The sequence below is a fragment of the Pipistrellus hanaki genome, assembly GCF_964339955.1.
Source record: "Pipistrellus hanaki genome assembly, chromosome: 2".
NCBI classification, from domain to species: Eukaryota; Metazoa; Chordata; class Mammalia; order Chiroptera; family Vespertilionidae; genus Pipistrellus; species Pipistrellus hanaki.
In genome coordinates this window covers 53,535,654-53,679,832 of record NC_140504.1, presented here as the reverse complement: position 1 = coordinate 53,679,832, position 144,179 = coordinate 53,535,654, and the positions used below count along the sequence as shown (strand labels likewise).

Sequence of the window (144,179 nt, the reverse complement as noted above, 5' to 3'; positions counted from 1 at the left end):
ATTCACATGTCCTTGAACTAAAAACTCCCAGATCTGGTTATTGATTCTAAAATACAGATTTGCAGACAGCACAGAGGAATAAAAAGGATGGTAAGGAGGTGGCTATCTGATTTAGATTAAGAAAAAGGACTTGGACAAGGCAGGGGGTGGGGGTGGGGGTAACCAAAGAGGAAGGGGACTATATAAGGCCCAACTGATCTTGAAAGGCATGAGTTTTCTACACCTTGACCATATAGCTCCAGAGGTCTAAAGCAAAAAATTCTTAAGTCTTCCTAATTTTCTTTATAACTGCCAACCTAATCATAAAAGTAGCCGATACAATTGCTAGGTCCAGATGTCAGGGACTATAATATTCCTAGTCACTCACCTCTGGTAAGAGAAAACTGAAAGGAAAGAACCTAACAATTCCAGGAAAAGGGCTTGAAAATATTCAGAAAAATTAGGATAAAAAAGCAAGAACTACAGGTTGAGACAGCCAGGAGGTCAAAACCAGAATGATTTCCTCAGGCCAAAGTCAAGAACCAGACCATCTTGGCAACCATGAGCCGGAGACCCAGGCCAAAGAACCTGACCAACAGGATTATAGCTCAGGCAGGAAGTTTGAGAACGTCCACATCTATATAATAAAGAGGTAATATGCAAATTGACCATCACACCAACACACACAAGGTGATCACCCCCATGTGGACACAAGATGGCTGCCACAAGATGGCCAGCAGGGGAGGGCAGTTGGAAGGGACCAGGCCTGCAAGGGAGGGCAGTTAGGGGCAATTAGGCTGGCCAGGAAGGGAAGTTAGGGGTGACCAGGCAAGAGGGGAGGACAGTAGGGGGTGACCAGGCTGACAAGGGAGGGCAGTTAGGGGCAATTGGGCAGCTGGGGAGCAGTTAGGTATCAATCAGGCTGGCAGGGGAGTGGTTAGGTGGCAATCGGGCAGGCAGGCAGGTATATGAGCAGTTGGGAGCCAGCAGTTCTGGACTGTGAGAGGATGTCCAACTGCCCGATGGTGGGATCGGGCCTAACCGGGCAGATAGACATCCTTTGAGGGGTCCCAGATTGGGCTGAGGGAAACCCCCCGCCCCGTGCACGAATTCCATGCATGCGTCTCTAGTAATACTAACAAGACTGTACTGACACAATGGCTCCTCGTAAATGCCCTTCCTAGACTCTTGAGCTGATGTCAGAATGTAGGCCAGTACACAGGGCTGAAACTGGGGAACACAGGGAAGGGCTGCATTTCCACGACTGGTGCTCTGCTGTCAAGGAGCAACAAGCACATACCAAAGCCACCTCAGTTTTGGATTTTAATCAGCTACATGGGCCAGAAATCATTAAAGCGTCACTGCTCTCTCAAAGCTTGGACTATCCATCAGGGAAGTAACAGCTTCCAATAACATGCCACTAAGACAATCTTCAAAACTGCTCTCAAATATTTAAAGGGATACCACGTAGCAATGGTTTTAGACCTATCTATAGAGCTCCAAGGAAACGGTAAGGTGCAGTGATTTTACCCATTACAGGGAGGCAGGTTATCACAATACATAAGTGGTTAAACAACATGTGGAAACCATCGATTGGGAGATATTGTGAAGATGATTAATGTAATAAATAAGGAGTCCCAGAGATCCAAAAAAGAAAGGAAAGGAGCTACTAGTTTGTATCAGTCAACATGCTCGTTCTTACATACTTTATTTCATTTAACTCTCACAAAAACAAAAAAAAATTTTTTTAAAAGGAAAGCATAAAGTTACTGAGTATTAACTCCATTTTATAAACTGAAAATCAGAAGTTTCAGAGCAGTTATTTACAAGGTTACAAAGCCATCAAGTGGTAGACAGAATTTATTTCCTTAGAGCTCTCTACCTGCCTTGGTAATCCATGTTTTTTCTATTCCTGAATACTGCACATATTACAGCCAACGACTAATACAATTTCACTGCCACCAACATAATGCTGCCTTTGAGATGGTTGTTTCTGAAAAGGCTCTGGGTCTTGAAGGTAAACTTCTTAAAGGTCACTAATAGGTGACAGCAGTTTCATACTTCCAGCGAGGGATGTTATTTTTCTGATTTAAGGATTCAGGTAAAGAAGTGGGACTTTTAAGACTGGCATCTCTGTATATAAATTAAGTATGTCCACTATAGTAATCAGAATTTGACTATCAGTCACAACTCAATGTAAAAACACTGAATCCAGAGTCGGAAGAGATGGGTTCAAGTCCCGGTCCTACCACTTACCAGCTTGTGATTTGAGGGTGTCAGTTAGTATCTCTGAGTCTCAGTTTCCTATACAGAAAATGAAGAGGTGGAGCCAGAACAGCTCTGTACAGCTGTCTCTTTCTGCCCTGGCCAGGTAGCTCAGTTGGTTAGAGCGCTGTCCCAATAAGGTTGCAGGTTAGGGCATATACTAGAATCAGCCAATGAATGTATAAATAAGTGGAGCTACAAAATTATGGTTCCCTCTCTCTCTCCAAAAAACTAATTTTTTTTAAAAAAAGGGCTGTCTCTTTCTGACTCCATAATCTCCATAGCAAATAAAAAATTCAGGTTTCCTTATTTGCATAAGTATTACTCATGGTTACCCTATAGTCCTACATAGTATCAGGTAGAAAGCTATACTTCCTGACTCACTGAGTGGTTTCTAAAGCTCCCCCTTTACAGTGGTCACCCTGGTGACTCTCTCTGGGTCCTAGAGGCAGAGGGCAGCACTGAGGGCGGGGCAAACTGTGTGACACTTCCAAACACTCACTGGTTTCTGAACTTTGCTCTCCACTAATAGTCACTTTATTCTTTGTTTGACTAAATTTGCAAATAGTGATTTTTCAGTTTCTGATTTACCAGCCCTGCCCTGCAGTTTTGTTTGTTAATACCGACAAGAGTGTTAAAATACAAAACTCAAAAACGACTGCATTTTATGCTGAGACCGGTTTGGCTCAATGGATAGAGCGTCGGCTTGGGGACTGAGGGGTCCCGGGTTCCATTCCGGTCAAGGGCATGTACCTTGGTTGCGGGCATATCCCCAGTAGGGGGTGTACAAGAGGCAGCTGATCGATGACTCTTTCTCATCGATGTTTCTAACTCTCTATCTCTCTCCCTTCCTCTCTGTACAAAATCAATAAAATATATTAAAAACAAACAAAAAAAAAAACGACTGCATTTTAACGAGTGATATATAAATTATCTCTAGGCCTTCATAAACACTAATAGTATAGCAAGATGACCATTAGAGAAGTCCCCTATTGAGAAACCCTCCACTGATGAACAAGCAGCTATGGAACACAGGGCTGAGGCAGTCTCATGACCAAAGAGAGCAGTGGCGACAGAGGGTGAATCCCGTATCCAGTGAGACAGGCAGCACCAGGGGGACGATGAGAAAGTGCACACTCGTTGTGTGCAGCTCCAAGAACAAAGGCTTGAAAGAGATGACAACGCCTCCTTTTCAAAGTTTGGATACATCTCCTAACAAAGGGCAAACTTCACAAAACTGTTCAATATGAAAAACATGATCCCATCCCACAATGGATTTTCACTCACCTGACAAGCAAGGCTCAGTAAGTCACCTGTCGTGGCATCTTAAAATATAGACATTATTTTGATAATTGTACAGTGGTCATGTAAGAAAATGCCCGTCCTCAGGAAATAACCAACGTATGTAAGGCTAAAGGGTACAACAAGCCAAACATACTCTCAAACAGGCTCAGGGGGGAAAAAGTGTACATATGTATAGGTAGGAGGAAAAGGGAGGGAAGGATAGAGGGAGAAGGGAGCATGAAGAGAACAGATTGTAAAGCAGGTGGAGCAAAATGTAAACAAATAGGTCAATACAGGTAAAGGGTACGCGTGAGTTCCTTATACTATTCTAGCAAATTTTCTGTAAGTTTGAAATTATATAAAAATAAAAAGGTACCCCTTAAGAAACCCCCAGAAGACGGTAATGCATCCCACATAGAAAAATATGATACCTACACATTTCACCTGTTTTCTTGACACGTCCCATATAGGGCTTTAAAGAAGTGTTCTGTTTCATTAGCTACACTCAGACGTCCACACCCTACCTCTGACATAAGGCTTCCTCTGACATAGCCCTCAGAGGGCACTTGCTATTTTCTTAACAGCAAAAGCTTCAGGAATGGAAGGTTAAATAGAATGTCCAAAAAAGAGCCAAAGACCCAGAGCAACTCTCCATAGTAAGGAAATAAGTTATAATGAGGTTGTAGTATATCTGGTTATAATAAATTATACTATATTTTAATGGATGAAGAGGTTAATATTCTGAAGTTAATTATGTATATTATATTTCAAAATTTCTACAAATAACTCCAGAAGTAAATATTTTCAAAGTGTAAATACATTTAAAAAATGTTTTTTCTCAAGTCAAGCCTCAGGACACAGACACAGATGTGATTTCCCTAGATTTTCTGGTGTGATATTGGTCTGAATTAATCCTTTTACCTTTAACAGAAGGAATTGAAATAAAATATGATTACATGTTTATTTTAAGCTAAACCTGCTACACTGCATACATTCATGAAATGCACATTAATTTACCAATTTACCACAGGATATTTCCAAATGTAAAAGGTCCACTGAAAATGAAATTTTAATCTCTTGGTAATTTTCTTAAAGTAATAATCACACCTTACTCTAAATTTTTCATATTAAAAACTGCTTTTATTTTGAAGGCTAAATTTGGAAAAACTTTGCCTCAGAAATGTAAACCTTATTCAACTTACCTTAGTCTGTTCTTTTCTAAGTTGCTTTAATAACGTTAAATCGTCCAAATTCTTTTCTCTCTCTTCTCGGAGGTGATTTACTACTGATGAAGTCTGAGCTATACAATTTTTTATAAATCTGTCTCTACTGGTATGAGCCTCCATCAACTAAAAGAACAAAGGAATGAAAAAAGAAAAAAAAAGTCACACCAATTTATCACATTTTAGTGTTATTTTTTAAATCCTTATTTTTAGATTATAGAAATGGAATACTTTCTAAAACAGTCTTTAAAAATTACGTCCATGGAAGAGAAGATGGTGCTAATCAGCTATTATAAATCCCCTAAAAGCAGATCAAAGGAAGCACCTCTGCCAGTGCTTGGGTGGTCCTCTTCCTCAATAAGCTCCCAGGGCTTCCTGCTCTCTTCCTGAACCCCTCTTCCTGCACCCCCACACTGGACTCATCGCCTCTGTCTCCTTTTCCCTGCCACGCCCCTCTCTCCTCATTCCATCCATATGTTCCTCTACCCTACACCCACGCTCACTCATCTTCCGGGCCACTTCCTATTGGTATTCTTCCTCCCTTTTTTTGTCCTTTCATGCTTTCTTCAGCCTCATGTTGTCACCAAATACAAGGAATTATAAAGTAAGTGATGCAGAGCAGCTCTTAGTTACAATAAAGAAAAACAAAGTTACTTTACCTATCTATGTAAGACAGAGTCCTTTTTAAGATTTTAAAATATCAATAAGGAAAACGTATGTATAATGTACATATTATTGATTCCACCAATTGTGTGTGTTGATTGAAAGGACATCTGTCAGAACAACTTTTTACTAACCATCATGTTGATGTAGCAAATCCAATATAACAATTATAACAATTCACATCTATTTTCTGCCTTGATTCATTTCAAACACATTCCTATGATTTTGGCCAAATTTTTATGACACCCCAAAAATTTGTGGCACAGAAAAAGCAAAAACACTAAAATAATATACTATCACCATAATAAAGGTACATAAAATAACAGTGGTTCACCTATAACTAAAATTTAAGTGTTAACTTGCTCTGTGTAATTATCATTTCCTTTTTTCTGGAGAATAACCTAATGTGGTAGTTATAATAGGGATAACCCAACCATTATATATATATATATATATATATATATATATATATATATATATATATGGCACTAACTCAAACATTCTATAAGCATTCTTCATAAGTTATTTGAAATACATCTCCCAGATGATGATATTGGGAGCCTATGGTTGAGAATGACTGATGCATCTTTCACCTGGAAAGAATAAGCCTTTGCAGTTCTAGAGTGCAGTCCTAAAAGTGCATTACTAGTAATTATAAACCACACCCATGGAAAGAGAAAAAAAAAGTATAAGTAAACTGCCTGATAGACATTAACCCCACCTACAGCAAATTTCTCTAATATGCTATTTTTTTTTCATTGTAACATTTGATTCACAAAGACAGCCTCAAGGCTCCTATTCCAAATGGTTTAATATGCTGCTTCTGTACTCCTTCAGGTATAATTACAGGAAATTAAAGGAGCCACTGAGGGCAGGGAACTACTCTCCCTAAAAGAGAATAAAAGGAAAAGAGCCATCCTGAGAGTTACGAAGTTCTCCTTGTTGCTGTGTGACAAGGAAATTAGCATTTCCAGGCTTCAGTTTCTTCTTTTGTAAAACTCTGAGAAAATAATCACTGATATCCTTTCTACCTCTAATATTTAGGGGCAACATGCCTCAATACACTGCTCAGATACCAGATGTTATTTAGTCACCTTGATATTGTGTCTAACTCCCCAGCAATTGGTGAAATAACACTCGCACCAACTAGAAGTATAGCAAAATAGTCTCACTTTTCTATCTGCATTTTAGTTTTTAGAATTTTAATATTTTTTCAATTCAGTTTTTCTTTAAATCCCTTTGGTTTCTGATATGATGGTCATTAAAAATATATTTATATATTTTTATTGATTTCAGAGAGGAAGGGAGAGTAGAGAGGGATAGAAATATCAATGATGAGAGAGAACCAACTGATCGGCTGCCTCCTACCTGCCCCTTACTAGGAACAAAGCCGGCAACCAAGACCTGTGCCCTGACGAAGAATCAAACCATGGCCTCCTGGTTCATAAGTCAAGGCTCAACCACTGAGACAGGCCAGCTGGGCTTATTTTAATATTTTTAAATTTTATTTTTCAATTACAGTTGGCATTTTTCTATCTGCATTTAAAAATCAAATTCAAATTTTGGACCTTTCCTTTCAGTCTCTCTCACCACTAAGTTTCCTTCTTTGGTTGGACTTTCCTTTACTCTTCCCCTCTTTAACTTGCCCCTTTTCTGTGCGCAGACTTCTAGCTGCAGATCACCCTCCCACCCTCACCTGCTTACTTCTCCTTCATATTAGCCTCCTGGGGAACCACTTGATGTGAAGAGAAATTACTGGGCAAATTTTCTTTTATTCTGTATAATCAATTGTTTTAATCTGGTTTTCATGACCATCCTTCAGTAAAACTCAGAATTCAGAGCCTGTGCAAGAGAAATATGCCTGGACTTCTCTGTGCACCTATGTCAAAGAAATTAGGACACTTGATAATTAATAATATTGTAGATTATCTGACATAAGCCTAGCAAAGAAAAATATTGCACTAAACTAGGCTTGGCTCATTAGCAATTCAGATGCTTAGGATCTGGTCACAGAAGAACTGTTTCTGATCTATATGAAGTGCTTATCAAAGGAACCGACTGAGGTTAAATTTATAAGAAACTTGGTAAATGGCAAGGAAGGCCTTTGAATACAGGGGGAAAAATCCTGAACAATAAGCATATCATAACCATACTTCCCTTGAGTTGGAATAAGCAATTTTGAAACGCAGATATTGGAGTGAGGCAGGAGAACAATTCAAAACTAGTCTAAAGAAGGTTTACTAGGACTTTTGGTTTTATTTGATCAAAACTTGAAAAACTTCGTTTAATCTAAAATTTTCATGTCTTTTAACCACTATTTTAAAACAATGTTTTCTGTCCTCAAGAGAAATATAATGCCAACAGTTGTCCTAATTATAGTATGGGGTGTTTTGTGTGGTTATTTTTTGTTTGTTTGTTTGTTTTTTGGTGTTTTTCTTTCTAAAGCAAAGATTGATTCTAAGTAAACTTCAAATTAAATTCTAAACATCATTTGGTTTGTTTTAGAACCTTGAGAATGACCCTTGGTTAAGTATCATTCAAATAACACAGAAGCCCTGGCTACTATGGTTGGTTGGGCATCGTCCCGTGCACAAAGGAAAAGGGTGGTGCTTAGATTCCCAGTCAGGGCTCAGGCCCGCATAGCTGCTAGATCCCTGATCACCTGCTGGGGGTGTGCAGGAGGCAGGAGACCAATGTTTCAATCATACTGATGTTTCTCCCTATCTCTCCCTTCCTCTCTCTATATAAATCAATTTAAAAAATAAATCAAACAAAAATTACGAAGTTTTTGTCAAACATTTTTTTGTTTTAAATCTTCTTCAGACAAAAATAATGTAAAATTATATACTTAAATTTATAGCATTTAAATATATATGAATCACCCTAAATCAATCATTGTAACACCAATAATAGTTTTGGAGCACTATTCCAAGTTCATAGACGCTACAGTGCTCAGAACTGATTTTTATGTTTATCTTGAAAACAATAAATAAAGCTAGACAAATTTAATAGATTGAAGGGAATATGCTCTACCAAGGGGATCTAAAATTATTTTATTTTTACTACAAGTAATTTTTAAGATTTGGAATTTCTAAAACAAGTGCTTCATAATAACTTTGCTGATCATCTCCTATGAAGAAACATTATCATTAGACTGCAAATACTTATTCATCAGCTACAGACGGAAGGGTAGGGGACTAACATGAGTCAGGGTGACTACAAGCAGCTTAGACATTTCATGGAGTTCCATTACTTAACTGAGACAATATTTGAAGGAACTCAGGGGTATTTATTAACACTGTGCTGCACAAAACTACTTAATAAACAATCTTTTGCATGATGTTTATGTTGCTGAATCCCTCTAGGAGAGTGATTTTCAACCGGTGTGCTGTGGTACACTCCTATGCCATAAAAAATTTTAAAATATGCAATACCTGACTATTTAGCCAGGGGCACTGACCTCTTTTCCCTTAGATTATCAAATAAAAAACTGACAGCAGCTAACACAACAGTAGCTATTTTTATACCTAATTTTTTTGTCATATCAGCAAAAAATATATTTTTCAATATGCTGCAAAATTTTAGTAAGTAGTTTATGTGTGTCATGAGATAAGAAAGGTTGAAAATTGCTACTTTAGGATAATGACAGAAAAAAATCCAAACACATACCTAAGAATATACAAAACAGAAAGGTTCCAAATTTAGTATGCCAGGTTATCCTGGCTCAACAAAAGAATAACAAATAATAATAGCAATAACTAATAATAGGAGCATTAAGCATTACTATGTAAAACATTTAGTACAGTAAGCACTTTATATTAGCTCATTTAATCCTGTAAACAACTCTATGAACGAGATATTCTTATGATACTATTTTACAAATAAGGAAACTAAGGCAAAGGTTATGTAACATGTTCTAGGTCATCTACCTAGGAAGTAGCAGAGGTGGGATTTAATCTAGATCTGGAATCCATTTTATAATCACTACAATATAATCTTCTAAATTAATAAAAGGACTGGAAACAAATAGGTTACAGAGATTAGGAGTAGGAGGGTGGGGTCACTAAAGTGTCATAATTTCCAGTTCAACAGCTACCCAGAGAAGCTAAGTGAACAAACAACCTCACGATAAATCAGGTCTAGCACGATGCTCCCTACTTCCAAAACTGGATTCTACTCATCAAAGCCCATTATCCTGTGATTTTCTAAAGCCATTAGAATTACCTGACCACTCACTGAAATTATGTACTTTCATATGAAAGCAGAACAAAAATAGCAGCAGTTAATGGCTTAAATTTAACTGAAATGTATAAGCTCATCCAAAACTGATTTTTTTCCCCCCATCATAACTGAGAAATGGACGTCAGGTTTTAAGGAATTCCTTCTTTATGAGACAATGAATCCAAATAGCAATCTTGCAGTAAAGCCTAAAAAAGCAAATGCCATGTGAACTTTAGCTTCCATGTTAAAGAAAAGATATAAGTAAAGTATAAAAAATACTTAGCTACATTATTATTTCCTTCCGCTTTTAGAAAGTGAAGAGAAAAATAAAGGGCATCTTTGAGAAAATACATACTTGAAAAACCAGTCTTGGGAAAAGACATTTTATCTGTGACTTTCCTTCTCTCCCAACCACCGAATGCTTCTATTCCCCTTCCTGACAAGTAAGGGAAAAAAGAAGTCATAGAAGGTGTGACAGGTTTTAATTCTTCTTATAGCAGCTGTCTGGCTTCTTAGGACTGAGCCCTTCTCTTGTTTCACTATTTTACTTGACTGTTTTCACTCTCTCCTTCATTCCTTTGTATATAAGGTTTCCTTAAGTTAAAGGCTACCCAAGAAGGGGCCAAAACGACCACTCCCGTTCCTTCGAACCATCTCTTCACAGACTGTGCCTACAATTACTCATTTTGTTAGTTTGTAGAAACTAGGTCAAAACTTATACACAACTTCAGATGTGAGCAAGAAGAAAACATAATGTCATTATTTTATCCACAGTTTAATTATAACATTAATCAAATGAGTTCTTATTTTGCCTGCAAAGAAACGCACAGAAGCACAAAAGAAAGACTCAAAAGATACACTTACAGACTCATAAAGTTGTTTACAGGTTTGGCTGGCATCAATTTTCCCTGCAAAGGAAGCTGTTGGAACCGTAGTGTTTAATTCATGTACTATTCTGTCATCAATCGTCCTCATCACCTTGAGTAATTCCTATATATTTTTAAAATAAAAGAAGAGTAACCTGAATGGCAAGTTAAGTGATTTTTTTAAAAAAGAATTTAAACCAAAACATAAAACTCTTGATTTTACAATGATGTATGTTAGAAGTGGGGAAACCATGCCAAAAATAATGCAAATACAGGAAAACATTCATTGCAAGAATTATATAATAGTAATTCTAATAATGGGCACCAGCTCTGTTTCCTTGGCTCCAATGTGATCATCTTAAGGGTAAAGACTGTTTAATTCATTTGTAACCCACCGTACTTAACAAATGGTGTGTGCTCAATAAAGTGTTCTACTGAGCTGGATTCCCACATTCTCCAAATCAATTCAGCATAATTGCTCGTTCCATTCCCTCTCTATCATTCTAAAATGTGATGCTAGGTAGGAAACTTTTGGAAAGATAACACAAGAAACTATTGGTAGTGGTTAACTTGCTGAAATTAATCTATACCCTTTTAGGCTTTTCATTGTTAAGTTTTTGTTTTGTTTTTGTTTTTACCATGGTGGTATAATTTTTGTGACAAAAGTAAGTAAAACAAAATATGTCGCTAAAGAAGGAATCACATCTCTTCATGGCTCTCTTGTTTATAGAACAAGCAAGAATCAGTTTTATCTTTCTTAGGAACTCTAGCTCACACTTCCCAAAGACTTCCTACCCCTGAAAAAGGCCTCAACTCTCAAACAACCACAAGAAAATGGTAACAGGCAAGAGGACTTGGACTTTGGTGAGTAAGCATGCATTTAGCATAGTCCCTTCTCCCAAATGACTAGTGTACATTTGTCAGAGAAGTTGGTAATTAGCTACATCCTGCCTCCAAATAACATAAACACCAGAAAAGGTGTAGTATACCTTTCTCTTTAAATTATTTCCTAAACCTGCCCTCACCCATAAACAAACAAACATGATCTCTGCAAAATCATCAAGAAAACAAGTATATAATTCTAGTTAGAGACTTATTACTAAAAACATCCAAGTTCACATTCAATATTAATGTGTATGAAAATCAGGGAACTCCCTTCTGTTTGCTAGATGAGATGCTGCCTGACTCATTAATCCTATATGATAAAGAGGTAACATGCAAATTTACCTCACAAGATGGCGGCACCCATAGTGGGGGCAAGACTGGCCACTCTGCACCTGCCTCCAGAGTCCCCTCAGCTCCCACCTCCCCACTCCCCCCCTCCCCCCGGGCCCCTTAGGTCCGCCACTAACTGACAGCCACCCAGGCTCCTCCAATGAGCTGCCCATCTCTCTCTTGCTCCCTCTCCGGAAGCTGAAGACTGACTGGTGTCCAACAAATTGGAAGTTATAACTCATGTCATTGAGAGTATCCTCCATGCCTCAGCAGGCCGCTCGGCACGCACCTGCTGCCAAGAGTTCCCTAAGCCCTGCTGGGGGCCTTGGGTCCTCCTGAACCCCCCACTGATGAGGCTCAGGCAAACAGGACCGGCAGACAAGCCTTGGATGGCAGCTGCAGACAAGCCTTGGATGGTGGCTACATACAAGCCTTGGATGGAGGCTGCCCAGCCCGAGGCACAGGTAACCAGGGCTGGCCAAAGATTGCGCTGCGGGCAGTGGCAGCAGCAGAGGTGTGGTGGGGGCATCATCTTCCCCTGATCGCTAGGTCGCCCCTGCGGGCTCCTAGACTGAGGAGGGCAGGCCAAGGTGAGGAACCCTCTCCTCTAGTGCATGAATTTTCAAGCACTGGACCTCTAGTCATTCAATAAAGCCAATTAGATCCTCTGTTTCCCTCAGCATAACATTCTGTTTCTTTCCTTTGCCAAACTTTAATCCAGACTGAAACCAACTCCTTATTTCTTTCTTTACCCATTTGTTAAATATTTTTACTAGCACTAAAGCATTACACATTCAAATTAGAAAAAAAATTTAAAGAAAGTTAAAATCATTCAGTTATTATCAATATTTTAACATGTCCCTTCAGTTTTTCCTATAAATACCTATGAATATTTTTATAAAACTGAGATACTATGTAACAGTTTAAAGTCCAGCTTCATGACATTATACCATGAGCATTTTGCCCTTGTTATTAATAATTATTTTATCCTGTGCAGGTAGCGCAACTTCTCTGACCACTTCCCCATTAATGAACATTTAGGCTGTTCCCAATTATAATAACCACTTAGGCCACTAATTTTTCATTAATAATTTAACAATCTTTTCTAGTTTCAATCTGGAAATAAAACAGCTTTTAGAAGGATCATAATTTCGACTAATAAAACACAGGCCAACATCAGGTCTAAAATCAACTTCACTATCTTATCCTCTCTTCATATATGTTTCTATCTTTGTCAATAGCATCATCCATCATTCTCTGTACAATGGAATTCTTAGGGGTTAATCTCAACATATTCACTAAGCAACTTTAAATAATGCTTTATGTACAGTGCAGGATGTATCATGTCAGTGAATGGCAAATTCCAAACAAATGATGGTTAGCACTATTTAGACTAGGGGTGTCGAACTCAATCAGAGAAGGGGCCAAAATCTAAAATCCAGCCTAAATCGCGGGCCGAATGGTTTACTGAACAGTCATAAACTGACAATGTCATAAACTGACAGCGGAGTGCAGTGATGACAGCGCGGTGCGGGCCACATTGCAAGGCCTGGCGGGCTGGATTTGGCCCGCAGGCCTTGTGTTTGACACATGTGATTTAGACAGTCAAAAAATAGGTAAGTAGCAGAGAGGGACCTACCTTGTTAACTTTATCTCCTATAATTTGACTATTTTTTTAAAAAAAGCCTCTTTTAAAATCAAACCAATCTTCTGAGCCAACATTTAAGTTATTCCCTTTAGATAAAGCTTTCCTTGGCTGAGAGGCCTCAATAATCTTTTAAAACTATATGTAGTAATTAGAGACAGTACCACAGAGTTCACTCACTTATTAACTCACTGTTCATTAAAAAGTATTCACTAATGTCTAATTTATGTCAGACATCATTCTAAACACCAAGGCTATTGTGGTAAATAAAACAGAAAAATTCCTTGCGTTTATGGAGAAAATTCTCAGAGACAGGCAATAAACAAGGTAATTTCAGTAAAGTAGTCCCCCATTATTCACTGGGGATACACTCTCAGACCCCCATTGGATGCCTGAAACCATGAGCAATACTACACCTTATATATACTGTGTTTTCCCTTATACATACATACCTTTTCACTTAAAGAAAGCCACACATGGCTTCTTTTTGACCTATCTGAATTGCCAGCATCACTCTCTTATGCTCTGGGCCATTATTAATGAATATACGCACTGCAGTATCAAGACCGTAGATCTGATAACCAAGACAACTACTAAATAACTAACGGACAGGGAGCAAAGGGATGATTCACTGATTTCATGTCCTGGGTGAAATGGAGCAGGGCAGCACGCTACTCAGAAAGTTGTATAATTTAAAATTTATTAGTTGTTTCTTTTTGGAATTTTCCATGTAATATTTTCAGACTGTGGTTAACCACAGGCTGAAACCTCGGATAGGGGTTTCAGAAAACAAACTAAGGTAACAGGGATGAAGAGTGACTGGGTAGGGTGGAAGGGTCTACTTTAGATAGGAAAATCAAGGCCACCATGAGGATGAAGCATTTGAGCTGAGACCTAAATATGAATGAGTCAACTATAAGACATCTGGGGGAATAATCCTATATAATAAAGAGCTAATATGCAAATGGTTGTCATGCCCTCACACTGTCACGCCATAATGGCTTAGATATTCAACACTGGGAAGAGAGGAATGGGGACCAGCCAGGAACAAATGAGCTCATGAGAGAAATGGGGACCAGCCAGGCACAAATGAGTTCACAAGAGAGGAATGGGGACCAGCCAGGCTACGGCCCAGGAGAGGGACAAGATATTAGTTAGGAGACTGATACAGCAATCAGGGTGAAAGATTATCTAACTTGATACTGCCTAGGACTTTGATTTACCTGGAACTTTAACCAGTTTTAAATTTGATGGTAGCTAAATAGTCAAATTTCCTCCAATAAAACAACTAGGACAGACTGTTAAATTACTTATACAGCAGTGGGAATTCATCTGCATTACTAGGTGATGAGTGAATGAATCACTCAATAGAACCTACAAATGTGGATTATCAACTATATCAATTCTTCTGTGTGCTAGAGAATTATCAATATTTGACCTTATAGGGCAGAGACTAGCTACATGAGGTTCCTTTAATTAAAATTAAATAAAATTTTAAATTTAGTTCCTCAGTTGCACTAGCCATAACTGAAGTGCTCAAGAGCCACGTGCTGCTAGTGGCTATTGATAGTGGACATCACAAATTCCACCATCACAGAAAGACCTAATGGACAGTACTGAATTTAAGAAAATATGACAGTCTCCCCTGACAGGTTTGGCTCAGTGGATAGAACTTCGGCCTGCGGATTGAAGGGTCCCGGGTTCAACTCCAGTCAAGGGCATGTACCTTGGTTGTGGGCACGTCCCCAGTGGGAGGTGTGCAAGAGGCAGCTGATCAATGTTTCTCTCCCATTGATGTTTCTAGCTCTCTATCCCTCTCCCTTTCTCTCTGTGTCAATAAAATATATTTTAATATATATATATATATATATATATATATATATATATATATATACACACACACACACACACACACACAGTTTCTAAACTAATACTGTACTTGTCCAGGGACTGCTGAGAACTATAAGCTATTCTTTAAATGTCATAGAAAAGCTAAAGATAAGAAGGGATATTTTCCCAAGAATTCTAAGGGAGAAGGAAAAGAACTATAAACTCAATAGGCATATATTTCTTTATATTGGAAAAAGCATTAGAGCTTACAAGACAACTAGAGGTCTAGAGCAGCGATTTTCAACCCCTTCAATCTCTTGGCGCAAATAAACTAATTCTGTGGCATTCAAAACAATATATATTATACTTAAGTGACAAAAAAACACACATACCCACACACAAATAGGTATAATTTTGATTCATTCATACCAAACATCTATTGTTGTGTTAGCTGTTGTCCTTTTTTTTATTTGGCAACCTAAGGGAAAAGAGGTCAGTACCCCTGACTAAATAGTCAGTTATTTCATGTTTTAAAAATTCTTGCAGCACACAGGTTGTAAATTGTTGGTCTAGAATAGGGGTGTCGAACTCAATCAGAGAAGGGGCCAAAATCTAAAATCCAGCCTAAATCGCGGGCCGAATGGTTTACTGAACAGTCATAAACTGACAATGTCATAAACTGACAGCGGAGTGCAGTGATGACAGCGCAGTGTGGGCCACATTGCAAGGCCTGGTGGGCTGGATTTGGCCCGCGGGCCTTGTGTTTGACACATGTGGTCTAGAAGAAAGCCTGAGCAGCCCTCACAGATTAATAGCACCTGGAATGTTAATGTAGGTACAAAAGTACTGCCATTTAATGTGTCTCATTCATAAAGGATTACTGACTATCTATCTGATGCCTAGCCCTAATAGCATACCCTCTCTCACAAATTCAACCAAGAAAATATACAGAAAATGTCCTTGGCAGCTTATCCTAACTAATGAAAGAGTAATATGCAAATTAACCATCACTCTGCTACACCTACAAACCACACCCACCTGTCAATCAGAATCGAGTATGCAAATAACCCAACCAAGATGACGGCAGCCACAGAGTGAGCAGGAGGTTTGTGTTTCCCCGGCAATGGAGGAAGCCAAGCTTTCCACACACCCTGGCAGGCCCAGGCCTCCACTCAAGGCTACAAAGTTTCAATAATAGAAGATAAATAAATCCCAACAAAAATGGCTGCGGCCACGGAACAAGCAGGAGGCTTGGTTCTGCTCAAGCTATAAAGTTTCAATTATAGAAAATAAATAAACCTCAGATACAAGGGCCTCCGCTTGGGTCACCGGGGGTCATGGCTGGCCTGCAAACCACCACAGGACCCTCGCCCAGGCTGCCCTAGGCCCCAAGTGAACTCCCACCCTGATGCAGGACATCATTCAGGGCAAACCAGCTGGCCCCACCTGTGCACTAGGCCTCTATCCTATCTAATAAAAGAGTAATATGCAGCTTGACCATCACTCCATACACAAGATGGCTGTCTCCATGTGGTCAAAGATCCTGCCCCCATGTGGACACAAGATGGCTACCACAAGATGGCCAACAGGAGAGGGCAGTTGAGAGAGACCAGGCCTGCAAGGGAGGGCAGTTGGGGGCGATAAGGCCAGCAGGGGAGAGCAGTTGGGAGGGACCAGGCCTGCAAGGAAGAGGGAAGTTGGGGGCAATCAAGCCTGCAGGGGAGGGCAGTTAGGGGTGACCAGGCTGGCAGAGGAGGGAAGTTGTGGGTGACCAGGCCTGCAGGGAAGGGCAGTTGGGATCAGGGGAACCCAAGCTTGCCAGGGAGAGCATTTGGGGGGAGCAGGCCTGCAGGGGAAGGCAGTAAGGGGTGACCAGGCCTGCAGGGGAGGGCAGTTAGGGGTGACCAAGCCATCAGAGGAGGGAAGTTGGGGGCAAACAGGCTGGCAGGGGAGCAGTTAGGTATCAATCAGGCTGGCAGGGGAGTGGTTAGGGGGTGATCAGGCTGGCAGGCAGAAGCAGTTAGGGACAATCAGGAAGGCAGGCAGGAGAGCAGTTGGGAGCCAGCAATCCTGGATTGTGAGAAGGATGTCTGACTTCCCGTTTAGGCATACTGGGATGGAGCCTAAACAGAAAGTCGGACATCCCTCAAGGGGTCCCAGATTGGAAAGGTTGCAGACTAAGCTGAAGGACACACACCCCCATGCATGAATTTCATGCACCAGGCCTCTAGTACACAATAAACTGCAACTGAAGTTCACAGAAATACAGAAATACACACCCTTCTCTGAAGGCTACATCTTTATGTAGAACCTGGAATCCTAATCAGCTTCAAAATGTCAAAGCATAACAAAGAGAATTCTTCAAACTTTATAGTGCCTCTACCTTCTCCTATCTTCCTTCCTCAAAACAAGAAGAGATTCTAATACAGCATGAATCTCTAATTTTAGACTGAATCTTTAAAATTATTTATGTACTTTATCTTGGAATTTCATTTTCTGTCTTATCTGTAATTATGGGATAAAAATCTCAATTTCAGTACTGAAAGAGTGCCCATATTTCGTAGTAGGAAAGAGTAAGTGTGTACTGCCTCTCTGACCTGGTGCACAAAGATTCATGCATGGGGGTGGGTCCCTCAGACCGACCTGTACCATCTCCAATCTGGGAGTTTCTGTCTTTGCAATTATATGAGTGAATTGTCTGAGACCCCAACCCAGTTTGGTTTGTTGCTCACAGAACAATAGAGGTGTGTTTTTTTTCTTTGCTTCATTGGTGAAGATTTCCTGAAAGTTTTAGGATATCTTTGCTTTAACTTTTCCTTGACACTCTGATTTTACTTATGTCTCTCATCTGTGCTTTCCCTCCATACCCACAGCAACAGTAACTTGCTCCAGGCTCACTTTGCTCTAGTGTCTAGGAGATCCATAGGCCACCAGACCTACTACTCCCAGCATTCCTGATGCTCCCTGTGCTATGGGTTTTCCCTTCCTGCTCTGTCTCTGTCCTATGGCTTCCCGCTCTGCCAAGTCCTCCAAACCACCAGCTCTATCTCTCTGCTCTCCATCTGGAGGCTTGGGGAGCCAAGTTCCCAAGCTGCTACATTCTCTGCCGGCACCCCAGCTCTGCTCTCCACACTGTGCCTGTGTATGCAAATTAACCCACCATATTTGTTGGGTTAATTTGCATACACTCCTGATTGGCAGGTGAGCATAACAGAGGTTCAGTCAATTTACGTATTTCTCTTTTAGTATATAGAATTATATAGAACTAGAGGCCCGGTTCATGAAAATTCATGCACTGGAGGGGGAGGGATCCTTCAGCCCGGCCTGCCCCCTCTCACAGTCTGGGAACCCTCAGGAGCGGAAGGGGACCCAGCAATTAGGGGAAGGCAACGCCCCATCACATCTCTGCTGCTGCCACTGCCAGCAGTGCAAGCCTCGGCCAGCCCTGGTTACCTGGGCCTCAGGCGGCCTCAGTCTGGCCCTGGGCAATAGTGGTTCTGGTGGCATCTAAGGCTTGCTTGTACCTCGGGCTTGCTCAGAGCAGCTGGAGGGCTGAGGGGACTGGGGGACTCCAGAGGCAGGCATGGAGTGGACAGGCCTGGCTTTGCCATGTGCTTGCTGCCCTGGCGGGGCTAGGAGAACTGGGCACCACCATCTTTGAGGGCAGAGCAGTCAATTAGCACGTTCCCTCCTTATTGGCTGTGGGCACTGCCATCTTTGTGACGGCATGAGTGTCAATTAGCATATTCCCTCTTTGTTAGATAGGATTTCTAAGGTTAACCCTCTGATAAATTCCTTTTATTATTTTGAGCAGCTTTAGGGTTTATGGGTGGTGGGGATGGGAAAAGGTCTATTACAGGTCAGTAAAATACAAATGTACTCCAAAAAAATAATCTCAGATTTATCCTTTCCTCTCCACACCCGCTGCTGGTAGGCACCCAGTAGATCCCATGTACTTTTTTAAGACAGAACTGGTTCCTCAAATGCCATTTTTCCAGCAGTACTCACACTGTTCCCCTAAGCCAGAAACAAAGACTTGCCTACAACTGTCAGAGTCCTCTGACACCCAGCACCCCCAGGCACAGGGACAGAGAGCAGCTGGGCATGTTGCAAGAGGAACCATAACTAATGCTAGACACCAGTCTATTTAGTTTGTACCTAATTATCATATAACTCAAAATGAACTGTGTATAAATGAATAAATATTCCTAACAGAAATACTAAGACAAACACTCTGGGGAGGGATATTGTGTTGGTTTTGTTCAGGTGATATATAAATTATTAATAGATCTCAGACAGAGTCAGGAAAAAAAGGATTTCAGGGTAGCCACAATTGAAAATCTAAATGCTATACCAAAACTTTATAGTTTTACAGCACCTTCCTTTAAGTTATTGTGTGCAAGGCAATAGGGACAAATGTTATTCTTGTTTACAATGAGGTTAAATGATGTGCAAGGCCAGCTCTGGAAAAGCAGTTTTTCTGACTTTTAACCCAGGATATTCTCCACTATACACCATGTATAATACTTGGAAAAGTCCTAGAGAAAATATTTAGAAACTTCCCCTAGGTATCACTAATTACTTATTTTATTATTTTTTTTCTCTGAATGGAATGGCTCTGCACGACAGTTTAGCTTTTGTCCCACTTACAACATTTTATCTGACCTTCCAAAAGGATAATCAGTGTTTTAACAGCAAAAAGAGATCCTCTGAAATTTGGTTTTAGAGATTCCAATAACATTATGGAGATTGAAGAAGTTTTATTTATTACTTAACATAATCTTATTTTACAGACTCAAAAGTTAATTGCCAAAGGAGTTAAGTGATTAGCTCAAGATCCTAAAGCTAATAGAATGGCAGAAGCAGTACTAGAACCCAGAACATCTAAATCACTAACCAAGACTCTTTCACATGAACCTTAAGACTATTATTACACAGTTATCTGAGTGTTCTGACTCAAGTTAAATCACAGTATTAACGTGACAAGACCAAGGCAACAAATGGTGTAAACCTTAAATAGTCCTTATACTTTAGAATTCAAGTCTTTTTTTTCCTACTTAAGATTTTTAATATATATATATATATATATATATATATATATATATATATATATATAAAATTAATTTTTTACAGAGAGAAGAGAGAGGGATAAAGAGAGAATCATGGATCAGCTGCCTCTTGCACACCCTCCTACTGGGGATGTGCCCGCAGCCAAGGTACATACCCTTGACCAGAATCGAACCCGGGACCTTTCAGTCTGCAGGCCAATGCTCTATCCACTCAGCCAAACAGGTTTTGGCCCTACTTAAGATTTTTATAAATATTTGCATTTGTTGGGCATATGAATCATATTTGAAGTCAACTGCTGTGTTGAGCTAGTCTGAAAAGCAACTGAAGTGGTGAAGAGGGTGCAAGTAATGACTTCAGATACAAAAAGACCCCACATAAGGTCCTTTGCCAAATCATTTGTCAAAGAATTCAGTCTGTTGAAGTTGTCTTCAAGAATACCACTCCCTACAAAATGGCTCAAAGCACAAAGCTTACTACAGATAGGTCAATGACATGTGAAACAATTTTTCAATATCTTTAGTTAAAAATACATTTTAGCCCTAGCTGGTTTGGCTCAGTGGATAGAACGTGGGCCTGCAGACTAAGGGGTCCTGGGTTTGATTCTGGTGATGAGCACATGCCTTGGTTACAGGCTTGGTCCCCAGTGGGGGGTGTGCAGGAGGCAGCTGATCAATGATTCTCATCAGTAATATTTCCATCTCTCTTTCTCTCTCTCTTTCAAAAATATTTTTAAATACATTTGTAATCTAGACAGCAGCACATTTGTGCCCACGTTGAAACAGATAACTTTCACTGCAACTCGGTCAAAACCCAAACCCCTATTCTTTAATTCACGGGTTAATATTTAACCCCAGACCTCTGGTGCTTGAATATATAAAAGATAGAGCATTTTTCTTAAAACTTACATTCTCTCTAATGCTTAGAAAGGCAGGAGCACCAGGGCAGGTACTAGAATTAATCGCTCTTCCAAGACCCCAAATATTATACTCCACCAAAACTATAAAACTTACTCATTTTATCAAATGAGTAAGCTCTCATTCACTTTTTAAAAAATCTCCTACAAAGGCTCCACTTAAAATACGAGAATGGTACAGGCTAGGCAGATTTGGGTGGGTGGCTAAAAGATTGTTACAATCCCTACCCACGGGACCAGAGCGCGGCTTTACCACCGCGCAACCACCCGGAGTGGCCCGTGCGGTTGCTCAAGGCCTGGGCGGCGCGGGGAGAACCATGACCCCCAAGGAGCAGCCTGGCTCTCTAAGGCCAACCCCGCGCCCCCATGACCTCCAATGGCTCGGAAAAAAAGAGCCTCGAATCGCCCGCTTCTTTCATAACTTGTCCGCATTCCCTCCTAGGCCAGAGGAGGGTACAGGGTCCGGGGGTAAAAGAAAGGACACACCAGCCACTGGGAAAAACCCCATCACCTGGAACTCGGCGAACTCTTCACAGTTCACACCGCCACTGGGCGCCGCCATATTGGACAAACGCGAGGCCCCGGCCGGGAGCCAATCACCGCGGAGCAAAGGTGCCCGCGGCAGCGCCTGACAAAATATTTCAAGGGAAATGGGCGAGAAAGATAGCTGAACATTATTAGTCTTTTCCCTGGTCCTTATTCACTTAGAAACCTGGAACTTTGCAGTCCTTTTCACTTTTACCCCTTTGACAGCTCACTTTCATCGCAACTTGGCCATGTCCTCCTAGAAATGACCCCTATGCATGGATCGAGGAATGTCAGAACTTGAAGAAACTGTTTTACCCTAATCCCATTTTCTTATAAAAAGGAAAAACGATTTCCTAATGTCACCAACCAGATCCTTCGAGGAGGAAACCTGGAGTAGAAGTGGCTTTTCTTAACCCTCCCACTCCAATATCTATCTCCCGTCCCTAGAGACAAGAGGGGGGCTTTGTTTGTTAAGAATTTGGGATCTCTAAGAAATGTCAAGAAAAGACATTTCTGACAATGCATAAGGGTTGGAAAGGTGGTGGGTGTTAGGTAAATAAATAGGAAATAGACATGTTAATTTTTCAATTAGCCTTCCAATGCCTACAGGGTATGGGGGCCACTGAGCCCCAGCTACCGTGTTTTTGACAAAGGCGTGACCCATTGAAAACACTTGCTACAACCGTGTACTGAAATGCTTATTTACCTAGGCAGCGTGATTTCGGGGGGTGCACAGTTCGCAAAAGTTCTGCAATGAATGAGCGCACTACTTTTCTTCTATTTTAAAAGAGTACTTTCTTAAGATGCAAAGGATAATATTGCAAAAGCTCGCGATGCCCATCCTTTACAAGAACATTTTAAGGACGCGGGGAGGACGCCAAGCGAGAGGGGACCCGCTGGACGCGCCGCTCGCACATTCTGCACGTCACCCACGTCCCAAGCAGCAGCCCAGGTCGCGCCGTCAGCTCCGCCCACCGCGCCCTCAGCCCCGCCCACCGACGTGCTGCGTCACGCACGACCCGCTCGCTCCGCCCTTACGTCCCACACGCCCCGCCATCCGCCGGCGCCGGCGTCCTCTTGGCGTCATTCTGTGACATTGAATGCTCCCGCGCCTACGCCTTCCCCGGGGCGCGCAGCCGGTCAGCGGAGTGGGCGGCCATGGGGAGCCTCCGCGGCCTGCGCCTGGCGGCGGGTGAGACGCGGGGACGGGCTGAGGGAGGGCGGGAAGCCAGCGTGGCCGCTGGGGTTGGAGGAATCCTGCAGCCTCCCCAGGCCTGGCAGTGGTTTGGTGCCGCCACGCACTCCCCTCCGGTTGCTCGGGATTCTCCCCGCACGCACGGCAGTAAGAGCGGGAGCGAACAGTTGCCGAGCCGACCCTGGGGGCTGGCCCGGTGTGACGCTCGCCACCTGGCTCTCCATCCACCGCGCCCACCAACTGTAGGAGCCCTGTTCCCCCTGTACTCCTTGTCTTCCCACCTCCTGTCACCAGCCTCCTCGGAGCTCAGGTCACCGCCGTCTCTAGAACTCCCTCCTTGCCTGATTCATTCCACACTTTTCAGGCCAATCTCTCTCCCTTCCCTCCGTTACTCTGCTTGAGTCTTGAGTCTCCTCCGTCCCCCATCTCGAGCTGATCCTTGCTGTCAGAGAAAACCTGTAGTCTGGAGTTGCCTACCCACTTAAGTGTCTGATGAGGCAACGGGTTTAAGATTTCACAGTTTTCTTAAAATGAGGGCTGCATTTAAAAAAAAAAATCTACAATTAAGTGCTTTGAACTTATTTTAATGCAATGTAAATGCAGGACCTGCAGTTTGTTTTCCTAGTAGAAATTTGTATAATGGGCATTTGGATTCAAAGCTTAATTTGCCTCCTTGGGGAATCAGTAGAACTTTTACTTATGAGGGGCCATTTTATAGCTAAATATATTCATCTACGTTATTTTACATGACTGATTTTTTTCATAGTAAGCCTTCTTAGGTAAGTTTTAGCGTTCCCTCTACATTTTACAAGTGAAGAAACGTAGCTCGGAGGGCTAAATGACTTGTCCAAGATCACTTCCCTTCACAGTGTTAGAGCCAGGACACGAGCCTGCCCTCTAATTCCAGAACTTGTGCTCTTTGACTTGTTCAAATTGCCTGTTCACAGTGTGTGTATATGTATTTGTCGTGGCTAATTGGATCTTCTTGATGTGCAATGAGTCATGAAATGCAGGATTACTTATGAAAAGGAAGCACACATCCATATGCAATTGGGTTTTCAAGTAAGAAGACTGATGTAACAAGCATTCTGAACCAAGTAATGTACAGCCTGACCTCCTATCCAAGGATTCAACCAAGCACCATTCAAAAATACTAAAAAAAAAAAAAAAGTTACCTGTTGCTGAGATGAATTATGCAATTAGGTCTATGATGGCTGCAACTCTACTGAACATGTACACTTTTTTTCTTGTCATGTTTCCTAAACAATATAGCATAATGGCTATTTGCATAGCATTTACCTTGTAATAGGTATTATAAGTATCCTAGAAGCTTTACAGCATTAGGTTATATGCAGGTACTTTGCTAGCCTATATAATAAAAGGCTAATATGCAAATCAACCGACAGCTGAACTATGAGTCCCTATAATGCGCACTGACCATCAGGGGGCAGATGCTCCATGCAGAAGCTGACCCCTGGTGGTCAGTACATTCCCACAGGGGGAGCGCAGCTTACCAGGAGCTGGGCTCACAGCTGGTAAGGTCAGCTGCGGTGGCAGGAGCCTCTCCCGCCTCCATGGCAGTGCTAAGGATGTCTGACTGCCAGCTTAAGAGCGGGCCTAAGCTGTCAGTCAGCCCCCTACGGCAGTGGTTGGCAAACTCATTAGTCAACAGAGCCAAATATCAACAGTACAATGATTGAATTTTCTTTTGAGAGCCAAATTTTTCATGAAGATAAACTTCTTCTAATGCCACTTCCTCAAAATACACTCACCTAGGCTGTGGTATTTTGATGGAAGAGCCACTCTTAAGGGACCAAAGAGCCGCATGTGGCTCATGAGCCGCAGTTTGCCAGCCATGGCTCTAGGTGAATGAAATTTCAAATAGCCACAGTTTAATACTTTAAACAATGGCCCTTTATTTTTAATGGTTTCTATTGGAAATCTTTGCTATACTCCCTTATCATACAGAATATGAGCTTTTATGAGCTTGAATTTATTTGTTGTTTTGTAGATATAGGTCAGGGTTAACTTGCAATTCTTGGACCACTTCATAGATGACAGGTCCTGAGGACCTCTGGAATTATACATAATATAATTTTATTTAAATGTTTATGTTTACATACCTGTTTATGAAGAAGAGTCCATAGCTTGCATCCATTATTCAGATCAATATGTACACTTTATATTTAAAAGTATTGATATAGATGATTTAGAACTAAATAGCTACTGACCCACACTAGTGTGGGTTTCATGAAGATAAAGATTGTTTTGTTTTTACTAAATCTTCAGCACTTACCAGTGTCCAGCTCATAGTAGACAGGTAATAGATTTTTTTTTTTTTTTTTGGATGACAAACATTAGCAAGTATTGTGGAACGTGCTGCAGAAATATCTTGGAACTTGCTCATCTCCTTTCCAGAAGTAGAATAAAATAGATATAACCTTTAGGACATTGTATCTTTCTACAGAATAATTACTAGGTCAAAGGAATGGAAAGGCCTTATAAGAATATTTCTTCATACCTTAGAAAAGTATGACGCCTTTGACTTACCAGTGGATTTTAAAATGAATTTATTATCACTTTTATACCAATGCAATGGACCTTTGTCTGTCTGTCTGTCAGTTTAATCCACATCGCAGAGCATTTGAATCAAGTTAGAAGTCTTGTAGTCTGGTCCCCTAATTGTAAAGATGAAGGAACTTAAGGCCCAAGAAGTAAATTGACTTGTCAGGGGTCACATGAGTACAAAGGTGGGACATAACCAATATTTCTCCTGAGTCCCATTCTGATTTTATTTCCTACATTTATTGTTCTTTTTGCTTGTTCTTGCTCACCAACCCTGAATGAGTACATGCCCATTTCTCCTGCTCCAGTCTTTGGCTTTGCAAGTCTCTCCTCCAGGTCTTGCCAACAGGTTTTTATTAAGCACGCTTTGTGCCCTGTACACTATGAAAGCTCTAATATGAGTGTGCTGCGAGTTTATTGTGATGAACAAATGTACTTAAATAGTACACCTAAAGAGGTTGTGCATAACAACATAAAGTTTTTGGTTACAGAACAGCTTTCAGTTCTATGGAGTCCTGGAGCCATTTCTTAATGGCTTTGTGCACATCTCTTTCCAATTTCATCCCAATCAATGATGTCACATTGGTAGCTTGAAGTCTGCTATGGTGAAGATAATTGGCAAACACCTCAAATCAGGGCTTTTTCCTGCCAGCCCTCTCCCAAGAGCCAGCATTAACACTGGCTTTAAAAATTCAGAGAAAGGAAAAGCAGTGTGGGTTATGATTATCTATTACTGAAGGCTTCATTGAAACAGAAAGGATGGGAGAGTTCATAAGTAAAGATAGGGGTATAATGAGTCTGGAAAGGGGTATGATATGGTGTCGAGGAGGCAAAGCGCAGTAAGGAGAAAGGATGACCTTGGATTTTAGTCAGGAGGCAATAGGAGATTTGGTGTCTTTTGAAGATTTTGAGCATACGTCAAACATTTTTCAAAAATTAACATGGCTGCTACATACAACACTAATAGCTGCTAACTATGAAAGTAGTGCAGTAATCCATGTATGAAGTGATGGTGGAAATGACACAAGACCAATATATCTGGGATATTTTGAAGAAATTGTAAGTATGACTGAGACAGAGTTATTTAAGGAAATACTTAAAGACTTGACATTTTTCATTATGGGGGACTGAAGGAGTGTTGGGAATAAGAAAGTTGGGAAGAGGTGCTGATTTGGCAGAGAGGATGGTGCACTATTGAGTAGTGGGTGGTACTGAGTTATAGGTGAGGATGGGACTTCTCAGTCAAAGACCTGAAGACAAAGGAGGGGTAAAGTTAGAGAAATGTATGGGAGCCATCAGTGTGGAGCCGATTATTAAAACAGAATGGAGGAGTCCTCCCAGAGAGGAGTGTGGAACAGAGGCAAAAACGGAACCCTAGCCCTAGCTGGTATGACTCGGTGGATAGAGTGTCAGCCTTCGGACTGAAGGGTTCAGGTTTGATTCTGGTCAAGGGCACATGCCCAGGTTACGGGTTTGATCCTCAGTAGGGTTCTGCAGGAGGCAGCCAATCAATGATTCTCTCTCGTCATTGGTGTTTCTATCTCTTTTTCCTCCCTTTCTCTCTGAAATCAATAAAAAATATGTGGTTTTTTTAGAAAAACTGAGGCCTGTCACAGTGTAAATAATAGGAAATGGCAAAGAGGACATTAAAGAAGGTAGATCATAGAGGTCACAGATGAAAGGAGAAAATGGTGTAGAATGGAGAAGGGAAAATAAATAAGTAAGTAAGTAAAATAAATAAAATAAAATAAAAAAAGAAAGAAAGAAAATGGTGTAGAATGTCAGGTGGGCCTGAGTCCTTGAAGGATGAGGTCTGTAGAGTCAAGTGACTACAAAGATGGGAAGAGTGGAAACAAATGAGGTAATGATGAATCTAAAAAAAAAATAAATAAATGATGAGAAAGAGATCACTAATTTATCAGAACAATTTTAGTAATGAGTGGGAGAAGTAATGTTGTAGTAAAATGTGCGGGTGGTGAGGTTAAGGTAGGATGCATGCCTCTTAAATCATTTGAGCTATGAAAGGAAGCAGATTAGTATTTTATTTATAGGAGCTGTTGAGAGCAACCAAATGTTCTGTTCATGATAGTGAACTCTCAGTGCCATTGTGGTGTGATGAAATAGGAATTCTCATCAACTACTGATAGAAGTGTAAATTGATTCGGCCTTTCTGGAAATCAGTTTATTATAAATATGAAGAATCTTAAAAGGGTTCATACCCTATAGCCCTCTACTACCAGGATTTAGTATAAGAAAATAATCAGAAATGTCATTAGACATTAATGTAGAAAACTGTTTGCTGAAACATTTGTTTAGTGAAAATGTGAGATTGAATCTTATACAGCTATCAAAAGTCCTTTTAATTAATATCTAGGAAAAGTGTTTATGCCATAAGTAAGATATGGTATTTATTATGTTATTATGAAAAATGTATATGACCCTGGCTGGGGTAGCTCAGTTGTTTGGAACATCATCCCAATATGCCAAGGTTGTGAGTTCAATCCCTGGTCATGGCACATATAAGAATCAACCAATGAATACATAAAATAGTGAAACAACAAATCAGTGTTTCTCTCTTCCTCTCTCCCTCTACCTTCTCTCTCTCTAAAATCAATAAGCAAAGACATTTTAAAAATGTTTATGTTGTGTGCAAGCATAGGAAAAAGTTTAGGAAGAAATACACCAAGTTGTTATTCCTGAAGAGTGTGATTGTGGGTGCTTCTATTTATTTATCTTTTAGCTTCTAAATTTTTTTTATAATGGGGAGGTGTTAACTTTTATGATTTCAAGTTTTTTTTTTAAGAGTGGTGAGACAACATTTGGCATTAAAAGGGCTGTGGGAAGGAAGGAACTAGAGGTAGTGAAGTAAGTTTAATAAGGATCACGGATGAAAGGATTCACTATTTCAGAGTGAAGGACTAGTGTTCTCCTGAGCCTGCAGGGAAGCCTGAGAAAACAGATGGAGAGAGAGGGAATCTGTTTCTGTCACAAAGCCAATTTAGGTCAACAGCTAAGGCCAAGGGAGTTTCAAATAGCCCCTGTTGGGAGTGGGCTGGAATGTGGATGGGGGGGAAATGATCACCAAGGCATGGCCCATCTCACTGAAGTTTGGCCATCAGATAGAATTGCAAGACTTTTCCATAGAGTCCCCACTCCCCAATTAAAAACTGGATAGATGCCAAAGATTTATTTATAAATCTGGGGGGAGGGAGGGTTTTCAACTCCAAAAGATTTTTCCCATAGAACCATTGTTACAAATGGTGATTAGGATTCTAGCCAGCCCACAAAAAAACAAAACAAAACAAAAAAAAAAAAACCAAAAAACTCATTATGTCAATCTGTCTTGCCAGTTTTCCTTCCTCAGTATTTTACACATATGTTCTTTTCATTAGGACGTATAGCCACCCATTTTCTTTACACAGTCCACTTGAATAGTGCTGTGACATGACACCACCTAAAAGGAGGCTCCATGCTCGCTCCCCCCACCTTCTCCTCTACCCCAGGCCTGTCCTGCATTCTGCACTCAGATTTATCTTCCAGAAGTATCATTTTTCTTGTTTTCCTGCTCAAACCTGCTTTGCCTGTTTTCCAAATCCTTTTAGGGGTCTAGCAGACAAAAGGACTCTCACTGTGGAGGAGCATCAGTGTCACAACACCCAGAGCCGGTGAGCTGGGCCAGCGCCATTACTTAGGTTCTGAGCCCTAGGACGTCAGCGCGGACCTCATTAAAAGGCAGAGACAGATTATGAGTGTTGGTAGCCTGGCAGGCAGACCCAGAAATCTATGCTACGTGCAAGAACAAGCAAATCAGATTTAAAGCCAGATAAAATCCATTCTTTGTCAACGATAGACGGGAAATAAAACCAGTCAGATCTGATTTTTGAAAAGCTCAAAGCAAGTTAATACCTGGTGTCCCCAAGAAATGTATACACTCTCTTTTTTTTTTTTTTAATTTTTCAAAAAATATATATTTTATTGATTTTTTACAGAGAGGAAGGGAGAGAGATAGAGAGCTAGAAACGTCGTTGAGAGAGAAACATCTACCAGCTGCCTCCTACACAACCCCCACCGGGGATGTGCCCACAACCAATGTACATGCCCTTGACCGGAATCGAACCTGGGACCTTTCAGTCCACAGACCGACACTTTACCGCTGAGCCAAACCGGTTTCAGCTGTATACACTCTAATAGCTGATAGCTCAATTGATATTTTTTTCTTTTCAGATTTAATCCATTGGAATTAATAATTATTCAAAGTGTATATACATTTTTGGAGGGAATGTCTTGTATTTTCAGGTTTGTTCATTTGTTTTGTTGTGGTCAGTCTTTAGTGAAGTACAGTTTTGTCTCTAATGTAGAAACTAAATCAGTGGTTCTCTATTTTGAAAGAGCTCTGGGTGGCCCTGGCTGGGTGGCCCCGTTGACTGGAGCATTGTCCTGTTTGCCAAAAGGTTGCGGGTCTGAGTCCTGGTCAGGGCACATTCCTAGGTTGTGGGTTCAATCCCCAATTGGAGCAAATATGGTAAGCAACAAATCAATTTTTCTCCCTCTCCCTCTTCCTCTCCTTTTCCCTCTCCCTCTCTCCTTCTCTCCCTCTCCCTTCCTCTCTCTCCCTCCCTTTCACTTTCCCTTGTTCCCTCTCCCTCTCTCCCTAAATATCAATTAAAAAAACAACATATCCTTGGGTAAGGGTAAAAAAAAGTATATTGGGGTGTGGGAGTCACCAGGGAGAGGTCAGTGGGGGAAAAAGGAAACTTATGTAATACTTTAAACAATAAAGAATTTTTTTTTTTTAAGTATAGGAAGTGAGCTCTGGGTGGAAATAAGAACTCCACTTCTCTAAATGATAAAATTACCCTAACTTAATCATTCTTTTCTCTACTAGGTCAATTAGAACAGCTATAAACATATGATATACAGTTCATCATAATTATAAAATAGCATTATTTTTTTAAATAAATTTATTTCAGAGAGGAAGAGAGAGAAACATCAATAATGAGAGAGAATCATTGATCGGCTGCTTCCTGCATGCCTGCAACACATGCATGTGCCTGACTGGAAATTGAACCGTTTCTTCCTAGTTCATGGATCGACGCTCAACCACTGAGCCACACTGGCCAGACATAAAATATTGTACATTATTGATGAGATAGTGTATGTATATGAACTATGCTGTACTCAGGATAGGCCTACATGTAGCTTTTTTCCTCCTGAGACTTATAATTGACTGATTCACAAAACAGATTTTCAAAGTTCCTTCCTAAGTCTTGCACTTTTCTATCAAAGCAAACATGTTAGGACTAGCAGTATCCTATTTCAATTCTAAAAGGATTAAATAGGCATTTGTGGACTATCATGAGTACTGTGTATTTAGATTAGAAAATCTTTCCACTGTACATGAAAAGAGGAATATCATTTGCCCCAGAAACAAGCTTTTCCCAGCGGAGGTTATAGTAGCAGCCACTGGCCTTCTGGAACACTAGGAAAAGAGAACGAGGTGGTTGGCACAGTCTCACATCTCTGAGTAGGATCAGCTCTGTGAGCTCTGGTCATTCACGGTGAGATCATCAGACAGTGACTGTCCCCCCACGAGGGGTGGCCAGCTGCTGTGGAGGAGGGATGTGAAATAAGCCTTTTCCAAGGGGATGAAGAAGGCAAGGAAACTATAGACCTGTTCACACTGCATGTTATTAAGGACTGAGGAGTGTATTACAGACTCTAGGGGATGTGGTGTGGGCCGGGGCAGGAGGAGGCTGCAAAATCTGAAAGCTGGGCATATTCCACAGGGATTCTAAACTTATTGCTGATGTGCCAAAGTTAGAAGTAAAGCTGAACTATTCAGTAAATTAACTGTTGAAAAGAGGGATTTTTGAGTCCAGACAGAGGAGACATAGTATTAAGCTCTGCAGTTGTGCTCTGGCATTAATGATGATGCTTATGTTCAACGGAGACTCTAGCTGGTTGTGTTGAAGAGCAGTGACTATTAAATATGGCAGCTCATTAGAATCCCATGGATGGGGAACCTTTTTTTCTGTCAAGGGCCATTTGGACATTTTTTATATCATTTGAGGGCCATACAAAATTTTCAACTTAAAAATTAGCCTGCTATATTTGATCAAACATTTAATTAGGCCCACCCCTAATGGGTTGGCAGGGCAAGACCAAATGAATTCATAGGACTTATATGGCCCATGGACCTGACTTTCCCCACCCCTGCCTTAGAGAAGCTTTTAAAAAATATTAATGTCCAAGCCCTGCTCCCAGAAATTGGGATTTCAGCCGAGATTGGTTTGGCTCAGTGGATAGAGCGTCGGCTTAGGGACTGAAAGGTCCCTTGGTTGAGGGCACATCCCCAGTGGGGGGTGTGCAAGAGGCAGCTGATCGATGACTCTCTCTCATCGATGTTTCTAACTCTCTATCTCTCTCCCTTCCTCTCTGTACAAAATCAATAAAATATATTAAAAAAAAAAAAAATTGGGATTTCATTGGTCTGTATTGGCCCTGTGTTTTTTCTTCCCTTTGTTTTTTTTAAAGGTATTCTGGTGACTTCAATATGCAGAGTCTGAAATTCAGGTTCCTAGAGCAGTGCTTCTCAAACTTTAGTATGCCTAAGCATCGCTTGGAGGGCTTGTAAAAACAAGATTCAAGGTTTGGTGTGAGGGTCTGAGAGTTTATATTGCTATGACACTCCCGGCTGAGGCTAAATAGCATTGGCTTAGACTTTGGAGAATGTGATAGTGGTTCCCATGTGTCTGGGAAACAGTAAGTACTCGGCAACTGTTGAATGAATATGAGTGTCTTTTTTATTCTCAGAATTTAATGTTCATATGAATTATTTGGATATCTCATTGAAAATTTTGTAGGTCTAGGGTGGGAGTTGAGATTCTGCCATTCTAAAAGGCTCCCAGGTAATGTCAGCCACACTTGCGAATAGCAAGGTGTGACAAGATACATTCTATAATATGTAATTTTCTCATCTCATTTTCACCAGAGTATACTTGTCAGGTGACCTTCGCCTGTGCATCTTTGGTCTACCATGAATTGGGCACATTTTCTACCCCATTCCTTTTCTATCCCATTATAAAGTAAAATCAAGATATAGTTGCCCTACTTGGTTTGGCTCAGTGGATAGTGGATAGTGTGCCTGCAGACTGAAGGGTCCCAAGTTCGATTCCGGTCAAGGTCACATGCCTGGGTTGTGGGCTTCATCCCGGGTAAGAGGAATGCAGGAGGCAGCTAATCAATGATCCTCTCTCATCATTGATGTTCCTATATCTCTCTACCTCTCCCTTTCTCTCTGAAATCAATAAAAATATAAAAACAAAAAAATAAGATACAGTTAATACCCAAGTACCCATGTTTTAAAATTTTTTTAATTTGGAATAATTTTAACTTACAGAAACGTTGCAAAGGTAGTAGAGTTCTATATGGTCCTCACTGTCATACAGTGTCACGATCTCACATAACCACAGTACATATGTTAAACTAAGAAATTAATATCAGTTCATTATTATCAGCTAAAAGACAGACTTTATTCAGTTCTCCAGTTATTCTGTTGTCCATTTTCTGTTCCAGGACTCAATTCAGGATACCACGTTGCATTTAGTTGTCAGAGCTCCTTAGTCTCTTCTGATCTGTGACCGCGTCACATGGTTTGATTTTCATGATCTTGATAGTTTTGAAGAACACTGGTCAGATATTTTATAGAATGTCTCTCAATTTGGGTTTGCTTTCTTATGATGAGAGTAGGGTTATGGGTTTGGAGGAAGAATAAATAGCACAGGTATAAAGTGTCCTCATCACATACTAGACAGTACATGCTATCCACATGATTTATGACTGGTGATTTTGGCCAGTTTGTTTCTTCCTTGTAAAGCCACCAGGTCACTAAGTCCAGCCCGTACTCAAGGGGAAATGAATCCAGGAGGGAAGAGTATCTACATGTATCTGGAATTTCTCTTTAAGGAAGATTTGTCCTTCTCCCCCATTTATTCATCCAAACAGTTATTTATCCCATTATAAAGTATGGATGCATATACTAGTATGTTATACCTTAAGTTATAATCTATAACTGCATTATTTATTTTGTTGGTCAAATTATTCCAGGCTAGCTTCTATCAACTCATCTCCTGTGTCCCTTTACTTGGCCCCATCCTTTTGATTTTTGAACACTTTTTTTCTTTCTGGTCCTACAGGATATTTAAGATTCATCTTGTTTTTTCTCTGCCCGAGCCTAGAATCAGCTATTTTTCTCTGAGGAACTCTAGTTCCTTTTATTGGGTAATGGTATTTAGAAACTAAGATTTGGGCACTGAGAGTGTCTGATGCCACAGAAGTATCACTGAGCTGGAAAATACATATATGTGTACTAAGTCATAGATACATAATTATGTCTGTATCTGTCTATATGTCTATCTTCTATCATCTCGCTATGTTTACAAATATATAATATATATAAGTACATAAAGCTAAAATAGTTCATATATTGTTCTCTGGCCCTGATCCAGCACCACAGGGTTTACTCTAGCTTTTCATCCTTGCTTTGGGAACTTGTTTCTCTGAAAGTGAGAAACCTGGCTTTTATCTACCATTTGTTTACTTATTTGTTTAACCCTAGTGTACTTGTATAAAGTAGTTTTAGAATTGTTAACCCATGCCCATGTAAAAAAAAAATCTGCCAATTAGAAAACAGTGCTTATGTATAGTTCTTTTTGTATTTAGTCTTAGTTTTCAGTCAAAACAATGTTTTTCAAAGTTACTTAGGTCAGCTCCTTTTTCCCTCACCTTGAAAGTTATGAGGTTAGATCATTTCATACATTTTAGTATAGTTAGATACATTTGTCACATTCTGCATTTCATCCTGGAATTCCTCCAGAATCCTGGTTGATATTTATTTCTTTGTTTATTTATTATTGATTCTAGATAGGGATGAAGGGAGAGAGAGAAACATTCATGTAAGAGAGATAGTAGTACATCAACCAGCTGACTGCCATATGCGCCCCAATTGGAGAATGAACCTGAAGCCTAGGTATGTGCCCTGACCAGGAATTGAACCCCCAACCTTCCAGTGTACAAGACAATGCTTCAACCAACTGAGCCACACCAGCCAAGACATGATTTATTTATTTTTTTATTATTTTTATTTCAGAGATGAAGGGAAAGGGAAAGAGAGATAGAAACATCAATGATGAGAATCATTGATCAGCTATCTTCTCCACACCCCCCACTGGGGATCGAGCCTGCAACCCAAGCATGGGCCCTTGACTGGAATGGAACCTGGTACCCTTGATTCCGCAGGTTGACACTCTATCCACTGAGCCAAACCAGTTAGGGCAATATTTTTAAATATCCATCTATTAAAGCTCTTTTATGAGTTTTGACAAATGTCATGATTTTATTTTTAAGCAAATTAATGGCAAACTTCATAGCTAACAACACATTTTCAACACACCTGACAATTGATCTTTTTATTTATTTATTTAATCTTTATTGTTCAGATTATTATAATTGTGCCTCTTTTTCCCCCCCATAGCTCCCCTCCACCTGGTTTCCACCCCACCCTCTGTCCTTACCTCCCCACCCGCCTGTCCTCATCCATAGGTGTACAATTTTTGTCCAGTTTCTTTCCACACCCTCACACCCCTTTCCTCCTGAGAATTGTCAGTCCACTCACTTTCTATGCCCCTGATTATATTATATTCACCAGTTTATTCTGTTTCTCAGATTTTTTATTCACTTGATTTTTATTTATTTATTTATTTTCTTTAGTGTAAATCAGATTGATTCTTGGGTGTCCTTTTTGCAATGTTAGAATTTAGAATTTTTGAAGTCTGCCAATTTTTTAAAGTAAATCTTTATTGTTCATATTATTACAAATGTTCCTTATTTTTTCTCCTCCATTGCTCCCCTCCACCAGGTCCCACCCCACCCTCTGCCCTTTCCCCACCCCTCATTGTCCTCATCCATAGGTGCACAGTTTATGTTCATTCTCTCCCCGCACCCCCCACTTCCCTTTTCCCTGAGAATCGTCAGTCCACTCCCCTTCCATACCTATGATTCTATTATATTTAACAGTTAATATTGTTCACCAGGTTTTTTAATTCCCTTGGCTTTTAGTTTCACTTGTTGATAGTTACGTATTTGTTGATCATAATTTTTATCTTTATTTTCTTCCTCTTCCTAAAGAACCTCCTTCAGCAATTCATATAATTCTGGTTTGGCAGTGATGAACTCCTTTAGCTTTTTTTTTTATTTGTGAAGCTCTTTATCTGGCCTTTGATTCTGAGTGATAGCTTTGTTGGTTAGAGTATTTTTGGCTGTAGGTTCTTGCTATCCATCACCTTGAATATTTCTTGCCATTCCCGTCTGGCCTGCATGGTTTCTGTTGAGAAATCAACTGACAATCTTATGGATGCTCCTTTATATGTAACTACTTGCTTTTCTCTTGCTGCTTTTAAGATTCTCTCTTTGTCTTTTGCTCTTGGAATTTTAATTATGATGTTTCTTGGTGTGGTCCTCTTTGGATTCCTTTTGTTTGGGGTTCTGTGCGCTTTCTGGACTTGTAAGTCTATTTCTTTCCCCAGGTGGGGGAAGTTTTCTGTCACTATTTCTTCCAGTATGTTTTTGGTATCTTGCTCTCTCTCTCTTCTTCTGGGACCCCCCATAATTCTGATGTTGGTTCGCTTGAAGTTGTCCCGGAGTTTTCTTACATTATCTTCAACTTTCTGGATTCTCTTGTCTTCTTGCTTCTGTGGAGGAGTGTCTTCTGGCTCTGTATGTTTCAAATCTTTTACTTGATTCTTGCTATCTTCCATTCTGTTTTTAGGACTCTGTATAATATTTTTTATTTCAGACAATGTATTCTTTATTTCTTGTTGATCCCTTATTATTTCTTGTTGACCCCTTATTATTTCTAGTTGATTCCTTTTCATATCCTCATAGGTCTTATCAGCCTTTTCTAGGAAATTCTTGAAAAACCTTATAAGCGTGATTTTGAACTCTGTATTCAGTCGCTTTTTGTCCTCCATTTCTTTCGTTTGTAATCTGTTTCCTTGTCTTGGCATTTCGCAGCTTCACTGAGTTAGTAGGGTGGCTTTGTGTGCTAAGGTGTTCTATATGGTTCCGTGGGTCAGCTCCCAGTTTCCTGAGGTGGACAGTCTTGGTGTAACCCTTTGTGGGCTGTGTGTGCAGTCTTGTTGTTAAGCCTTGCTTGTTGTTGGTATCACTGGGAAGTGTTGATCTCCAAGCCAATTGGCTATGAGGATCAGAAGTGTCTCAGCTAGGAGAGTTTCTGTATTCCACTTGGATGGGGCGGAGTCTCGGGGTGGCACAGCCAAGCCTTGGTGAATCCCACAAGATTGGTTGCAGGCGCACGCACCTCTTTGGTATAGGCACAAACAAGCTTTGGATTCCTGTCTGTCCCTCCCTAGGAGAGTCCTATTCATGTTGAACGAGAAAGCTAGCCACTGAAAGGGCTTCTGTGCTAAGCTTGGATGGGGAGGAGTCTCGGGGTGGTACAGACAAGCTTTATTCAGCCCCTCCCTACGAGGGTCTGGTTTCTGAGTCCCGCAGTAATGGCCGTTGGCTTCACACACCTCTGAGAGATCTCTGCCCACTGCCTGACAGTCTGGCCTCTCCTGTCTGGGGCCGTCTATCAGAGCAATAGGGTGGTTCGGTTTTCCTCCTGAACTAGAAAGCTAGCCTCGCATTAGCTGTCTGCACTCTGCCCTCTCCACTCGCAGGGAGTAAGCCAGCAGCGAACTCGGCCCGCCTTCTCCACACTCCGTAAGCAAGCCAGCAGCGAAATCTGACTGCTGCCTTTTTGGGCGCAGTTCTCCACATCTTCACAGTTCCTGAGGTTCAGTGTGCCTTCTCTCTCCTTCCCAGATGGTAGAGCCTCCTCTCAGCCAGCCGTCCGGAGCTTCAGGACGATGTTTCCCCTGTTTTCCAGTTCCAAATTCAAATTTGTTGTGGTAGGCTGCATTCAGGTGTCTACCCTTTGCCACCATCTTGATTTCTTCCTCACTTGATTTTTAGATTCACTTGTTGATAGATAAGTATTTGTTGTTCATAATTTTTATCCTTACCTTTTTCCTTTTCTTTCTCTTCTTAAAGAATACCCTTCAGAATTTCATATAATACTGATTTGGTGGTGCTGAACTCCTTTAGCTTCTTCTTATCTGTGAAGCTCTTTATCTGACCTTCAATTCTGAATGATAGCTTTGCTGGGTAGAGTAATCTTGGTTATAGGTTCTTGATATTCATCACTTTGAATATTTCTTGTCACTCCTGTCTGGCCTGCATAGTTTCTATTGAGAAATCAGCTGACAATCATTTGGGTGCTCTTTTATAGGTAACTAACTATTTGTTTTTGTTTTGTTTTGTTTTTTTGCTGTTTTTAATATTCTCTCTCTGTCTTTTGTTCTTGGCATTTTAATTATGATGTGTCTTGTTGTGGTCCTCTTTGGATTCCTTTTGTTTGGGGTTCTCTGCGCTTCCTGGACTTCTAAGTCTTTCTCTTTCACCAGGTGGGGGAAGTTTTTTGTCATTATTTCTTCAAATAGGTTTTCAGTATCTTGCTCTCTCTCTTCTGGCACCCCCATAATTTGGATGTTGGTACGTTTAAAGTTGTCCCAGAGGCTCCTTACACTATCTTCATATTTTTTGATTCTTTTTTCTTTTTGCTTTTCCGGTTGAATGTGTTTCGCTTCTTTGTATTTCAAATCTTTGACTTGATCCTTGCGATCCTCTAGTCTGCTGTTGGATCTCTGTATATTATTTTTTTATTTCAGTCAGTGTATGCTTAATTTCTAGTTGGTCCTTTTTCATATCCTCGATGATCTCCCTAAATTTATCAGCTTTTTCTAGGAAATTCTTGAAAAACCTTATTAATGTGGCTTTGAACTCTATGTTCAGTCGTTTGCTTTCCTCCATTTCTTTCAGTTGTGACCTGTACTTTTGTCTTCACATTTTGGCTGCTTCCCTGAGTTGATAGAGTGGCTCTATGTACTAGGTGTCCTATGGCTTATCCTCCCAGTTACCTGAGGTGGACACTCTTGGTGCACCCCTTTGTGGGCTGTGCGCACAGTCTTGTTGTAGTTAAGCCTTGATTATTGTTAGTATCACTGGGAGGAATTGACCTCCAGACCAATTGGCTGTGAGGATCAGCTGTGTCTATGCTGGGAGAACTTCTGTGCTGGAGACACCTTTATGAGACAAGACTTGCAAAAGCCTCTGTGCTCAGTTTGGATGGGGCAGAGTCTCAGTGCAGAACAGACAGCAATGGCTTCCTGCCAGCCCTGCCCTGAGAGGCCCCCTAGGTCTCAGTGTCCCTCGGTAATCACTGCAAGCACCTCTGAGAGAAAGCTGCCCTTGAGTTTTGCCCGTTGCCTGACAGTCCAGTTTCTTCCCATACGAGCCTGGGTCCCCAGAGTCTCCCGGAACTGGAGTTCAGAGCAGTAGGGAGCTTTTGTCTTCTTCCTGATTAAGAAAGCCAGCCGTGTACTGAGTTGCCAGCCCTCTCCGAGTGTGTGCCTCCATACCTCTGCTTTCCGCACCTCCTCTGAGTCTCAGTGTGCTTTTCTCTTTCCTAGTTTTAGAATTTCCCCTCAGCCAACCTTCCTGTGGTTCTGGATGATGTTCATTTTGTCTTTTAGTTGTATCATAGTTTTGAAATTGTTGTGCAAGGCAGCAGTTTAGGTGTTTACCTTTTCTCCCATCTTGGTTTCTTTCCTGACAACTGATCTTGACAAAGGTTAGTTAGATACTAACTTAGATAATCTTCTAAATGCCTCTTTGTCATCTAGCATTCATTGACCCTTCATTTATCATTACTGATTCCCAGAGAGTGGTCATATCTCAGGTCACATCACTGATGCTTCTCTCTGGGAGGTTGTTGAAAGATTCTGAGAGAAAAGGCATCCCTACTCTCTGCACTGTCCATCAGGAGGTTGGAAAGGCTTTTTAAGGAAAGGAGGGGACAAGGTAGAAACCAATACTTGAACCAGCCTCATCCCAACTAACCCATTACAACAGGGGTCGCCAACCTGTGGTTCCCGGACCACTAGTGGTTCGTGAGGTTTGGAAGGTTGGCGACTGCTGCATTACAGTGTCCAGCTAGCAACAGTCCCTAGGCACTGGTTTTCAAATTGTGAGCCCTAGGACCAACAGTATCAACATCACTTGGGAAATTGTTAGAAGTGCACATTTTCAGGTTCCACCCCATAGTCTCTGAATCAGACACTCTGGAAATGGGGTTTAATAACCTATATGAAAGTTTGAGAACCTCTACTCTTTTTTAATTTTTTAAAAAGGGATTTAGAAAGAGGAAGTAGGAGGGAGAAGGAGAGAGAGAGAGAAAACCATCAGTTTGTTGTTCTACTTATTTATGCATTCATTGGTTGCTTTTTGTATGTGCCCTGAAGGGGGATCAAGCCTACAATCTTGGCATATTGGGACTATACTCTAACCAACTAAGCTACCCGATCAGGGCAAGAACCTCTACTCTTAACATTAACCAGCCATTGCCAGTCACAGCCTTAGAGGCAGCTGTGAGACTTCATCTTGACTTCCTGCTAGGGCCCTAGGGATGCAGAACTGTCAGCCAGGGACGGTCTGCAAGTTCAACTAGAGAGCTAAAGGGCTGTTTTCTTTTTAATTTGTATGTTTGTTTTTAATTGTAGTCCACCAGAAATGGAAAATTTTTTACTTGGATATCTGGGACAAAATATTCTATCTCTTGGAGATAGACAAAGAAAGCCTTAATAATACTAAAATTGAATGATTTCATTTTTTTTTTTTTTGTAATAGCAAAGTAAAAACTGAGATCAAGTACTTCATTTTTTAATGATGTCAGTTTTTTAAAATTATTTTTGCTTTGGTATATTTCTAATATGTATATAAGATCATTTTTGTATATATTTTAATCAGCACTTATACCTTAGGGAGGTAAAAATTATTGGCATCTAATACGAAGCTGTAGTAAGGAAAATTTGGTAAATATTTTCTGATGTAGATAAACCCCTCATGCCTTCAAGTCCTTATCTCCACTGCCACCTCAGGTACCTCTAAGATCTCAAATCCTTTTCTTCATATTATTTACTCTGTTCCAGAATCACTCTAGGGCCCTTGCACTTACTGTTGTTTCTGTTTTAAATAGCTTTCCGCCAGATATCTGCATATGTATAGCTAGCTCCTTCACTTCCTTCAACGGGGCATTCTCAAAGAGAACTTCCCTGACTATCCTATCTAAAATTTCACTCACACCCTCCACTCCAAGCACACAAGCACTTCCTATCCCCTCTGTTTATGTTTTCTCTCTGGCACTTACTATCTAACTATATCGTTTTCCCCTCTAGTAGAATATAAGTTCTACTAGAATAGATTTTTATCTCTTTTGGTATATTGCCTGGAACATGGTAGGTACTCATTTATTTGTTGAGTATCTCCAAACATGCATTTATGTGACCGATTGTAAATAGGTGTACATGTGAGCATTTTTGCTTTAAATTATTACTTAAACTGAGCTGAGAGGCAACTTCTGTTCTTAACTATTTGTTCTCTATTCTCCTAAACTGCCTGTGTTCTAATTAAGTGGGATGGGGCACCCTAACCGGTTCGGCTCAGTGGATAGAGCATTGGCCTGCTGATTAAGGGTCCTGGGTTCGATTCTGGTCAAGGGCACATGCCCAGGTTGTCCGGCTGGATCTCTAGTAGGGGATGTGCAAGAAGCAGCCCATCAATGATTCTCTCTCATCATTTATATTGCTATCTCTCTCCCTTTCCCTTACTCTCTGAAATCAATAAAAATATATTTTTTAAAGGAATGGGGAAAGGCAGCTACTAAAGGAAATAATTATTGATTTTTTAAATATATTTTTTATTGATTTCAGAGACGAGAGAAGGGAGAAGAGAGAAACATCAGTGATTGATAGAGAATCATTGATTGGCTGCCTCCTGCGTGTCCCCCACTGGGGATGCAACCCGCAATCCGGGCATGTGCCCTTGACCGGAACCGCATCTGAGACCTTTCAGTTCGCAGGTCGATGTTCTATCTACTAAGCCAAACCAGCTCGGGCTATTGATTATTTTTCTGTTTCCTACTTAGAGAGCAGAGTTCTAGCTCACTGCCAATTACCCTTGTTCCTTTCTGTCTCCGTGCCTGCCAGAAGGCAGTGGGACAGGACTATGAGATGGGGCCTATAGATCGCATGAAACCCGTGGTTCTCTGGGGAAGATGGAAAAGTCCTGGAGATGGATAGTGGTGACGGTGAATTGTGGTGATGGAGGCAGAACAATGTGAATGTACTTAATACTACAGAACTGTACATTTAAAAATGGTTAAAATGGTAAAGTGTGTGTTATGTATATTTTACCACAATTTGTTTTAAAAAACACAGTGGTTCTCAAAGTGTAGTACCCAACCAGAAGCAGCAGCTTCACCTGGAAATTTATTAGGAATATAAATTCTCAGCCTCCACCTCATAACTAGTATTGATCCTGAAACTGGAAGTAGGTATGTCCAGTGATTTGTATTTTAACAAGCCATTCGGTCATTCTCACGCACACTGAAGTTTGAGAACACACCACTAAATAATTTTGTTGTAATCCTGAGAGCCATAAAAATCTTTTGAAGAGTTTTCATAAAATTTTCTCATGTCCTGGTAACTGCATGATTATCTTGGTCAGAAAAAGTGCTCTGGAAATGTTTTGAAGATTAATGTTTTAAGTAGTGTTTCAAAAAACAAACTTAACCTTTAAGAGTGCCTGCTGTGTTTCAAACATCTTGCCAAAGACTCTAACATTTGTTTTTTCCATTTAATCTTCAAATCAGCCCTGGTAAAGTAAAGACTACATTGACCACATTTTAAAATGAGGAGCAAACATGCTCAATTGACACTGATGGTGTGGTTACCCGCAAAGCTTTCTGGGATAACAACCCTAGAAAACTGGAATAACTGAGACCTCTTATGAAGGAAATCAGACTGCAGGTAACCACAAATCCTTGCACAAATAGAGATTCCAACTTCTGGTACATTAGAGTAAGGACCTCTGAAACTCTACTCCTACATTAAAGTAATGAAAAACTGCCAAAAATTCTTAAAATCAATTTTTTGCAGAACTCTAGAAATTAATCAGAAGCTGTGACAATCCAAATAGCATTTATCCAAGAAAAAATGACTTAATCATGATAAGAACAGCAAGCCTTGTAGAGTTTTAACTGATTTGCTACCTCCTCTCAGCTTCATGGTAGCCTTGAAAACTAATAGCCCCACAGTCACAGTAGCTATGGAAACCAACATCCTAGCACTGAAGAAGGCAGAATGGATTTAGAGTTCTCCCAAACCCTCAGCCTCAGAGGATAGTTACTGTTCAACCTGACAGTTCGCTGGAAACCCCATTCACAGAGCTAGTGTTCGTCCTTCCTCTCCCTCCCCCTCCCCCTCCCCCTCCCCCTCCCCCTCTATCCACTAGCCAAACTGGTCAGGGCTACATTATATCTTTTCAATTATGCTCCCCCTCCCCCTCCCCCTCCCCCTCTCCCTCCCTCTCCCCCTCTCCCTCTCCCTCTCCAATGCTCATAGCTACTTCAATGCCAACAGCTCCCCTGCCCCATAACCCCAATCCTGGAGCATGGTCCAACACGCACACAGTTCTTCAGCAAAGACTGGCAAGCCTTATTGGTGGAACACATTTACGTAATGAAGTCTCTGTCCAGTTATTGGCTGACCACCAAGCTAACATGGAACATAGACGTCTATGGCAAAACACAACAAAGAGCAAGAGGGACTATATTGTAGATCAGTGCAATAGAAGAATCAGAAATAAACCTCACATTTTTGGTCAATTGATTTCCTGAATTGTGCCAAAACAATCCAACAGAGAAAAGAATAGTCTTTTCAACAATTGATGCCCTTGGGAAGTACAGACTACATTAACCATATTTTACAATGAGGAACACGCGAGCTCAATTGTAGTGTGTACTTGCAGCCAAATACCACTTCATGTCAAATATCACTTCAAAACCCACAGAATCCAGTAGAAGAACTGGTTATTGACATACAAAAGAATACAGTTGGACCCCTCCTTTCCACGCACAATGTTCCACTATTAACTCAAAATGAATCACAATCCTGCCCTGGCCGGTAGCTCAGTTGGTTAGAGCATCATCCCAATACACCAAGGTTATGAGTTTGAATCCTACTCAGGGAACATAGAAGATTCAATGAATGCATAAATAAGTGGAGCAAATCAATGTTTCTCTCTCAAGTAAGTTTCTAAATAAAAGTATTCTTAAAAGATGAGTAAGTTAAAAAAAGAATCACAATTTTCAATGTGAAAGCTAAAACTATAACATTCTTAGAGCAAACCTTTGTAACCATGTATATGACACCAAAGCTCAAGTAACAAAAGATAAAATGGATAAGTTGGACTTTATCAAAATTAGAAATTTCTGTTCTTAAAGGACATCATCAAGATAGTGAAAAGACAATGTATGAGATGGGGGGAAATATATGCAGTCATATCAGAAAAGGAACGTTTATCCAGAATATGTAAAGACTCTGCCACACGATAATAAAAGACAACCAGTTAAGAAATGAGCAAAGGAGCTGAATGTACATTTTTTCAGAAAAGATATATAAATGACTGTGGGCATATGAAAAGATCCTCAATGGAAAATACAAATCAAGACTACAATGAGATACCACTTCACACCTCCTAGAATGGCTTTAAAACAAACAAACAAAAAAACCTCAAAAATATAAAAACAAGTGTGGGCCAGGATTTGGAAAATTGTAACCCTCATACATTGCTGATGGAAATGTAAAGTGCTGCAGCCACTTGGAAAACAGTCTTGCAGTTCCTCAAATGATTAACTGTAGAGTTACCACATGACCCAGCAATTTCACCTCAGTATATGCCTCAAAGAAATGAAAAGTGATGTTCCCTCCTTATACACAAACATCCATAGCAGCATTCTTCATAATAGCCAAAAAGTGGAAACCACCTAAAAAGTCCATTGACTAATATTTAAACAAAATCTGGGATATCTATACAATGGAATAAAATTTGTCCATGAAAAAAAAAAATCAAGTACTGATAAATGCTACAACCTTGAACATTTGCTAGGTGAAAGAAGGCAGTCACTTAAAAAAACGAGGGGGAAAGAAGGCAGTCCCAAAAGGCCATATATTATTTCACTTGCATAAAATGTCCAGAATATGCAAATCCATATTGACAGAAAATAGATTAGTAGTTTCCTACTACAGTTAGGGGAGGAAAAATGTGAGTACTAATGGATTCGGGATTTCTTTTTGGAATGATGAAAATCTTCTGAAATTACATAGTAGTGATTAGTACACAAATTGTGACTATTCTAAAAACCACAGAATCATATGCTTCAAAAGGATGAATTTTATAAAATGGAATCATGTAACAAAAATGTTCTTTCAAAAATCTTTACACAAATACATATGCCCATGAGAAGTCTACAGTAGTGTCTTTTATTTTGTGGATAAATATAATGCTTTATTTTCTTTTTTTAAAACCTGTCATTAATATCACTTCAAAGAAATTGCCCTTTGGTTTTTCTATTTTTGGATTTGCTGAATAATTCCACATTCATCATAGTCCCCACTTACTCTGACTATTACTTTCACAGTAACACACCCTCATTTAAATGTATATTAAAAAGTTAGCCTAGTGCCGAAACCGGTTTGGCTCAGTGGATAGAGCATTAGCCTGCGGACTGAAAGGTCCCAGGTTTGATTCTGGTCAAGGGCATGTACCTTGGTTGCGGGCACATACCCAGTAGGGGATGTGCAGGAGGCAGTTAATCAATGTTTCTCTCATCGATGTTTCTAATTCTCTATCCCTCTCTCCCTTCCTCTCTGTAAAAAATCTATTTAAAAAAAAAAAAAAAAAACTTAGCCTAGTATTTTGTTTTATTTTTGCTTTTCCCTCATGGGACAATGATTAGAATCTGGTGACATGCCACAGGAGGTTTTGTGAAAGGGTCAGTGATAGAGGTTTCCCTGCCCTTGATTCTGTGGTCAGGAACGGGGATGAAGGTGTGGGGTCAAGGTCTTCCTGTCTCTGTGAAGCAATCCTTGGGTACAAAGTAATGCAATCACTCCCTGTGCTTTTGCCAGTCACAGTAAGAAAAATAAAACTGAAAATAGTATTTGGATGTGATGCTTGAAATAAAAATAATAATAGAAACTAACAATGAACTCGATTTTAGTTACAGGAGAACCTCAATATTTCCATAGGCATTAAAGAAGAAATAGTGAGGATGCCCTAGGGGAGGTCGAGGGTGGGAAAAATAACATTCAGCGGCAAATTGGAATTACAACTAGTAAGCAGTTTGATACATTATTTTATACTAAAATGAGCATGTATGATTATTTTATATAACGATGCCAATTTTATAAGGCATGAGATTTCAAAAACATTTCTAGGTGTATTAGGCCATTGTGGCCTATGTCCTAGGTTCTCCTTTTATTATTATTTACTGGGGTAACATAGGCTAACAGGGGCATATAGGTTTCAAGTGTACATTTCTGTGATACATTGCATTGTGTAGCCACCACTGAAAATCAAATCATCTTTCCTCACGGTATATTTATCCCTCTTTATCCTTTACTACCCTCCACCCCCTTCTCTCTGGAGCTACCATGCTGTTTTCTGTGTCTCTGAGATTTATGAAAAGAAATCATATGCTTCTTAGCCTTTTCTGACTTATTTCACTTAGCATAATATTCTCAAAGTCCATCCATGTTGTCACAAATGGCAGTATTTCATCTTATAGTTGAGTAGTATCCATTTTGTGTGTGTGTGTATAACCTCTTTACCCATCTATGGACGGACACCTTGGTTGTCTCCATGTCTTGGCCACCAGGTATAATGCTGCAGTGAATATATCATAGGTGTATATATCTTTGTGTATAAATGTTCTTTAGTTTTTCAGGTAGATACCCAGAAGAGGGACTACTGGGTCATATAGATAACTCTATTTTTTACGTTTTTGAGGACCCGCCAGTCTGTTATCCAAAGTGGCTGTACCGATTTACATTCCCATCAGCAATGAATGAGGGTTCTTTTTAAAAAATATTTATTGATTGATTTTAGAGGGAGAGAAACATCGATTTGTTGTTTCATTTACTTATGCATTCATTCACTGATATTTTTTTTTTTATAAATATGTTTTATTGATTTTTTTACAGAGAGGAAGGGAGAGGGATAGAGAGTTAGAAACATCAATGAGGATGAGAGAGAAACATTGATCAGCCATCTCCTGCACACCCTCCACTGGGGATATGCCCACAACCGAGGTACATGCCCTTGACCAGGATTGAACCTGGGACCCTCTAGTCTGCAGGCCGACACTCTGTCCACTGAGCCAAACTGGTTAGGGCTCATTCACTGATTCTTATATAGGGATGTAATTAACAAAATCTCAAATGAGGGAAATTCTATAGAACTAATGACCTAGTTTCTTCAACAAATAAATCATACCAAAAAAAGGAGGGGGTGAGGGGACAGATAGGGTGACCTACCCAGAAAGCATCAACCATATTCGATGTGTGCACCTATTTAGAATAAACCAACTAAAAAAATTATGAGCCCAAACTGAATCATTATTTGGCCAAACTGTAATGATAACAAGGAATTATTGTTTAGTAATACAAAAAAGTTATTGTTTGAAAAGTTATTTGGTTTGAGATGCATACTAAAGTATTTATGGAAGAATTGACATGATGTTTGGGATTTGCTTTAAAATAAGTAGGGGAGAAGGAGAGGGTGGGGTCCAGATGAAACTATTTATTGGCCTTGTATTAATTGTTGAAACTGTGTGGTGAGTACATGGAGTTTTGTAATACTACTCTACCGGTGCTTAGAACTTATATTAAAAAAAACTACCAACCTATATCTAGAGGCTTGGTGCACAAATTCATGCATATTGAAAGGAAATTAATTAGAAAGAAACATTTTAGAGATGTGGGAGGGCTCCAGGTCGTCTCGCTCAGTCTCGATTGGTCAAACCCCATCAGCAAACTAACCTACCCATTGGAGTATCTGCCCCCTGATGGTCAGTGTGTGTCATAGCGACTGCTTGAGCGGTCAACTGAACAGTCAGACATTTAGCATATTAAGCTTTTATATACATAGATACAGTTTTATATATTTACCAGAGACCTGGTGCACAGCCCGGTGCAGTCCTGGCCTGAGGGGATCTGGCCAAAACTGGCAGTGTGACATTCCCTGAGGGATGTAGCAGTGCCGAAGCGGTAGGCGGCTGGGGAGGAACCCAAACCGGGGGTGGGTGCCGCACCACTCCTGCTCATCCCCCCACTGCACCTGCTGGTTGGTAGCACTGCCTTGGAGACAGGAGAAGCTACCACCACCACAGCTGCACTCACCACCATGTTCCCGGCTTCTGGCTGAGCAGCGCTCCTGCTGTGGGAGTGCACTGACCATCTGGGGGCAGCTCCTGTATTGAGTGTCTGCCCACTGGTGGTCAGTGCGTGTCATAGCAACCGGTCGTTCTGCCACTGAAACCTGCTCTCTGACATCCCCTAAGGGCCCGGGTTACATGAGGGCACATGCCAGGCCAAGGGACCCCACCAGTGCATGATTGGGTCCGGGGAGGGACACGAGAGGTTAGCCAGCCAGAGAGGGGCCATGGGAAGGTACCAGGGCATGTCCAGTCCATCTCACACAGTCCCGATCAGCCGGACCCCAGCAGCAAGCTAACCTACCAGTCAGAGCGTCTGTCGCCTGGTGGTCAGTGCATGTCATAGCAAGTGGTTGAGTGGCCTTAGTATATCATTAGCATATTATGCTTTGATTGGTTAAATGGCCAACTGAATGACCAGACACATAGCATATTAGGCTTTTATTATATAGGATGGTTGTGTGTATAGTTTTAAAATTACACATAACTCATGACTATATCCAAAGTTGATTTTTAAAAATTTATTTCAGAGAGAGGAAGGAAGAGGGAGAGAGAGAAACATGAGAAATATCCATCGATTGCCTCCCACATGGGGATCAAACCTGCCAATTTTTGGTGTATGAATGACACTTCAATCAACTGAGCCATACAGGCCAGGGCTAACGTTGATTTTTAATTGGAGAAATGTGTCTTGGAAGAAACAAGGCTTTATAGAGCCCCATTGACATTGCAGCTTCCTACCCAGAGTTGGCCACAATAATATTGGCAACTTGATGTCTTGGTTTATTATGTCTGTGAGGTTGCTAATCTCCACCTAAACAGCCAGGTGACATAATACGTAATATTACCACCAGAACCATTACCATTGTTATGAAAAGTGAAGTACTTTTATAAAACTTACAGCTGATAAAATGTTTGTTGTAAATTGCTAATTTTCTAATCAGCAACACATGTGTATTTTAAAACGATACCAAGCATAGTATCCCTATACATAGCTTATATATAGAGCAGTATATTCATTTTCTCAATGAGTTAACTTTGTTAAATGAAATATATACTTGGCAGGCATTTCTCATTTGGAGACAACATCCAACATTTTTCTCTCTTTTCTAGGAAATTGTTTTAGGTTATGTGAAAGAGATGCTTCCTCATCTGTAAGGCTCACCAGAAACTCTGATTGGAAGAGAATAAATGGATTTTGCACCAAACCCCAGGAAAGTCCAAAGCCTCCATCCCGTAAGTTTTCATTACTTTTCCAGTTATGGACAAGGCAGCTCCCAAAGAGGAGGGCAATTTGGAATAAAAAAAAAAAAAAACATAAAGAGGGTGGTCACTGTATTATACCCTGGCCTCCAAATTGCACTGACATTGGCTGTGCTCACAGTAGCAATTACTTCTTCATTTTCCTCATTTGTCATGTTTATTTCTTGCCTCAAGGATTGGATTGTCACTTTTTGTAGGAGAATAGATGCACCGAAGTAAATAGTAGTCTGGAAATTAAAATTATCTTTTAAGGAACCCCAAAAGTGAACCAAATCAAGAAATGATGTTTTGGGTAAAATACAACCTGGGCTGAGGTCTGGCTTAGGCTTTAATTTCAGCCAGGTTTAGTCCTATCCCTAACTCACACCCTTCTCTCTCACCACCATAGGAAGAAGGAGCATAATTTACAAACTATAAGGTCCTAAGAACAGTTTGCTTGTTGCTTCTTCATGGGAGTATACTAGGGCCAGGCAGGTCTTGGTGAGTGGAAAGGAATCATACTCAAAATATATTTATCAAGAGCTTAAAATGTTTATACCCTTCGACCTGGTGTTTCACTTCCGGGCATGTATCCTAAGGAATAATCTCTACATATGAGAAAAGCTTTGAGCATAAAGATGTTTCTAGTTTTTATAGATAATAGGAAAATGAGAAATCTAAATGTCAAATACTCTATGAATGATTAATTATGTATGTCAGATCTAATTGATGAGATTATGCAGATGTTGGAAATGTTGCTTTTAAATACCATGTACAAGCATGGGGAATGTTATAATGCTAACTAGAGGCCCAGTGCTCGAAATTCGTGCACGGAGGGGGCAGGTGTCCCTCAGCCCAGCCTGCACCCTCTCCAATCTGGGACCCCTCGATGGATGTCCGACTGTCCGTTTAGGCCAGGGGTCCTCAAACTTTTTAAAGTGGGGGCCAGATCACGGTCCCTCAGAGAGCTGGAGGGCCGGACTATATGAACTACTAATTCCTACTGTAACACCTCGGCTGCGCTCACTGCCCAAAAAACCTGGCGGGCCGGATCAGACTCCTCTGCGGGCTGCATGTGGCCCGAGGGCCGTAGTTTGAAGACCCCTGGTTTAGGCCAATCCTGCCTAAACGGACAGTCGGACATTCCTCTCACGATCCAGGATTGCTGGCTCCCAACTGCTTGCCTGCCTTCCTGATTGCCCCTAACCGCTTCTGCCTACCAGCCTGATCACCCCCTTACACTCTGCTGCCAGCCTGATTTATGCCTAATTGCTCCCCTGCCAGCCTATTTGCCATTAATCGTCCTCCCCTTCAGGCTTGGTCCCTCCCCCAACTGCTCTCCCCTGCAGGCCTGGGTCCCCTCCAACTGCCCTTCCCTGCAGGCCTGGTCACCCCCAACTTCCCTCCTTTGCCAGCCTGGTCACTCCTAACTGCCCTCCCTTGCAGGCCTGGTCTCTCCCAACTGCCCTCCCCTGCTGGCCATCTTGTGGTGGCCATCTTGTGTCCACATGGGGGCAGGATCTTTGACCACATGGGGGCAGCCATCTTATGTGTTGAGTGATGGTCAATCTGCATATTACTCTTTTATTAGATAGGATGAACAAGGCAGGATTAAAAACTTTACATTGTGTGTATCAATGTAAAATTGGCATGATACAGACATAACATTACACACACACACACACATATATATATATATACACACTTATGGGGATAGCCTTAGGAAACACACCAAAACAAAAATATAGGGATTATGCTATGACAAGAAAATGAGGGATGATTTTTATCTTTTTCTTTTTTTCACTCCTATGCTTTTCTTTCTCTCCCCCCCCCCCCCCACATCTATACTTTCTGAATTGTCTTTAATGGATGTATAGTGTTTAAAATGAGAAGGAAAAAATGTGGGGGGTGTTTCTCTCTTTCCTGTGTCCATCTCCATCACAGAAAAGGAAACAATCAGGTTCCTGAGTGGAGGAGCTGGGGATTAAGAAATTAAAGAAAGAGACCAAGAGGCAGAAATAGATCTATAAAGCAGGGCACTAAGTGGGTGCCCTTCTCTCCGATAGAGAGGCAGGGAGCACTGATCCACACAGCAGGTTTTTATATCCCAAAATACCAGGAAGTTACACCAAAACTTAGGATCAAAGGCACTTATTTGCATTCTTAACTAGGCCCTAGCATTACTGAATTTACATATCTGGACCCGCCCCTGCTGACACCTGGACAAACGTAAATCAGAAACTGAATAACACCCCAGGCCTTCTTGGGGGAGGGGTGTAACTGGGGATACAGAGTCTGCCAGTGCCTCGGGCTCAGCTGACAATTTAAAGAAATGTCCGTGTCCCTTCCGAGGGGGCGCTCTACAATTACTATAGTGACAGTTGTGCCAAATCCTGGAAGTTTTAGATAAAACTACAGCAGCACTATTTCTATACTTCTAAATCTCTTTTCTTGCCTTTGGTTCTTTGGATATTTCCCCTATTAACTTTCCTGTTCTTTTGCTGTTGCCTCCTGATGAAGTGAAAGGGGACAGCATAAACAAAGGTCTGGAGGTGGGAGTGAGTGTGACCAGGAGGTCTGTCTGCAGTAGAGTTGTAGGCAGTGTGTGGCATTTGGGTGAGATTATCTCCAAGATCCCTTCTAACCTGGACGTTCTGTCATTCCCTAACGTTTTCTGCTCCTTATCTTCAGTGACTTTCCCTTCTTAAAAAGTCTTTTTCCTACAGTCTGGTTTTGTACCCTTTTTACTCAACTGCCTCTTTGGCCACTCCATTTTCTCCTGTCCCTTTTCTTGGGTTTTGCCTGAGGTTCAGCCCTTGGCCTCTTCTCATCGTTAACACCCTTGGTGATGGTTATCTCTACTTGGAATAATTCATGAAACCTATACAAGTGGCAAAAATTCAGACCCAACAGATCTAAAATGGCACAAATGGCATTTTTTTATTTCTAAATCTGAGAGTATTAATCTCACATAAGTAAGCATCTCATCTTGTTTTTCTCATAGAGACTTACAGCCACAGAGTGCCATTACACAAACCTACGGATTGGGAGAGGAAGATCCTGATATGGGCAGGTCGCTTCAAAAAGGAAGATGAAATCCCAGAGACTATCTCGTGAGTGATGATGCTCGGGTTGTAAGCAACTTTGTTTCTCACTGATCTGTTTTAAAGGAAAAGCAGCTCCTTTGAGTCTATTTAAAAGCTATCAACCCAATTTTAAAACAGTTTTCACTTCTTGCCTTGGTGGTATTACTCAGTGGCTAGAGCACCAAAGGAATCTCAGGTTTGATTCCCCGTCAAGGGCACATATCTGGGTTGTAGGTTTGATCCCTAGCCCGAGTCAGGACCTGTGTAGGAGGCAACAGTGGATCAATCTCTCTCTCTCTCTGTTCCCTTCACTCCCTCCTTTCTACTCTAAAAAAGCAATGGAAAAAATACCCTCAGATGAGCACTTCTCTAAATGTTTCCTCTTTATCAAGTACCTGGGATAAACACAGCTAGGCTATCTCTCTTACCATTGATATGTCACATAGAGACTAGTGAAGAGCATACTCTGAAGTCAACTTAGTTGATTTTTTTCTCCTAGGTACAGCAACCAAACAGTGATGTTCACTCTTTTTAGGTTGTTTTAATCTAGGTGTACGAGTTAGGTACCAGTGACAATAAGTATATTCTATACAGTTCACTCAAGTCTTCAGACATAGGCATAAAAGTATTTAAAAGCAATGTATTCTTTCTCTGGGATCCAGGAAAGAGTGCCTTCTGCCGCCATCTTGGGGATTTTGGGACTTTTTCATAGTCTGTAGATGGATGGGTACAGATTCCTCTAACGCAGGGTTTCTCAACCTCAGCACTGCTGACATTTTGTTGTTGAGGGCTGTCTTGTGTATTGTAGGATATTTAAGCAGCATCCATGTCCTCTTCACCTCGTATATGTCAGTAGCACTCATTAATGACAATCAAAAATGTCTCCAGCGCAACCAGTATGGCTCAGTGGTTGAGCGTCAACTGATGACCCAGGAGATCAAGGTTGGATTCCTGGTCAGGGCACATGCCCAGGTTGTAGGCTCGATGTCCAGTGGAGGTCATGTAGGAGGTAGCTGATTCTCTCTCATCATTGATGTTTCTATCTCTCCCTCTCCCTTCTTCTCTGAAATAAATAAAAATAAATAAAAATGTCTATATGTATTGCCAATGTCCCCTGGGGGCAAAATCACCCCCAGTTGAAAACCATTACTTCACTGATTGGTTGCACCTTGATAACAGAGATTCTGAGAAATAGATGCCATCTCCCCCATGGGGCATCATACTCTTCAGAGAGATGGACTTGGGACAAAGCTCCTGGACAGTCCCTTCTAGCAAGAAAACTATTCCTGCACCTTCTGGTCTCTGGTTTCAAATCACGATTGTGAAAGATCTGGGTTTATTTAGGGTATATTTTTCCAGGAAGATAAGTAGTATTTGCCTTCTCTTTACAACAGCTTAAAAAAAGAGCCCTTCTGCTTCTGCATATCAAATTAAACAGCACATTCTTTTCAACAGGAGAACATTACTTCAGCAGAGAATCCCTGGTCCTTCTTTGCTCAAGTGACAATGTGCTTTCCTGGGAAATATCAATGACATTAGTTTCTTGCTTTTCCCAATTTCTTCCTAAAAATCCCAGCAGAAAACAAGCTGGTATATACCCATGGTCCTAATAGGTGCTATGTGGATTTTGCTAGGGAACACCTTCTTTTGTTCCCTTGTAGGTCCCTGGCCCTCAGATCCCCTGAAGCCCCAAGTACTACCTAGTGAGTCACTCTAGAAGGCCTTTCTCTGAGCCCAGGCAACCATTTATCCTTGTGCTCTTAGTTCTCAACAGGCACTGCTTAACTTGCCCATTGGGATTGGTCCCTGTAGAATGGAGGGTAATATCACAGCATTATTTATGTGCATTTTTACTTTTTAAATGTTTCCTCAAATGTAAACTATATCACTTTTCATGAGAATCACAGCACATCAGTTGGAAATACCAATTTACATAAAATAACGTTAACATGGGTGGTTGGTTGGATCTTAGATGCTCTTTTTTTTTTTTTTTAGTTGATTAAGGTATTACATATATGTCCTTATCTCCCCCATTGCCCCACCCCCAATCATGCCCTCACCCCTCTGGTGTCTCTTCCATTGGTTATGCTTATATGCATGCATACAAGTCCTTTGGTTGATCTCTCTCCCTTCCCCCACTCTCCTCTACCTTCCCTCTGAGGTTTGAGCATCTGATTGATGCTTCTCTGTCTCTGGATCTGTTTTTGTTCAGCAGTTTATGTTGTTCATTATATTACACAAATGAGTGAGATCATATGATATTTATCTTTCTCTGACTGACTTATTTTGCTTAGCATAATGCTCTCCATCCATGCTGTTGCAAACGGTAGGACTTCCTTCTTAGATGCCCTTAATAAAGCAAGTCAGTGTCCGTAGCAGTTGTCCCTGGCTTCTCCCACCTGCAGCTCCAGCTTCAATGCCTGGAGACTCCATCACCACCTCACTGGGTCCCAGTGTATATGCTTTCAGGGAACTCCTTCCAAGCATTTTTTGTTGTTAGTCCTTACCCAAGGATATTTTTTCTATTGATTTTTAGGGAGAGTAGAAGGGAGGGAGAGGGAGAGAGAGAAATATCGATGTAAGAGACACATATCAATTGGTTGCCTTCCACATGTGCCCCAACTGTGGCTGGGGAATGAACCAGCAACCCAGATACATGCCTTGACCAGGAATCAAGCCCATCACCCTTTGGTGCATGAGTCAACATTCTACCACTGAGCCATACTAGCAAGGGCCCAGGCATTTTTTTAAAAGACCTTTTTTATTGATCTTTAGAGAGAGAGGAAGGGAAAGGGAGACAGAGGAAAGAAGAGGGAGAGAAACATCGATGTGAGAAACATTGACTGCTTCCTGCACACCCCCATTAGGCATGTGTCCTTACCAGAAATTTAATTGGCAACCTCTTAGTTCATAGGTTGATACTCAACTACTGAGCCACAACTGGCAGGCAGACCAAAGCATTTTTACTTTGTACTTTGATTTCAAATGTAATTTGTGTTTAAAACATGAGAAGGAAAAACAAAACAAAACATGAGTGTGTGTGTGGGGGGAATTAGCACTCCAATCCCATCAGCTAGAGACAATCACTTAACTATTATACCCTACTGTGTAGCCCGGTTCTTTGTTCTGGGACCACTATATAATAGAACTCCACATGCCCTACCCTGAAGCTCTACCAGACATTCACGGTAATAGAACCTCAACCGACTGCCCACCTGCAGAAGCACCAAGGTGAAAGGGCCTTTTCTTCACACTCTCTTGTTTGGTCTCAGCTTTCACATAATCATAATCTAACTCTCAACTTTCTGTTAAGGCACTTAGATCTGTATTCAGTGGACAGGTAAGAGGCACTTAAGAACTAAAGCTCACCGTCACTCAATTTAAGTAAAACATTAGTTAAAAGATAAACAGGGCTCAGCCAATGTTGCTCAGTGGTTGAGTATCAACCCATGAACCAGGAGGTCAGGGTTCCATTCCCGGTCAAGGCACATAGGGGTTTCCAGGCCCGATCCACAGTTGGGGGCGTGCAGAAGGCAGCCAATCACTGATTCTTTCTCATCATTGATGTTTCTATCCTCCTCCCTTCCTTTCTCTGAAATCAATAAAAAGATATATTTTTAAAATATATATAAAGGGGGTATTGCTTAAAGGGTCTTTCTGCTGATCTAGATATTCTGAAATGTTCCTAGTTCAAAGCAGAGAACAGAAATCTTGGTATAAAAAGCACATTAGTTTAACTCCTGTGTTTGTTTTCTTCTGAATTGTGTTTTGTGTTGAAATTTAAGAGATTCATTATAGTATCTGTCAGGATGTTCAGCTAATCATTATATCATATAATATCCTCTTGAGAACCTCAAGGAGAAAGTTACTGATTTCAATTTTAGCACTGACTACTAATGTGAAACTTTTGAGAGCCAAAATCAGGGCCCACCATAGCAAGCATAGATTCATATGCCTCGCCTTTTTTGTTCCTGACTTCACTTTCTATCTTTACACTTCTCCTTTTCTACTTTAAATTTGTGCTATCTCACTGTATTTTATATATAAAGTGAGTTGTGAAAATGCTCCAACCTCCCTAAAGTCCTACAAGATTTCCAGGCCCTATCTCCTTTTTCATATTTATAGACTCCACTGCACTTCTGATTTGTGGTACACAAAGCTTTATACCCTGCTGGCAACTTCAGAAAGTTAACTTCCTCTCTTGTTAACTTAATCTCATTGTATTACTAGGTTTGAGATGCTTGATGCTGCGAAGAACAAGCTCCGGGTGAAGATCAGCTATGTAATGATTGCCCTGACAGTGGCAGGATGCATCTTAATGGTTATTGAGGGCAAGCAGGTGAGAGAGGACTCCTATCTCTGTTTTCCACAAAGGGCCTATAGGAAATCAGGGACTGACTCCCATATTTATTCTTTTGAGGAAAAGAGGCTGCTTTTACACAAGAAATTGTAAGAAACAAAGACATGGTAGGGCTAAACCTAAGATCTTACCTGGGGATAAATAGCAAATCCTAACTTTGGCGAGGGGAAGGACTAAGTTAGTTTTCTGTAAAGTAAAAAGTATTAATCAATCCCCAGATGTCATAAATAATGTAAAACAAGAAATGTGACACTGGCAGATTTAATGATAGCTCTGTGCATGTCTTTAAAGAACTCTTTCTTAGTACCTGGGTTTATTTATCCTCCTTCTGCCTTAATCCTGGTGAGCAGTCTTATCACACTTCTCTACTTCAAGCTCAGCCAAGCTGGTCATTTATCTGAAGACCATAGATCTTAAGCAGTACATAGGAAGTCAAGCCCATAAATTTTTGTTTTAACATAGATAATTATTAATACCAATCACTAATTGAATACTTTGCTATTGTCTCATTTGAACCTCACAACCCTGTGAGATCAGTACTATTATTAGGACCTCATTTTCAGCTGAGAAAACATAGTTTAGGAAGGTCATGCATCTCCTTAATGGTAGAACCACAATTTGAACCTAGACTTAATTGAGGTGATATTAAAATTGCTCCCACTTATTGAGTGCTTATTATAGAACAGGCATTGTTAAACTCATTTATTTACACAGCAACCCTAAAAGGTAGGTTCTATTGTTATCTATGTTTTATGAAAGAGCATGAAGCTTGAAAGGTGTTAAATAATTTTCTCAAAGTCACATAGCTAATCTACACTAATAAAAGAGAAAGATGCAAATTGACTATACCTTAGCGATACCCACCAGCCAATCAGGATTGTGTATGCAAATTAACCCAATAAATATGGTGGGTTAATTTGCATACACAGGCCCCAGCAGCCAGGGGCTCCCAGACTCTGAGAGGGGGCAGGCCAGACTGAGGGACACCCCCACCCACCCCAGTGCACAAACTTTCATGCACCTGGCCTCTAGTAAATTAGAGGAGACAAGAAGATTTAAAAAATGAGGCCAGAAAGGAAGATAAGTGCTTGAATGGATGGACTGATGGACTGTGAAGCAGTAGAGGAAGCAGAAGTCACTTAGAAAGGACTGCTGTGCGCAGTGTGCATGCACCAGACCGTTCCATTCTTGTACTGCTGTCGCTGACCTGCTGCTATCAGTAACATCATTCACAAACGGGCATAAATAATTTCTTGTTCAAATTTGTTTCATTTTAGGCTGTCAAAAGACACGAGTCTTTAACAAGCTTGAACTTAGAAAAGAAAGCTCGTCTGAGAGAGGAAGCAGCTATGAAGGCCAAAACAGAGTAACAGAGGTACTCACGTTGGCTGGATTTTGAAAATCCAAGAATAATGTGTCAGCAACAAGCTTGTCTTAAACGAATGTGGTATGAGGATCCATTTCATAAAAGTTATGGTTTGTACAAACATACCATTTCCCTATTTCTGCTATAGAGGTACAAATAAATTTTCTTAAATGACTTGTCTAATTTCATGGATTTGATCCAGGTTAAATGCATCCTCTCAACTTTTTTGGTTAAATGAAAGAAATGAGACAACTTATTTTGACTTAAATATTAACTCTTTAGAGTCAGGTTCTATATCTTACTTTACTTCCCATTACCAAAGTGACCTCTCCTCCGAAGCCAAAATGGCCTTTTTTCTGTATTTCTCTCTCATTTGTATTCCTTTCTGGAGAGAGAAGGCAGGCCAGCTGAGTACATTGCCCAAGTGCATCTTAGAGAGCTAACCACCTGATGTGCCATGGTTCTTCTCAAAGCCCTGGGAAGCGGACAGACTGTAATTTGCCATTCTGGGGTGTGCTGGCAGAGGCTTTAGGAGCACAGTCCTTGAAAATGTCCTAGCAAGGTGATGATAATGATCTTGCCACAAGTTTCTGAGGACTTTGAAATCCCAGCATCATTGAATTGCTTGGGACCAGCAGTCACCTCTTCTGCTCCATGGCTTAGAATTCCTAAGTGGTCCTTGTCCTGCTGTCTTTATAATTATGAAAGTCTGTCAAATGCATTTTCTTATTTTAAAAAATATATTTTATTGATTTTTTACAGAGGAAGGGAGAGGGAGAGTCACAAACATCAGTGAGAGAGAGACATCTATCAGCTGCCTCCTGCACACCCCTACTGGGGATGTGCCTGCAACCAAGGTACATGCCCTTGACCGGAATCGAACCTGGGACCCTTCAGTCCGAACGCCAACACTCTATCCACTGAGCCAAACCGGTTATGGCACAAATGCATTTTCTTACTAGGTTGCATTTGCACCTGGTATATATCTCACTTTGACTGGGATGCTAAGCTCTCTCATATTTAGGTATAGATGATGGTTCTATTTTAAATAGTCATTTATTCTCTCACAAATAATAGTGGATGACAAGTCCTCACAGCCATCTCAGTCTGTTTGGTCTCATAAGAGGTTTATAGCAGATTAAAATGCAGCTGTTCGGGAACTTGGCTTAATAAAATGTAATACATCAGTTTACCTAGAGCTTTGTAACTATCTGATGTTAATGATGTTTGTCTATAAATTTTATTTAGAGTAATTTGACCATAACTTCTTTTTAGATACCAAATTCTTTTATTTTTATCACTTGAAAATTTACTATCAAAAAGCACTTTTTCTTACACATTTAAGATTAGTTATTTTGGAACATTTATGTTACATCTTACCTAAACCAATATTCTAAATATGGGTAAATTTTAATGTACTTCATTTAAAAATAAATAATCTTTCTTCATAGAACAATACCATTTTTAATTTCTAAAATAGCATTTTAAAGTGTTGTATCTTAAAAAAAGATTTGGAAGGACAAACACCAAGTTCCTTTGGGAAGGGAGATGTACATAGATTTCACTTTTAACCCTATCAGATTTTCAGAAATCAGAAGCAAATACTATAAAATGATAAGATTAAATTCTGAGAGTTAGAGAACATGGGTTTGTTAGATTGTGCTGTTCTTTCCTGTATTTAAAATTTTTACCATCTGAGAAAAAAATCTAGTTATACCCCTGAAAAAAAAAAAAAATAAAAAATAAAGTGTTGTATCTTGGAGAGTTATTGTAATAAAAAATGTTTCCTTAAACCAAAGCTCACATATGCAACCAGAATACACACAGTCTTTTCTCATTTTGTGTCATTTTTCTGTTCAGTAACTTATAGTGACTACCTCTTTATGGATTAAATACAAATTTCTTGGCCTGAATTTCAGACCTGCCCCTATCTAATCTCACTTCTCCCAGTACCCTCACATACTAACCTCTCAGCAGTCATACCCTACTAGTAACTTTTAATATCTTATGTTCTTCAGAACTTGTCAAACAATTCAGATTTAATGAGCACTAGTATAAAATATTGTACAACACAAAAGAAGACAATTTTGCTCTTGATACTTTCAATTAAATTACTTTTGTGCTATCTTTTGCTTAATTTCTAGATTTTTTTTTTCACGTCTACCCTGTCTCTATAGGTAGTGGGCAGAAACCATTTTCCATTTTATATTTTATATAAGCCTTCTTTGTATAAAGTTAAAATGTGAGATTATACTCAGATAAAACAAAAATAATAGTATGGGGAATTGATCCCAAAACGTAAGTGAAAACAGGTAAGGAATAAATTAAGTGCTGGTGATATAATTCATTGTCATTCATCAAACATTACTTGAGTCCCTTCTATATAAAAAAACTGAGAATGCAAAGATCAATAGTATAACATATTTGTCTCCACAGAACACATAATATACCAGTGGATAAAGCATTAGCCTTTGAATTGAAGGGTTCTGGGTTTAATTCCAGTCAAGGGCACATGCCTTAGTTGCTCAATCCCCAGTAGGGGGCGTGCAAGAGGCAGCTGATCAATAATTCTCTTATTGATGTTTCTATCTCTCCTTCCTTCCTCTCTGAAATCAAATATATTTTTTTAAATAATAATAAAAAATGCTTTCTTTAAAAAAAAGAAAGAAAAAGAAATAGCAATAAAATCTAACTCAGCTGCCAACTATGGTTGGAGCCAGGCAGGCAGTGATGGCTCCACAAAGTACTGATTTCTGAACTAAGTTGGAAGCATGGATAGGAAGTAGTGAGTCAGTCACATAGTAAAAGAGAGCGGCCTCACCACTCCAACATTTAGCTTGTTTGAAAATGAGGAGGGCACAACCTGAAAAGCCATCTAGGGATCCTTCAGTAAAATGCCATTTATAATGTTTTAGACTCTCAGAACAAACCATGACTTATTTTTCCCAATAAAGTCTTGATTCCATAAACTACTTCATGTCCCCTTTAGTAGGCTATCACTTAGTGTGAGTGGTGCTGACACACATCTCCAGTCCAACACCATCATAGGCTTATGCTCTTATTCATCTGATCTCCCAAACCAAAAACCTAGGAGTTATTCCAAACTACTTTGCTCTCCTCATTTAATTAATCATTCTGTCTTGTGAATCTTCTAAATATTCCTCAAATATACCAATCCTTTAGAATAGTCATTGAGAAGAATAGAATGGAAATCTATTCAAGGACAGACATAAGAAATTAATAACAAACTTCAAGATTAAAAGTCAGAAGCCCTGGATTCTAGACTTGCTTTTCCAACTGTCTTGCTTTGAAAATTTAGGTTATAATCTTATATAATTCAAGACAATGTTAAGAAGAAATACAAAACCATGCCAAAATTAAGAGAAAACATCTTTTAAAATATACAACTTTTTGCCAACTTGGCTTTACTACTTGATTTCTAAAGGGTTTAGTAGTTACTTATCCACAGTTTAATTGTTTTGTCATTTCCTAATGCTGCTGATGCAATGATATTTTCTGTAGGATGACAAGCTACTGAGATTACAACATCAGTATGACCTTGTAATTTCTGTACAATCTCTTTAGTCTGAAGGTTCCAAATGTAAACTAGGTTATCCTCTGAACCAGACACAATCCACTTCCCACCAGTAACTGAAAAATTGGCAAATATGCAGTATTTCTCATTTTTATGACCAGTGTATGTCTTCAGGCATCTGCCTCTGCTATAATCCCATAGTTTAAGAGTATTATCCAAAGTTGCAATGAGAATGTATTTACCATTTGGAGAAAATTTTACAAAAGAGACAGGAGGGTTATCATCATCAACAAGTGTTTTTAAACACTGACCTGATGCAGCATCCCAGATTCTACAGATGCCATCATAACTACCTGACGCTATCAAGGACCCGTTACAACTAAAATCAACAGCAGAAACCGGGTCAGAATGAGCAGACAAAGTCTTGAGGCACTTGCCTGTTTTCACCTCCCATATTTTCACACTCTCATCAAAAGATCCTGAAATTATGAGGTTGGATGGTGGATTGAAATTACAGCAAAACGCATAATTACTGTGCCCCTCCAGCGTTTTCAAGCATTTTCCTGATCGTACATCCCAAATCTTTAGAGTTTTATCATCTGAGGCAGAAACAAGACGACTGGAATCTGATGACCAGTCAACATCTGATATTTCCAGACTGTGACCATGAAGTATTTTCTCCTTTTTTCCATCATAGGCTCCCCAAATTATAATTACTTTGTCAGCAGAAGAACTTGCTAGCCACTCTCCATCAGGACTAAACTTAACTGATGATACTGCTTCCACATGTCCCACAAGAGTGCATCTGAGAGTATAGTTTGGTTTTTCATACACTTGTTTGCTCTGATCGGCTGATGAGGTGAGGGCTGACTCTGCTTTGGCATCTGATTCCTTTGTTGCCATGGCTTTGAAGCTCCAAGTCACTAGGCTGGCTCAGCGTCCGGTCCTGAACAAGGCAGCCCAGTATTTTGATTTTCTGCCCAGCAAAATGAAGATTAAAACATTAGATTATTAGACTTAAAAATAAACGGTCTTTAGTGATAATTTCTGGATCATCTTTATTTTTAAAAATATATATTTTATTGATTTTTTACAGAGAGGGAGAGGGAGAGAGAATCAGAAACGTCGATGAGAGAGAAACATCGACCAGCTGCCTCTTGCACCCCCCCCACCCCCCCACCAGGGATGTGCCCGCAACCAAGGTACATGCCCTTGACCGGAATCGAACCTGGGACCCTTCAGTCTGCAGGCCAACCCTCTACCACTGAGCCAAACCAGTTTCGGCTGGATCATCTTTAAATTGCCATATACACATGGCTTGGACCACTTATGTTTTTCCTCACTTCCTTCTGTAAACAAATACTTGAGAAATATGCCGAAACCGGTTTGGCTCAGTGGTAGAGCGTCGGTCTGTGGAGTGAAAGGTCACGGGTTCGATTCCGGTCAAGGGCATGTACCTTGGTTGCGGGCACATCCCTGGTGGGGGGTGTGTAAGAGGCAGCTGGTCGACGTTTCTCTCATCGTCGTTTCTAGTTCTTTATCTCTCTCCCTTCCTCTCTGTAAAAAATCAATAAAATATATTTTAAAAAAATACTTGAGAAATATTATTAAAAAGTCCCATGTGCTGTCAGCAAGTAAGGTATTAATGTTGGGTACTCTGTGAACGTACACAGGCGTCCAAAGTCAAGTCGCGCGGGGCAGGGCAGGGCCTGGCGCAGGGAAATCTATAGAAACTATTTCTCACGGCCCCTCCCCCGAGTTGGACAGGTTTGAGAACGCGGAGCAACCCTACCAGTCCGGCAGAGTTTAAGTACTTTAGCATGAACGCGTCACCGCTTTAAGCAGAAGATTTCAGAAGCCAAGTGGAAACCTGCGTAATCGCCGTTATTTGAGGCCCAGCCTGCCCACTGCATTCTGCAGGTACAAACGGGTCCTCATCGCCGCGTCAATCGCGAAAACAGCCGACCGGACGCTGAGCGCATGCGCGGAGGGAGCCACCTCCTACTTCCGAGTTCAGGTGACCAATGGGAGAATCCCTCGTGCGCCTGCGCAAGAAAAAGGAAGGGGAGGGTTCTTCCGCTCTTCTTTGCCCCCGCCTTCGGCACGAAATACTCAAGGTCTTCTTAACCCCGGAGACAGGGTCGTTCCAGATTTGACCGGCTAGAGTGGGAAGCGGTGAATATGACAAGAAAAATTTGTTTCTTTTTATAAACCGTGTCACAAGAAAGGACTGCATTTCCCGATGCCTTTAGCCGCAGGTGAAGCCACAGTTGGGACGTGAGCTGCTCGGACAGTGCGCGTTTGGGAAATGTAGCTGAGGCTCCCGTACAGCAGGGCTGCAAATAGGCCAGGGGGCGAGGCGACTTCTGGTTTGGTTTGGTTTGGTTTGGGTTTTGTTTGTTTGTTTGTTTTGGGGGGGGTTGTTTTGTTTTTTTTAGCAGTTCACCCTTTATTTACAATAGCTTTGGGCCCAGGTCACCCGGAGCTGGTGTACTTGGTCACAGCCTTGGTGCCCTCGGACACGGCGTGCTTGGCCAGCTCCCCAGGCAGCAGCAGGCGCACTGCCGGCTGGACTTCCCGGGTCCTCAGTGTGGTTCGGCCTGAGTACTGGGCCAGCCGCTCAAACACGTCATTCACTAGTGAGTGCATGGTGCTCATTGCCCTGGAAGAGATGCCGATGTCAGGGAGCACCTGCTTTAGCACCTTGTAGATACACATTGAGTAGGTTTCTTTGCGCCCGCTATGCCTTCTGGACTTCTTCCTGGAACTACGGCCCTTTCCACCTCCAGACTGCTGCTGTTGTTTTTAAAGTTTTTCCTTAAAGCTATGGCCAGATTGCTCAGTCAGTTAGAGCGTCATCCCTATACACCAAGGTGGCAGGTCGACCCAGGTCTGGGCATATAACAGGAATTAACCCCTGGTCTGTGTGTTTCAGTGGTTGAGCGTGGACCTATGAACTAGGAGTCATGGTTGGATTCCTGTCAGGGCGGGTTGTGGGCTCAATACCCAGTAAGGGGCGCGGGGGGGCGGGGGGGCGGGGGGGCGGGGGGGGAGGGGGCAGTCAATCAATGAATGATTCTCATGGATGTTTCACCCTTCCTCTCTGAAGTCAAAAAAAATATTTTTAAAAAATAATAATCAACCAATGTAAGTGGAACAACAAATTGATGTCTGTCTCTTTCCTCCTCCCCATCCCTCTTTCTCTAAAATCAATAAAAAATAATGAAGTTTCCCCTAAATATTTAGAAAAGGAAAAGAATTATGTTAGGGGCCTTTAAACGTCAGTGCTCAGAGAGCATCATCTGGTATTGCTGGGGTATATGAGCAAACATTTAAGCGCTTCCTTATACAGTAGTTTAAGCTTCCAAAGAAAATTAAGGGAAGTTCAGATCTGCATAGGTGCTTGAGACAGAAAAGGGACAAAGAAGTTAGTGGGATGGGGTAAGAAATGTGTATGGTTACTTCTTATTAGAATTTAGAGTGTTTACCCCAGTTTTAAGAAATGAGCAATGGTCGTGAAAGTATTACCTGAACAATAGATGTGTTTTAGATATAATTACCCTCTTTAAACAAAAATAGGTTTTACAAAAAAAAAACAAAACAAAAACCAATCTGGTAAGTTCTCCAGTCCTTGAATTGTTCAATAATGAGTGCCTGAGGGAGTCAGCAAGTATTCTGTCTTAAGTGGTTTTCCCCATAGCCCAGGGGGCAAATATCCTTCATGTTTTCTATTGAGAATTAAAATATTTTAAAACAAAGGCTTTCCAATCTTAGAAGGGACTAGAGGCCCAGTACACAAAATTTGTGCATGGGTAGTGTCTCTAGCAGCTGCCAGCTGCCAGCCTCCCCCCACTGCCTGCTACTACCACCGGCCAGGGCCTGCCTTTGCACTGGTCTGGTGCCACCTGCTTACCTGCCCCACCATCCTGCCTTGGTCTCTCTCTCCTCTGGCCCGTCTGGCCGGCAGCACCTCCACTACCACAGCTGCCAGCGCCACATTGCCAACGCCAACCATGTTCTGTGCCGCCCCCTGATGGTCAGCACACACCTAACTTCCAGTCAGTAGAACTCCAGCCCATGGGACAATTTGCATATTAGCCTTTTATTATATAGAATTATATAGGATAATTGGTACAACAGCACAATATCATCTATAATAATCATCACCTATAATAACCAACTATAGTAAAAACCTCATCACTTTAAGACCCTAATTAGTTTAGAAATTATACAGGAATTGCACAAATGCTTTAGTCTTAGGTAGTCCAAGTCAATAAGATAAGCATCTTTTTCTTCTAGATAAACATCTTTAAAATGGTTTGGAACTTCCATTTATACACATTATGGTTCTTCTTAACTACCATGGACTTCCCTTCTGAAACATTTTTAAAAGAACACAACACGTTTTCACTGTAATGTATCTTAAAGTTCAATTCTGATTAAGTTCTGCCTCCTCTCTCTCCTATCCTCCTCCCATTAGCCTAGATCAGTGTGATTGTTGCTGGGAAACTAGAGCCATTTTAAATTCTGCATCAATTGAAATTATTTCCATTGTAATTAATTCATTAAAAATAAATTTAAAAGTACTTCAGGAAACAAAGTGTAGGCTTTGTTCCAAAGAATTTAAGCAAATCTGTTTTTCCAATAATTGTTTTCTATGTGCTGGGAGAGTAAAGAAAGAGGAAATTAGACAAGGTAAACACATGACATGAGGACTAGGTTAGGGTATTAGTGCTGGAGTATAGTTAGCCCACTAGAAATATGAGCATGAGGGAAAGGGGGCACATGAGAATGTGTTGATAGGAATATCCAGAAAAATAATTTTTACAGAACCTGACTGAAAAAAAAAATTTTCAGTATTAAAATCCATTTCTTGATTTTGGATTTTTTTTTTTTTTTTTTTTTTTGTCTACAAATAGCATCAGGAATTCATGTAAAGGAAATTAAAGCTATGACTATATCATAGCAGCACAATTTACAATAGCTAAAATTTGGAAACAGCCTACATGCCCATGAGCAGATGACTGGATCAGAAAACTATGGTACATCTAAACAATGGAATATTATGCTGCCATAAAAAAGAAGGAATTCTTACAATTTGCAGCAACCTGGATGGAATTAGAGAACATTATGCTAAGTGAAATAAGCCAGTCAATGAAAGAAAAATACCACATGATCTCACTCATTTGTGGATAATAAAAACATTATAAACTCATGAACAAAAAGATAGATACAGAGGCAGTAAAGCATCAAACAGACTGTCAAATTACAGCAGGAAGGTTAGGGAGAGGTGGAAGAGATAAGAGATCAACCGAAGGACTTGTATGCATGCATATAAGCATAACCAACAGATGCAAATCATTGGGGGGTGAGGGCATGTATGGGAGTGGGGTGGGGGGAGGCAACGGTAAGATACGTACACATATAATACCATAATTTAAAAAAAGGAAAAAGAAATAAAGCTATGACTATAACTAGTTAAACCATTATTCACTAGTCCTGTTCTAATCCTAACATGTAGTCATAATATTGTAGTCCTTGTGAATTAAGACTAAGGGTTTCATAGTTTACTTCCTTGGGGGCACAGGAGCATCAGCAGGGCAAAATGAACAGGAACCTAGCAATTTCTATATTTGCAGCCTTTAATTGACACCAAATAAGTGATTTGGAAGTTTCCCTTCCTGTAGAAATCAATTTGTTTTCTTTAAATTTCCCATGAAAAATTTAAAAATTTTTATTTTTGTTAATTCTCAGCCAAAGATATTTTCCCATTGGTTTTCAGAGAGTGAAGGGAGAGAGATGACAGAGAGAAACATTGATGTGAGAGAGATATCGATTGGCTGCCTCCTTGACGAGGGATGGAACACACAACCTAGGCATGTGCCCTGACTGGGAACCAAACCGGTGACCTTTCAGTGCATAGGACTATGCTCAACCAACTGAGCCACACCAGCCAGGACACTTAATTTATTGACTTCAGGAGGAGGAGGGAAAGAGAAACATCAGTTTATTGTTTCACTTATTTATACATTCATTGGCTGATTCTAGAATTCTACCCAGGGATTAAATCCCCAACCTTGGCATATGGGGAAAACACCCAAACCAACTGAGCTACCAGGTCAGAGCATATGTTTTTGTTTTATTTATTTATTTATTTATTTATTTAACTAGAGACCTGGTACACAAAATTTGTGCACTGGGCTTGGCGGGGGGGGGGGGCCCTCAGCCCAGCCTGCACCCTCTCCAATCTGGGATCCTTCTCACAATCCAGGACTGCTGGTTCCAACTGCTTGCTTGCCTGCCAGCCTGATCACCTCATAACCACTCCCCTGCCAGCCTGATCACCCTCAACTGCCCTCCCCTGCCAGTCATCTTGTGACCACATGTGGGTGGCCATCTTGTGCAAGGGCAGCCATCTTGTATAATACCTCTTTATTATATAGGGTAAATATGTTTTTGATTTCAGAGGAAGAGGGAGAGATGGAAACATCCATGATGAGAATCAGTTTGTTGCTGCCTGCATGCCCCCTAATGGAGATCAAGCCCACAACCTGGGCATGTGCCCTTGACCAGAATTGAACCCAGGACGCTTCAGTATGCAGGTTGATGCTCTATCCACTGAGCCAAACCAGCTAAGGCTGTTTTGTTTTTTTTAATATGTTTCTATTGCCTTTTTAGAGAAAGGAGAGAAATAGAGATAGAAATATAGATGGACTGCCTCCTGCATGCCCCTTACTAGGGATTGAGCCTGTAACCCTGGCATGCGCTCTGACTGGGAATCAAACCAGTGACTTCTTGGTTACTGGGTTGGTGCTCAACTCTTGAGCAACACCAAACGGGCAGGTTTCTGAGGTTTTGGTTCTTTTAGTTAAAAACATTTTTTTGTGTGTGTGTGTCAGACCTAAACATGGCCTGGGAATGATTTCCTATATTAAGGGTCATCTTAACTGACTTGTTTTATGGTAATTCTGATTACCAAATTCAATACTCAAAAATCAAGCTGAATAGGACTATGTACCTACTGTTGCTTTTGACCACCAGCAATTTAAACATATGAAAATCTACTTGGGTTTAAATATGGGCTGGCCATATAACTTATCTAAACTGAGACTTTTTAAAATGAAAGGAGACACTAAAATAATTAACAGGTGTTAATTGATCTAAAAACCGGGACTGCCCCCAGAAAAACCTGCCACTGCTGACTTCTCAAGAGTGCTCTCCTCATAATCATAATTTAATCTTGGAAAGTTCTGCACTCTTCCCATGGTATTTTACACCTGCCAAGATCTCTCTTGTTCTATTCTGTTCCCACCACTATGGTCTTCTGAGTTTCTATTTTCTCCCTCCCCATCACTCTAAATAACGCTGGGTCCAAGTGGTTTTGGTAGGGAAGTGAACCACATGTGGACACCCACCCGGTGGACTCCTCTGGCTTCCTCGGTGTAAGTGGGAAAGAAAAAGGAATTTAAAGAGTAATTTTATTCTTTGCAAAAACATTCAACATCACAAAAATGACCACTTATTATTTTTTTTTTTTCTAAAACAAGGCTCTTTCAAAATTGCAAATGAAATAAGGGCAACCATCTAAGCTGATTACAATAAACTTGTAAACCCAACAATTTTGTACTATAGATGACAGGGTAGTCTGCAGGAGTTAAGGCTATATTTTGCTTTATGAATTTGTTTTGTTTTCAGAAAAAGAAAAACAAAACAACTGTCCAGTGGAGTCTCTCAAAAATAATAGAGAAGCGATCATGGGATCAAGAAATACACCATTTTTCTGTTTCTACTGATCTGTCACTTAAATTGGAGGAATGGATAATGTTCTCATGCAGCAGTACATTTAATATGTAATAAAAAATCCCTATTTACTAGTGTAGGGCAACCATCAATTTCCACGTCAATTGGATATAATTAGTCAAAAGTTTTAACCCTAGATTATGCCAGAAGAGACAGGTGAGCTATTTTTAGTATACATAACACACGGGGTTGACTTTGTAATTAACTATCCTGTAAAATATACCCATTAACTTCTCTCAGAAGGCATAGGTTGTTTTTATATAACAAACCTGTGATACATTTACTTTTGTAAACTTCAGATCAAATTGTCTCCTGAAAGTGCATTTATACTACGTATAAAATACATTTTAAGACAATAGCTTTACGAGTTATTAATCTTGATCTCAAACAGCATAAATGAATTCCTTTGAACTTTTTGGTAACCAAATGCCCTTTACTAATACCATATCGATGCATATTCCTTCAATCACTTAGTGTTTATTAAAGTCTACTAAGTGCAAGGCGCTCATCCATGGCCTGACATACAATATTCAAGTAAAAAGAATCATTAGAACCATTCCAAAGTGTAAGAAAACTTTGAAAAAGGACCTAAGAGTGGTCAAAATGACGAGGTAAGCAGAACGTAACAGCATACATTAAAAAGTGATTTTTACATTCCTTGGGAGGATACTCCCTTAGGAAGTTAGCTGTGTTATATTTATATCCACGGATGGCACTGCTTTCTAAGGCAGGATTCTTCATTTCAAAACCTTACGTTCTGTGTTAATACCTTGTACATTTGAGTTGTTGAATGGAAACATGCTTCTGAGTTTAGCCACTATGCTACTAAACTTAAAATCATTTGCATATTATTTTTAAATTTGTTGTTTTATTGGTCGGGTTATACACAATTTTAGCACCACAGAGGGGAAAGTTTGGGCTGAGGATCTACACACCAGAATACATAACCTTAAAATAACTTATACCTGATGCAGTCACTTTTAGGAATGCTGCTGCTGAGGAAGATTCAGAATGGCCCAACAAAAATAAAAGCTGGCCCAGCTGTGGCTGACATGTCTGATTCTGGGAGTTCCTGGCTCAGAACACCTCCATGACTGCTTTCTTGGACATAAAGCCTGCAAGACTCTTCCCCATCTTTGGACAAACAGCATCTAGTGGTTGTGACCTTGGGCAAAGTAAATCCTCCTAAGTCTTGATTTTGTCATCTATAACAGAGTGACAATTACCCACATTAAAGAGCAGTGGGAGAATTAAAAGAGAACAAGTGAAAACCCTTAGCCAAGCACTTGGGAAACAACAGAAGCTGAAATAGTAATCTTTATTTGACTCATGGGAAAACACATGGGGACTCATCTCTCCTTAGTTGAGAAAGGATGGAACTTCAGCTACCTGTAATGTTGTTCTTACCCCAAATTTCCAGATACATTTTTGCCCAATAGCAATTGGATGTTAAAATTAGCATTTAATATTATTTGATTCTATCACATTATTATTCTGATGCCCTGGTACCTAGTTATTGCCCATCCTTTTCTGGCATTAAAACACAGAATATTCCCTATGTTGGACTAGATTTACTGAATTAGTGCCACATCTGGCATTCAATTACTTTTATATATACCTTTTCTAAGTATTTTTAAAATTGATTTCAGAGAGAGAGAAATAGAAACATCAATGAGAGAGCATCATTGATTAGCTTCCTCCTATATGTCCCACACCAGGGATCAAGCTTGCAACCCAGGCATATGCACTAACCAGGAACTGAATTATGACCTCCTGGTTCTTAGGTTGACGCTCAACCACTGAGCCAAGCCAGCTAGGCTATATATAACCTTTGATAAGAAAACACAGCCCAAATATTTACACACACACACACACACACACACACACACACACACACACACTGCTCACCTCATAATAAAATGCCTTTGAGTTTCCCATGTGTAGGCTTATACCTATTACTACAAATGAGCAAAGTTTAGAATGTAGGAGGTAGCATATCCTATATAATAGATAATATACTAATTAGACCAAACAGCGAAACAATAGTCTGGACGACCTTCCTGGGCAACGAGGACCGAGCTCCTTGCATGAATTTCATGCATTGGGCCTCTAATATCTTATATGGAAAACAATGCCCCTTCCTAAAAGTAGAACTCTTTTCTTTACTGAACATCATCCTTAGACATCACAATTTTCTAATCCTTCACAGGGTGGGGCAAAAGTTGTTCATATGGAAAATACAGTAACTAACAGATTATACAAAAAACTTTCATGTACTCACACTGTAAATCTGTTTCTGCTTCACCCAGTATGGAAAGCCCCAAGACCAAAGCCCCAGCTATGACTTATTAATACAAAAATGTTCACAAAACTAATCAGCAAGAAAGAAAAATCCTTCAACCTGAGGTATACCTTCATAATGCAACCCCAAATTGGGGGATGAAATCACTAAAACATTTATTCAACACTAGATAAGTAAATTCAAAGTTGCCGGTGGTGGGGTAGCCATGTGCAAGATAAGATCTAGATGGGGAAGTCTGGTTTATAAAATAAGCTCTTTTCCTACACAAAATCAGCATCAATCTGGAATAATTCAGATTTATGTGGGATAATTATCAATGTTTATGTCTGTGATGATGAAAGCAACCCAGTTTTATATGGCAGATGGAAGAAACAATCTTAGGGTAATATAGTTTTAAAAATCAGTACAACTGACAAAAGTAACTATACAGAGACAAGAATATGGGTTAATGTGTTTGATGGAAAACTCCATTTTCTAAATCTCACTACTCTTCATATCAATCATCTTTAACTTTCCCAGTATTTCCCAAACTAATCATATCTACTTTCTGGTCCTTTCAGCTATAAGGTCCCTTTAACTCCCAGATCTTCTCAATAATTTTTCCCCCCAACCGAAGTTCTTATTACAAAGACTACACTTTGAAAGTTTGGAGGAGAAAAGGAAAAGGGGAAGAGATGATCAAGCCACTTTCTCCCTTATCAGTATATAAAACCACAGAAGTTTTCTCCTGTGTTGAAATTAACATGCTTTTGTAATGAGTAATATCTTAGTGATAGGGTATATCTAATATATGGAAAGTAAATTAACAGAATCTGTCAGGCGGAGAACTAAAAATATGTATGTCTTAATTACCTCCTGAAATGTCGTTTCTATTACAAAAAACAAAACAAAACAAAAAGGCTGCTTTCTCGGTTCTCCTAGTTATGCTCAGATTTAACTTTTATATTTCAATTATTTATATTTCAATTATTTTCAATTCCAATTTTTATATTTAAAAATATTATTTTATTCTAAAAAAAATTTAGCTCATATATCACGGCTCATGAACTTCTAGGACAGGTGCAAGACACATTCCTCTTTTAAATAGAAAATAAACCACATTAGTTGAGTGGACTTTGTTTTAATTCATTCATTGAGACACCTGCAATTGCTAGCAAAAGTTTCCAACGTATGCTTTTCTAACTTGGAGAAACAACTTTGTGTGCTTTATATATACTATCCATTCAAATTGGTTTATCAACACGAACTAAAAAACTATTAAAATTATTCAATAGAAGGTACATAATTTAAACATCCTACAGAAATGATGTTACCAGTAATTTACAATATTTAAAAACTCAGCCACACACAAAAAAAGTCAAAGCTAAAACCAAGATTTTTACTATGAATCAGTGCTTCTATTATCCTTCTGAAAGAAGTTATATTTTAAGTGATGTCAAGGCAACACTGAAAGTTTTCCTTTAAATTAACCACCTAACTTGTCCCTAAAATTACAAAGAATCAAAGTCTTTTACAGGTCAAGTGCAGTAAATTAAAATGTCCTTTCAGCCCAAAGCAGCACTAGAAAAATTAACAGTTATAAATGAGAGTTGACTAGTTTTGCAGTGGCTGCTCCATCAATGACAGACAAACATCAGGCGGTATCCATCCAGAGCACAGACACAACTACAAGCTAGATGTGAAGACAGTGTCACAGGCTTGGCTGAAATGTCCATTGTTTTTGTTACCTTTCTACTTTAAATGAAGTGGATTTTTTAAAAATCTAAATCAGGTCACATAAGTTGACTGCTTAAATGACAACATGTTGAGGTACGAAAGCTCTGAATATCCCTAACAATCAGCAGGATTTACCAGAGATGTATAAATAGCTTGTCAGGGGAACTTCCAAATACTTACACTATGGGTTAAAATGAATTCTAGAAGAGGACAACATTAAAGAGGATTAAAAGGATATTCTCTAAAACAGAAATGAGCAACTTTTCCTTCAGAATTCATTTTGAATAGCACATTAACAAATATAAATCTTCTCTGATAGTGTGTCCCAACATTGAGTCAAGATGGCCAACTAGCACCAAGAAGTCGTATGTTCAGTTGCAGTTCTCTTGGCAATTAAACCTATTTTTTCGTTCCAGTCCAAGCTCAAATGTAGATCACTGAAGACAGTACTGGAAGCGCCTTTTGCAGGTACAGATTGCAGTCATCATTAAATGAGCCAGAAGGTAGAAACTTTTTATTTTATGACAAGGGGAAGGGCAACTTGACTGGGCTATACTAACTAGCAGGAGATGAAATTATTAGGGAGGGAATAATGAGGTTATAAGAAAATGATCACTGCCCTTATTTGGATTAAATAGGTCATGTTGAGAAGATAGTTATTTGTTCAAGATAAGGATGCTACATTAAAGGAACATATATTCATATATGCAGCATGAATACATTAGAATCAAGCTGCACCCAATTAAGGAAAAAAAAAAGTCCCGAAGTAACCTTTAAAAGTACGTGTTCTCTGCCAGTCACAGAGGGGAAAAGCACCTAGGGTGAACTTTACAATTTAATGAGGACCTTATCAGGACCACAAAGCCTGAAACATCTGTTTAAATGCAGAAACACAGCCTCTAATCACACTGGTGAAGTTGGGAAAATTGGAGGGTGTTTTTTGTTTTTTTGTTTTTTTTTAATTTTGTTATTGAATTACAGAATATAGTTTAAATTACTAAGGATTCTAAATCTTCAACCAGCATTAGAACTGAACCACTTTCAAATCCTAAGACACAGAAGACCAAAGAGAAGCAATAGCCATACATATTAATATGTGCCCCTCTGCTTTCTGCTCTAAGGAAATCTTCAAACCAGTATCACATGAGAGAATCAGTGTTAATTCTTCAGCATTCCTGACAACTAGAAAGCATATTCACTGAAGGCTGAAGGTGAGAGAGCAGATGGTTTAACTTTAATATCTGTGAAGAATGGCGCCATTAGAGGAAAGAAAACCATCCAATCTCAGAAAGAATTAATGCAAATTTGGCTAGCAAAAGCCACCAGGGTTCACTGTGGAAGAACGCATGAGAAGTACTCTGAAGTACACAACAGGTCTAAACATCTCCCTTGTTGCAAGTAATTGTGTGAAATTCAAGATAAAGTTTTAGTCTTATCATTTTAATGTCAGTATTTTTTCCCACTTAAAAGGGAATAAGAAGGAGTCCTCTTTTTTTCTGCCACAAAATAAGAAAGCCACATGAATATGTGTATATTTCCATGACTCTTATAATAGAAGTGCAGATCTCCAAAGCCTAGGGATTTTCCTTAAGAGTGGGCCGTCCTGGTTACTCTTTCCTTAGAAGAATATTCCACCACAGAGAGCCAGAGGTTTTCCAGATGTGTGTGAGAGAGCAGGTGCGCAAGGCAAGCAAATGAGCGCAAACAGTATTATGGAAAACATTTGAGAAGTCAGCTCCATGAGGACTTGGGCTCCACAAGAGGACGTGACTAGGTAGCCTGGTCTGACACAGGAACATGAACGCAGTGTATTGCCTCAAAGCTGGAAACCTTCCATAGGAGCCTCACACTGCTGGAAGATGTACTGCTGCTGGCTAAGGTCAACCTGGGGTGCAATGCTGCTGTCCTCATCCTCGGTACCGAAGTAATGCTCAATAAGATCAAAGGCCTTCTGGTAGATATCCTGGTTTTCATGACTCTGTAAGAACTCAATTTTATCCAGACCTAGAATAAAGAACAAGGGAAAATCTGTCATCTATAAGAAATGCCAATGAAGCGATGTTTTGCAACATGTCTCCTTTCTTGAGGCTCTCTTCTCCACTTATATCTCATATGTACTTTGTAATAGCATAGACAGTATTGCTGGGGATTACATCTGAATACCAGCACATTACAAACTGACATCTTAAAAGCATGTACAAACAACAGTCAGACCCCAGAAACAGCAATTTCTATAAGTTACCACATCATCCAGTGCCAAGGGCAAGTCGCAGAAGAGTTCCTGCTGGACTATACCTACGGCCAAATTAATTCTTGGCTCTAGTTCTATCTACCTAGACACTGAGTTATTCAATATCATTACAGTGAAGGTGTAATATCCTTAAATCAGTCAGAATCTGTTTTTATTGCTTAACCTTAGAAGTCTGACCAGAGCAATTAGCCAACATATTCCCTTTATTGAGGTCAAGCCCATCTGATCTTGATAAAATATTAACATCAAAGGAAAAAATAATATTGCTAAATGGAAAAAAATACATATTCATATACATATCCATATTAACATATATAGAAATAAAGAAGTAACAATAGTTATCTCTGTGGAGAAACATCTTTAGATAAAGAACATTTTTCTTTTTATACATTTCAAAACCCCTTATACTAAATAGGTTTAGCTTTTGTAATCATGTTTTTAAAAAAAATAAGTTGTTAAAATCATTTTGAAAAACAATTCTGCATTAGCTTATAAATCTGAAAAATAAATGTACCCCCATGATCCCTAATTTCAATCTCAGGAATAAACCCCAGAACAGTGGTTTTTAACCCAGACCATGCATTAAAATCACTTAGGCAACTTAAAAGGTTAAAGTACATTAGTACACTGATTAAGAATACAGTAAAGACTGAGATAGAAGAATGAGGAAACCAAGTGACTCTAAGATGAAACTCTCAGGAACTCTTTAGGCATACAGGAACTGAAGGTGCAATACAAAATCAGAACTCTCAAGCTTACAAGAGCAAAGGAGTCAGGCATCATATACAGTAGGTATGGGTGTTCTTGAGCCTCAGATGGATTAGTTAAGGAAAAGCAGTCAGAAAACTGGGAAGATCCTAAGAGCCTAGTGTAAAACTGGTTAAAATGAAGGGGACTTGCTTCTTTCGTATTTACAATACATACTCTTTTCCAATTCTACCTACTACACATTATAATTCATAAGAAAACAATTTTTTCTATGTGTTTGCTAATGACAGATATGGACAGGCCAGAAAAGCAAAGAGAAAAAAAAATAACTTTAGGATATCTGTTTAATACTCTATCTTACCATAAGCCTCTTCGATCAAAGCACAGTAAGGATTAATGCCAGTGCCGTTTCTTTTGGCTTCTTGTTCTCCAAGCCTCAGGATATTTTCCAAGCCGTTTAGGGCAACCTGTACAATCTTAGAGTCCATGACTGTGAGGAGATCACAGAGTGGCTTGATACAACCCAGTTCTACGAGGTACCTAAAGTAATAAAAAGAGTACTTTTGTCAAAGCTTTTAATTCAATAAAACTTATTAGGGTGATGGAAGGATCATCCTCAACCTGACTACAGAAATAAAAAAGAGCATCCATTCAACCTTATGCTACACCTTACCACACACAAAAAGTACAAATAAATGAAAGTTCTCTAGCAATCAGTTCCATTCTTTTTTCCTTCCACAATTACTGGACTCCAAGGAACTGGAATACTCTTTCTCTGAACATGCACAACCCATACAATAGAATAGTTTTGTTTCTATAGGTAACTGCACCTCTGAAATATGACACACTTGCTGTGAAAGCCAGCACAACATGCCCAATGGGCCACTCTATTTTGTACAAAGAACTCTTAAATATTAAAGAAATCAACTCAATGTAAAAATGGGCAAATGATCTGAACATACACCCCCAAAGATATACAATGGCAAATAAGCATATAAAAAGATGTTCAACTCATATACAGGGTATCCCCCCAAAAAATATACACACATTGAATAATTATAGACAGTGCTTATTAAGATACATTTCATTTTCAAAATGCAATAGAATCAGCTGTTAAAGTGTGTATACATATTTTTGGAACACACTATATATAACAGTAGGGGGCTATAAATAAAAACAATGATACTACAGACCTATTGCAATGGCTCAAACCCAAAACACTGACAATACCAAATCCTGATAAGGACGTGGAGCAACAGAAACTCATTTTTTTGTTTGTTGGTAAGAATGCAAATTAGGATAAACCACTTTGAAAGACAGCTTGCCAATATTTTACAAAGCTTTCTATACAATCTGGCAATCTTACTCCTAGGTATTTTCCCAATGAGGTAGAAACTTATGTTCACACAAAAACCTATACACCAATATGGCTCAGTAATTGAGCATCAACCTATAAACCAGGACGTCATTGTTTGATTCCTCGTTGGGGTACATGCCTAGTTGTGGACTCAATCCCCAGTTTGGGGTGTGCAGGAGGTAGCCGATCAATGATTCTCTCTCATCAATGATGTTTCTATCTCTCTCTTCTCTGGAATCAATAAAAATACATTAAAATCATCATAATAAATGGCTAATATGCAAATGGCCATCACACTGGCCGTGATGCCGTAACAATCTATCAGCAGGGACCTGAGGCTGCGTGGTGCCAGGCCGGACTGGGGACCTGAGGCTGCGCCCCACAGCGTGGGACTGGTTGGGTCTGGGTCTCACCCAATGGGGGTCAGGCTGGCCAGGTCTTGGTCTGGCGTAATTTCAAGGCAAGCGTGTGAGTGGGCAAGGACTTGACTCTGGGTCCCGCAGTGTGCCCCAGACTCTGACAGGAGGGAGATTTTCATATATATTTAACTAATTTTCTTTCATCTCTGACACTTCTAATATAGAAAAAGGACAAATAGCAACATTAAAATATTCTCTCTAATTAATTCCCTTTAATGTGCACGAATTTCATGCACTGGGCTACTAGTAAATAAAGACCACTATAGTGGTTTACTTATATTTGGTTCATTTAGCATAGAATTATAGATATCCATAATAATAAAAATGTAATTTGCTAATTAGACTGAATGTCCTGGAAGAAGCCAGGGCTACAAGGGAAGCCCAGCTCCTGGGTGCCAGAGGAAAGCTGGTGTCAGCAGTTGGGGGAAGGAAGGCCTGCTTGAATTTTGTGCATTGGGACTCTAGTTTTTTATAATTGAAATCCACCTAAATCTTGTCTTCCCAACAAGAAAGAGCGGAAGCCACACAGATATCTGTATCAGAAAGCCAGTCTATTTTCTATAATTTGGACTATCATATTTTTATAAGAATATTTTTAACAAAATACTTCATCTAATTAATAAGAAACTGCTATGCAAAATTTTAAAAAGGGTAGCAGCCATTCTCTTTCCTAACTGAGCAAAATATCCCAACTACTTTCTGATGAAAGCTACCACAGTATTTTAGAAATGTTTTAAAAATGTGTACAGTTTAACCACTTCGATTAAGAAAACAGATTTGGTATACAATAAAGAGACCATTAATAATTACAAATCTGAATTTGAACATAAAACTTGACTATTAACTGTTCCAAATTTCTGTAGTATTGCACATGACTGCCATCTGGTGGTGGCATACTGGCAGTCATGGTACATACATTAAGGCCTCAACATTGTCCAACTTTATGAGAAACAACACATACCAAAACCAATTTTACCACAGGCTCATTTATATAAACAAGAGTTAAGTTTCTACGCTAAAACAAAATGGTATTCAAGGACTTGCCATACCACAGAACCAGAATCTTGAAAGTTGAAAACAAGACCTAACCTCATACAAGACCACTTGAAAATCTTCCATTAATAACCTATCTATGATGAATTTTACCAAAATAGCTGTTGCATGTGTTAACCTATTTATAAACTTTACAATTTCAGGTAAATACTTCTTATCTTCCATACCTGATCAATTTCTAAAATGTTAGGATTACTTTACCTTTTCATTTTTAAGTTTTCAACAGAGCAATAAAAATTAGCATTGATTCTGTGCCTACATTTAAACTGCCGAAGCAGCAATATGAGAGGTAGCTGTTTCCCTGATACTACATATGAGGAAGGGGTGGATGCTTTAACACTCATCTTCCCCTCATCTGAATTTCCCATAAAGAAAGTTAAGGCAGCCCTAGCTGGTTTGGCTCAGTGGATAGAGCATAAGCCTGCAGATTAAAGGGTCTCAGGCTCGATTCCAGTCAAGGCACATGCTCAGGTTGTGGGTTTGATCCCCAGTAGGGGGCATGCAGGAGGCAGCCAATCAATGATCCTCTGTCATCATTGCTATTTCTCTTTCCCTCCCTCTCCCTCTCTGAAATTTATATATATGTATTTTTTTTAAAAAAGTTAAGTCAAGCTAAGAGTTGAGGATTCATTTTTTTCTTCATCACTATTCTTTCTTCTATCTGAGGTATTCAATGTCTATAATTTAGCATTTAATTATATATTCTTTTGAGGAATTAATTCCCGTCCACATTTTCTTTTTCAAATTAGAGTTTACATTCAATATTTTTTTTGTATTAGTTTCAAGTATACAGCACAATGATATACTTGACAAAGTGTTTCCCCAGTGTTTCCAGTACCCAACTGGCACTATACATAGTTATTACAATATTACTGACTATATTCACTGTCCTGTATTTTACATCTCATCCCCATGACAATTTTGTAACTACCCATTTATACTTCTCAATCCCTTCGCCTTTCACACCCAGTCCTCACCCCTCCTTCCCTTCTGGCAACCCTGAGTCTGTTCTCTGTATCTATAACTCTATTTCTGTTTCGTTTATTCTTTAGATTCCACATATAAGTGAAATCATATGGTATTTGTCTTTCCCTGAGTTATTTCACTTAGTATAATACCCTCTAGGTCCATCCATACTGTCACAAATGGTAAGATTTCATTCTTTCTCACGATTTCTACCCATACAAATGCCTTTTCTAGCCATCCTATGTAATAAAAGGCTAATATGGAAATCGACTGAATGGCAGAATGACTGATTGCAATGATGCATACTGACCATCAGGGGGCAGACACTCACTGCAGGAGCTGCCCCCTAGTGGTTAAGGTGTTCCCACAGGGATAGCGATGCTCAGCCAGAAGCCCTGAGCCTGGCTCACAGCTGGCGAGCAGCGCAGCATATGGTGGTGGAGGGAGCCTCTCCTCCCTCCACAGCCACTGGACATCTCCCGAGGGATTCTGGACTGTGAGAGGGCACAGGCGAGGCGAGGGATGCTCCCGCGCCCCAGTGCACGAATGCAATGCACCAAGCCTCTAATACTATATAACAAAAGGCTAATATGCAAATTGTCCCTTCAGGAGTTTGACCAAGAGTTTGATTGCTTGCTATGACATACACTGACCACCAGAGGGCGGCACAGAACATGGCAGATGACCAGTGGCGGAAGCAGGGTGCCGAGGGAGTGAGGGAAGGAGGAGGCGGAGAGCTAGGGAACCTGATCAGCCATGATCACTGGCTGGGCTTAGGAAACCTACCCATGCATGAATTTCATGCACTGGACCTCTAGTTAAGATTATAAACTGCTACTACCCAAGGGGCCATTTAGTCTTAAGCTAATACAAATCTCTCTCTCTCTTTACTGTATACTATAGTACTTTAGGAGACACTTGCCTCCAATGAATTTGGTACTTTACCATATACCTCTCTTTCAAGTCTGGTCCAATTAAGCCATTTAAACTTGAAAGAGCAAGAGTTAACTATTAATGCTGGACTCTAAGGATTCTACATATAACTTTCTAGATGTTTCTGATCAAGTAGCTCCAGAATGCACTAAAGCCACCACTATAGTTATTTCTGCTTCAAACATCAACCTTGCCATACTTCTCACATCCAGAATTTGTTTCTGCAAGAAGGCATGGGAAAGATGTAAGGAATGAATATCTATTTGTGCCTAATTATAAAACGAATAATCTTCCAGGAGGCTAGAACTGAATATACTTAAATGGCAGAGAAAATAAATTTTTCTTTAACTTATAAGATGCTCCCTGGCTAGTACTTACTTGATCTGTTCAGCTGATCCTCCAGAAGTTGCATTTGTGATGGCCCAAGCAGCTTCTTTCCTTGTCCGAAACTCAGCAGTTTGTAATATACTAATGAGGGCTGGGAAAATGTTGCCATCTATCACAGTCTGAAATTAAAGAAAAATTAAATGGGAAGAAAAAGTATAAGATTTGTAATGTCTAACCACTATGGTGTACATGTGAAACTAATATAAAATATTAAATGTCAACTGCAATTAACAAAAATTTATAAGAGTAGCCGGGACCGGTTTGGCTCAATGGATAGAGCGTCGGCTTGGGGGCTGAAGGGTCCCAGGTTCGATTCCGGTCAAGGGCATGTACCTTGGTTGCGGGCATACCCCCAGTAGGAGTGTGCAAGAGGCAGCTGATCGATGACTCTCTCTCATTGATGTTTCTAACTCTCTATCTCTCTCCCTTCCTCTCTGTACAAAATCAATTTTATATATATATATATATATATATATATATATATATATATATATATATATATGATTACTTCTTTAAAAAAAAATTAAAAAAATTTATAAGTGTTAATAATATGCCCTGGCTGCTATAGCTCAGTTAGTAGAGCATCATCCTGTGCACCAAAAAGTATCGAGTTCGATTCCCAGAAAGGGCATATGCCTAAATTTTGGGGCTCAAACTGCAGTAGGAGGCATGCCTGAGGCAGCCAATCGATATTTCTCTCTCTCTCTCTCTCTCCCTTCCTCCCTCTCTAAAATCAATAAGATATGTTTTATTTTTAAAGTGTTCATGATACTAATTATAACTTTTTAAAATATATATATATTTTTGATTTTCCACAGAGAGGAAGAGAGAGGGATAGAAAGTCAGAAATATTGATCAGAGAGAATCATCAATCAGCTGCCTCTTGCACACCCCTTACTGGGGATGTGCCCGCAACCAAGGTACATGCCCTTGACCGGAATCGAACCTTTCAGTCGGCAGGCCTACGTTCTATCCACTGAGTCAAACCGGTTTCGGCATAATTATAACTTTTCAGGTCGTTTCACTAATAATATCCCTCCACCTTTTAAAAATAAATAGGAAGGAGTTAAGTACTCATTATCCTTAACTTTTTGGCCATACTTGATATCAATAGCACCCTCTCTGGAGTCTGTGACCTTATAATTTAGTTTTACCTACCAGTATGAGTTTTCTCTTTTACTTTATTATCCTGTCGTGGTCCACCCACAATAAAGTTCAATTCTTTGTTCCTCTGCTATTCTCATTTCTCTCATAGCACCCACCCTGATGTGTGTTGTAACTCTCTGGTTGTAACTCCCTTCTCACAGGAGACCCAACCCAGAATGGCCAACAGCTTACATTAGATCTGCTAATCGCCTCAAACACATCATCTGGCCTCTATACCAGGTTTCCTTTCAAATCTGTCAAATTCACAAAGGCTCTCTTAATATTGATTCTAAATTCAATCATTCACCACATGTTTTACATTTTAATTTAAATGCTCTGGGTCCACCCTTTCATTTCCTTTAGCACTGCCACCATCCTGTTCCAAGCCACCACCTCAATCTAGATTACCAGAATAGCCTTTAGCTGACCAGAGTACTTTTACTCAATCCCTCTACTCTACTAATACTAAAGTAGTGTTCTTCAAATTATTTTCTTCATGTTTCTCCTTAGCTCAAGTACTAAAATTGGTTCATATCATTTCCTACATAAAAAAAACTTGAATGCTACATAACAGTCTGGTGCACAGCAAGCAATCAACTGCAGTTGAAATCACCTTGTATGTAAGCGATGAACTGCAAAAGCTACCAATGTCAGTCCCTGACAGCATTCTGTGAGGGGATGATTAACCCATGCTTTCCTGGACGAGAACTTTTTCTAAATATTACGCCAATGAGAGAAGTAAGCAAAAGTTTAGCAGAAAGACACTTAATCTTGGTTCTATCATTTACTCAAAATGCCCTGAAGCAAACCATTTTATTTCTCTGAGTCTCAGTTTCATCTATAAACAAGAATGCTGGATTAGACGACCTCTATGATTCCACTCAGCTCAAAATCTCATAAATTGTTGTTCCAGCCTTTCTCATGGCCTACTTTAGACCACTGCTAATCTTCCACTTCAGTTATTCTCCCACTGATTATATATATATCCATCCCTAATATGCAAATAGACCAAATGGAAGAACCAAACCACCGGTTGCTATGATGTAAGCTGACCACCAGGGTTTGTGTGCGGAACATGGTGGGTGTCAGCCGCAGTAGGTGGAGCAGGTGAGTGGGGACACCAGACCAAGGTGGGGCGCAGGTCTCAGTCATCGGAGCGAGCCTCTGGAGGTTACTGAAAATTCTGTTACCATGCACCGTGTCCCACCTGGTACTTCACTTGCTGCTGGTGCCAGCCCCACTCACACCCGCTACCGGCACTGGAGCTGCCGCACAGCACCAGCCCTGATCGCTTGGCGCCATCAGTGGGTGCCAGCGGCAGCTGCTGGCCCCCAATGCCCCTAGGGCTTCTCTACCTCCCCCTGCTCCTGAGGGGCGATCGGGGCAGCAGCTACCACTCGCACCCACTGCTGGTGCCGGCCCCAATCGCTCTGAGCCGCCAGCAGGTGCAAGTGGCAGCAGCAAGAGCAGGGCTACCAGCAGACAGGGGACTGGGGGCCACAGTGGAGGGCCAAGACCCATCCCTGTGCCCACCGCAGCACTATGGCCCATGGTTCCTTTCAAGGTGCACTGGGCCCCTAGTATAAGAATAAAAGGAAAGCAGAGATAACCAGCTAAAGAAAATGAGTACCCAAAGGTTCATGAGAAATTAAAGCAATCTAATACATGAGTCCAATAGAAAAATAAGTATTTTACTTGGCAAGAGTAAAGATAACCTGTTCAGCATAAAGTCCAAAAAAACTGCAAGAAAACAAGACACTATTACACTATCTTGGAATATCATCAAATATTAAAGGCAAAGAGAAATACCAAGACCCAAGTATAAGTTCAAAAGACTATCTCCTTTAAAGTAGGTTTTATAGAAAAAATAAAATGTAGACTGACCAAATAAGAGAACAATGTTGGCAGTAAGTAGTCTCCAAGGCAATAATGAAAATATCCTACCTAATAAAAGAGTAATATGCAAATTCACCATCACTCTGCTACACCTACAAGCCGCGCCCACCAGCCAATCAGAGCAAGTATGCAAATAAATCCAACCAAGATAGCTTCAGCCACAGAGAGCAGGAGGAAGGCTTGGGTTTCTCTGGCAATGTAAGAAGACAAGCTTTCCATCTGCCCTTGCCAACCTAAGCCTCCACTCAAGGCTACAAAGTTTCAATTATAGAAGGTAAACAAATCCAAACAGAAATGGCAGCAACCACGGAGGCTAGGTTTGCCCCCCCCCGCCCCCCCCCCCCCCCGGCTGGCTCAGGCCTCCACTTGAGGCTACAAAGTTTCAATTATAGAAGATACACAAACCCCAAAAGAAATGACTACCAGCCACCGAGTGAGCCGGAGGCTTGGCTCTGCTCCAGTCTACAAAGTTTCAATTGTAGAATGTAAATAAATTCCAGATACCAGGGCCTCTGTGTGGGTTGCCAGGGGGTGTGGCCAGCCTGCAAACCACCACAGGCCCCTCGTTCAAGCTGCCCCACACACAAAGGGAACCCCCACCCTGATCCGGGACACCCTTCAGGGCAAACCAGCCAGCCCCACCCGTGCACCAGGCCTCTCTACTATCTAATAAAAGAGTAATATGCAGATTGATCATCACTCCAACACACAAGATGGCTGCCCCCATGTGGACACAAGATGGCCACCACAAGATGACCAGCAGGGGATGGCAGTTGGGAGGGACCAGGCCTGCAAGGGAGAGCAGTTGGAGGTGATCAACCTTGCAGGGGAGGGCAGTTAGTGGTGACCAGGCCGGCAGAGAAGGGAAGTTGGGGGCAAACAGGCTGGCAGGGGAGCAGTTAGACATCAATCAGGCTGGCATAGGAGTGGTTAGAGGATGATCAGGCTTGCAGGCAGAAGCGGTTAGGGGTAATCAGGAAGGCAGGCAGGTGAGCAGTGGGAGCCAGCAGTCCTGCAATGTGAGAGGGATATCCGACTGCCCGTTTATCAGGCCTACATGGGCAGTCGGTCATCCCTTGAGGGGTCTCAAATTGGAGACCTGTGCATGAATTTTGTGCATCAGGCCTCTTGGTATATTTTAATAACTGACACAAAAAAATCGTACTTATCCATAAAAATATAAAGAAAAAAAAAAAGATGCTATGAAATTACCTGGATCTGGGCCCTGTTTCCTGCTGTGATATTTGATATTGTCCAACATGCTTCCTTTTTGATAGATTCCTTTGGGCTACTCAACAAATGCAATAAACTCTGCAGAGCGGAGCAATTCAAAATTACCTAAAATGAGAAGTTTGAAAATTTTACTTAGTGATGCGAACAAATATAAGTAAATCTTTACAAAAACTTTATTTTAGGAAAAAGGCAAAGAAATAACTTAATGTCCCCCCCCTTAAAATTTTAGAAACAAATAACTTCATATCTTACCTACTAATAGGCAAACATGTAAATTGACTGTACCTTCCCTACGCCTATAGCTAATCAGAGTGACTATGCAAATTAACTGCCAAAAAACATGGTGGTAATTTGCATACATAGGTGCCCAGGGCCTGTGTCCCAGGAACATCCTGGCACTCAGGTCAATGTGAAGTAAGGTCTGGGCAGGAGCGGACCCCCTGTGGTTGGCTGCAGGGAGCTGGGGGTCTGCTCCTGCTGAAGAGGCTTTTAGCCTGGGCAGGGGCGGAGCCAGGGATCAGAGGGAGCTAGAGGGTCCCTGCCCAGGCCTCCACTGGTGTGAACTATAGAGGAAACACCTTTTCTGACTGCACAATGGCTAAGCTTCCTGTATGCCACTGGTAATATTCTTAGTAACTTGGGTAATAAGAATCCAAAAAGGTGACCTAGGGTTTTTCCACCACACTTCTGGAGAAAAAAATGAAGGTCCATTGCTGGAGGGCTAAGAAATGTCATATCCTGCCCTAGCCAGTTTGACTCAGAGGATAATGCCTCGGCCTGCAGACAGCAGGGTCTGGGTTCAATTCTGATCAAGGGCATGTACCTAGGTTGCAAGCTTCTCTCTGGCCAGGGCCCAGGTCGGGGCTCATGCAGGAGACAACCAAACAAAGTATTCCTCTCACTTTGATGTTGCTCTCCGTCTTTCCCTTTCTCTTCCACATTCTCTAAAAGTCAGTGGAAACATATTCTCAGGTGAGGATAAAAGAAAAAAAAAAAAAAAGAGAGAGAGAGAGAGAAAGAAATGTATATCCTATGAAAGACACATCTTGAAAATGCCTAAAGAAAATTGTCATTTTTTTCTTGGTGAAGAGACTGGAGTCCGTGTTGATGAAACCACCTTAGTGACTGTGGTGATTGGCAGTGGCTGCAGCAGTGGGGTGATGGGGCTGGTGCCTTCCCCTGATCAGCCCAGTTGCCTCCCACCAGCCTAGTTGCCTCCCACAAAGGGAGGCCAGGTTGCAGCTTAGGCTTGTTCCCCGTGGGGCTCCCAGTATGTAAGAGGGAGCAGGTTGGGCTGAAGGACTCCCCACCTCCAGTGCACAAATTTTATGTACTGGGTCCCTAGTATGTAAAAAAGTATTCACTGCTAGTAATAATTAGTTTCTATGATTATCAAAGCAGTTTCATTGTACACATTCTCAACTACTAAAACCATACTTAGTAAGACATAATAATGTCTTAGTTATTTACTTTCCTATCCTTACAGCACATTAAAATGCCTTTGAATGGGTACATATCAAGTGGCCAAAAATTAAGAAGTGGTCTCAGAATTTTAAGTCCTCTGATAACCCTCTAACTGGTAGTCAATGAACCAATACATACTTAATGAAGCATTATAAGATACTAAGATAAAAAGAATCTCTCTTCAGCTACCAAACAGCTTACAAAGGTAAGGGAGATAAAATATAAAGAAGAGCTACTCTACCAAAATTAAAATCATAAAGTTGTCATGATTAAAATTATTAATAGGTGGCTGGCTCAAGAATCAACCACCAAAGAACAGAATAGATAACAAGTACAAAAGCAAATGCAGATATTTATAAAGAATTAAGTATATAATAAAATTAATCCTTTCCTCCTACAATAATTGGTAGTCTTATTTAATAGTTGGTATTAGAATAAAGGAGTTGAAAACATTTTTTTAAAAATCCGCTCTTAACCCTAGTTATAAAAATAAACTTTGCAGTTGGTTTAATGAGTAAATATAAAAGAAAAATCATAAAACAGAAGAAAATATCAGTAAGTAGCTGGTTTTGGGATAGTGTAGGACTTTTCAAGCATAAAAACAATGAAAAAATGGGAAAATCAACAGATAAGAGGGTTGCTATCTTTAATATGTAATGGTGAAAAACTAAAATTTTAATAAACAATCATCTCACAAGTAATGAAAGAAATGCAAATTAAAAGGAAGTCTTTTTTTTTGCCAGTTAAATTAATGTAGCTAAAAAAAACAAACAAACAAAAAAAACACACCACCAAACTTTAAACAAATACAACCTTTCTAAATAACAGTATAAAAGGTGTCACAAAGTAACTTTACAAATACCAAAACATGTGGTCTGGAAAATAAACATATCAGAAGTTAAACATAATACTTGGGGAAGAGTTGTCAGAAAAATACTTTATAGGAAGGGTGGGTAAGATTTCAAAAGCAAAGAAGAGAAAGGAATCTCCAACATTTACAGGAACTCATACAACTTAACAAAGGAAGATAAACAACCCAATCAAAAAATGGGCAACGAACCTAAATACACACTTTTCTAAAGATGACATAAGGAAGCCAAGAGACATATGAAAACATGCTCAAAGTCACTAATCATCTGAGAGATGCAAATCAAAACGACAATGTGGTACCATCTCACACCTGTCAGAATAGCTATCAACAAATCAACAAACGACAAGTGCTTGCAAGGATATGGAGAAAAAAGGAACCCTCATACACTGCTGGTGACAATGCAGACTGGTGCAGCCAACTGTGGAGTTTTCTCAAAAAACTAAAAATGAACTCCCATTTGACCCCACTTTTGGGAATATATCCCAAGAAACTAGAAACACCAGTCAGAAAGGATATATGCACCCCTATGTTCATAGCAGCACAATTCACCATAGCTAAGATTTGGAAACAGCCTAAGTGCCCATCGGCAGATGAGTGAATTAGAAGACTGTGTACATCTACACAATGGAATACTACGTTGCGGTAAAAAAGTTCTTACCATTCACAACAGCATGGGTGGAACTGGAAAGCGTTATGCTAAATGAAATAAGATAAATTTTACATTCCCAGTCAGAGAAAGATAAATATCACATGATCTCACTCATTTATGGAATATAATGAACAATAAACTGATGAACAAAAACTGATTCAGAGACAGAAACATAGATCAGAACATCAAACCTCAAAGGGAAGGTATGGGAGGGTGGAGGTTAGGGGGAGAGATCAATCAAAGGACTTGTATGCATGCATATAAGCTTAACCAATGGACAAAGATAACAGGGAAGTGATGGTATGAGTGGGAGGGGGAGTTGAGGGAATAATGGGAGAATAAAGACACATATGTAATTCCTAACTCAATAAAGAAATTAAAGAGAAAGGATCCCTAAGGTAGGTTGAAAATGAGAAAACGAGCTATTTCTCCACCATCAAGGTGCATACATTAGCTTCTCCTTCACATGTCTTCTGACAAGACTTTCAGGATCAAGAAGTTCCTTGCCACGGAACAAAAGCAGAACCAGCCCATTCCCCAACGGATTCGGATAAAAACTGGTAATAAAATCAGGTACAACTCGAAGAGGAGACATTGGAGAAGAACCAAGAACCAAACTGGGTCTATGAGGAATCACACAAGAGATGACTCTCATATTTATGCTGTATCCAGGTTGCCTACACCTTTAAATGATTGAAAAGATCGATACTGTCTGGACAGTTGGGGCATTTTAATTGGAAAATTAATGGACTCATGATTCTGTTCTACTCACTTTTTTTTTTCCTGCAGTAGTAGGTTGGTTCAATAATAAATGCGTGAGACCTTTCAAAACAGAGAAAATGCACGTTGACCCAGGAACCAGGCCAGTTTCGATTCTCAGTCAGGGCACAAGGCTGGGTTGCAGGCTCGATCCCGCAGTAAGGGGTATAAAGGAGGCAGCCAACTGATGATTCCCATCACTGATGTTTCTAACTCCCTCTCCCTTCCTCTCTCTGAAATCAACAAAAACATATTTAAAAATATTTAAGAAAATGATAAAATGCTGAGATTGGTTACCCCAAGTACCAAAGTAAGAAATTAGACCAAAATTAACATTTAGCCAAAAAGAAAAAGGAGACTAAAATCTTAAAGTGCAAATTCCTTAAAGTCTTTCCAAGTTCTTTATCTCATAGGCATAAAATAAGCTTTTTTCTTTACTCCAAGCCCGCAATCAACTCGGGCATGTGCCATGACTGGGAATTGAACCGTGACCTCCAGTTTCATAGGTCAACACTCAACCACTGAGCTATGCCGGCTGGGCCTTTTTTTTTTTTTTTTTTTTTTAATAAAGTTTCCCTGTAGTTTATTTTATTTTTAAAAAATGTATCTTTACTGTTTTCAGAGAGGAAGGAAAAGATAGAAACATCAATGATGAGAGAAAGTCACTGACTGGCTGCCTCCTGCATGTCCCCTACTGGAGATTGAGCCTGCAACCCAGGCATGTGCCCTTGACTGGAATCAAACCTGGGACACTTCAGTCTGCAGGCTGATGCTCTATCCACCGAGCCAAAACAGCTAGGGTGAAGCTTATTTCTAAGAGGAAAATAAATGTGAACAAAGTTATTTTAAGAAAGGTTAAGCTGTTATTAGAATAAATTGAGGGGGATAATGCTTGGGAAAGTAGGAAGTTAAATCAGCTGGGTACAGCAACAACCTTTGTGTGAGAAAAAAAAACAAGAACCAAAATAAGATGATAAGACATGGATCAGGCAACATTTAACATAAGACATTGATCAGGCAACATTAACATAAGACATAACAGTAAGAATCAACAAGACCTGGTGACTTATAAAGTGTGAGAGATATGGAGACTTCAAATATGACTGCAAAGTTTCAAGTGTGGATGAAGAGTTGTATCTTTAGTTGTTGTATCTTTAATTGCAATGGAAAAAATCAAGAGTTGGAACATGCTTTGTGGGGGAAGAACATAAACTGTACAAGACAAATGTGAGACATGCAAGCAGAAATATCTAACAGGCTACTAGATAAACGGGACTGAAACTTAAGGGTGTCCCAGATCAGGGTGGGGGTTCCCTTGGGGTATGGGTTTGGGGGTTTGGGGCAGCCCAGGGGCCTGTGGGTGATTTGCAGGCCGGCTATACCCCCTGTCGACCCAAGGGGAGGCCCTGGTATCTGGGATTTATTTATCTTCTATAATTGAAACTTTATAGCCTTGAGCCAAGGCCAGGAAGTTTAGCTTCCTCCATCGCCAGGGAAACCCAAGCCTCCTGCTTGCTCCGTGGCTGTAGTCATTTTTGTTGGGATTTATTTACCTTCTATAATCAAAACTTTGTAACTTTGAGTGGAGGCAGGGCAGGCCACAGCAGGTGGAAAGCTTGGTTTCCTCCATTGCCGGGAAAATTCAAGCCTCCTGTTTGCTGCAGCTCTGTGGCTGTAGCCATCTTGCTTGGGTTAATTTGCATACTTGCTCCTGGTTGGCTGCTGGGCATGGCTTGTTGGGATAGCAGAGGTATGGTTGATATTCATATTACTCTTTTATTAGATAGGATAACTTGGAGAGATTTCTATATCAATGATTAAGAATCTCTTCCTTCTGTTACATAGTATTCCATTATATAGTTACCAAATTTTATTTTTATTTATTTTTTATTATTAATTTTAGAGAGAGAGTAATGGATAGCAGGTATTTGTCAGAATTGGTCGATGAGAGAAGAAACATAGATTGGCTGCCTCCTATATGCCTCCCACAAGGAATCTAGCCAGCAACCTGGGCATGTGCTCTTAATAGGAATTGAACTGGAGATCTCCTGGTTCATGGGTTGATGTTCAACTACTGAGCAACTCCAGCCCTGCGATACAGCTGCCAGATTTTATATGATCTTAAACATCATCCAAGGACAACATAGAGGGCCATAAAAAGATACGTGATCAGATTTGTGTAACATGGGAATGGTACAAGAAATGTCTGAACTAAGCACTACAAGAGATAAGTAGAGATGGAATAATAGAGACTGATGGTAGTATGGAAGAAGAATCAAACTGATATCCAGATTTTTGCCTTAGCTAACTGTCGGTCCCATTTACTGAAAACAGGAACATAAATAAGCAGAGGCCCAAATATATAAGTGAAAACAATGAGTACCATAGTGGATAGAATAAATTTAAAGAACATATGAGAGTTTGAAGACAGAAAAAACTCTATCTTCCTTAATTTTAGAGATCAGAAAAGTACTAAAGACATTAAATGTCTGTTAAAAGTAAGTGGTGGTTAAGAAAAAGCAAGGTAAGGCTAAAACCTAATTCTCAAAGTGATGGCTGAATTTGTAAAAAGATCAGTGAATGAGGCTGAAGGATTATCTCCTGGAGAATTCCCACAAAAAGTAAGAAACAGAAAAAGGAGCTCACTAAAGGGAAATAATAAATAAGTTAGGAGACCTAAAATACTTCAACACCACAACAGCCTAAAAAGATAATTTAAAGATGACAGCAATGTGCCAATGTACCTAAGAGACCAAGACGGAAAATGGCTAGGCCAATCCACTGTGAGTAATGTGTCTGGGTACAGAAGTTAATGGAGTGACATTAGGAGCTCGAAGGGAAGAATCCTCCTCACACAGGAGACTTACTGACCATATGCAAAAAGGAGAAAATTATCATAAATGATGAGATAAAGATGACAGAGAAAGAGAAAAGATGCTGATGAAGGCTTCAAATGCTCACTAGAACCATTTCAAATAAGAGTATTAGGAAAAAAAACCTGCTCGACCAAAGGTTAAGTTAAATCATAGGGGGACCCAAAATTTCTATAAGTACCATATCAGAAAGGTTGTAAAAGTAGTTAACCAATTTTTTTTGTTTTACTTGCCTAATTTTTATTTTTGAAGGAAAAAAACAGTTGTCACGTATTCATACCTGTGTCTGAATATCATCCCCTGTGACAATGTTTCCCACGGCCCGCAAAGCAGGAGAAACCACTTTGTAATCATTATGCCTGCAACCATAAAAAGAAATGTTATTTCTAAAAATTCTATCCTTAATTTATTTTCCGTAGAGCTAAAACACAAACTAAATAACATGTGACAGAAAGGTACTGATGGTGGTTATTAAGGGAACCCTATCATGATGACAGAATGTTTGCTATCCCCTAGAACAGGGGTCCTCAAACTTTTTAAAGTGGGGGCCAGATCACGGTCCCTCAGAGAGCTGGAGGGCCGGACTATATGAACTACTGATTCCTACTGTAACACCTCGGCTGCGCTCACTGCCCAAAAAACCTGGCGGGCTGGATCAGACTCCTCTGCGGGCCACATGTGGCCCGCGGGCCGTAGTTTGAAGACCCCTGCCCTAGAAGATCCGACTCTTGGTTTATTTAGTATTTTTGGATAAAAAACTACAAATCTTTCCTAATATTTCAGGGTATTCCATCATTGGGATTCGAAGTTTTCCCTCTGATTGTTTGTCATAGTCTTCCATTTCCTCTTTATTTGGTCTCTAAACCACTCCTGACATACTCTTTCACATAACCCTTTATATATTTGAAGATAAATATTAAATCTTTATTTCAGGCTAAGTTAATGTCTTTTAATTTTCCTTCAAAATCCTATTTTTTTTTCTCCCTTTTAATAAGATTGATCACGCTTCTCAAAACTGTGACAGTTTCTTCACATTTAAGATTGGATGATTAAAAAGAAATGGTTACGATACATATGTAATCTAGAGACTAAAGAGTACAAAAGATTACTTCCCAGATTTTAAATGCTGTACTGACCCCTGGAGCATCAGATTGTTTTTAATTCCCAATAGCATTATGCTTCTGATCTGCACGCACTCTGCAACCAGCTATAATCCCAGAGTTTGTCACTGTGTATATTACACTTATCTAATTCATTTCACAAGGCATGTTTGACGCAGTGTCTCCTTGCATCGACTTTGTACTTACTTGTAATCTAGAGACTAAAGAGTACAAAAGATTACTTCCCAGATTTTAAATGCTGTACTGACCCCTGGAGCATCAGATTGTTTTTAATTCCCAATAGCATTATGCTTCTGATCTGCACGCACTCTGCAACCAGCTATAATCCCAGAGTTTGTCACTGTGTATATTACACTTATCTAATTCATTTCACAAGGCATGTTTGACGCAGTGTCTCCTTGCATCGACTTTGTACTTACTTGAATTAAATTTCAAGCGGCTTATAATTGTATATCATTTCCCCATTATCTTACCACTCTAACTTTTTTCCTTTAGTATTATCTAAAAACTAGAGGCCTAATGCACGGAATTCATGTAAGAGTAGGCCTTCACAGCCACAGCTGCCTTGATCCTCCCTCACAGTAGGGGGACGAGGGGCGGGTGGGGAAAAGGGACTGCCTAGATCCCTCCCTCAAAGCCTCAGCAGATGTCTTGATCTCACGGATGCAGCCCTGGCTTCCTCCCAGAAGGATGTACGGTCTAATTAGCATATAATGCTTTTATTATTATAGATTGTTATAGATTTGAATAATACAGTCTTTATTTATGTTGTCAGTAAATCTTCCACTCCATCAGTCAAAGGCATCACAAAGAGATATAGCAAATTAAAATTCAAAGGATGACATCAGTCTAGAATAAGTTCTAAAGCAGACAGAAAGGTAAGGAATGACTATTGTTAGTGGCAATATGCCTTTCACCATCCAGTAAATATGAGCTGAAATTACATACATTAGTTTATCGAGTGTTCCTGAAGGATGCTAACAGAAGAAAAGTGAGAAGTTCTTTATAAGTCTCAAAACAAACAAACAAATAAACAAACAGACTTGAGATCAATATAAACAATTACAAAAGACAGAAGCCCAAAGCACAATAAGCCAATATAATGAATATTTGAGTTCAGCAATTGTTATTGGGACAAAAAAAAGCAGGCACACTTTCTTCAAGATAACTTACATCAGCAACTCCACAAGTCTTCTACACACCCCTGCATCAATGACTGCTTGAATTTTATCATTAGGTCCATCAGATAGATATGAGAGGGCCCAGCAGGCATCAGCCAGTACATCAGTGTCGCTGACAAATAGCAACCAGGAAAGCACATTCAGACAGGGGGAAACCTGTAAAGGGAAGATGGTATAATTATGAAATTCATAGAATAAAAGCAAGTGAGGTGAGAAACTCCAAAAAGCAACCAGACACACAATTGCTGACTTCTGGAGTGATTAGTAGTACTTCTAGAGATGGAGTAGCAGGTGGTCAAGTGGCATGTCCATCTTTGGGAAAGTTGTAGGTGGCCTTGTAGTTTACTTAATGAGGCAGAGAGAGCCCAAGGAAAATAATTTCAGAGAGCAAAGTTTAATATAGGCCAATTTTGAGAGAATCCTTATCAAAACACACTCATTGCAGATCAAAGAGGTAAAGGAACTTCCATAAGTGTTAAGCTAGGAAATTCTGTATTTTAGATACTTTGTTATAAACAAAAAAGGCTAGGTTTACAGATTAATTCAGAGCTTTTTCAGGCAGTGAAAATTTATCCAAAAACAAAACAAAACAAAAACAAACAAAAACAAACCATTTCTCTAGAAAAAAGTTTTGATAAAACTTGTTAGAATTTTATTATTTTTTTCCCTCTCATATTAATATTAGTTGCTCACTTTTTTAATTGTAATTTTTCTGCCAATTTCCTACAAGTATAATCCTTACCTTTGCAAATTCTGGAGGTGGACTTTTCCCTCTACAGAGATTAGACAAAGCCCACACAGCATTCCGGGTCATAGTCAGGCGGTTTTGCTTTGAAAATAACCTACAAGTATGATGATACAATGGTAAACAATATAATGAACATTAATTCTGTGATGGCATAATATAAATACTAACCCATTTTCTCCAAAGCAATAGCTTAATTCTAACCAAATAATTCAGAATTTTGGGACTGGAATTTCTTCAGATGCCTGAAGAAATTATTTGAATAAGACAGTAAGAAAATGTCTAAAACAACAACAATAAAAATAACAGAAAAATCCAAAATGATTTCCAAAGATGTATTAGCTTTCTGAAGAATATCCCATATTTTTATTACTTAAAAAGGAAAAAGAAACTTACTGCAAAAGAGGGGGAAGAATGTTGCAGTCTAAAACATAGTCCCTGCACATGGTACTATCTCCAGCAATGTTGCCAAGAGCCCAGACTGCCTGTGAAAAATCATTCATTAATGAAAGTTGGTATATTTTTATTCTCTTATAGTTCTTTTTAAAGAAGTTAACAAATCACAATAACTCTACAAAATTACACTGTAGTTAATCAACATATTACACATGGACATCACTAACATCCCTAAGCTCACTCATCAAGAAGTCAGATAGTTGTAGGATTGGGGAAAGAAGATCAATAATATTATAAAGTTTACACGCAAGCTGGTAAACTTCATAAAGAGGGGAAACAGTTCTTAAACGTGTTCTTTACCTTCGGGAACCCACCCCTAAGTAACATCCCACACAGCTCTTGGTATAGAGCAGGGATGCCTATGGCTTACTCAGCTGGTTCGAAATGTATTTTAAGCTTGCTTGCAAAAGAAAACAGTAAACCAAAATTTAAGAACAATAAAAAAACACAAAACTTTTGGACAGGTGATGGATATATCAACTTTCTTGATTATCATAATGGTTTCATGGGTACATATATGTCAAAACTTATTAATTTATATATATGCAGTTTATTATAAGTCAATTATGCATCAATAAAGCTGCAGAAGAAAATTATTCCCATTTAGCTTTTTGTGTTTGTGAATTTTGATAAAGTTGGCAGTAATAAAAAAAATTCATGTTTCCTAAGTCTTTTGTGCACAAAAAAGGCAAAGATCTGTTATTTTAATCAACACAAGATTTCTATAAAAAAAAAAAAAGCTCAATTAGTAATAAAAAAAATTCATGTTTCCTAAGTCTTTTGTGCACAAAAAAGGCAAAGATCTGTTATTTTAATCAACACAAGATTTCTATAAAAAAAAAAAAAAAGCTCAATTAGTAATCTAAAAAGTATATCTATATCTATAGGGCTTAAAGAAATTCAGGATTGGAAGGAAAAGTGGTTTTGTTTCTAGAAGAAATTCTACCTATATTCACTATAAAATTTTTACTTTGGTAAAGTTAGATTTCTAGATTGTTCCCTGTAATGAACCATAGAATGTCATGGCCAAATGGTAAAATTGAGGCCCTAAATGTAAGAAAATTGTATTCTTTCACCTGCTTCTTTTTATCTGTTTCATTTTTTTACCTGCTCCTGGACATCTTCAAACTCTGAGCTGAGCAACTCTATGAAGATAGGCACAGCTCCTGCCTGAATTACAATCCGGGTCTGATGAGAATTTCCTGAAGCAATATTTGTCAATACCCAAGCTGATTCAAACTATAAAGATAAAAATAATTTCATTATATTATTAAGATTTTAATAGCATGTTTAATTATAACAATTAGGTTTTCTGTACATGAAGAAAAAAATCTGAGATTATTTGTATATATAACCTATCAGGTAAATGCTATATTAATTTTAAAAAGAATTCCCAGAAGAAATACCTCAGTGCCCAGAGGACTATTTGGGTGTCTAAAATTTCAGATCAAAGCAGAGCTGACAAGAGACCATAAAAAAAAATGAGGGAGTGCTTCATATGCTAACATAGAATAATCTCCCAAATTATGAATTTTTAAAAAAATGAAAAACAGCATACATTACAGTAATATGATATAGTAATATATTTTCTAAAAGGGTTAAAAGGGAATGTATGCATTAATTTACTTATTGTACAGAGTATCTCTGGAAGGAGTCACCAGTAACTAACTGCAAATACTTGTTACCTACGCAGAGACATCAGGGTGATCAGGGAACAAAGATGGGAAGAAAAAACAGGTAGAATGAAAAAGGCAAAAGATGTTTTAAATCAGCGGTCGCCAACCTTTTAGACCTCATTGACCACCAGTGGTCCACAGGCCACCAGTTGGCAACCGCTGCTCCAAAGGTTTCCTTAAACCAGCAGTCGCCAACCTTTTGGACCTCATAGACTACCAGTGATCTACGAACCACCGGTTGGCAACCGCTGCTTTAAATAGTAAGTAGGGCAAAATAAGTTAACAGGCATATAATTGATAGAAATGGGAACTTCAGAGCATAGGAGCTTCCAATAAATGAGAAGGCTCCACACCAAGGCACAGAGGTAAAATTAAAAAGAACATTCTTAGCCTTAGCCGTTTTGCTCAGGGGATAGAGTGCCAACCTATGGATTGAAGGGTCCTGGGTTCAGTTCCGGTCAAGGGCACATACCCAGGTTGTGGGCTCGATCCCCCGTAGGGGGCATGCAGGAGGCAACCAATCAATGATTCTCTCTCATCACTGACATTTCTCTCTTTCTCTCCTCCTTTCCTCTCTGAAATAAGAACATTCTTAAAGGTTAATAAACTGGTAAACAAAGATTCTGAAGAAAATTGTGGTCAATGCAAATTACTGCATATTACTAATCTTACCCCTTCTATAGTAACTTGACCTGAGCCTATTATAAGTCTAGGAATTCTTAGTTTTTTATTCCTTCTTCTGTTTTGTCTTTTAATCATCCTTTAACAAAGATCATATGCAGAAAAAGATTCAATGGTATGCCCTAGCCCAGTGGTCGGCAAACTCATTAGTCAACAAAGCCAAATATCAACAGTACAATGACTGAAATTTCTTTCCTTCCTTCCTTCCTTCCTTCCTTCCTTCCTTCCTTCCTTCCTTCCTTCCTTCCTTCCTTCCTTCCTTCCTCCCTCCCTCCCTCCCTCCCTCCCTCCCTCCCTCCCTCCCTCCCTCCCTTTCTTTCTTTTCTTTCTTTTCTTTCTTTCCTTCCTTCCCTTCCTTCCTTCCTTCCTTCCTTCCTTCCTTCCTTCCTTCCTTCCTTCCTTCCTTCCTTCCTTCCTTCCAGAATCAAGTCCAGCTCAAGAAACTATGTGCACTTGTTTTTATTTTAAAAAATTTTTTTAAATATATATTTTATTGATTTTGTACAGAGAGGAAGGGAGAGAGTTAGAAACATCAATGAGAGAGAGTCATCAATCAGCTGCCTCTTGCACACCCCACATTGGGGATATGCCCGCAACCAAGGTACATGCTCTTGACCGGAATCGAACCCAGGACCCTTCAGTCCCCAAGCCAACGCTCTATCCATTGAGCCAAACCGGTTTCGGATGGAATTTCTTTTGAGAGCCAAATTTTTAAACTTAAACTTCTTCTGACACCACTTCTTCAAAACAGACAGGCCCAAGCTGTGGTATTTTGTGGAAGAGCCACATCATGGGGCCAAAGAGCTGAATATGGCTCGTGAGCCACAGTTTGCTGACCACGGCCCTAGCTGGTTTAATTCAGTGGATAGAGCATTGGCCTGTGGACTAAAGGGTCCTTGGTTTGATTCCCATCAAGGGCACATGCCTAGATTTGTGGGGCATGCAGGAGGCAGCGGATCAATGGTTCTCTCTCATCATTGACATTTCACTCTCTCTCCCTCTCCCTTCTTCTCTAAAATCAATAAAAAATATATTTTGAAAAAGGAGCTATGACTATTCTAAGCTTTGAGGTAGACTGAAAGGCAGTTGTCATTAAAAAAACAACACCACACATCAATCATAAGGGGTGCGAAGATGGAAGAAATCTGATTAGCACAGTTTAAAGCCACATATGAATGATAGCAAATTCATAGCAGAAGATGTTTAAAGAGGATGTTCAAAGAAACCTATAAATGTGACATGCACAAGTGAGATAAAGTGGCTTGGTAGCTATAGTGGACACTGATATTACAAGAGCAATCAGTACCGGAATAGGAGCACCCTTTCAAACACAGAATCATCACAAAACCCATCAGCCTATCCAGTCAAGTAGCTCAGTTGGCTGAGTGTCATCTTATACACCAAAAAGATCGCGGTTCAATTCCTGCTCTGGGCACATAAGAAGGCAACAGATTGATGTTTCTCTGACACATCGATGTTTCTCTTCTCTCTCTAAAAAATAAATAAAAATATTCTTGGGCTCAGCTGGTATGGCTCATTGGTTGAGCATCAACCTATGAACCAGGAGTTCTCTGTTCAGTTCCCAGTCAGTGCACATGCCCAGATTGCAGGCTTGATCCCCAGTGTGAGGTGTGCAGGAGGCAGCTGATCAATGACTCTCTCTCATCATTGATGTTTTTATCTCTCTTTCCCTTTTCCTTCATCTCTGAAACCAGTAACAATACATATATCTTTTTAAATCCTCAGGTGAGGATTAAAAAAACAAAACACATCAAATAACCCCCTATTATTAAATCACTACTGAAACCAATGCTCAAACCCATTTCAATCTGTCTAAATTGAAACTTTACATTTATATAACATACTCTCAGATGTTTCTCACAGCAACCCAGAGAAGTCTGGCACTTCACTAGTTTATGAATAAGGAAAGTATTAGAAAAAGATCCAACAATCTAATGATTTGAGTAATGTTACACAGCCAAAGAGAACTAGCCTTAGTCTCCTATTCTACTACACTTAATAGCCAGCCTCTCTGGCTTCCTCTTTCAGTTTTCTCTCTGAAGTATACCTGTAACACTGACAAGATTATTTCAACTGTAGTTTTGGTATCTAGGGCCAGAAATGTCAAGTATATCAGATTATTTACTGGATATTAAACTGAAAACACAGTTCACCTAAAATGTAGTTTCTTTTGCTTACTAGGGAAACTAATTACTAAAACTGACATGTATAATGTGAATATAAAGCAAACTTTCCTACTAAAAGGCAGGCTTAAAGCTCAACAAAGAGTTGTCATTTATGTAGAGATCACAAAAAAAAAAAAATTGAAAACTGTGAGGCAAAGCAATCTGTAAATAATGAGTAAGACCAGCATATAAAACAATTAATATCTAAGTGAAAAGAATGTGGTGTTGATTTTATTGCAAAAGAAGTGGTAACAATAATCTGAGTATATAAAGAATATATTAAAGAGGTATCAATGAGAAGAAATTATTGTAGAATAATAATTGCTGCCAGAGTCCAAACTGCTATTTGTCTGATGACCAAAAGTCTCACAGAAAATCAGAGAGAATTCCAGATGCTATTTACATGAATAAATTAAAGAAGCAAAATAAAAAGAGTGGCAATGATTAGGAAAATATGGATTAAGTGAAAAATAGCCTAAACATGAATGGATGGAAATTAGAAATTAGGACATCTCAGCAAAAGAAGAATGTACCAGAGTCATGTTTATTACTAAGAACATAATGACAACCTCTGAGCACAAAGATCCAAGGTCTCCCTTGGTAAGAATGAAAATCTGAAATCAGTTCTGCCATTACTAGGCCGAAAAAAGACAAATAACTAATAACCAGAAAGCCACTAAAACTTAATCATACTCATGCATTAATAAAGCATTAAAACATACAAACATACACACCACACCGGGTGCTGATTAAGCTATTTGTGCAATTTGCTATACCCATGTATTAAGTATGTTATAAACTTTTATTTTTCACTGGATTCAGCACTTTTTAGGTTAATGTTTTGGCACTGGGTCCCTGATTAGAATTTAACATGAAAGACAGTTGTAAAATGGGATAGCCCAGAGTTGACAGCACGAACAATGGCATAAAATTATGATAGAAATGTCAAGGAAAATTAATTTAAGTAATCATGTGATTCAAAAACAAATCAGTAACATGAAGAAATGAAAAACAAAAAATCTAATAGTATTACCTAAAGTAATAAATGGTTGCCAAAATAATTAGCATCATCTTTACTTCCTATTTGTCGTTGTAAACTACTATATTCTTAGTATTGCAATAATGGTACCATATAAGAAAACAACCTGTCATGCAGCTGTAATTGCTTATAAATTGTAATTCCATTATTTTTCACTATCCAGAACCTGCTAAATAAGGCTACAACTGAAATCTGAAGGGTACACTGAAGTTTTGATATTTTCTCTCTTCCCTCATCTCTACCTTCTGGTGCTCAGTTCCTTAAATAAGGAAAATGAAAGTCCAAAGCTGAAATACTTCTGACCTCCTATCAAGTTTCCCACTCCAGGTTGAGGTACGCCTGGTTCCCTTTCTCCATTTGGATCAGGACTCTGTTGCTGGCCACTTTGCTGGGTCCACTCTGGTTCCTAGCAAATGCCAGGCTCACCTGGAGAGCAAGTGAAAAGAAAGGCTCACATCAGAAAAATAAACCCAGATATAAAACTCTGTGGAGAACAGTGCCTGAGTCATCTGAGCAACCTTTCAAGAAAGGAAGAAGGACCAATGAAGATGGGGAAAAAAGTAGGAGGATGAAGCTTACTGCAGTTTATTCACATTAAACTTTTAGAAGGGATGAGAGACAGGAAATGGGGAGACTAAACTGTGTTTTTTTTCCTTCAAATTTATGACCCTAAGGCGAGTATGTGTCTAATGAGGGGAGCTAGGAGGCAATTTACTTATTTCTAAAAATTCTTATAAGCTTTTATAAAGTTTGAGAATATAACCTCTTAGCACTGCAAAGGACAATACACAGATGCTGGGCCTGGACTCAGGATACCCTTAGCCAAATGGTATTGTCTGTTTTCTAAATCCTAGATTCCACCCATGTTCATCATGTTTGATGGCAAGAGAGTATCCGGATAGCACTGCCCAAAGCAGGAGTTTTTATCTCCCTAGTTTGAGTCACCTCACTGATTTCCAGATAAGGAAAGCCAGAAAGGAAGTGAAGAGACACTTTACTAGGATTCAGTCCTTTATCTATGGAATGAACAAATTAAGTTTGTCCACAGGATTTATTAGTGAGTTTAGCTATAATATTATGACCACATTATTATTCTCTTACCGGAAGTGAAATGGCAAAAGCCCCATTCCAAAGACATACTATCCAACTTTCTAACAAGCAGGCAGGAGTATCCAAGAAGACAGAGGAAGGAGTGCCCTCCAAGTTTACCAGAGCACATCTAATTATTAAGCACAAAGCCTCCGGGTCCTAAGATTTCCCTCAATATATTTGTTCCTCATGTTTTTGGGGGTAGAGGGGTCAAGGTTACCCATTAGTCACACTGGAGAAAGAACACCATGTTGTGCTTAAATGTACACCGAAGAAAAGCTGGGGATGACTTTCAGATAAAAGATAAGTTATTTCTCAGAGTGTTTGGACATCTAAAGTTAAAATCATGAGATGGTTTTATAATAATTTCTCAATCTTTCAGCCTAATTATTAGTTTACAAAGGGGTGGAATCTGAGAATTTAGATAGAAGCAAATTAGAGATTTCTGAAGGCATTCATCTATAGATATTTTAAGGATAAAAATTCTAGGATAACAGAATAAAAATGATGTAAAATTTACACAGGCTAGCCAGGAGAGGGCACTGTCTGAGAGAATACTGGAGAATGTAGAAATGAGGAAGTACCCATTTCTCTGACTTTTCATTTTAGGCCTAGGTTATGCCATTTATGCATTAAGAAACTGGACCTCTGCAAACCCCTATTAATAATTGCTAGATGGAGGAGTAAATTCAGCACTCGGAACTACTCTCGTTGTCAGAGACAGGATAAACATATTTTCACATGAACAAAATAATTTTCCCTACCTCCCTCTTTCTACAAAGCTTTTCAAATGATAAACTGCAGTAAGGCTCTTCACTGGGCTCCTCTGGTGCTCTCGGCAGATAGCTTAGGGGCTCAGGCTCTGTTCTCGGCAGTGTTGGTTGTCTGGATTTCCATTTTTTCTGAGAAGTCTTTCTTTTCTTGCTTTTTAGTTGAACCTGATAACTTCTCAGGTGATGGTGATCCTGGCCTTAGATGGGGACCAGAATTATAATCCAGGAGGCAGCTAGCAAAACAGAATCTTAATTCAAATGAATTTGGGGATTAATAAATGTCAAACTGGAGAAGAAAAACTGAAGGGGCACTGAAGTACTCTACCTTTTCTGGATTTCTTGTTTTTCCTCTGGAAGAAACGCATCACCGCAACAAGAGAGTAAAAGAGGGAGAAAGATGGAGTGGGAGGAAAGGAAAGAAAATATCAAGACAAAGCATCAAGTCTTAGGAACTGTCTATAAGGCTCTGGACAGCAAGGAACCTGAGGACAGAGTTGTCATTTACAAAAATGTCCCAATCCCTACAGCCTTATGGTAAGGCAAAAGCAAACAAGGGGGCAAAGTTATCTTTATGATTAACTTGTTGTTGACAAACATTTACTTGGAAAAATAACCCCATTTTTGTAATCTACTTGGTACCTAACCTATTATTAAAGTTGTCAGAATCCTTCATATTAGATCCTACAAATACTTGATAATTTAGGTGTCACAGGTATTTGTTAAAGAATAGAGAAATTAATTCAGCTGTTACTCCAAGGAAGTCTAGCTACTGAAAAATGACCAACTTACTAAAAGTCCAACTTTATTCAGGAGCAAAATTATATTTTTTTTCTTTTAATTATATTGGGGTGACATTAGTCAACATCATATAGGTTTCTGGTATATGTTATAAGATATGCATATTGCAACATGTGCTCCACATCCAAAGTCAAATCTCCTGTCACCATATATTAGGACCCCTTTTTCTTCCCTCTGGCAACCTTCTGGCAACCAATGTACTGTTGTGTTCATGAGTTTCAGTTTTATATCCCACATCTGAGTAAAATCATGTGGTTCTTAGCTTTTTCTGACCAATTTATTTCACTCAAGATCGTGTTCTCAAGGTCTATCCATCTTATTGCAAATGGCACTATTTCATCCTTTCTTATGCCTAAGTAATATTCCATTGTGTATATGTACCGCATCATCTTTATCTAGTCCTCTATTGCAGGACACTTAGGTTGTTTCCGTGTCTTGTCCACTGTGAATAATGCTGCAATGAGCATAGTCGTGCATATATCTTTGAAAATACATGATTTCAACTTTTCTGGGTATATACCCAGGAGAGAAATTGCTGGGTCCTATAGTAGCTCTTTTCTTTCTTTTCTTTTCTTTTTTATTTTTTTAAATATATTTTATTGATTTTTTTTTTTTTTTACAGAGAGGAAGGGAGAGAGATAGAGAGCTAGAAACGTCGATGAGAAACATCAACTGGCTGCCTCTTGCACACCCCCTACCGGGATGTGCCCACAACCAATGTACATGCCCTGGACCGGAATCGAACCTGGGACCTTTCAGTCCGCAGACCGACGCTCTACCACTGAGCCAAACCGGCTTCGGCTATAGTAGCTCTTTTCTATTTTTTTTTTTTTTTTTTTAGGAATCGCCAGCCTGCTTCCCATAGTGTTTGTACCAGTCTACATTCCCACCAGCAGTGGATGAGGGTTCTTTTTTCCCCCACGACTTCTCCAACGTCTGTCATTGCTTATCTTGTTGATATTGGTCACACTAAAAGATGAGAGGTGGTATTTCACTGTATTTCCCTAATTGCCAGGGACATAGAAAACTTTTCTTACATCTATTGGTTGTTTGTCTTTTTTGGGAGAGGTGTATTTTCAGGTCCTCTGCCCAGTTGTTGATTGTTTGGTATTGAGTTTTATGAGTTCTTTATATATTTTGGAAATTAAACCTTTGTTGGAGCCACTGTGTGCAAATATCTCCCATCTGGTTGGCTGCCTCTTTGTTTTGTTATTGGTTTATTCTGCTGTGCAGAAGCTTTTGATATATATAGTCCCATTCATTTATTTTTGCCTTCACTTCCCTTACCTTTGGGGTCAAGTTCATAAAATATTCTCTCTGACTAAGGTCCATAAAGTTGGTACCTATATTTTCTCCTATGGAGCTTATTATTTCAGGTCTTATATTTAAGTCTTTGGTCCATTTTGAATTAATTTTTGTACACAGGGACAAACTGTAATCCAGTTTCAATCATTTAAATGTGGCTTTCTAGTTTTCCTAGCACCATTTGTTGAAGAGACTATGTTTGCTCCACTCTGTGTTTCTGGCTCCTTTGTTGAAAATTATCTGTCCATTTACATGTAATTTTATAGCTGAACTCTCTATTCTGTTCCATTGATCGGTGTATCTGTTCTCTGCGAATACCATGCTATTTTGATTACCATAGCTTTATAGTATAATATGAAGTCAGTTAGCATTATACCTCCAGCTTCATTCTTTTTTCTCAGGATTGCCTTGACTATTTGAGGTCTTTTATGGTTCCATAAAAATCTAATAGTTTCTCGTTCTATTTTTTCAAAGAATGACATTGAGATTTTGATGGGTATTGCATTAAATCTGGATATTATTGCTTTGGGTAATACGGCCATTTTAACTATGCTGATCCTTCCTAATCCATGAACACAGATTTTTCATTTTGTTGTCTTTTCCAATCTCTTTTACTAATGCTTTGTAATTTTCCATATTTAGGTCTTTCACGTTCTTTGCTAAGCTTATTCCTAGGTATTTTATTATTTTGGTTGCAATTGCAAAAGGATTTATTTTTTGCATTTCTTTTTCTGAAGTTCTGTTGTTAGTATATAGGAAGACAATGGATTTTTGCACTGACTTAGTATCCTGCAATTATTATATGTTTATTGTTTCTAATAGATTTTTTGTGGTCTTTAGGGTGTTCTATATACAGAATCATGTCATCCACAAAAAGTGAGGTTTACTTCTTCCTTCCCTATTTTGATGCTTTTTATTTCTTTCTCTTGCCTTATTGCTCTGGCTAGGACTCCCAGCACTATGTTGAGTAGGAATCATGAAAAGTGGACATCCTTGTTTTGTTCCTCATCTTAAGAAAAGCTTTCAGCCCTAGGCAGTTTGGCTCAGTGGATAGAGTGTCGACTTGCAAACTGAAAAGTCCCAGGTTCAATTCCAGTCAAGGGCACAGGTCCAGGTTGTGGGATTGATCCCCAATGGGAGACTTGCAGGAGGTGGCCGATCCATGATTCTCTCTCATCATGGGTGTTTCTATCTCTCTCTCCTTCTTTCTTCCTCTCTGAAATCAGTAAAAATTAAAAAAAAAAAAAAAAAAAAAAAAAAAAAAAAGCTTTCAGTTTTTCACTTCTAAGTATGATATGTGTTGAGGGTTTATCATATCTGGCCTTTATTATGTTGAGGTACTCTCCTTCTATCCCTATTTTATTGAGTAAATTGATATTAGTGGAATAACCCTGCTGAGCAGCAGTTAAAAACCCTGCTGGAGTGACAGTAGTCTGTGAACTGGAGGACTATGCTGCCATGTCCACAGGAGATGCAGAGCTCCAACAGTCAAGACACCTCATTGGAGACCAGATGCCAGTTGGCCTTGAAGGCTTTCACTCACATGGCACAATATGATGAAGAAATTTCAGATTACTTCAGAAAACAGCAAAGGAATAGCTCAGATGCCCTTGCATTTCGGAATGAACTCTCATCAACCTCCAGCCCAAGCTTCCCATCACAATTCTAAATGGAGCTCCTGGATTTACAAACTTGTGTGATGCTTTGAATGCCTAACAGCTGGTGAAGGAACTCAAAGAAGCCTTAGGCCTTCCAGCTGCTGCCTCTTTCAAGCATATCAACCCAGCAGATGCTGCTGTTGGAGTTCTCCTTAATGAAGATAAGGCCAAAGTGTGCATAGTCTATGACATGTATAAAACCCTCACACCCTAGCGACTTCACATGCATGAGCCAGAACAGCTGATAAGATGTCTTCATTTAGTATCTTTGTTGCCTTATCTGAATCCCTATATGTGATATCCCTACTGCCAAAATCTCCAGAGAGGTATCTGATGGTATTACTGCCCCAAGGATATGAAGAAGTAGCTTTGAAAATACTTTCTAAAAAGAAAAATGGGAACTATTGTGTTCTTCAGATGGACCAAAATCTTACAATCCAGAAGTTCGGACTCTCTTTGGTCTAAGTCAAAAGAGAAATAATGGTGTCATCTATAGGTCATTATTTAGCAATGTTGTTACCAAGAAAAAAGATTTGCCGAAATTTGTGCTCTAAGACCTCATCATGGCCACCATTGCTGTACAATCAATTCAACTCCGTGCTATGCCAAGAACAGGCAGGAGATTGGCATTGGAGCAGGACAGCAGTCTGGATCCAGTGCACAAGCCTGGCAGGAGCTAAGGTGAACTTCTGATGGCTTCGGCATCGCCCACAAGTGCTCTCAATGAAGTTCAAAACTGGAGTGAAGAGTGCAGAAATCTCCAACATCATTGATCTGTATGTTAATGGGACCATGGGCAAGGGTGAAGATTTGGTAAAGTGGAAGGTGCTGTTTGAAGAAGTCCCTGAATTACTGACCACAGCCAAGAAGGAATGGGTGGACAAGCTTAGTGAAGTGTCCGTTAGGATGCCTTCTTCCATTTCAGGGATAATGTGGACAGACTTAAAAGGAGTGGTGTGGCATATATTGCTCCTCTATCCGGTTCTGCTGCTGACAAAGTTGTGATTGAGGTCCTCAATGAACTGGGAATAGTCCTCACTCCCATGAGTCTTCAGCTCTTTCATCACTAAACCCATCACATGTGCTTTAAGCTTGCTTATGTTGGTGAGGAATCATGTGGGCAACTTTGAAAATACTTTGGAAAAAATAAAATAATAAATCTGAATAATAATCTTGGGGGGGAAATGGGGAAGTGATGTTATACCCTATCCAGTTTTTCTCAGTGGATAGTGCCTTCAGCACCCTATTATCTGTGTTCATGGATTATGCATTCGAGGTCTTTGGTTGACTACCTCCCACCCACCCAGCCTTCCCTCTGAGATTTGCACTCTGTTCCATGCTACCATGTCTCTGGATTCATTCTGTTCATCAGTTTGTTACTTAGATTCCACCTATAAGTACAATCATGTGATACCTGTCCTTCTCTGACTGACTTATTTCACTTAGCATGATACTCTCCAGGTCCCTTCATACTGTCTCAAAGGGTAAGAGATTCTTTTTTACTTCTGCATAGTATTCCATGGTATAAATGTATCACAGCTTTTTAATCCACTCATCTACTGATGGGCATTTGGGCTGTCTCCAGATCTTAGCTATTGTAAATTGTGCTGCTATGAACACAAGGATGCACACATTCTTTCAGATTGGTGCTTTGGGTTTCTTAGGATATATTCCTAGAAGTAGAATCACTAGTTCAAATGGCAAATGCATATTTAATTTTTTGAGGAAACTCCATACTATTTTCCATAATGGTTGCACCAGTATGCATTCCCACCAGCAGTGTACTAAGGTTCCCTTTTCTCCACGTCCTAGCCAGCACTTGTCATTTGTTGATTTGTTAATGGTAGCCGTTTCTGACAGGTATAAGATAATACCTTATTATCGTTTTGATTTGCATCTCTCAGATGATTAGTGACTTCTTAGTATTTTTTTATATGTCTCTTAGCCATCTGTATATTCTCTTTGGACAAGTTTCTATTTAGGTCCTTTGCCCATTTTTTTATTGGATTGACTTCTTTTTGTTAAGTTGTATGAGCTCATTATATAGGTTGAATATTAACCCTTTATGAGATAAATCATTGCCAAATATCTCCCAGAGTGGGCTCTCTTTTCATTTTGTTGATGATTTCTTTTTCTGTGAAGCTTTTTATTTTGATGTAGTCCCACTTGTTTATTTTCTCATTAGTTTCTTTTGCCTTAGGAGATGTATCTGAAACATAGCTACAAGAAATGTCTGAGGTTTTGCTGCCTATGGTTTCTTCTAGGATTTTTATGGTTTCACAACTTAAAATTTAAGTTCTTTTATCCATTTGAGTTTTTCTTGTGTGTCGTGTAAGTTGGTGGTCTAGTTTCGTTTTTTTTTTTGTATATATCTGTCCAATTTTCCCAACACCATTTCTTGAAGAGACTCCTTGACTCTATTGTATGCTCTTGCCTCATTTGTCAAATACTAATTGAGCGTAATGGCTTGGGTCAATTTCTGATCTATTCCATTCATCTATACGCATGTTCTTGTGCCAGTAACTGGCTGTTTTGATTATAGTGGCTTTGTAGTATAACTTGAAATCTGGTATTGTGATTCCTACAACTTTTTCTCTCTCAAAATTGCTGCAGCTATTCGGGGTCTTTTTTGATTCCATACAAATATTTGAAGTATTTGTTCTAGCTCTGTGAAATATTTCATTGGTATTTTAATAGGGATTGCACTGTGTCTATGGATTGCCTTGGGTAGTATGGACATTTTAATGATGTGTCATTAACTTTTGATAACTTGAATACCAAGTGCTTTGGAGAGGGCCTCTTTGGACTGAGGTAAATAAGTGTTCTGTTTTCTTCTGGGATTCAAAATCTACTTCTTCCAAGAGATTTGGGAAGTTCTCATACACTATTTGTTTAAATAGACTTTCTGTTCCATGCTCCCCCTCCTTCTTCTCTGGAATGCCTATCTTATATAATAAAAGGCTAATATGTAAATTGTCCCCTCGGGAGTTCAACCGCTTGCTATGACATGTGCTGACCAACAGGATGGCACTGAACATGGTGGGTGATCAGCAATGGCAGTGGGATGCTGAGGGAGCAAGGGAAGAAGGAGATGGGAAGGCGGGGAATCTGATCGGCACTGATCACCGGCCAGACCTAGGGGCACAAATTTCATGCACTGGGTCTCTAATAATTCTAATATTGCTTTTTCTGATGAAGTCAGATAGTTCTTGTAGAGCTTTCATTTTTCTTTACGCTCAGATCTCTCTTTTCCCCTCTTAGTGGTTTCTAGATTCCTGTCTTAGATATCACTAATTCTTTGCTCCATCTGGTTGGCTCTGTTTTCTACGCTAAGTAGTTCACTTTTTTTTTTTTAATCTTCATCCACGGATATTTTTCCATTGATTTTCAGAGAGAGTGGAAGGAGAGGGAGAGACACAGAGAGAGAAACATCTACGTGAGGGAGACACTGGTTGCCTCCTGCATGTGCCCCAACTGGAGCCAGGAATCGCGCCTGCAACCAAGCTATTTACCCTTTACTGGAATCAAACCTGGGACTCTTCAGTCAGTGGGCTGACGCTCTATCCACTGAGCAAACCAGATGGGGCAGTAGTTCACTTTTTTTTTTTTTTTTTTTAAATATATTTTATTGATTTTTTTTTTTACAGAGAGGAAGGGAGAGAGATAGAGAGCTAGAAACATCGATGAGAGAGAAATATTGACCAGCTGCCTCTTGCACACCCTCACCGGGGATGAGCCCACAACCAATGTACATGCCCCTAACCAGAATCGAACCTGGGACCTTTCAGTCCACAGACCGACGCTCTATCCACTGAGCCAAACTGGTTTCGGCAGTAGTTCACTCTTGATCTCCTTAACATCATGCTTCATTTTCAGGATTTCTGATTGGTTCTTTTTTCAAAGTTCTAATCACTTAGGTAAAATACTTGTTTTATTCATTCATTTGTTTTCTGAGTGCACTGAGTTACCTGCCTATATTCTCTTGCAGCTCGTTAAGTATTTTCAGAACTGCAATCTTGAAATATCTTGTCATTTATATCATATACTAGAGGACCAATGAACAAAATTTGTGCGGGGGGAAGGGGATGGGGGAGGGGGGTCACTCAGGCTGGCCTGCACCCTCTCCAATCAGAGGGTCCAACTGTCCATTTAGGCCTGATCCCTCTCACAATCCGGGACCACTGACTTCTAACATCTCGCCTGCCTGGTGCCTGATTGCCCCTAACCCTTCTGTCTGCCTACCTGATCTCCCCTAACTTCTCCCCTGTCGGCCTGAAAGCCCCTAACTGCTCCCCTGCCAGCCTGATTGTTCCTAATCACCTCTGTCTCAGCCCCCACACCCGGGACCCATGCTGACTGCACCCAGGCCAGCCGCAGGTGCGCGGGACCTCAGGCGGCTTTACCTGAGCCCCGCTTTGTCAAGAAGGATGTCCAGAAGTTCGTCTGGAAGAAATCCGATCTACTTAGCATATTACCCTTTTATTAGTATAGATTTCCATGTGTTCAACCTTTCTTTCTGAAGAGTTTTCATTTTCTTTCTGGTTATCCTCATTACTGTGGTTATTCATGGTATTTGATGTACTCCTTTGCCTATTAGTATGTAGTATTTATCTCTAAAGAGTCCTTTCTACTATTTTCCAGTAGATGGCACTGAATTGCAAGATTGTATACTTTTGTGATCTCCCAGTGTTGAACCTTCATGGCTTCCATAAAAGAGTACAGCTGAGCATCTTGGGGGTTTGTTTTACTCTCACCATAAAGGCGATTCCTGACCTCCATGGGTCCTACCCCAAGTACCCCTTCTGGAGATCAGTCACAGGAGACAGTGGTTCCACTGCAATAGCTCTTGGTTTATACATAATATGCTTCTGGACCCAACTCCAAAGGCAATGGGAATTGAGCTTTGGAAGTACAAGTACAAGAGGGCTGAGTGGTTCATTTCTTTGTATGAAACACCATCAGCCTGAACGTGGAAGCTGCATGGCTGTCAGGTATCTGCTAATTCAGACACTATTAATTCCCCTGCCACTAGGCCTGCTGGGCTGACTCCCTACCCCCCGAAGCTCTCTGTTCCTCCAGCTGAAGGAAACGTCTGCTACCACAGGCTTTCTCCCTTCTCCTGGCCAGCCAAACTATAAGCTCCTCAGTGCAAGGCTGTCTAAGGGCCGTCTGCACTTTCCTCCCTTCTCCTCTCCCATTTATTCCTGGTTGTTAATGTTTAGATGTTCCAATGTGCAGGTCTCTCCAGCATGTGTCTATGTTGAGCAGGGATTTTTTTGTTGAATTATAGTTGGTCAACTTCAAGGGAAGAGGACAGGGGCTCTCTCACACCCCCATTGCTCTGCTGTCACTCACAAAATAGTATTTTAAAATTTATAAACAATTCCCAGGATGAGTCAGTTGGCAGTAGATCTTTTTACTGTGAAAATTATCCAATCCAGAATTTGTAGAATTTCCTCTTAGAATTCTAAGGTAACACAGTATTGATAGACTAAATTAACACAGCAAAAAGCACGTAGATGCCTGCCAAGGCTATCTCCTTGTCAGTTCTTTGGAAATACGGAGGGAAGGACTAATTAGGACCAGATTAGGGGATTAGTGAGAAAGCTAACAAGTATAAGTTAAAAACCCTTCAAAACCAAATTTTACATAGCCCACACTTACGTTCTATCTATAATAGCTCCTCTAAGGCAAACAATTCCCTATTGGATAAATATTATCCACAATCATCATAAAATGATCTTTTACGTGACAAAAATATGACAAAAATTCTAAAGAGTTAAATCAAGGACCTGGATGTTAAAAAACTATCAAAGAAACTTACAATGTGGTTGTTGGAAACATCATTAAAAAAACCCTTCATATAGATTAAAATAAGTAACAAGATGTAAATTTGCAGAGAAGATAAGAGGCAAGAAATGTAAAGGCTCATACCTGCAGTGTACAATTCTCTTTTCGTTTGAGGAATTCCACAAACCTGGCCACTACTCCTGGTGTGCTGATGACTTCATCGATAGGAGGATTAGGTTCTGTCTCACCATAAAATAAAAGGAAAGAAGAAAATTAATCCTTTGATTTCAATGCAAAGACTTTATAGATAAAAATTCCCTCCCTATGTTTTAGCATCTCTTTCACGTTGGAAATATCAAAAAGAAAAACAATGTAAAATGAGTTCGGTCACTTTGAGACTGCAGCAGCTTGAAAGATTTCACATTAAATAAGTCTTAACATGAAAATGATAGGCAGAATTCTTAAAAATTAAAATTACTACCTCTAGTATTTTAGAAAATAGAGGAAAAACCATTCAAAGATAACCACTGTTATTATTTTGGTATACTTTCTTCTAGTCCTTTTTTTGTGTATGGGTTTATTATTCGTCTTTTTCATTTAACACTAGAGGCCTGGTGCACGAAATTCATACATGGGTAGGGTCCCTAGCCTGGCCGGCAATCAGGACCGATTGGGGCCTCCCTTCCCCAGCTGCTGGCAGCTAGCCAGGGCCTTCCTGCACCATGCCCTGATGGTCAGCGCACCTTACAGCGAGCGATTAAACTCTTAGGGGGACACTTTGCATATTAACCTTTTACAGATAGATAGATAGATAGACAGATAAGCTATCTTAAGAAACTGGATCAGGGGAGCATTTGAGATCTTGCTTCCTGGCACTTGTCATCAGTTTGAAAATGGAAAGAAATGGGATTAGGACATTCTGAGTGTGCTTGCAGAACTTAATTTTGCAGCTGTTAAGTTGTTAAGTAGAAATCAGAACAAGAATGCACTAAGGATGACTGCCAATTTAATCTCATTTTCATTTATAACAAGAGTAGCTTATAAATGAAGTCAGTAGAAACTTGGATGAATAAATAGGAAATGTCCTAAATAATCAGCATAATAATTTCAGCAAGAGATTTTACAAAATTTTTTATGAGATTTATGTAGCAATGCAAGAAAAATGGCAACTGGACTACAGTACTACTACAAATTCTTAGCCAAGTCAATGACTTTACTGAAAGAGCTGATTAATGGTTCAATGATAATTTGGAGAGAATTCTAATGGCATGTTTTTTGCCTGATGTTTTTACCAAGCATTCAGATAAACACAACAAATAAATTTGATATTATAATAAAGACTAAGTAGTTAATATGCTAGATTACAAAAACAACATATAGAAAGAACGTTAAGCCAAAGTTGGCAATATAGCAACAGGGGTAAAGCAAAACTCAGCAACGGAGTTTTTAAAAAAATTAAAACAATAACAATCCACATGACTTCATTTGAAAACAGTTCATATAGAAAAGTACTATGGAGTTTAGAATGCTGCAAATACAATGAAACATTACTGTACCATGATTACTGACATTTTTGAAATTTTTCTTAAAAAAGAGTGGAGTTTCTCAATATGAATTAATATAAAATATTAACTACTATTCTTACCACTTCAAGGTCTTTTTTAAGATAGCTCAGAAATAAAAATAATGCTGCTTTCTGGTCCTGATAAGATCACATAAACAAACAAGGAAATCCAAAAGTTAGCTATGCCTCAGCGTTATACATATTTCTGTATGCATCCTTTTATTCTGTTGATAGACAAACTCCAAAGCAAGTTATCTGTGGTGTGAACAATAGGTTATGGGAAAGTGATATTTTATAAATAAATATTATATGTAACAGCAGCGGTCTGGTACACAGGATTCATGCATTGGTCAGGGGCATGGCCTGCGGGGAGCGACCTGCTGTGGGAGCACAGCTCAACCTGGTCAGCCAAGCAGCAGTGGACCTGCCCTTTGGTGGCTGCTCCCGCTGTGGGAGCACATTGACCACCAGGGGGCAGCTCCTGCATTGATTGTCTGCCCCATGGTGGTCACTGCACTTCATAGCGGTTGTTCTGATCATTCCGCCATTAGGTCTCTGGGTTTTTATTATTTAGGATATTCAGAACTCACCTTTTGAAAGCAGTTTTCTGAATTTCTGTGTTGCTGAAAGTTGCTGCTCTGGGCTATTGGAAAATATCATTTCAATCATGTCAGAAGTAATAACACCACCCTGGGATCGCAAACAAAAAACAAATATAAGGAAATTTTAACTTTAATTCAAAGATAAAGATAGTATACATTGTAGTAATGTTACTAAGTTAATCATATTTATCTAGAAGTTACACTACGGGAGGGCAATCTTTACATGTAAAAAATGAGGTAATTAATAATGTGAAGTCAGTATCTATCATTAAAAAGCTCACGACAGTGAGAAAGCAGTCATCTTAGTAGTAAATACCAAGACAAGATTTTTTTTTAAAATCCTTTCATTGCTCATCAAAGAGTTAGCTATTCCTTGTAACTCAGATTAAATGTTAAATTCTAAAGGAAGGCTTTTCATGACCTCCAAATTTAAAGGATCCATTCCATGTCTATCCTATCCCTCTTTTTTAATCCTGGGTACATCCCTTTTCACTATCAGATATATATTTTTCTTAGTTATTTGTTTACTGCCCAGGTTTCCTCAGTACACTGTAAGCTCCTTGAAAGCCAAAGATCCTGTCTATCTTACCACTCTATCACTGATAGCTGGCATACAATAGATGCTCAACAAATATTTATTGAATGAGTAGAATCATTCAATATAAAATACAGATTCTAGCCACTGCTAAATTCAACAGCTGACTTAAATTTATTTAAATTTTATATTTTCTTGCTTTATTAAAACTTTTCAGAAAGTCAAGCTGTTCTCTGTTTTTTAAGTGGATGTTAAATGAATGTGAAGTATTTTGTGGACTGTATTAGAGTTCTATAGACGAAACCTCACATTTTCATCAGAGAAACACTAAAAAGAGTTTATTATCTTACTTACTGGTGCCATTTCCATATTATTAATCTGAGCCTCATGGAAGCCTCCATCCGACATAACTTCCTCTTCTGTTTCTTCTTCTGCAGTAGCAACATTTCTTCGCTTGAATAACTGAAAAATAAAATATTGTTACTAAAGTAATTTTAACACAAGGGAGTTCGACAGCCAAACACTAGTCACCCCAGTTAAAAGGTAATAAGGATGGAGATTTTGAAAATTATTTTAAAAATTCGAAAGTCTGTGCCACTTTCAACCTTTCCTGATGAAACTATTTCAGAATTCTCCAGTTTTATATTGATAATACCCTGCAATTAACTACCACTTGATGAGTAAAACTTACTGAGAGGTCTCACACTTGCATGACATATAAAAAGGTAAGGTTGGAAAATGGAGCTGGGGCATGCTTGGCCATTTCCTGAGAGATCAACACAGAACTCCAAAAACCTGCAGAAAGTATTCCTTGAATCTTTAGCTTAATATTGATCATTGCAGGTGTGTGAGGAAAAGATCCAAAGTTAAAAAATGAACCACTTTCAACGAGCATGCAAAACAATTTCAGAGGTCACAGAGATCAAGGGATAGTTTATGTTGTGACAAACTGGAATAGAAAAAACTTCTAATATATGGGGCATTGAGTAGAAGACGCAGTACTGATTTAGCTGTGATGCTAAATTAGCCCTGAATTAAAGGCTGTTCTGGTCCAGCCTGCTGAAAGTTTTTTGCAAACTGCTTCCAAGCAAATTAACTACATCCAATGACAATGTCAGAATTATATACATTATGGGGAGATAAAATTATACTTATTAAAAAGTATATTAAAAACTCCAACATCAAATGAGATCTAAGTCACAATGCTTGGCACTCAATTAATAATCACCAAGCATGCAAAAGTAGACGACTACCAATGAAGAAGAAAAAAATTAATCAAAATCACCTAGAAATGATAAAGATGGCAAACTGGACCAGGACATTAAAATAGTTTTCATAAATAAATCCACAATATTCAAAAAGTAGAGTAAAATATAAACATGAGGAGAGATTGGAAAACACATACACACAAAAGCAAATCAAATACTTAGAGATGAAAATTTTTTCAGGTGAAAAGTATGCTGGGTGGATTTATAGCAGATTAGATATTATAGAAAAAAAAGATTAGTGGATTTATGGACACTGCAATAGAAGCAATCCAAAAGAAAAAAGAAAAAGACTGAAAAAATATGTACAGAACATAAAAATATTCCTGTGGGACAAGGAATATATTTAAACAGACTTCATTAAAGTGGATGTACAGATGGCATATACGCCTGTGAAAAAATACATTCAACTGTAGTCATTAGAAAAATGCAAACTAAAAATATAACGACATACTATTACACACACCTTGGAAAATGACTGACCATACCAAATGTTGACAAGGAAATGAAACTCCATACATTACTAATGGGTAGGTCAAATGGTACAACCCATTTTGGCCATCAGTTGACAGCTTCTTAACTATACAACTACTAAACAATCCAGCCATTCTGTTCCTATATATTTATCCCAGAGAAAGGAAAATATGTATCTATAAGAGCCAGCTATAAATGCTCACAGCAGCTTTATTTGCAATCACCAAAACCCAGAAACACTCCCAATTACCATCAACAAGTGAATGGATAAACCAACTGATACATACACAGCACAAGTATACCTCAAAATTATTAAGCTGACTAAAAGAAGGCAGACAAAAAAATACATGTTGTATGATTCCATTTATGTAAACTAATCAGTGGTGACAAATTGCTTAGAAACAGGAAAGGGTACAACAAAGGTATAGCAGAAGGTTTTGAAAGAGATAGTTTCATTATATTTTCTTTTTTAAATATGTTTTTATTCATTTTTAGAAAGAGGAAGAGAAAAGGATAGAGAGAGAAAAAAGCAATGGTTGCCACCTGCATTCCCCTTACTGGTGATCAAGCCCACAATCTGAACATATTCCCTGACCTGGAATAGAACCAGTAACCACTTGGGTCATGGGTTGAAGCAATAGGTTTACTATCTTAATTACATTAGTAGTTTCAAATAATATATCAAAACACCAAACTATACACTTTATTATTCCCCTGAGGTGGAGGTTGCGGTCAATCACCTGGTCAATCTGCACCTGCAGGCCTCCTACACCTACTTCGCTCTGGGCTACTATAATATTTGAACCGTGATAATGTGGCTCTGGAGGGTGTGGGCCACTTCTTCCGAGAGTTGGCGGAGAAGAAGCACAAGGGCATGGAGCATTTGTTAAAGTTGCAAAACAAGCAAGGCAGCCGAGGTCTCTCCCAGGATGTGCAGAAACCTTCCCAGGATGACTGGTCCAAAACTCAGAACACCTTGGAAGCCGCCCTGGCCTTGGAGAAGAGCCTGAACCAGGCCCTTTTGGAGCTGCATGCCCTGGTTTCTACCCGTGCAGACCCTCATGTCTGCGACTTCCTGGATAACCACTTCCTGGATGAGGTGAAACTGATCAAGAAGATGGGCGACCACCTGACTAACATCTGCAGGCTGGCTGCCTGGGCTGGGCGAGTACCTCTTCGAAAGGCTCACTCTCAAGCAGGACTAGGAGCCTTTGGAGCCAAGAAACCCTTCAGGGCCCCCCACCGCTCCTCGTCCCCCCCCCCCCCCCATCCCCCTAGTGTCTCTGGCTTTTACCTGAGCTTCTTCCCGAAACTACTAGCCATTCTTTTAGCCACCCTGGAGCCCTCTCCCCTGCATCAGACCAAATGAAACAACAAGGCTTTTGGCAGAAAACAAACAAACAAATGTACACTTTAGAAAAACAAAATACACTAAAAACAAATAGGTCAAAGTATTTAACAGTGGTTATAGTAGAAAAATGGGAACAGGAGAGATTTCTTCACTCTTGTATTTCACTTTTTCTCCCCATCCCCAAAACATGTTGATTTTATAATGTGTCTGTGGGATATATATGTGTGTGTGTGTGTGTGTGTGTATACCGTTTCCCCGAAAATAAGACAGTGTCTTATATTAATTTTTGCTCCCAAAGATGCCTTAGGTCTTATTTTCAGGGAATGTCTTATTTTTCCAAAAGAAGAATACAGTACACATTTATTGTTAAATGAAAATAAAGGAAATTTATTACCTGTATACGGTATGGTAGTACAGTAGTTGTCAACACAAACCAGACAAACTGTGAATCCTACAGTATCAAGAATTTACTCATTTATTTAATGACAATCATGTCATCATGTTCTGGAACATCATCATAACAATCCAATTCCTGAATTTCCTGGTGAATTTCTTGTGACTCCATTTCTTTCAGAATCAGTGGACCAAATCTCTCATGTTTAGCAATAGCACTGTCTTTAAATGAGTACTTCTTGTCAAGGTAGCCTGCTCGCAGTGCATTTGCAATGCAACTGTCAGTAATTTTCTCCCATGAATTCTTCACCCAAGTCACAACTTCTTGCAGTGTAGGTTTCACAGTTTCCACGCTGATTTCTCTCCATTCTATTTTCAATGTAGTCATTAATTTCCATGGACAAATTGTCTTTGAATGGCTTGCTTACTGCAATATCAAGAGTCTGGAGATAGGCCGTCATTCCTGCGGGAATCCTCATCTGATCTATTTTTCTTTCGTGAAGCAATGTCTTCATGTCTTTTGCGCGGTGAGTGCTGGCTGTATCCCAGACTAGCAGACCTCTTTGGTTCCCTCGCATAACAAGTGGCAGCATTAAATCGACCCACTTCCTTATAACTGCTTGTGTGGCCCAGGTTTTTTCAGTTTCAAGAATAAAAACCCCCAAAACATGTTCAATCTTTTCCTTCTTGCCCTTAGAAATGATTAAAGGTGGGATTTTAGTGCCATCCAGACAAACTGCCAAAAGACAGGAAACACGTCACTTTTCTAAGCAGTGGAGGGAATGTACACTAAGGAGGCACCCCGCTGTTCAATTGTTTTTTGAGATGACTGGCCCATAAACACTGCAGTTTCATCCATAGCAATCACGTTAGAAAGATTGTTTTTAGAGAAGTCAGCATCATCAATAAAGGACTTGAATGCAAGTGCTCACTTAATAACTTGAGTATCTTCCAACCTAAACAATGCTGTAGATCTTCTTAAAGACAGTTCACTTCGTTGAAGGAAATTATCCAGCCAGTGTTGTGATGCTTTGAAGTCTTCGGGGACTATGTCAAACTGTGGTGCCATTGCAAGGGCAAATTCTTGAATCTGAGCCCTATACACAACCAAAGCCTTTGCTCTCCTGTCAACAACCCATTCACAGATCAGGTCTTCCAGCTCGGAAAATAATGGTTGCCGACCTGATCCACACTTGTGCTTTTTAGCATTTCCCTTGTCCACTTGTTTAATGAGGTTACCATACTCTGCTTGCCATTTTCGGACCAATCGGATACTCAACATCTTCTCTTTGCAGAAAGCAGTAAGATTTTGGACCCAAGGGTCTCCCACGATTCCTTTCTTGTACTCCACGGAGTAGCTTTTTCTTTTTGAGCTCATTTTCTAGGGGTAAAAAAAAGGAATTGGAGTATCAAGGTGGGGGGAGGGGGATCACTTAAAATGACACAGGGGGGATTAGAGGGGGGAATCAAAATGGCACAAGAGAATCAGAGGGGGGACTACCATTTTAGTAACCCCTTTTGATCCTCCTGTGTCATTTTGATTGCCCCCTCTGATCCTCCTGTGTCATTTTAAGTGATCCCCCTCCCCCCACCCCTGTGCCACTGAACACCTTCACCAGACATCCGCCCTACCCCTTTATCAGACATTTACCCCCTGGGGACTGTCACTGGGCTTGCTGGGGCCTGGATCTGGGCTGGAGCAGGGTCTGCCACTGACTGAGAACCTTCAGTCATTATGAGGGCGGCCTCGAGCATCAGGTAGTGTCACCAAAGACAGACCAGCAACTCACCACCTTCGCCGCATCCCGTCAGCTCTAATCCTCCTGTTCTTCTACATGCTCTGCGAAAGTCTCCTCCTCTCTCCCGCCCCGCGCTCACCACTCACTCCGACCTCCGCTCCAGCTCCACACAGCAGTGACATCAGGACTCTGCACAATGTCACTGGTTGCTAGACGCCAGTCGGGGCAGCCCTTGCAACCAGTTTTTGGTAAATTAATTTTCATTCTGAGACAGAGCCTGGGGGGGCCTTATTTTCGGGAGGATGCCTTATATTTCACTCAGAAGGAAACCTATATGTAGGTCTTATTTTCGGAGGATGTTTTATTTTCGGGGAAACACGGTATATATGTGTGTGTGTGTGTGTGTGTGTGTGTGTGTGTGTGTATATGTGTATATATACATATAGATATATAAAATCATTGTTAAAATTAAAGGAAAGTGGTTTGTCTTAAAATTGAACATTAAGTACTTTAAAAGGAATAAGTAATATAGTAAAGGACTTACCTGCTCTTCTCTTTTTTGCTTACGAAGCTGCAGTCCTTCTTCTTCCCTCCTCCTGCGCATCTCATCAGGGTTCAGGGACTTATTTTTATAACTTTTCAGGCGAAAGTTCTCTTTTCCTGGGGTAGTCATGATTTCTACAAAAATGAGAGGAAAGAAACAGATGAGCTTAGCTTACTGTAAAGACCTCTGCCCAGATTCACCCCATAAGGATACCAGAAATATAACACCTTTATTAAAGTACTAGAGACCCAGTGCATGAAATTTGTGCATTCAAGGGGGAGGAGGGTCCCTCAGCCCGGCCTACACCCTCTCGCAGCCCAGGAATCCTCAGGGGATGTCCGACTGCCAACTTAGGCCCACTCCATGCCACCACCATTACACTCACCAGCTGTGAGCCTGGCTTCTGGCTGAGTGGTAAGCCCCCTATGGGAGTGCACTGACCACCAGGATGCAACTCCGTACTCCACCTCCCCCCTCCTGCTTCCCTCGCTGCCACGCCACCATTATGGTGGGAGGGTGGCAGGTCAATTGGGACCTGCCAAGTGAAAGGAGGGACAGGGCACAAAAGGTCGGCTTCCAGCCCTCAGCCCCCCTGAGAAAGGGGCCACATCTACCGCCATCCATTCCCGGTTCCCCGTCCCAGCCCGGGGCCTGCCAGCCCAGGGGAGGGAGCATAGGAAGTGCTCCCTGTGGGAGTACACTGAAGGCTGGCTGTGGGAGTACACTGACCACCAGGGGGCAGCTCCTGCATTGAGCATCTGTCCCCTCGTGGTCAATGTGCATCATAGTGTCTGGTCATTCTGGTCGTAATGGTTGCTTAGGCTTTTATAGATATATAGATACAATTCAATGGTTTTTAGCATATTCACAGCTAAATGCAATCATTGCCACAGTTAATCTTTAATTTTCATCACCAAAAAAGAAACCTGGTACCACTAGTTGTCATTTCTAGTCTGGACATCTCATATGAATCATATGTGTGATCTTTTATGGCTGGCTTATTTCACTGAGCATATTTTCAAGGTTCATCCATATTGCAACATGTATCAGTACTTTATATCTTTTTGAGGCTAAATTATATCACACTGTATGGATATACCCCATTATATTTATCTCATTCTATTTTTTTGACTATTATGAATAATATTTATTTGTGGACAAGTTTTGGCATAGACACGTTTTCATCCCTCTTAGGTATATACCTAAGAATGGAAGTGCTAGGTCATATGGTAACTCTGTTTAATCATTTGAGGAACTGCCTAACTAGTTTTCCAAAATTAGGAAAACTAGTTAGGCAGTTTTACATTCCCACCAGCAGTATATAAAGGTTGACCATCCTGGCGAACACCTGCTATCAACTTTTTTTTTTAACTCCCAGTGGGCTAGATGTCATTTCACATGGTTATTTCCTAAGAGTATATCCTCCAGTTTAAAACTCTTTGCCCATTTTAAAATTGGGTTGTCTTTTATCAGAGTTGTAAAAGTTATTTATATATTCTAGATAGAAGTCCTTTATCAGATATCATGATTTTAAAATATTTTCTTCCATTCTATCAATTGCCTTTTCACTTTTTTGGTGGTGTCCTTTGAAGCACAAAAGTTCTTAATTTTGATAAAGTGTAAATTAATATATATTAAATATATTTTATTGATTTTGTACAGAGAGGAAGGGAGATACAGTTAGAAACATCGATGAGAGAGAGTCATCGATCAGCTTCCTCCTGCACACCCCCTACTGGGGATATGCCCGCAACCAAGGTACATGCCCTTGACCGGAATCGAACCCAGGTCCCTTCAGTCCCCAAGCCAACGCTCTATCCATTGAGCCAAACCGGTCTCGGCTAATATATTTTTTCTTTTGTTGATCATACTTTTAGTATCATAATTAGGGATTCTTAACCCTAAGTTTCCTTCTAAGAGTTTAAAGTTTTAGCTTACATTTAGGTCTGTCATCCATTTTGAGTTAATTTTTGTGTATGGTATAAGGTAAGGACCCAAATTCATTCTTTTGCATACAGCTACCCAGATGTTCTAGCATCATTTGTTGAAAAGACTATTCTCTGTTGAATAGTCTTGGCACACTTGTTGAAAATCAGTTGACCACAGATACATGGTTTTATTTCTCAACTCTTAATTTTATTCTATTGACCTGTATGTGTATTCTTGTGCCAATATCAGTCTTAACATTTTTGTAATAAATTTTTAAATCATGAAGTGTAAGTCCTCTTATTTTGTTCTTTTCAAGATTGTGTTGGCTTTTCTGGATAACTTATAATTCCACTAGAATTTTCTAATCCATTTGTCAATTTCTACAAAGAAATCAGCTAGGATTCTGATATGGACTGCACTGAATCTGTAAATCAATTTGGCAAATATTGTCACTTCAACCTTCAACAATGTTAAATCTACCAATCCACGAATATGAGATGTTTTCTATTTACTTAGATCATTTTTAAATTCTTTCAACAATGTGTCATAGTTTTCAGAGTGTTTCACACTTCTCATTAAAATGTATTCCTAGGTATTTTAATCATTTTGATGCTATTGTAAATGGAACTGTTCTCTTAATTTTCACTTTAGAATTGTTCATAGCAAGAAATACGATTTTTGTATATTGATTTTGTGTCCTGTAACCTTGTGCAACTTGCTAATTAGTTCTAATCTTTTAATAGATTCCTTAGGATTTTCCACATACAAGCTCATGTCATCTACCAGAGATAATTTTGCTTCTTTCCAATTTTTATCTTTTCTTTCTTTTTCTTGCACAATTACCAGGTTTAGAATTTCCAATACAATGTCAAATAGAAGTACAGAGAGGAGACAAGCTTGTCTTAAGCCTAATCTTAGGGGCATAAACGTCTTTCACCATTAAGAATGATGTTACCTTTGGATTTTTCATAGATGTCCTGCATTATGTTGAGAAAGCTCCCTTCTATTACTAGTTTTTGAAATTTTATCATTTCTGCATCTATTGCAATGATAATGTGGGTTTTGTTATTTTACTGACATATTATATTAAGAGGTTTGCATCTTCTGGGAAAAATTCCACTTGGCCATGTGGTATAAATCTTTTTATATGCTGCTTAATTTAGTTTGAATTTTATGCTCCTATTGGCTTGCAGGTTTTTTTTGTGTGTGACATCTTTATTATTGGGGTAACACTAGCTTCATAAGTTGGGAAGTGTTTTCTATCTATTTTTGGGAAGTGTTTGTGAAGAAACTGTATTCTTCTTAAATGTTTGGTAGAATTCAGCAGTGATATCACATGGACCTGGTCATCTTTTTGCAGGTAATTTTATGATTAATTCAAACTCTTTATCTGTTATAGGTCCATTCAGATTGTCTATTTCCCGTTAATTTCAGTACTTTTTATCTTTCTAAAAAATTGTCTTTTTTTATCTAGGTTATGTAATTTATTGGTATACATTTGTTCACAGTATTCCTTTATAACCCTTTCAACTTTTATAAGGTTAATATCAATGTTTCCTCTTTCATTTCTGATTATAGTAATCTGTCATATTTCTTTTTTTCTGTCAATTTAGCTTTAAAATTTTTTTAAAGTACCAGTTTTTGGTTTCCTTAATTTTCTCTATTGCTTTTAATTTTCTCTAGCTCATTAATTTCTACTCCATGCTTTATTATATCCTTCCTTCTGATTTAGCTTTACTTTGCTCTATTTTTTCTAATGACTTAAGGTGGAAGGTTAAGTTATTAATTAAAGATCTTCATTTAATTTTTTTAATACATTTTATTGATTTTTTACAGAGAGGAAGAGAGAGGGAGAGTTAGAAACATCGATGAGAGAGAATCATCTATCAGCTGCCTCTTGTACACCCCCTACTGGGCATGTGCCTTGACTGGGGATGTGCCCACAACCTAGGCACATGCCCTTGACCGGAATCGAACCTGGGACCTTTCAGTCCGCAGGCCAATGCTCTATCCACTGAGCCAAACCGGTTTCGGCTAAAGATCTTTAATTTTTATTGATTTTAGAAATAGAGAGGGAGAAAAAGACGGAGAGAAGAAGAAAAATAAACATTGATGTGACCAGTTGCCTCCTGTACACACTCGCCTGACGAGGGATGGAACCACAACCTGGGTATATGCCCTGACCAGGAATCGAACCCACCACCTCCTGATGTATGGATGATGCTCTGATTATACTACAATAGCCAGGGAGTTTCTTCTTTGTTAATACAGGCATTTATTGCTAGAAAATTCTAAGCACTGCTTTAGCTGTATCCCATAATTTTCTAATGTGGTAACTTCATTTTCATTTATCTCAAAGTATTTTTCTGATTGTACCTTTTTATATCTTTGACCCACTGTTTATTCAGAAGTATGTTCTTTAACTTTTACATATTTATTATTTCCCAAAATCTTTCTCTCTAATTTCTTTACATTGTAATCACAGGACATCCTTTGTATTATTTTAATCTTTTAAAATGTATTAGGGCTTGTTTTGCAGCCTAGAATATGGAATATTGTGGAAAATGTCCCATGTGTACTTAATATACATGGTAGGCAAAACTAGGTTTACAGTTGTGAGTACATGAAACTAAGTTTGTTCTTGTATTATTTATTAATAATCATATTACAACTGTGAACCTATTTTTGCCCACCACTGTATAGTTTGCTATTGCTGGGTAATCTAAAGATGTCTCCTGGGTCTAGTTGGTTTATACAGTTATAACTCCTTTAGCTTTTTCTTATCTGTGAAGCTCTTTATCTGACCTTCAATTCTAAATGCTGAGTAGAATAATCTTGGTTGTAGGTTCTTGCTATTCATCACTTTGAATATTTCTTGCCACTCCCATCTGGCCTACATAATTTCTGTTGAGAAATCAGCTGACAATAGTATGGGTGCTCCCTTGTAGGTAATTAACTGTTTTTCTCTTGCTGCTTTTAATATTCTTTGTCTTTTGCTCTTGGCATTTTAATTATGATGTGTCTTGGTGTGGTCCTCTTTGGAGTACTTTTGTTTGGGGTTCTCTGTGTTTCCTGGACTTATAAGTCTATTTCTTTCACCAGGTGGGGAAAAGTTTCTGTCATTATTTCTTCAAATAGGTTTTCAGTATCTTTCTCTCTCTCTTCTTCTGGCACCCCCATAATTCTGATGTTGGTACACTTGAAGTTGTCCAGAGGTTCCTTACACTGTGTTCATATTTTTGGATTTTTTCTTTTTGTTTTTCCAGTTGTTTTTGTTGTTGTTTGTTTTTGCTTCTTTGTATTTCAAAAGGTTGACTTGATTCTTGCAATCATTTGTCTGTTTTGTTGGATCTCTGTATATTATTTTTTATTTTAGTCAGTGTATGCTTAATTTCTAGTTGGTCCTTTTTCATATTCTCGAGGGTCTCGCTAAATTTATCAGCCTTTTCTAGAAAATTCTTGAAAAACCTTATAACTGTGGTTTTGAACTCTATATCCAGTAGTTTGCTTTCCTCTACTTCTTTCATTTGTGATGTTTCTTTGTCTCTGCATTTTGGCTGCTTCCCTGAGTTGATAGTAGCTTTGTGTGCTAGGTTTCCTATAGGGTCCAGTGGCTCAGTCTCCCCAGTTACCTGAGGTGGACACTCTTGGTACACTCCTTTGTGAGCTATGTGCACAGTCTGGTGTAGATACGTCTTGATTGTTGTTGGTACCATTGGGAGGAATGGACCTCCAGGCCAAATGGCTGTATCAGCTGTGTCTAGAATGGGAGAACTTCTGTGCTGGAAACACCCTTATTAGACACGACTTGCTTCAGTGGGGCTTTGGTGATCACCAAGTCTGCCCTCTGAGTGGGTCCCTTATGGATCTGAGGAATGCAATCTGGATGGTCCCACTTTGACCCCTGGGTACACTGGCTCTTGGATCTCCAAGGAGGTGCTAATTTAGCCTCTGCCTGAGGTCACCCAGCAGAAGCTACTAAGAGATCTGCAGATTCCCCTTAGTTTTTTGGGTTTCGGAGGTGCCCAGATGAGGTCCAACTGGGAAGCAATGCAAGCTGCTGTGGGGCCTTGGGCCTACTTTTGCTTAATTTCTAGTTGATCTCACTGACTCAGCTGCAGTTTGTTAAATGCTGGTCAAAGGACCAGGCTTTCTCCGCACACACGTCTCTGTATCTCTGTATCTGCCTTCTGCAACTCCTCTGAATCTAGTGTGCTTTTCTCTTTCCTTCTAGTTGTAGAATTTCCACTCAGCCAGCCTTCCTGTGCTTCTGGATGATGTCCATTTTGTCTTTTAGTTGTAGTTTTGAAATAGTTGTGCAAGGCAGCACTAGAGATGTTTACCTATGCCACCATCTTGGTTTCTCTCTTGACACTGACCTCTTTTCCTGTAGATCACATGTGTCAAACACAAGGCCCGCGGGCCAAATCCCACACCGCGCAGTCATCACTGCACTCCGCTGTCAGTTTATGACATTGTCAGTTTATGACTGTTCAGTAAACCATTCAGCCCGCAACTTAGGCTGGATTTTAGATTTTGGCCCCTTCTCTGATTGAGTTCGACACCCCTACTGTAGATTGTCAAAAAATTATAACAGCCAGCCCTGGCTGGCTTGGCTCAGTGGATAAAGCATCGGCCTGCAGACTGGGGGGTTCCAGGTTCAATTCTGGCCTCGGTTGCAGGCTTGACCCCCAGAAGGGGGCGTGCAGGAGGCAGCTGATCAATGATTGTCTCTCATCATTGATGTTTCTCTCTCTCTCTTCCTCTCTGAAATCAATAAAATATTTTTTTTTAAATTACAACAGCTTATACAAAAATAACTGTCCAGTGTGAATGAATCAAAATTATACCTATTTTTTGTAGGTTGGTAAAATATATATATTTATGGTGTGCCACAGAATTGGTTTTATGTATGCCATGAGATGAAAAGGTTGAAAAATCACTTCTCTAAGGCTTACCATATACACTTTAACTTATTAAAATCAGCTTCAGATTCAGATATATATTAGCTTAATGCCTATGAAATATAGAAATATTATGATATATAACTGTATCCCCTTTTGGTATGCTATGATACATATTACACTGGTTACAAACTCAATAACAGTTTTAGTTATTACTTTAGCATCTATAGTCATGACCTTAGCTTAACATAGCTCTACTCTTATTTACCTTCTCTGTGCTGTTATTGGCAGATACATTACAAATACATTATATTATAGACCCAATGATACATTATTACTTTACAAAATTGTTTTTTAAGTGTTTTAAGAAAAAAAATAAAAATATGTGGTTACCCTCTCTTTTAAAATTGCATACAGTAATTACCTTTACTAATGCTTCTTGTTCATGTGAATTCAAATTACCATCTAGGGTCATTTGTTTTCATTCTAAAGAGCTTCCTTAATCATTCTTGTAAGTCGGTCTGCTGGTAACATTGTGTTTTGTTTTGTTTGTTTTTTATCTGGGAAAGTCTTTACTTCACCTTCATTTTTAAAAGATAGTTTTGATGATATATAACATTTTTGGTTGACAGCATTTGTCTTTGAGTTCTTCAAATACAGTTATGTACAAAATAATGACATTTCAGTCAACAAAAGACAACATATATAACAAGATGTCCCATAAAATTATAATGGAGCTGAAAAATTCCTATCACCTAGTAACATCATAGCTGTCATGACATCATAAAGGAACACATTATTCACGTGTTTGTGGCATTGCTGGTCTAAACAAACACACTGGTCTGCCAGTTATATAAAAACACATACAATTAAGTATAATACATAATGCTTGATAATAATAAATGACTATTACTGGTTTATGTATTTGCCATACTATACTTTTTATGTTATTATACACTTTCTACTGAGAAAAGTTTGCTCTAAAACAGTATCTATTACACTGGCAGTGGCTTCATACAACTCGTGCTTAGCACATCTCAGAAGTATCACTTTCTCTAGTAATCTAATTTTGTGTTGTTTGTATATGCTACACAAGCTTATAGCTTTTTAGCAATAGGTTATAACATATAGCCTAAGTGTGTAGTAAGCTGTCCCATCTAGGTTTGTGTAAGTACACTCTATGTTTCAGACAACAAAATCTTCGAGTGACGCATTTCTCAGAACTTACGAGCAGCACATGACTGTACTATTCTACTGTCTTCCCTGACTTCCACTGTTTCCGCTAAGACATCAGCTGTTATTCTTATCAGGGTGTCCTTGTAAGTAATTACAGTTAATCCTTGGGTTCCACTGGAGCTTAGTTCCTACAGTGCAATATAACATGATTTTTGCCATTAAGTCAGAACCCACCTACAGAAGCACTTATATCACTCACATGAAGCACATGAAACAGTAATGAAGTGAAAAAGTAAAATAAATAAATAAATAAATAAATAAATAAATAAATAAATAAAATAAAAAGATAACAATTCCTGACCTTTATTTGTGGTAAATTCAATAAATAATAAAAAATATAAAGCACATATGTATACACATCAAAATGATGGAATTTTTTTTTTAAGTAAATGGGAGATGGCAACATAACCACAAAATGATGTACACAGAATACAATGTAACCAGAGGAATGCCAATAATTGTTTTTCTCTTGTTGCTTTTCTTTGACTTTCAACATTTTTACACGGATATGTCTGGCCATTTGTGAACTTCCTTGCATTAATCATCTTTAAAATTCAATGAGTTCCCTGAAAGTCCAGGTCAGTGTTTTTTCAATAAATATGAGTTTTTAGTCATTATGTATTTGTAGACTTTTCTGCTCTTTTCTCCTCCCTCTTCTTCTGGTACTTCCATTATGTGTATTGTAGTGCAGTTAATGGTGACACTCATTTCTCTGAGGCTCTTTTCAATTTTCTTCATTTTCCCCCCTCTCCCTTTCATGAATCTCTATTAATGTATTGGCAAGTTCATGAATCTTTCTCCTACCAGTTCAAATATACTATTCAGTCCCTTAACTTTTCATTAGTTATGTTACTTTTCAACTGCAGAATTTCCATTTGATTTTTTTTTCTTTTTTGCAACCAAAAATATTTAGCAATCTCTGGTGGTAACACATTACTTATAATCAATTGTCATTCATGACTTGATCAGGTTTTCTATCTCTATTATTTCTTTTTTAAATTTTTTTATTTTTTATAAATCTTTATTGTTCATATTATTACAAATGTTCCTCATTTTTCCCCCCTCCATTGCTCCCCTCCACCAGGTTCCCACCCCACCCTCTGCCCTTTCCCCACCCCTCATTGTCCTCATCCATAGGTGCACAGTTTATGTTCAGTCTCTTCCCGCACCCCCTACACCCCTTTTCCCTGAGAATCGTCAGTCTACTCCCCTTACATACCTCTGATTCTATTATATTCAACAGTTAATATTGTTCATCAGGTTTTTTAATTCCCTTGGTTTTTAGATTCACTTGTTGATAGTTACGTATTCGTTCATAATTTTTATCTTTATTTTCTTCCTCTTCCTAAAGAACCCCCTTCAGTAATTCATATAATTCTGGTTTGGCGGTGATGAACTCCTTTAGTTTTTTTTTTATTTGTGAAGCTCTTTATCTGGCCTTCGATGATTCTTCTTTGGAATTTCTAGATCTTTACTGATAATCTATTTTATGTATTGTCATACCTTTATTTATTTAATCAAGGTTTTCTTTGATCCTTTGAACGTATTTATAATGACTACTTCAAAAATCTATTTTTGTTCAATCCAACGTCTGGTCACTCTCACAGGCAGTTTCTGCTGTCCATTTTTTACAGTGTATTAACTATACTTTCCTGGTTATTTTGGTTTACTTGTTTGTTTTGCACTGTCATAACTTTTTATTGGAAACTCAGGATGTAATGTTTTGTGGCAACTCTGGTTACTGGTGCCACAGACACAGGTTTCTTGGCTTATTGGTTTTGAAATTTACTATATTATTTTAAACAAGTTTATTTTCTCACCCCTACACCCGTCCCTGATGTTGATCCTTAGGAAGGCAACCTAAATTCTATCTAATAAAGAGGAAATATGCTAATTGACCATCAATCTATCACAAAGATGGCTGCACCCACAGCTGAGGCCAAGTTCCCACAAAGAGTGTTAACAAGCAATCTGCAGGGACCTGAGTCTACGCCCTCCCTCACCCCCATGGAGCTTGACAGGGGACCTCAGGCTGTGTCCCCCACCCGGCAGGGCTTGACAGGGGATCTCAGGTCTTGCCCCCCACCTGTGGACCTCAAGGTGGGCTTCCTGTTTTGGTGCTGGGCCACGGGACCTCAGGCTCCTCCCCTTACCCCAACACCAGGCTGGGGGACCTCAGGCCGTGCCACCCACACAGCAGGGCTTGACAGGGGACCTCAAGGTGCATCCCAGTGCTGGTTCGGGGAAACTCAGGCCACGCCCCTGCCCAGCGGGGCTTGATGGGGGACCTGAGGCTACGCCCCCTGTCCAGCAGGGCTTCACAAGGGTGGGACTGGCCAGATCTGGATCTTAGCCCAATGCGGGGGTTTGGGGTGGTGCTGGCTGGGACTGGGTCTCACGCGATTTTGAGGTGCATGTGGGTGAGCAGGTACTTGACTCTGGGTTCCATGGTGTGCCCCAGACTCTGATAGGAGGAAGGTTTTAATATATATTTTACTAATTTTCTTTCATTTTTGGTACTTTTATTATAGAGAAAGGGCAAATAGCAATATTCAATTATTTCCATTAATTAATCCCCTTTTAATGTGTACAAATTTTGGGCACCGGGTCACTAGTATGCCATAATCACCTTGCCAAGACAGTAGTTTGGTAGAGCTCTGTCTCTTTCCCTGATGACTCCCAGCTGTTAACCTCCACTAATCATTGCCAGCTGATTGCTCTACTATTTTCAACAATGGTCTCAGGCATAAATTGCTCTACAAAGAAATCCGATCAAAGTCATGCTCCTTTAAGGGAATAGTTTCAGGGGTCAGTTTTTGAAGTTTGCTTTGACCCCTGGAAGACTCCCTCCAGCTATCTCTTACCCTAGTTCTCTCCAGCAAACTAGCTAGTCTGCAGTTTAGCCTGTATCTTCTGCCTTTTACCACAACCCCTGCTGTTTCTGAAAGTACCCTTAAGTTTTAATGTCTCCAGCTCTATTGAAAATGAAGTCAGTTCCTTGAGGAGATTAGAGCTATCTGTCTTTGGACCTACTTCTTCCCTTCCTCCGACCCCCAAGTAAAATCTCTGATCAGGCTCTTAAGCTGTGGGTGTGGACAACAGTATACTTCTCTGAGTGACACCCCTTTTAGGACCTGCATATTTAGTGGGAAATACCTTGTTTCTCCTGACCTGGAATTACCATCTTTTACAACAGGAAAAAGGTAATCTATTTCCTAATACTCTCAGTGGCTCTGCGCCCAAGGTAAAACCTCTCTTCCACAAATGGGATCTGGACAGAAGGTAGTTTCCTACCTCTCTGCCTCACTTGCCCAGGACTTACCCTCAGCAGCAGGCAGCTGGGGCAGGATGAGAAATCCTTCTGTCCTGCTCCTCCTAGGAAGAAAGCCTTCCCTCCAACTGGAAGCTCTTCATTTACTGTTTGCCCTAGGATCATTTCCAGAGGCTTTAAATGATTGTGTTTTAATTATTTCCCCCACTTTTACTATGGAGTTGATCTGCAGCACGGCTGCCAGGTTAGAAGTCACAGAAGAGTTATTAAGATGATTTTCATGCAAGCTAGGTTGAGAATAACTGACCTATAATGTGCTGTGTAGTTACATAATCTAATTTGATATTTAATAATGAATCTCTTAATAAACCTATAAGGCAAGAATTACTGTTCTTATCCTTTACAGTTAAAGTTTCAGGAGGCTTACAGAGGTTGTGATTAGGCAAGGGTTACACACTTAATAGAAGATAAAGCAAGGATATGATTTTAGGTCTCCTAATTATAAACTGGGTGGCTCTACTGTTATGAACTTAATTGTGTCCTCCCCTCCAATTCACACGTTGAAACCCTAACTCCCACTGTGACTATATTAGCTGTAGGGCCGTTTAGGAGGTCATGAGGGTAAGGCCCTAATCCAATAGGACTGGAGTCTTCATAAAGAGGAAGAAGCACTGGACTTTCTCTCCTTTTCTCTTAGCATGTGCAGAGAGAAAAGACCGTGTGAGGGCATAGGGAGAAGATGATCACCCACAAGTCAGGGGAAGAGGCCTTACCAAAAATCAACTCTGCTGGCACTTGATTTTGGACTTCTAGCATCCAGAACTGAGAGAAAATGAATTTTTTGTAGTTTAAGTCACACAGATTGTGGTATTTTTTAATGGCATCCCAAGCCAACTAACACATTTACCCAGAAAGTATTTTGTCGGATTGGATTTCATTAGTACTAGCCATGTATGATATTTCCAATTATGTCACTGTATTGTTTTGAGATACCTTTTTCAAAAAAAAATTTTTTTTAAATTTACATTTAGGTGCTGCCTATCCATAAATTTTTAAAACCTGAAATGTGTGCAGAATTATATCAAATACCTTTTTGCCAGGTATTAAAATGATCATTTGTTTCCTATAAATATAATGAGCTAATAATAGATTTCTTAATATTGAATGAGTTTTGATTCTTGTACTTAACACACCTGGTCATGGTGTATCATGCTTCCTAGTTGTCTGTTAATGTTTTCTTAAAACATTTCTACACCAGTATCCATAAATGAGATTGACTGATTATTTCTATAATTCCCTTCTATCCCCTTCTCTTTGGGGGTACACACATATTTTCCACATTGAGAGATTTTTTAAAAAAATGTTTATGATTCCAATTATATGAAACGATGGAAAAGGCAAAAACTATGGAGACAGTTAAAAGATCAATTCTTTGCCATAGGTTTGATGGGTGGGAGGAATAAATGGCAAAGCACAGATGATTTTTTTGGCAGTCAAACTACTCTGTATATTATAATGACTGACATATGTCACTATACATTTGTCACAAACCTTAGAATATACAACACTAAGAATAAACCCTAATGTAAACTATGAACTTTGGGTAAGAATAATGTTGATTCAATTATAGCAAATGTACCACTCTGATACAAATGGTGGTGGTGGGAGAAATTATGCTGAGGATACGGGATAGATGAGAACTCTGAACATTCAATTTTACTGTGAATCTAAAACTCTTCTGAAAAATAAAACCTATTAATTAAAATATAAGAATGAGTCTTAACCGGTTTGGCTCAGTGGATAGAGCACTGGCCTGTGGACGGAATGGTTCCAGGTTCAATTCCGGGCAAGGGCATGTACCTTGGTTGCGGGCACATCCCCAGTAGAGGGTGTGCAAGAGGCAGCTAAATGATGTTTCTCTCTCATCAATGTTTCTAACTCTCTATCCCTCCTCCTTCTTCTCTGTAAAAAGTCAATAAGATATATTTAAAACATGAAAGAATGAGCTCCAGGAAAGTTAATATATAGGTAGAAATTAAACTTTCAATAGAAGAGACGATAATAGTGAGGAAATCCCTCAGTAAACAGAACAAAAAATAACTAAGTAGAAGAAAATAAGAAGAGAAAATATACAAATTCCAATGGAGAAAACAAAATATCGACGAGAAAGAGGTTATCAAAGAAGCAATCCATCAAATTTATAATAGCCATGCAATAAAAGACAGCATGGAAAAAATTAACAGAAAGATGACAGGCTTACAGAAAATATTTCCCAACCTCACAAGGAACTTCTTTCTACCAATAAAAAACAAAGACAGGAAACCCAAAGAAAAGATAAAGGATAAAATAGACACTTGTCAAAAGGGAAAACCTGAATGGGTCCAAAAGATGCTCAAACTCACTAGAAGTTAGATAATGTAAACTGAAACAATGAGATACCACTTTGTTTACTTGTTTTATATTGTCAAAAATTACAAAGTTGGATGAAAACAAGTACTGGCAAAGTTGTGAGCAAACAAGAACCCACCTGCACTGCTAGTAGACACATAAACTAGCTCTATTCTACAATCCAGGAATCCTACTCTTGGGTATAGTATAATCCCAAAGAACTACTCACACAGGTCCATAAGAATGACGAGTATATTTACCAGAGTATTTATTTTATTTTATTTTATTTTATTTTATTTTATTTTATTGATTTTTCACAGAGAGGAAGAGAGAGGGATAGAGGGTTAGAAACATGGATGAGAGAGAAACATCGGATCAGCTGCCTCTTGCACACTCCCTACTGGGGATGTGCCCGCAACCAAGGTACATGCCCTTGACCGGAATCAAACCTGGGACCTTTCAGTCCGCAGGCCAACGCTCTATCCACTGAGCCAAACCGGCTTTGGCTACCAGAGTATTTCTGATGCCAGAAAAGCACCTCAGGTTTCAATCAATCATTAAGGAATAAAAAAGTAAAATGTGGTAGATGTAGACTATGGAATTGTACATAATACACAACTATATGTACATACGAAACAGAAAAGTCTGCAAAACGATGCTGTTAAAAAAAAGTAACAAACAGTAAAAGTTATGTAACACAATTAACCTTTGAACACAAGTATGAAATGCATGGGTCCACTTATACCAATATTTTTATCCCAAAATACCAGTACTGTTTTTGATATGTGGTTGGGAGTTTGCAGATGCAGAGGGACAACTCTATGCACTGATCTATGACATTTTATACAGGGGACTTGAGCATCTATGGATTCTGCTATCCACAGGGAAAGGGGGGGGTGGGGGGGGGGTCCTAGAATCAATTCCCCAAGGATATGAAGGGATAACTAAGTCTTGGGGAGACAAAGCTACACTTGGATTTTGTACTGCACGGTGTTGGTACTCTAACCCAAGCTGCTCAAGGGTCAACTGTATAGTCATGTACCACTAACAATAGGGACACATTCTGAGAATGTGATGTTAAGTGATTCATCTTGTGCAAATATCATGGAGTGCACTTATACAAACCCACATGGTATAGCCTACTGCATATGCTATACTTCTTTATGGCTAGCAGTGCAGTAGGTTTGCTTACACCAGCATTACCACAAACACGTAGGCTAAGATGTCATGGTGTCACTAGAGGACAGGAATTTTTCAGTTCCATTATTTTATGTAGCATATGTGGGCTGTCATTATCTGAAATGTCATTAAGTGGCATATGAGTGTACATAAACTAAATACACACATACCCTCTAAATAATTTACAATAATTCATATGCAGTCCAGGAATTATCAACCACAGTGGAGTGGGTGCTTGCTAAAAGGGGTATGAAAACAGGGATCAAAAATGAAAAATGAAAACTTAAAGGAGCTTCTATAGCCTGTTGATAGATGTCAAGAACTGAGATTAATTGTAAAACTTATTTTGCCAAAAGTCAACTAATAACAGAAAATTTCTCAGAACAGACATGAATTTCCAGCTTGTAAGGCTCCCTGGAATGCCCTCAAATGAAAAAAGGCCCACATCTAGACATATCATTATGGAATTCAGGGGGTAAAAATAATATCCTAAAAGCTTCTAGAGACTGGAGGAATGTCATATAAAAAAGAAGAATCAGAATCGCTTTGGACTTCAACTGCAACACTAGAATGCATAAAACAATAGAGCTCTTACAAAATTTCTAAGCCTAAAATTTTATACCCAAATTATTGATAAAATGCTTTGGTAAGATGATGATTTTTTTCAATCATGCAAGCACTCAGGAAATTTTTACTTTACTTCCCAGGTATTCTTTCTCAGGAAGCTAAAAAAATATAGGAATAAAGAAAAGGATCAAGGAGAATTTTAAGGATGACATAAAGACAAATTCCGGGACAGCAACTATGAAGTAGGCTAGAAAGTAGCCATCCAGGCTGCATTGAAAGGATAGAGGACTACAGGACATCTGTCTCAAGAAATGAAGGGGTGGACAATAACTCCTGGAAAAAACAAAAATTCATTAAATTAATAAATGACATAATACACTACATGATTCAGCTCTGAATATTGAAAACTGTAATACTGTAAACACTAAATATTTACTAAATAAATATCTGTGGTAATTATATTGGGAAGATGGGAGAGGCAATGTGGAGATATGGAGAAAAGTTAATAATGTCCAAAACTTCTATATCAGGAAATAGCAATAGAACCAAGTTATTTATAAATATGAAAGAGGAAACAGCTAAAAGAAAGAAAAATGCAGAAGCTGGGGAAAGGACAGTTGTTTTCAGATATTACTCTAAGTTAATAACAATAAAGCAGGGAACAGGAACAGCTTTCACCTTTTAGTAAATTAAATCTTCACAACATTACTTCAAGATACTAAACAAACTATGTCTAGTTTGTTCTGCTGGAGACACTGAACTGCAAACCAAAGCAAAATCAAGCTTTAATGATTGGTGTGAACATAGTTCAAATAACACTGCGTTTGAATCCAAGCTCCAGCACTTACTCTGTGAAGTAGGACAAGTTACCAAACTATCCTATACAGATAACCACCTCTTCAATGTGGTTTTGCAAGGATAATTAAGTCAGAGCACCAGATGTAGTAGTGCTTGACCCATCAATAGATGTTAAAACTTTCTGCTTGTCTGTTTCCTAGCTATTATACAAACCCACATTTTGACCCCACGCTGCTTTGCGGATCTCAGAGTACAGAGACTCATGGACAATTCAGCACATATCCCTCCTCACACTGAAAAATCAATGATGATCAGTAAGCAGACTTATCTTTTTATCTGAAGGGCAGTATTCTTCTTGTTATGTTGGGGAGATTATCCCCATTATCCACATTCTGGATTACTGCCCGCTTTCAATAACTGTCCCAATTCTACTACACTAGGTCAGAACCATTTTATCACTTAGGTCTGATTTGATGAGTTGGAAAATCTTTAAACAAAACAAAACAAAACAAAGTGCTGTTTCACTGGTCTTCAACCCTGCTCTTTCCATGCAGGGCCTCGTTTTCTAGTGTAGGCCCTATTGGACCCCTTTTTGGTCTGGGGCTACCTCCTGCTTACAGCAGCAAGAATAAAGTAAAATCAACCCAAATCAGCTAATTAAATTGTTTACCATTTCCAATGGTTTCTCCATTATGGCTGAATTCATAGTAACTAGTAAAGTACAGAGATCTTAAAACAAAGAGAGTAATAGAGAATTATCTTTATCAGTAGGTTCAATCATCTTTATTTGCATAACCAAAGTCTTAATTTTATTTTCTTCAAAATATTCATACATACTTCTGAAATAAATCTGACATTTGTAAAAATACAAACATCAGAAAGTATCAAGACTTTATCATCAACTCAACAAACACTGCTAAAACACTGTAAATTAAAAGATATCTCTATTTTCAAATGAAAGGGAAAGATACAAAACAAAATTGAGAGCAACAAGGAAGAAAATAGTCCAGGAGTCAATTGAGAGCAATTCCAGACTATCTGGTATAATTTATAACATAGATGAAATTAAGGAAAATTAGTCCTATTCTAAAGCTCCTGACAGCCAAAGTGCAAAGTGAAACAGAATGGCTTACAAAACACAAATGATCTAATAAAAGTAGTTCTTAAAAAAAAAAAAAAAAAAAAAAAAAAGGGAGGGGGGGAGTAAAAATAGAAAAGAAAAAGGCCTATCACTGTTTTGTTTTTTAATTTTTTCTAAGATCGCTTATTTTCTAAAAATTGATAAGTAAATTAGAAATAATGTCTTGGATAGCAATGAAGATATCTTTCATGTTGCTTTTTCTTATGTACTAATTCTGGATAAAAGTCAAGGTGCATAATATTAAATCATAGTTCTGTGAAGAAATTTATCTAAAGACCTAAACTAACATAATGCAAGTATATTGACTTCAGGTGAGGCATTTATTTATCATTTAGTTTATCCTAAGTTTTTATAAACATGTGTTTTGTTTCCATACTAGACTGTAAACTCAAGGATTATATTGTTTGATTCTATTTGAACTTTCTTTGCTATTTGAAGAATACTTTACAGTTTCTGCTCAATTACGACAGATAAAATGTCATATAGAATTTACGTTCAATATTTGTTAGTGTTCCCCAATACACTATGAATTCCATGAGGACAGAAACAGTGTCCTGATCATGTCTATATCCCCAGCCTTGGGGCACATGATCACTCTGTAAGTATTCACTTGAATGAATGGATTAAAGAAAACACAACCAATAAGTATGAAAAAAAAAATTCATAAAATGGCAGTAACTTTGGGTTCTAAGGCTGGCTCCAACAGGAGCTGGATGACCTTAGCTAAGTTACCTAACTTCTCTGATCTTCCAAACTTCCATCTGTAGAATAGGAAAAATTACTACCTACTTCAGTTACTGTAAGCATTAAGTGTTTTAATATACATAAAATACTTAGCACAATATCTTAAAAGGACTTCAACAAACATTAATTCCTTTACTTTCGCTCATGTCCTCAATCTTAAATAGGTAATCTTCCTATGTAATAAAAAGCTAATATGCAAATTGACCAACCAGTGGACCTATGTTGCTGTGAAGCTTAAGGACCACCAGGGGAGCAGATGTTCAATGCAGGAGCTGCCCCCAATGGTCAGTGGGTCCTTGGTGAGCACAGCAGGGGTCTCCGTGGCAGCACTAAGGATGTCTGACTGTCAGCTTAGGTGCGCTCCCCACAGGAAGCCGGCCTAAGCAGTCAGTCAGACATTCCCCAAGGGCTCCGGTACTGCAAGAGGGTACAGGATAGGCTAAGGGGTCCCAACCACCCCTCAGTGCATGAATTTCATGCACAGGGCCTCTAGTTACACATAACACAGTCCCTTCTAAGAATAATTATTACTACAGTAAAAACACAACCCCTCTCACTCCCCTTTTGAAAAGTTAAAATGTCATCTTTTCAATGTTTAAAACGGAGGGGGGGATAACTTGTGAATTCTTTTCAAAATACCATAAGTGCAAGAACTAGTGAAAGAAAAAAACAATGTTGAGAATGAGACTTGAAGCAAAAAGGGGGGGGGGGGGGGAGTCACTCAGCTACTGGTAAGAAATAGGGATTTTTGAAGAAACTGTTTTACTGAAGGAATACAAGATTGGAAAAGTAATATATATAATAGTGTTTTTAGGAAAAAAAAATACTTCAAAATTGTTTATTCTGAATTTAAACCTTACAAAAAAATCGATTATGGTGAAACCGTCCACTTAAAAGTGGAACATTACATACTTCCATTCAAACGTACAACAAAAATTCCTTCCAGGCGACTCCCCCGGACTCCAGTCATCCTTCGGTTGCCTCCTCCCATCTGGAGCCTAAGACGTCGCAGTCTCCCTCGAATCGCCGCTTCCACGCCCGCTCCGGGTGCAGACCGAGTTCTGTCATTCCTATAATTACCACTCCCGGGCGGCCACGGCGGCCCGCGCCGTTGTGACATCGGTGAACTGCGGCCCGCCGGCCGGCCGCCTCCACCCCGGACTCCGCCCCCGGCACCGCCCTCCCAACCACCGGCTCCGGAATCCCGGTCGGTGCCTTCCCGCCTCGCTCCGGCCGGGGCAGGCGCCCCCATCGCCGTCGCTCCTCCCAGCCACTGTCACCGCGCGCCGCGCCGCGCACCCCCGCCCGTCCGCGCCGGGCCGCGGCGCCGCCCGCGCTCGTCTCCGCTCCGCCCGCCCGCCCGCCCGGCGGCCTGGGCGCCCCGCAGTCCCCCGCGCCGCCGCTTCCAGCCCCGCCGCGGCCCCGCCCCGCCCCGCCTCTACCGGCGTCCCCTATGGCGATCGCACCACGCTCCCCGCCCCCACCCTGCCCCCTCCACCGGTCGCGCGGCCGTTAGGACAGCCGGGCCCGTGACGCACACACACGCGGGGCGAGCGCCTGGGCCCAGGAAACCAAGCTCGAGCACGGCCGGCGCCCGCCCGCGCCCCGGGACCTCTCCAGGGTCCCGCCGAACAGCCGGATCCGCCGGCTGGAGGGAGAGGGGGAGGGGCCGGGACCCACGGGGTGGGGGCACCCCCACACTCACCAGGCTAACGGCAGCCGATCCCGGTGCCGCTGTGGGGGTGAGCCGCTTGCTCGCTCGCCGGCCCGCCGTACCGAGTGCGCACACAGCTTCCGAGAGTCGGCTCGCACCTCCGCGGGGCTCACCAGGCCTCGCTCTCCGCCGCCGCGCACCAGCAGCGAGACCCAGCTCAGCCGGCGTTCGCAGTGCGTCTGCGCGTGGGGGGCCGGCCCTCGCGCCTGCGCACGCCCCTCCGCGGCCCTGCTACAAAGGCTGCCGGGAGTTGTAGTCTTCCAACGACCTTTTGCTGGAAGCCTTTGCTGTTAGTCTAAGAAGGTGACCAGATTTTTAACATTGGTAAAGCGGGACACTGTTGACGGGGGAGAGGGGGGGGGGGGGGGGGAGCAAGGTCTTGATTAAAAATTTGGTCTATATGGAGCAACAAAATTTTTCATAGGACGCAAAAATAGTATTGTAATATATTTTTAAAATTTCAACATAAGTACAATTTACAAATATAATAAATAAATAAATTATGTATAGTATTAGTTTATTCTTTAGCATATTTCTCATTTGAGTGAATTTTTTTTTAGTAGATTGCTGTCGATGTTTAAAAGGTCATGAAATTTTTCACAGGAATTTGTTAAATTATATTTCACACATAAAATGGCTTTCAAAGTCCCAACACTTAATTGTGATTTTTCTGATGTCCACACTTTATTTACTGTAGAAAAAATGCGTTCAGTCGCAGCATTAGTTCCTGGTAAGGACAGTGCGTATTCCACAATTTTTAGTGCATTATTGTATGGAACATGGTTTGTTTCAAAATGATGAAATATTTCTAACCATTTGTTCTCTATTGTGATTTTTGCTGATGCCCAAGATTTAACCTTTTCCTTATCAATATATTTTTTAATAATGATACCTCATTAAAAAGATCATTTTAGGAAATATTACTATGTGGGAAATTTTGAGTAATATGATAGAATGATTTTTGCACATCATTCTAATTAAGTTCCTGTTTTAATGTAACCCAATGAAAATGTTCAATATCATTGTAATGTACCGTCCACTCTTCTAAATAATCTATGCAGTTACTATAGAACTTTTTGACGTGATTCATGATATCTGCTTGATTTATTGCACCTTGTTCTTCTAGCTGGCTTATACTATTATGGATAGTTAACAGAAGAAAATTATTTTCTAACCGCTCTTGACAATGAAATTTTAAATTAACTTCATTTGCTACTTCAATTACCAAAATTTTGTCACCTTCAATAAGTTTTACAGCATTTTGAAAAAAAGCTTCTTGATTGTGTACAAACACTAGCCAAATTTTTGAAGATTCTTTTTTAAAAAAACTCTTCTAAAATTCTAGGACATTTATCCTGTGATAGAAAGTAGGATTTCAAAGGATCGTATATTTTCAAAATTCTTTCGACAGCTGGCAAAAGAGCTAACCAGCGTGTTTTACTTTATCCAAGTATTTTCTTATATTCGACTTCCGCAGTTATTTGTGAGAGACAGTTACAAAATGTTTTTGTCGTTGCCAATCCCAAAAAATGCCATTGTTCATTAAGTCCAAACAATGGTGGTTGAATTCTAACAACTGATCAACAATGCGAACTTTGATAAGCAGTTCTCAATAATCAGTTCTCAACAATTATTTGTTATTATTAAAGTTAACATTATAAAATTAACAAAAATAATATAAAACTCATATCCTGGCTAAATAGCTACATGGCTGCCGAAAACCGTATATTCCCTTCCCGTTCTCCCGCTGTTCCCTACGGTAGCTTGTCCTGCATTCTTTCCAAAAATCAGGACTTTTTTAAAACGATGTGGGTCAAATTGTTAACAATCGGGACTGTCCCGCCAAAAGCGGGACGTCTGGTCACCTTAGGTTAGGGAGATCAGGAAGGCAGGCAGGTGAGCAGTTAGGGGCCAGCGATCCTGATTGTGCAAGGATCAGGTCTAACCCAACAGTTGGACATCCCTCGAGGAGGTCCTGGATTGGATAGGGTGTAGGCCTGGCTGAGGAGACCCCCTCCCCTCATGCACCAATTTTGTGCACCGGGTCTCTAGTAAAAAATAATAACTCACTTGATGAAACACAAATACTTGGTTTACTCTCAATCAGTACCCACAAAAGAAAATTTGGGGTGAATAACTGTTACTATTAAATTTGGTAGGATTTTTAAAAATGATTTTGTTGATTTTAGAAAGAGAGAGAGGAAGGGAGAGGGATAGATAGGAACACTGATGAGAGGGAGCAACCTCAACTATCAGCTGCCTCTTGCACAGCCTCTACTGGGGATGGAACCCGAAGCTGCATCTTGCAAAGCCCCTACTGGGGATGGAACTCATGTGCCCTGAATCAAACTGTGACCTCTTGGTTCCTAGGTAGCCCACATCCGCCTGGTGAATTTGTGTGTGTGTGTGTGTGTGTGTGTGTATGTGTGTGAATTTGTGTGTGTGAGTGTGTGTGTGTGTGTGAATTTGTGTGTGTGAGTGTGTGTGTGTGTGTGTCTGTATAGGTATGTGAATTCTTTTTGAGCAGTGTCTTAAAAAAAAGACTGAAACCAGAGAAGCAAGGGTCAAAGAATAGAAAGTCTCACGTGGGTCATGATTTATCATACCAACTTATTCATTTTACTTTAAAAATTCTTTTGATTTTTCCCATCACCTTTTATCTCCTCTATTCCCTCCATCATCTTCACCCATCCCCTGTGACCTCACAATCATCACACTATTGTCCATATTGATGAATTCCGCCCCCCATATCGATTTAAAACACCCACTAAAAAGCAAGGTGAAAGAGGTGAAGTAGCTTAATACATTTACAAGTGTGGGAAAGAGGATCACACTACCAGAATCTTAGACTATACAATATTCATTTGTCCTGGATCTTCCTCTGCAGCATCAGTATTCCCCGGTGATGATGTGTTTTCTAGGACCAGAGCTGAGTTTAAGTTAGAGGGCTAGGGAAAGGGAAGGTATTCTGAGAGACTTAGGGGCAAGTATGCCTGACCACAGGAAAGCTGAGGACTGGCCACTTTATTCCAATCAGGAGCTAAGATTCTTCA

The 144,179-nt window shown here is 39.7% G+C and overlaps 5 protein-coding genes and 2 pseudogenes across 13 annotated transcripts in view; 4 read left to right on the top strand and 3 right to left on the bottom strand.

Moving 5' to 3' along the window:
- The window catches only part of MIX23 (mitochondrial matrix import factor 23), a 26,796-nt gene extending 5,036 nt beyond the window's left edge, over positions 1-21,760 (bottom strand). Inside the window, exons 1-3 of one of the 2 annotated variants that reach the window (XM_084871769.1) lie at positions 21,686-21,760; positions 10,500-10,625; positions 4,731-4,877 (exon numbers count right to left, since the gene is read on the bottom strand). In XM_084871769.1, coding sequence (XP_084727895.1) covers positions 4,731-4,877; positions 10,500-10,625; positions 21,686-21,736 — 324 coding nt within the window. In that variant the 5' untranslated portion in view covers positions 21,737-21,760. The remainder of the gene's footprint in view (positions 1-4,730; positions 4,878-10,499; positions 10,626-21,685) is intronic. The other variant, XM_084871770.1, reaches the window with a different exon arrangement.
- Positions 21,761-22,736: 976 nt separating this feature from the next.
- On the top strand, positions 22,737-58,146 carry FAM162A (family with sequence similarity 162 member A). The gene is made up of 5 exons (XM_084871765.1): positions 22,737-22,894; positions 49,032-49,154; positions 52,165-52,273; positions 56,477-56,585; positions 57,884-58,146. The coding sequence occupies exons 1-5, from the start codon at positions 22,861-22,863 to the stop codon at positions 57,974-57,976; spliced, it is 468 nt and encodes a 155-aa protein (XP_084727891.1). The 5' UTR covers positions 22,737-22,860; the 3' UTR covers positions 57,977-58,146.
- A 555-nt stretch (positions 58,147-58,701) lies between these two features.
- WDR5B (WD repeat domain 5B) lies at positions 58,702-63,527 on the bottom strand. 5 transcript variants are annotated; one of them, XM_084871732.1, is made up of 2 exons: positions 63,177-63,527; positions 58,702-62,483 (listed from the first exon to the last, which is right to left on the bottom strand). In XM_084871732.1, the coding sequence occupies exon 2, from the start codon at positions 62,408-62,410 to the stop codon at positions 61,421-61,423; it is 990 nt and encodes a 329-aa protein (XP_084727858.1). In that variant the 5' UTR covers positions 62,411-62,483; positions 63,177-63,527; the 3' UTR covers positions 58,702-61,420. The 5 variants fall into 5 exon arrangements, with proteins under 5 accessions (XP_084727858.1, XP_084727859.1, XP_084727860.1 ...); XM_084871733.1 differs by having other exon boundaries at positions 63,300-63,527; XM_084871734.1 differs by having other exon boundaries at positions 63,322-63,527.
- Positions 63,528-71,449: 7,922 nt separating this feature from the next.
- On the bottom strand, positions 71,450-141,329 carry KPNA1 (karyopherin subunit alpha 1). 2 transcript variants are annotated; one of them, XM_084871648.1, is made up of 14 exons: positions 141,118-141,329; positions 121,256-121,389; positions 115,844-115,951; positions 114,943-115,042; positions 112,933-113,027; positions 96,901-97,032; positions 95,734-95,822; positions 95,335-95,434; positions 94,585-94,748; positions 92,571-92,649; positions 85,654-85,779; positions 81,391-81,518; positions 76,646-76,824; positions 71,450-75,329 (listed from the first exon to the last, which is right to left on the bottom strand). In XM_084871648.1, exons 2-14 carry the CDS (start codon positions 121,382-121,384, stop codon positions 75,142-75,144), a joined length of 1,617 nt encoding a protein of 538 aa, XP_084727774.1. In that variant the 5' UTR covers positions 121,385-121,389; positions 141,118-141,329; the 3' UTR covers positions 71,450-75,141. The 2 variants fall into 2 exon arrangements, with proteins under 2 accessions (XP_084727774.1, XP_084727775.1); XM_084871649.1 differs by lacking the exons at positions 112,933-113,027; positions 114,943-115,042; positions 115,844-115,951; positions 121,256-121,389; positions 141,118-141,329 and adding an exon at positions 101,679-101,757.
- LOC311616417 (large ribosomal subunit protein eL39-like) lies at positions 89,125-90,667 on the top strand (the record flags this gene model as incomplete). The annotated part of the gene is made up of 1 exon (XM_084871777.1): positions 89,125-90,667. One exon carries the CDS (start codon positions 89,125-89,127, stop codon positions 89,353-89,355), a length of 231 nt encoding a protein of 76 aa, XP_084727903.1. The 3' UTR covers positions 89,356-90,667.
- On the top strand, positions 106,711-112,894 carry LOC311617369 (bifunctional purine biosynthesis protein ATIC-like; annotated as a pseudogene). Its single transcript has one exon. The product of its transcript is annotated as a bifunctional purine biosynthesis protein ATIC-like (transcript).
- LOC311616420 (ferritin light chain-like) lies at positions 117,915-118,433 on the top strand (annotated as a pseudogene). The gene has a single exon. The product of its transcript is annotated as a ferritin light chain-like (transcript).
- Positions 141,330-144,179: the final 2,850 nt, after the last annotated feature.

Coding starts and splice junctions, on each gene's coding strand:
- FAM162A (XM_084871765.1), top strand. CDS start 22,861: ATGGGGAGCCTCCGCGGCCTGCGCCTGGCGGCGG. Junction 49,155..52,164: donor AAGTCCAAAGCCTCCATCCC/GTAAGTTTTCAT, acceptor TTTTTCTCATAG/AGACTTACAGCCACAGAGTG. Junction 52,274..56,476: donor GAAATCCCAGAGACTATCTC/GTGAGTGATGAT, acceptor TTGTATTACTAG/GTTTGAGATGCTTGATGCTG.
- WDR5B (XM_084871732.1), bottom strand. CDS start 62,410: ATGGCAACAAAGGAATCAGATGCCAAAGCAGAGTCAGCCCTCACCTCA.
- KPNA1 (XM_084871648.1), bottom strand. CDS start 121,384: ATGACTACCCCAGGAAAAGAGAACTTTCGCCTGAAAAGTTATAAAAAT. Junction 95,823..96,900: donor TTGAAGATGTCCAGGAGCAG/GTAAAAAAATGA, acceptor GATTTTTCACAG/GCAGTCTGGGCTCTTGGCAA. Junction 92,650..94,584: donor AGACTTGTGGAGTTGCTGAT/GTAAGTTATCTT, acceptor TTATGGTTGCAG/GCATAATGATTACAAAGTGG.